The sequence below is a fragment of the Sciurus vulgaris genome, assembly GCF_902686455.1.
Source record: "Sciurus vulgaris genome assembly, chromosome: 4".
Taxonomy (NCBI): Eukaryota; Metazoa; Chordata; class Mammalia; order Rodentia; family Sciuridae; genus Sciurus; species Sciurus vulgaris.
In genome coordinates, this window is record NC_136464.1 from 153745233 (window position 1) to 153873686 (window position 128454).

The 128454-nt window shown below is 36.0% G+C and overlaps 3 protein-coding genes and 1 pseudogene across 18 annotated transcripts; 2 read left to right on the forward strand and 2 right to left on the reverse strand.

The window, feature by feature from the left end:
- Window positions 1-5850: 5850 nt before the first annotated feature.
- On the forward strand, window positions 5851-47949 carry SUPT20H (SPT20 homolog, SAGA complex component; the record flags this gene model as incomplete). Of its 12 annotated transcripts, none has more annotated exons than XM_079137364.1 (26): window positions 5851-5980; window positions 8091-8181; window positions 12313-12348; window positions 12919-12977; window positions 13711-13777; window positions 16502-16631; window positions 17638-17741; window positions 20649-20765; window positions 20865-20918; window positions 23301-23440; window positions 25483-25639; window positions 25725-25781; window positions 27601-27672; window positions 28873-29030; window positions 29991-30017; window positions 30512-30544; window positions 31675-31792; window positions 32277-32379; window positions 32530-32688; window positions 34410-34716; window positions 35240-35394; window positions 37711-37766; window positions 40207-40326; window positions 45041-45146; window positions 46805-46908; window positions 47649-47949. In XM_079137364.1, exons 2-26 carry the CDS (start codon window positions 8179-8181, stop codon window positions 47784-47786), a joined length of 2580 nt encoding a protein of 859 aa, XP_078993490.1. In that variant the 5' UTR covers window positions 5851-5980; window positions 8091-8178. The 12 variants fall into 12 exon arrangements, with proteins under 12 accessions (XP_078993490.1, XP_078993501.1, XP_078993495.1 ...); XM_079137375.1 differs by having other exon boundaries at window positions 34647-34716; XM_079137369.1 differs by having other exon boundaries at window positions 16505-16631.
- A 168-nt stretch (window positions 47950-48117) lies between these two features.
- EXOSC8 (exosome component 8) lies at window positions 48118-55411 on the reverse strand. Of its 2 annotated transcripts, XM_079137402.1 has the most exons (11): window positions 55267-55411; window positions 54172-54208; window positions 53951-54014; window positions 53539-53612; window positions 52321-52366; window positions 51480-51585; window positions 51352-51397; window positions 50556-50652; window positions 49585-49705; window positions 48608-48714; window positions 48118-48255 (listed from the first exon to the last, which is right to left on the reverse strand). In XM_079137402.1, exons 1-11 carry the CDS (start codon window positions 55281-55283, stop codon window positions 48140-48142), a joined length of 831 nt encoding a protein of 276 aa, XP_078993528.1. In that variant the 5' UTR covers window positions 55284-55411; the 3' UTR covers window positions 48118-48139. The 2 variants fall into 2 exon arrangements, with proteins under 2 accessions (XP_078993528.1, XP_078993527.1); XM_079137401.1 differs by lacking the exon at window positions 55267-55411 and having other exon boundaries at window positions 54172-55252.
- Window positions 55412-55538: 127 nt separating this feature from the next.
- On the forward strand, window positions 55539-109051 carry ALG5 (ALG5 dolichyl-phosphate beta-glucosyltransferase). 3 transcript variants are annotated; one of them, XM_079137399.1, is made up of 10 exons: window positions 55539-55668; window positions 60085-60256; window positions 60582-60628; window positions 61780-61848; window positions 64666-64758; window positions 68268-68381; window positions 96214-96273; window positions 101265-101416; window positions 106136-106221; window positions 108845-109051. In XM_079137399.1, exons 2-10 carry the CDS (start codon window positions 60091-60093, stop codon window positions 108958-108960), a joined length of 903 nt encoding a protein of 300 aa, XP_078993525.1. In that variant the 5' UTR covers window positions 55539-55668; window positions 60085-60090; the 3' UTR covers window positions 108961-109051. The 3 variants fall into 3 exon arrangements, with proteins under 3 accessions (XP_078993525.1, XP_078993524.1, XP_078993526.1); XM_079137398.1 differs by lacking the exon at window positions 55539-55668 and adding an exon at window positions 56738-56884; XM_079137400.1 differs by lacking the exon at window positions 55539-55668 and having other exon boundaries at window positions 60118-60254.
- Window positions 84220-85739, reverse strand: LOC306659341 (lysM and putative peptidoglycan-binding domain-containing protein 1-like; annotated as a pseudogene). The gene has a single exon. The product of its transcript is annotated as a lysM and putative peptidoglycan-binding domain-containing protein 1-like (transcript).
- Window positions 109052-128454: the final 19403 nt, after the last annotated feature.

The window sequence follows — 128454 nt, forward strand, 5'->3', positions numbered from 1 at the left end:
TGCACCCCCACACCCAGGCTCGGTGCATATCTTTGTGTCCTAGTCTCTTGTTTTTTTTTTTCTTTATTTGTTCTTTTTAATTATACATGACAGTGAAGTGTATTTTGATATATTATACATACATGGAGGAGAACTTCCCATTCTAGTGGTTGTACATGATGTGGAGTTACACTGGTCATGTATTCATACGTGAATGTAGGAAAAAAATGTCTGATTCATTTTACTGTCTTTCCTATTTCCATCTCCCCTCCCTACATTCCAATGAACTAATGAATCTAATCTGATGAACTTCTATTCTTCCCTCCCCCAACCTTATTGTGTGTTAGCATCCACATATCAGAGAGAACATTTGGCCTTTGGTTTTTTGGGTCTGACTTATATCAGTTAGCATGATATCTCCAGTTCCATCCATTTACTAGTAAATGCCATAATTTCATTTTTCTTTATGGCTGAGTAATATTCCATTGTGTATATACACACATTTTGTTTATCCATTCAACTATTGAAGGGCATCTAGGCTCGTTCCATAGCTTAGCTATTGTGGTTTCGTTCGTTTGTTATTTGCACAATCTCACAGTGCTTGGGACTCGAACCTGGGCCTCGAGCATGCGAGGCAGGCACTCTACGAGATGGGCTATATTGGCTGCGCTAGCTGTTGTGAATTGAACTGCTACAAACACTGATTTTAGCTTCTGATTCTTATAAAGGCACCAGTAGGATTGGGTTAGAACCATCCCTAATGGTCTCATTTTAAGTTAACCATCTTTTAAAAGAACTGGTTCTGAGGTACTGGGAGATAGGGGCTTCAACATATGAAATGGAGGGGAGATACACTTTAGTCCATGATAGTTGTTGGCAATGATTCCTCCCCCATCCCAGTTCTATATTATTACAGTGTTTAACACATTATGTGTTTAGCAGATTATATTCTCATGATGTCACTTAACATGTTACTCTGTGCCTTTTTGCTTTTTATTTTTTATTTTTATTTTTGGTACTGGGGATTTAACCAGGTGTGCTTTAACACTGAGCTAAGTCCCCAGCCCTTTTTATTTTTTGATACAGGGTCTCACTATGTTGCTGTGGCTGGCTTTGAACTTGTGATCCTTCTGCCTCAGCCTCTGGAGTCACTGGGATCACAGCGCTCCACCACACCCAGCTATTTTTTTCTTTTTGTGCAAAAATATTTTGTAAATATTAAAAATATAGAATATATATCAAGAAGCACATTATTTTTGGTGATTTCACTTTTAGTATCATTAAGATTGATCAGATGTTGCCAGTCTGATCTAAAGTGGATCATTATAAAGTTCTCTTTCAATTTTTCACCTGAACAGTTATTAGGCAACAATAAGTATAATTTCTCAGAAGCGTTATTTTCTCACAGGTTGAAAACTGGAATAGTCTACTATTCCTTCTCCATTTATTCACTTAAATTCTTCTAGGGAAAAAAAAATTTCTGACTATGCACACCTGAAATCCCAGCAATTCAGGAGGCTGAGGCAGGAGGATTACAGGTATGAGGTCAGTCTCAGCAACTTAGGAAGGCCCTCAGCAACTTAACAAGAACTTGTCCCAAAAGAAAAATCATTAGAAAGAACTTCGGATGTAGTTCAGTAGTAAAGTGCCTGTAGGTTCAGTCTCCAGAACCAAAAAAAGAAAAAGAAAATTTCTTATTAACAATTTAGCTACTTTGAATTTAAGTTTGTGTGGGAAAACAGGAAAATTTATTTCTGTTATTTTAAAAACTTTTATCAATTTAAGAATAATTAGTTGCTAACCTAGCGATCATCAATGTGACCAGAGGGATGTTTTCATAAAGCATTATTTAAAAACTCACATATCTTGAATATGTTTGATGTGTTCTAATTCTGTTCAATCAAAATCATTTTGATTTCTAGATGTTCCAATTGTTCCTTCTTTTGCAAGCAGGGGTCTTTTCTGGTTGGATACTATACCATGGCCTACAGAAACACACATATAAATATGGCACATAAGCACAAAGTCAGAGGATTAAGAACAAAAGCCCATCTTCTCTCAAAGACCACATCTAGTGAGCCCAGTGAGTGGACATACTCTCATTCACTCACATTGCATTGGTAAAGCTAGTAACAGAGCCAAATGCAAAGTTACTAGGGTGGAGAAATATTCTCTGCCCACAATGAAGGTGTAGGAAGTGTGGGAAACACTAGGTAGATAGGTTTTCTGGGGTGAGAGTATCAGGGATTGAACTCAGGGGCACTTGACCACTGAGCAACATCCCTAGCCTTGTTTTGTATTTTATTTAGAGACAGGGTCTCACTGAGTTGCTTGGTGTCTCACTTTTGCTGAGGCTGGCTTTGAACTCTCGATCCCACTGCCTTAGCCTCCCACATGGCTGGGATTACAGGTATGTACCATTGTGCCCTGGTTAGTTATGATAGTTTTATGTCAGTTTTGATAGGCTTTTATACTCATTTAACAAGTGAGGTCATGAAGGCATTTTGTTGACACGTAAGTTGACTGTAAGTAAGAAGATTACTCTTAATAATATGGATGGACCTCATTCAGATGAAATTCTTAACTGCAATACCTGAGGTTTCTCAGAAAATTCTACCCGAAGACTGTAATGTCAACTCCTTCCTGAGTTTCCAGTCTCCCTATGGATTTCAGACCTTCCAGCTTCCACATCGTATGTACTAAGTCCTTAAATGAAAGAACATGAAACTATCCCAAGTCAGATTCCATGATCCTATGTATAGAACACACACATACACACACACACACACACACACACACACACACACACACAAGCTAGCAAGTGAATTTAGCAGATTTCCAGATATAACATCAACACTCAAAATTCGCTTGTGTTTCTATATACAACAAAGAACAATACAGAAAGGAAATTAAGAAAATTCATTTATAATAATATTTGCAATGGACTGAATTGTGTCTTGTCAAAATTTATATGTTGAAGCACAAATCACCAGTGTCGTTTTATATTTAGAGATAAGGAAGGTCTATAAGGAGTAATCAAAGTTAAATGAGGTCACAAGGATGGGTTTCTGACTCTTTGATAGTTCCTCATAAGATGATATACCAGGCAGGTGCCGTGGCGCACACCTGTCTTCCCAGTCACTCAAGAGGCTAAGGCAGATGGATTGCAAATTCAAGACTAGTGGAGGCAACTTAGGGAGACCCTGTCTCAAAAAAAAAAAAAAAAAAAAAAAAAAAAAACAAGGGCTGGGACTTGCTCAGTGGTAGTGTGTCCTTGGATTCAATCCCCAGTAAAATAAATAAATTAATTAAATTAACTGTACACTAAAGGATATTATCAAGTGTGGCACACAACTGTAATCCCAGTGAAACCAGCCTTAGCAACTTAGTGAGGCCCTAAGCAACTTAGCAAGACCTTGTCTCAAAATAAAAAATGAAAAAGGGCTATGGATGTGACTCAGTGGTTTCATGTTCCTGGGTTCAAACCCTGGTACCAAAGACAACAACAACAACAACAACAACAACAAAGTGAGAAGACAACCTACAGAATGAGAGAAAGTATCTGTAAATAATATACCTTATAAATGTCAGTGTCCAGTATCATAATTACTACAACCTAACAACAAACAGATAAATAATTCAATTTAAAAATGGGCAAAGGATGTGAATAGAGAGTTCTCTAAAGAAGATATCCGAATAACCAATAAGGAATTTAAAAAATGGTTCCCTTGCCATTGGAAAAGCAAATCAAAACCACAATAAAATACCACTTGGGGCTGCTATTTTTTTTTTTTTTTTTGGTACTAGGAATCGAACCTAGGGCCTTGTGCTTGCAAGGCAAGCACTCTACCAGCTGAGCTATTTCCCCAGTCCAGTCCTGCTACTGTTAAAATACTGAAAAATAATAAAGGTTGGTGAGGATGTGGAGAAATTGGAAACACCTTGTTGGAAACAACACAATGTTGTTGGTGTGTAAAATGGCTCATCTGTTGTAGAAAAGTTTAGGTCTCCCAATTATTTGAATATAGAATTAGTATAACACCCAGAAATTCCACCACTATGCATATACACAAAGGAACTGCAAACAGACTCCAACAAATACTTGTACACGAATGTTCAGAATAGCTTTCTTCACAGTAGCCCAAAGGTGAAAACAACCCAAAATGTTCATCAAAAAATAGATTGATAAAATGTAGTTTCTACATTTTGGGGTTGGGTTCTTTGTCTCATGAGTTTGGAGAATAAAATCCACAGACACAAGAATGAGATCAAAGTTGCAGGATTTATTAGAAACAAAGCAGGGCTCCCAAAGAGGAAGGGGTCCCAAGAGAGGGATACCAAAGAGTGGCTATTGTCACTCACACAGCTCTATAGGTTTAATGAAACCTATAGGGGTTCATATAGCTCTATAGATTTAATGGAATCAGCCCCCTGCCCAATCCGTGTTAAGGCAATCAGCGTCCACGAGGTATTCATGTAGCCTTTGGTCTAATCAAAGTATCAATCAGGCATTTTTCTTTCTTCAGAGAGGCATGGATCTCAGTCACGTAGGTCCTGGTTTTAAAGTAGCCTTTTTGTAAGTTTCTTAGCAAATATCTGCAGGTACTGTTTGTGCAGCTGCCCAGGAAGTTACCCAAGAGCCCCTCTCCCTATCTTCCCAGCCATATCTCTTCCTCCTGACGTCAATACAAGCCATAAAAAAGGAATGAAGTACTGATACACGCTACAAGACGTACAAGGGGAACCTGGAAAACACTCTGTGGAAGGACACAGGAACAAAAAAGTCATATATTCCATTTATATGCAATACTCAGAATTCCATTTATATGCAATATCCATAATCCGATAGCTGATTGACATTTGCCAGAGTTGGGAGAGGGAAGAATTGGGAGCATCTATTGAAAGGGTTCAGGTTCTATTTTGAGTCAATGAAAATGTTTTGGAACTGGTTAAGAGGTGGTAGTAGCACAACATTGTGAATATATTAACTGCCACCAAACTGTACACGTTAAAATTATTCATCTGATGTTGTTAATTTCAACTCTGTTAGGGAGGTCTGAGTAGCTGTATGGGGGCGGGGCATCAGGCAGCACGAGGGCCAAAGAACAACCAATCGGACGCAGGCAAATAAACCCTAGTGGCGTCTTGCAACCGCCCGTCAATCAACAGAGCCCCCAGCCAACCCCAGGGGGACCCTAAACCCTCAAGCCTTCCCCTGCCAATTCCGATCGGTAAAGGCCCCAGCCTGCCAGAACCATGCACGGATTCCCCATTCATTTACCCTGGCCTTTCATCCAGGAGGACTGATGAATCTTGCCGGACGGCCAAACCCCAATAAGGCCTTGTTCATCCGCTTTTGGTCTGACTCCTTTCTGGTCACCCGCATCTGACCTTACAACCTCAATTTAAAATAACTTATTTCTCAATGACCCAGTTATTAGAAGCGCATAGTTACAATCAATTACAAAGCGCGCTGATAATGCAGTTTGTAAATTGTAGAACCCATCTCCGGAATGATTTTTCAAAAAAGCATTAAATTAATTGGTACTTAATATCTCTAAGAAGACTGTGCTAGCAAATGTGCATAAAGCTGTCAGGCGATAAAGGAAAATTAGTTCCAAGTTTCGTTGGCACTAGAAATTCAAAAAGGTCTCTCCTATGCCGCAAATAACACTTCTCCCGCCCATTTTATAGAAGCTGTAAGTGGGGCCTAAGAGTGGACCCAGACAGTGGGCCCCGGCCCCTTGTGGCGCCGGAACCTGAAATTCGGCGGACCTGGTGGGAATCTGTACACTGAAGCACTATCCGCCAGGCCCAGGCCTTCCGGCCGCTGCCCCGCCCTCCCAACCACGCCTCTTCCGCCCGCCCACATTGCAGGTCGGAAGTGCGGCCTCCGGAACCGGCGGTTGGCTGGGCAGCGGCTCAGCACCGCTGAAGCGGTGGGTCGGTGTTGCGGCCCAGTGTGGAGGCCCAGCGGAGCGGCGAGAGTGGGTGGCGGCAGGTAGGTGGGCGGGCCTGTGGTGGACAGGAGGGTGACTTATTTTCGCGAGATCCTACTGAGGTCGGAAGTGAGGGAGCCGCTTCTTTAGCGGCTTTTGGGATCCCGCGGAAGGAAGGTAAGGTCCCCGGCGATCTGGTACTCCCGGATGGGGTCAAACCCGCAACCTTTCCGGCGGGCACCTCCATTGTGTTTTGTGGTGCTGCTAAGCTGGGCTTTTAATTTTAGTTTGGCTTTTTAATTGCATTTACAGGTATTTCTTGAAACTCACAAAAATTTTGCGAAGCGCTTGGTCGGGAATGGGTCTCTTGGTGTCCATATTGAATAAAGGCGGTTCGCGCCACAGTGGAGCTGGCGTTTTGCGGGTAAAGCCTAAGTTGTTACAAAAGCTTCTGCAGTTGAGAGAGACTCAGATCGATCAGGAAATCGGTGGAATGTTTAGCGATTTTTTGAAGTGGATTAATGAATTACTGGCCCTTGCCATGGTTACCAGGCGCCCAGAAATGCACTTGAATAATAGTTGCCTCTGGAAGCTATATCCCTTAGCCACCGCATAGTGGGGGACTTACCAAAATCTCTAGTGGGACTCGAAATATGCAGTTATTTGCAAAGATTCTCGGAGATAGATTGAGTACAGTGTACTATGGTTGGTCATCGTGATATAAAGTTAGATGAAAATTAGAAATTATATTAGTCTGAGTAAAATCAGGTTTTTATTTTAAGTGCTTTGCTTGAAAAAAAAATCTAAAAGTGTTGGTTTGAATGGTTGTAATGTTAGAACCAAAGATTAAAAGTTGGGAGGGCGGAATTCCTATTTAGGTCTGTGATCTTGAGAAAGTCACTAGTTCTGAGTGCTTCTTTTTGTGAAATGGAGACGTTGATTATGATTACAATGGTTTTCTCACATAGGCGGTTTGCTGTCTGAGAGAGATACACGGTTATTTGTTGGTTTGTGCGATACTTAAAATAAGTTATCCACCCGCCCAGTTTAGTAGTAAGAGATCTTACTATCAAAGTCATCACATTTTGTCTGTGAGTGTAAAGTATATTTATCTCCATTTAATGGTCAAGATTTTATCACCTTAACCCAATTTCATTTTAAACCACCTGTGAGCTCCTTGAAGGTAGAACTAATGCTATTCATATTTGTAAGTGATGGTTCCTGGAACCTGTACAGTGCTTATGATGTATTATTAAACTTCCACCCCCACCTTCTTTTTCTTGTTTTCTTTTTTTCACTTTTTTCTTTAACCTGAATTTGCTAAAACCTAGGCTTTGGGGCTTACCTAAAACAAAATAGTTTCATGGGAAATCTTGTTTTCTGTTACTAGAAGTTGTCCTTTAGCGCAGCTGTATAGACATGCTGCAGCTGTGGTTCCACAGGTTAGGTGGAAGAATTAGACTAAGCTTTATTTATCATCACTGTCAGAGCAAACCTGTACTATCTCTGGTAGGTAGAGAAGTTACAGCAATGGGCTTCAACGCTGGCATTACCTTTGAATCACCTGGGCAACTCAAAATACTGATCCTTGGAACCCACTCCACACCAATTACTCAGAATCTGGGAGATGGGGCATATTTAAAGCTCAGCAGGTTACTCCACTTTGCAGTCAGGATGAGAACCCCCTTATTAGAGGAAATAGGTTCTTTAGGAGTCTAAATAAGCCCAGAGGGATTGGAGCTCGTTCTTGAAAATGTAGCCTGGAGTGTTTGAAGGAATATCACTGTCTTGAGAGAATTTTTTTTATCAGCAGGCCTGGTGAAATCAGATTCATCAAGTGAACTGTAGACAGGCTATTAGAATAATCCACGGTAAAAGTGTGAGCTAAAGTAGTGATTATAGAGAAGATATTTAAGAAAAAATTTAAAAAATTTTTCTGTTTTTTTTTTTTTTTTTTTAATGAGTAATGATTTTAACTTGCAAACTATGTTTTGCCTACCTAGCTAAACTACTTTTCATCAATTAATACATAGGTTGTGGCACTTGAGTTTTTATTACAGATTATTAAAAAATGTGTTGGAAATATATGTGCCTCAAGTTATCTTCCTTGTTAACTACTAAATAATTCCTCTTTATGTTAATGCAGAGGTTTCATTGTTTTTACTTTTACAGTATACAGTTGATAATAAAGACATGGTTTTCACCTCACTTCATCAACGCACATAAGTATTCTCTTTTTGGAACCCTATCTTGTGCCACAATGGTAAGCTATAACTCAGTAAGTTCAAGTTGGATTTTAGAATATTATTTTGTCTCTATAAAAATGCTTGTATTATAGATCCAGAAGTGCTCTTGTAAACTGCTCAAGTTCTCCTAGCTGGGAGATTTTTTAACAGTCTTGTGTAAATTCTGTATAAAATGTGTGGCACATTTCTCAATTTAGTGTTATGATTGTCACATCCAAGTCACATACATAATCCATGTATTTAAAATTTATTTCTAACTATTTTGCCAGATTCCAAATCAGTGGCAAGGAGGATGAATATAAATACAAATAATTTGGGGCCTTGCTGGTTTCTCATTTCAAAGTTGTTCTCACTTTCCCGCCTCCCCCTCAGTACTGGGATTGAACCCAGGGTATTTTACCACTGAGCTACATCCCTAGTGCTCTCCCCGCATCCTTTAAAATTTGAAACAGGGTCTCACTAAGTTGCTGAGACTGGCTTCAACTTGTAATTCTCCTGCCTTGGCTTTCCTAGTCACTGGGATTATAGATATGAGCTGTTGCACTCAGCTCTTTTTTTTTTTTTTTTTAATTAAAAAATAAATGTAACCCTTTTAGTGCATCTAACATGTCAAGCAGCACCAGTGCTAGCCTTCTAGTGGCATGTTTCTATTCATTGATTTATTGTCACTAAACATTCTTACAAGTAGGCATTAAAGACTTAAGGGGGAAAACTTAATGTTTTAAACAAGAGGCATTTGAACTGTACACAGTGGCACACACCTGTACTCCCAGTGACTCCAGAGGCTGAGGCAGGAAGATCTTAAGTTCAAAACCAACTTGGGCAATTTAGACTGTGTCTCAAAAGATAAAAAGATGTGACTCCCTGGCATAGTACACAGAAATTACTTTACCCTACAGCTGTTGCCAAAAACACAAAGAAAAGTGGTCAGCTCTGTGCCTAATAGAAGAGAAAGTAGGCCCAAATCTGCATCACTTTGGCTTAAAATCTGACTTCCTTAACAAGACCCCTAAAGTGCAAGAAGTAAAATCAAGAATCAATAAATGGGATGGATTCAAACTAAAAAGCTTCTCAGCAAAGGAAACAATCAGTAATGTGAAGAGAATGCCTACAGAATGGGAGAAAATCTTTCCCACACACACATCAGATAGGGCACTAATCTCCAGAATATATAAAGAACTCAAAACACACACACACACACACAAAACAAAACCCAAATAACCCAGTCAATAAATGGACTAAGGAATCAAGCAGACACTTCACAGAAGCTAAAGTGTAGGACCAACCTAGATGCCATTCAATAGATGAATGGATAAAGAAAATGTGGTATATATACAGGAGTATTGGCCTTGAAGAAGAATGAAATTATGGCATTTGCAGGTAAATTGATGGAGTTGAAAAACATCATGCTAAGTGAAATAAGCCAGTCCCAAAAAACCAGAGGACAAATGTTTTCTCTGATACTGTGGTGCTGATCCATAATGGGGGTGGGGCAAGGGAAGAATGAAGGAACTCTATATTGGGCAGAGAGGAGGGAGGGGAGGGGAGGGGGTAAGGAGGTGGGAAAGATGATAGAATGAGATGGACATTGTTACCCTATGTATATGTATGATTGCATGAATGGTGTGACTGCATGATGAACAACTAGAGAAATGAAAAGTTGTGCCCCATTTGTGTATAGTGAGTTGAAATGCATACTGCTGTCATGTGTAACAAATTAGAACAAATTTTAAAAAATAAAGGAGATAAGCACTAGAAAGCTGAGTTCAGGTTTCTGCTGCTTATCTATGAGCAACTTCCTAACCAGGCACCTTAGTACCTTCTTAAACTGCTTACTTATACCAAACACAAAGCCAATAGAGAAGTCAAGTTGTGAAACTGAGTGACACTTGACCAAATGTCTTCAGGAGCCCATTTGCCTGGCTTTTCTGGGACATTGAGTATGTCACTGTGCCCACATGAATGGGCAGTGCTTACAGTGCTGAATCAGACACCAGAACAGGCTCCTGGTTCTGCCATTTAACTGGACAAGTTACTTAAAACCCACTATTATATATACCTACAAGGCACCAGTAAAAATTTTTAGAAATTTAAAGGAAAAAAAAAAAAATGAAAAGGACTGGGAATGTAACTCAGTGGTAGAGAGCCCCAGCTTCATTCTCAGTACTGCAAGCAAACAAAAGAAGCATTTGACAGAGTAAGTGAATACAGATCACCATGTTGAATAATCATTCCTTAACCTCTCTTCTGTTACACAAACCTCAAAAATCATTTACTTTCCTTCTTTTGCGGTCTTTCCTATGTGCCCTTACCGTGTTAGAGAAAAGTGGAGCTGTCATAATGGGATTCTGACCTCACATTATATTTTGCATCTCTATTACCTAATGATAATCTCTCCTAAGTATTTGAAGGAGTAAGTGAATGAATGAAGCAAGCATATCTCATTATATCTTTTGAGGGTTTAGTTTCAGAAGATGAAATATTTACTTTAGACAACTGATTATTTTAAATTATCCTACAGTTTATATTTGTGTTTACTTATTATTTTTTAAATGAACTCTCAAGTTTTGTGGCCACAATTTCAAAGAACCTTGTATAGTCATCAAGAGTATATATCTAGAATACATTTTCTTGCTGGAAAATGGGTTATATTCAAGAGTCTTATTCTGAACCATGGGAACCAGTTTCTCTGGGAAACTGTTCTTTTATTTTTTTGATACTGGATTGAACCCATGGGTGCTTAATCACTGAGTCACATCCCCAGCCCTTTTTATTTTGATTCAGAGTCTCCCTAAGTTGCTTAGGGCCTCTCCAAGTTGCTGAAATTTTGAACTTGCCATCCTCCTGCCTCAGCCTCCTGAACCATGGGAAGCTGTTCTAAGATTTTTAACAAAATAAGTTGGCGTAAGCTTATTTTTTATTCACTCTCTCTCTTTTTTTTTTTCCTCTTGGTACTGGGGATTGAATACAGGTGTTCAATCCTGAGCCACATCCAAAACCCTTTTTATTTTTTACTTTGAGACAGGATCTTGCTAAGTTGCTGAGGCTGGCCTTGAATTTGTAATCCTCCTGCCTCAACCTTCCAAGCAGTCAGGATCACCATGCCCAGCTAATAAATTTATTTTGACTAAAGCTTTTGAGTTGATGTTAGATGTTAGACTCTTTTTTACTTGTTAAATTTAGATAGTGTTGATGATGTAGATTGATTTTGATTGCAGTCTGTTATGGCCAGCTATTTTGGTAATCATACAAATTCTCCCATCTTTAGGACTAGGGTGGCAAGGTCACTTAAAGCTTCCCATGATATCCAAAAATAGCGGTATTTGATCTTCCCTACCCTTCTGGAGTTTTGGTGGGTGCTGGGATATTTTGTCATATCAAATTGGTAATTGAATTATTGGAAATCTGCAGCATATAATGTAAATAAAAATTGAAAGTTCTGTATCTCTGAAATTTTGAAAGGATTGTCATTGTAAATGAAAAATAGTATGACTCCACATGGTACCTAAAACAACCCTAGAAAAAGAAATCACTGGTGGTATATTTAACTTTGTTTAGAACCTAGTATTTTTTGTGTCTTTAAAAGAAAAGTTTCCTAAATAAAGAAGATATAGTTTACCTTCTTTATATTTCTCCCTCTTGTCTTAAATGAGGGTCTATAAGAAATGGATGAAAGATGCAAATCTACTTGTTGATCTCAATCATAAACTATTAGTAGCTGTCATATCCAACTGTCTTGTATATCAGCCTTACAGGTATTGACCAGAGACACCATTTAGCATTTGTTGTCTAGGTTATTATAATCAGGTGTCCAAGACTGCTATATATTCTCCTAAGTTACATACTTTGATCATTCAGTAGGGTAGAAGAGAAAAATAAAGGAGAATACATTGGACCTGTTTCAGAAAATGAAACATTTAAACACTTAATTAAGAATGTTAGTGGGGGGTCAGGGAAAAAAAATAACAGAATGAATCAGACAACATTGTCCTATGTAAATTTATGATTACACAAATGGTATGCCTTGACTCCATGTGCAAACAGAGAAACAACATGTATCCCATTTATTTAAATAATAAAAAAAAGAATGTTAAATGCTTATTAAATTATTTTTTGTGAAAATAACATTACCAAATACACTTTTACAGCAGCAAGCCTTAGAACTAGCTTTGGATCGTGCAGAGGTAAGACACAACTAAACTACATACTAAACTAGTATTATTTGTAATTGACAAAAATTCAAAAGAAGATTTTTGTATGTTATCTTTAAAGGAATGTATTAATAATATTTTAGAACAAGCATGTAGATAATCTGTAAATGTAGAAAAATGTAAGGTGATGTTTGGATCATCTCTTACTTTGAATCCTCATTTGTTTTTCTATTTTAGCAAGTTTTCTAAGCTAAAAAAAAGGTCCTTGCAATTAGATACACACTTTTCAATATAGTAAACATTCTGAACATCCATGAAACATATTGATAATGTTTCTGCTCTGTGAAACTATACTTTTCGAAATGAAATACTGTACATAATGTTGGTGCAGCATAAATTTCACTTGTTTATATTAGAAGTTAAGCAGTTGTTTTTTTTTTTAATATTAGAAGTTAAGCAGTTTTTTTCTGCAAGATATAATTTAACATGAGAGACTTGTGACTAAATGGCCTGTTTAGCTTTGCATGTTTTAGATATACAGTGCTTAAGTTGTTTATACACAAAGCAGAAGGCAAACTGTATTTAAAAACTTTTCTTTTTTAGTATGTCATTGAAAGTGCACGACAGAGACCTCCTAAAAGGAAATATTTATCTAGTGGAAGGTATGAATACTTAATTGATAAAATCTTAACATTCATTGAAATATAGTGGTCACCATTCATTGCTCTCGTACTAGGCACTGGGCTAGAAATGTTAAAGCTTTGAGCATCCTAATCTGGAAATCTGAAATACTTGAATATCTGAAACCTTTTGACCCCTGACATGATGCCACAAGTGAGAAATTTCATATCTTACTTCATGCGACAGGTCAAAGTGTAGGCATACTAAAAATACTATATGAAACTACCTTCACTCTGTTTATATTAGTGTAAATGATATAAACGCTTTTTATTTCTAAGCTAGGGTCTCAAGAAATCTGTTAGATGTGTTTCATATTCCAAAATCTGAACAAGTCCAAATACTTTGGTCCCAGGCCTTTTAGCTAGGAATATTCAACCTGCACTGGTGATTTCTTTCTATTTTGGTGCTGGCAGGAAGTGTACTCAGGTATGTTCTACCCGAGATACATCCGTAGCCCTTTTTTATTTTCTTCTTTTGAGATAATCTCATTAAGTTGCAAGACTAGCCTTGAACTGGCAGTCCTCCTGCCTCAGCCTCCCTAAGTTGCTGAGATTACAGACATGTGCCAGGCTGCATTAATAATTTCTAAATTGATTTTAAATACTATATCTAACCCAGCTTCACCCCCAACTTTGGGAATGTGGGGAGATCATTGAAACATTTATTTCATGATGATTAATGTTTTGTATATTGTCTTTATTAATTTTTTTCTAGAAAATCTGTATTTCAAAAACTTTATGACTTATATATTGAAGAATGTGAAAAAGAACCTGAGGTTAAGGTAAGTATGAATTTTTTATGATATTGTGGCTTTTGGAATGTGTAGTGGAGAGAAATTTGGAGGAGTTAGGTTTGAAGCAGTTAATGATTTATATTTTTGTATTTATATTTTTGTATTTTTTTCCCAACCCTACTGTAGTGGGTTCTCAACTTTCCCAGAGTCCTGGCTAATCTGGCACCAGGCACAGGTCACCTGCTGAGGTAGGAATAGGGGACAGTGTCACCTGAATAGCAGAATGTCTCACTGGCAAGTCAAAAGCAAAGCCATAGTGTATGTCTTTTGCTGTTTCTTCCCCCTAAAGTGATTTGTAAACTTAAGCTAGGAAAAAAAAAAAAAAAATAACCTGTTCCTCCTGGTGATTTGCACTAGTCAAAAGCTATTACAGAACACTCAGGTGTTATAATGAAAAGTGAATTTGGTCACAAAATACGCTTATGACCTGTTTAATTCAATTTTATTTAACATAAATGTGTTGTCAGTAAAACATGATAAAAACTGATTTCTTGATATTTTTTGAACTCTCAGGTTAGAAGGAACTTAAAGAATTCCATGAATTTCTGTTCTCTGCCTTTAATTTTAAAATTAATATTGCTGGGTGCATATCTGTAATCCCAGTGTCACTGGAGGCCGAGGCAGGAGGATCGCAAGGTCTAAACAAGCTTCAGCAACTTAGCAAGGCCCTGTCTCATAATAAAAAAATAAAAAGGGCTGGGATGTGACTCAGTGGTTAAGTGTCCTGGGTTCAATCTTCAGTACCAAAAAAAAAATAATATGTCTAACCTTTAAACTCTTTACATTTGTTAAGTTTATACACAAATCTTATGGTATGTTTTCCATATGTTTTATTAAAGTAATATATGACATAACAATGAATTGCATTTTGTTTTGTTTTGGTACTAGGGATTGAACTGAGGGGCACCTAACCACCAAGCCACACCCCCAGCCCTTTCTTTTGTTTTATTAGGGACAGTGTCTCCCTGAGTTGCTTAAGGCCTCATTAAGTTGCTGAGGCTGGATTCAAACTTGTGATCCTCCTGTCTCAGCCTCCCGAGTTGCTGGGATTAACCTCTGCGACCAACTTGAATTGCACATGTTTAAAGTGTACATTTTTTTATGTTTTGACATGCAAACATTTATATATATTCCTACAAAACGATCAGCACAAGCAATATAAGATATATATATATATATATATATATATATCTCAATGGAGACAGAACTAAGTTAGGGGAGATATGTATATAGGTCAAGATTCTAAAGTGAGTTGGCAAACTGCCAACCACCAGCCAAATCTGACCCACTTCATGTTTTTATAAATGAATCTTCTCTAGAACTCACCACAATCATTGGTTCCTGTATTTTTCATGACTCTTTTTGAGATACAAAGGCAGAGTTAAGTAGTCAAGAACCCAGACAATATGTCCTGCGAGCCTAAAATACTTTGTGGCTCTTTAAGGAATTTTTCAAGACTAACTGGGAACCCACTTGTTTTCTTAAAGAGGTACATATACTGTCATAATTTATTTTTGTCTTAACTCAAATTATGAAGATTTTCTCTGTACTCAAATGTACTCAAAACACTTTTAAAATTTTTAGGTTTTTTTCCGTGTGTGTGTGTGTGTGTGTGTGTGTCAAGTATCGAACCCAGGGGTTCTTAACCACTGAACCACATCCCTGGCCCTTTTTTTAATATTTTATTTTGAGACAGGTAAAATATTCTCATTAAGTTCTCACTAAGTTGCTTAGGACCTTGCTAAGGCTGTCCGTGAACTTGCCAACCACCTCAGCCTCCAAGTTGCTGGGATTATAGACATGTCCCACTGCACCCAGCTTTAGGTTATTTTACATCAAATGGGTAATAGTTGTCTGCCTTCGTGTTTTCATTTTCAGATTAGTGTTCTTATTTTTATGGCAGTGGTAGGTCAGGAATTTATGATTCCTTTCAGTTTAATATGTTAATATGTAATTAACTATAAGGTGCTCAAAACTGATTTTTTATTTTGAGATTCTGCAAAAAACAAATATTATGTTGACTTAAGTATCTTTCCTAAATAAGATGTGATGAAAATAATTATTCAACCTGGAACAATCTACAAGTGGCCAGCCCGTTAAGTCCCAAGTTTTCAATTTGAATATTTCAACAAAATTGACACAAATGCTTTAAAATAGTTGGAAATCATAATCTAGAATTTATCTAGCCTTTATATATTTTTCCAGTTATTCACCTATTTTACCAAAAGAATAGAACTCTCAAAACTTAATATTCATTTCAAGTTACCATAAATGATAAATTTCTTGCTCAGTTTGTTTTTATCGCTGTCTAAGGAATGATGGGACTTAACCAGATTAAATATATGTATTTCTAAAATTGTGGATTTTGCTGTATGTGCATTATATATCCATATGGATTTTTTTTTAAATAATTGAGGTTTTTAAGGTATTTTTATTTTCTATTTTTTTGAAAGTAGATATTTTATGTTTCTTACTGTTATCTAAGTTACCACTTTTTGACATGAATTTTCATAAAACATAGTAGTAGAAACAAATTAAGTTTACATTGCTTTCCATGAATAGTGGCCATAGTGTTATGAATCTTCCCCTTATGTTCAGACTCATTATGTGGAAGACATGCCAAAAGATTTAAGATATAATTTTTGTCAAATCATAGTATTATTTTTCAAAGTTATAATGGATTATTGTCATGAACTCTACCTCTTTTTAAAGCAGAAATTAAGAAGAAATGTGAACTTGTTAGAGAAGCTTGTTATGCAGGAGACTTTGTCGTGTTTAGTAGTCAATCTATATCCAGGAAATGAGGGATATTCTCTGATGCTCAGGGGAAAAAATGGATCAGGTAAGACCCTCCAAAGTATAACTAACAAAAAATACCTCTCCCAGGCAGGATGTGCTGCTTTTTAAAATTAGTTTCTTAATCTGCTCAGTAGTTTTCCTTTGGATCAAAGATGACTTAGTGATAAAAGCACATTTTTATCTTAAAAATTTCCTTACTTTTGCTAGAACATAAGAAATTACTATAATACACATGATTATCCTTCCTGAACATGCGTTTGAAAAGTATTCTAGCTTTGCAAGCACAAGACCCTGGGTTCAAACCCCAGCACCGCTAAAAAAAAAGAAAAGTATTCTAATTTGTCTTTGAGTCTGTTTATAAAAAGTCATGCTTTTTAAATAATACCAGAATTTCCTTTTGTTCTGTTGCTGTTTGTATTTTAAAATAGTGTAAGGTGTTTTAAGGTATGCATATTTTTAATGTATTCTTGAGTCTAAATCCTGTAAAGTTAAGCAGATTCACTGCTTTTTGAGTAATTTTCATATATTAAAATGTTTTATTAACATGAATATGAAGAGTTTTAAAATATATTCAGTTTTCACTGAAGAGTCATCTAAAAATTTCATATGGTGATAATAATTTGAGTTCTACGAGGAACTTGCTCTAGTTAAGAATTTTTTCTTGTGTTGATAATTAATTGTAAAATATCAAGAGAATTCTTTCCTTTGGTTAGATGAGTTACCAAATTGTTATTCTAATTTCCAGATACTAATTAGTCTTCAGTGAACTTTCTGCTTCTTTGATCTTATTGTGATTACTACTGGCGGTGATTTGAATTGTGATGTTATGCCAGATGCTTTTCCACATATCAATTTTTTAACCCCCCTCTTCTAAAGTGTTACACATTTAACAAGTGTTTCAGTAAATGTAACATGATATAAGGCTAAAGGTTATTAGGAGAGCCTTTGGCTTTATTCCTTTTTGTTTTTTTGAAAGGGGCTTTTCAATACATCTAAGCCTTTTGGTGGAGCTTAATCATTTTCATATACTTTCATGTTTTAAAATTAAGATTCTGAGACCATTCGACTGCCTTATGAAGAAGGGGAATTACTTGAATACTTAGATGCAGAAGAATTACCTCCTATTTTGGTTGATCTCCTAGAAAAATCTCAGGTATAAATTTTTTCTTTTTAAAATGTCCTACTGGGTACAGTGATGTATGCCTGTACTCCTAGCTACTCAGAAGACTGCGACAGGAAGATCTCTTGAACTCGGAGGTAGAACCCAGCTTTGGCAACATAGCAGAACCCAGTCTCTTAAAAAATAAAATTTTAAAAATCTCTACATTTATTATATGTATATAATATACATATTATGCTTTTTAGTATATATGTGTGCATATTTTATATGAATCTAAATGACCATATGGTTTTTTGTAATGAATGATATTTTAATCTTTTTTCTTTTATTATTTTTTTTAGTTGTAGATGGACACAATACCTTTATTTTATTCATTTATTTTTATGTGGTGCTGAGGGTTGAACCCAGTGCCTCACATGTGCTAGGCAAGCACTGTACCACTGAGCTACAACCCCAGCCCCTTAATCTTAACTACTGTTCCCAACAACATTTAGACAAGGTCTCACTTAACCCATATTGGGTACTTCACTGAGGGAAAAGAAATAACATCAAGTGGGAATCCCCATTTTCTCCTAAGATTAGTTGACCAGTGCCTCTTTACATCTTTCTCTATACTTTACCTTTGCCTTTCTGTTAAAATAAATAAATGCTGTTCCTAAGATGTTCTCTTCATTTGTTTTCTGGGTCCTTCCCTTTTCTAGGACTTAAGATTATAAAGTCATCCCCATGTTTTTTCTTCTCTATTAGATTCAGAATGCAAACATGTACTCTCAACTTCAAAAAATTCTATCTTGACCCCAATCCCTTCTTCAGCTATTGCTTTATAATTCTCCTCCTCCTGACAGCAAAAATATTCAAAGAGTTGTGTATAATCATCATCTCCTTTCTATCACATCTCCGTCTTCTCTCCACTCACCTTGTTTGGCATTTTAACATCAACATTCCACAGAACCTGTTTTGTCAAAGTCAGCAGTGATCCCCATGGCAGGGATCAGTCATGGCATTGATCAGTTTTCTTTCTGAATTGTTCTCTTAGGAAAGTTTAATGCCGATAAGTACTTTTTTTTTGAAATGCCCTTCTTTGGGCTTCTGAGATATCCCATTCCTGGTTTTTTTTCTTTCTTTTCTGTTCCTCCAGTTTCTTTGCTGTCGTCTTTGTTCCATCCATAAATATGTGTTTCATAGTTCAGTCCTAGCCTTTTTGTGCTTTAAGTAACAATCTAAGTAGTCTCAATTAGTTCCATGATTTTTCAAAATGTTACTTAATCTCTTGCCTTATATCTCTTATCATGATCATTCCACCAAGCTCTATACTTACAAATTTACTTGGATATATAAGTTCCCCAGACTTAACATGATGAACAGAGAACTTTATATTTTACTTCCCAATATCATTTTATCATAGTTGCTTTCAGTCTGATGGATGACCCTACCCTCACCTTCCATGTTCAGCATCAGCAAATGTCATTTCTCCTTTAAACCATGTGGTCATGATATGCCATGGTTCCTGCTTTCATTCTAGAATCACAGAGCCAGATGAGGTTTATAAAACAAAAATGGAAAAGTAAATCCCTTCTTAAAATTCTCTGTGCACTCATGGGGCTAGGGTTGTTGCTTAGTGGTAGAGTGTTTGCCTAGCATGTGTGAGGCGCTGGTTTCAATCCTTAGCATCACATAAAAATATATGAATAAAGGCACTGGGTCCATCTATAACTAAAATATTAAAAAAGAAATTCTCAGACTGGCATTGTGGCTCAGTGGTAGAGCACTTTCCTGGTATGTGTGAGGCACTGGGTTCTCTTTTCAGCACCGCATATGAATAAACAAATAAGTCATTGACAACTAAAAAAAAGTGTTTTTTTAATTCTCTCTGTGTTCTTAACTGCAAAAATGTTTGCTTTCCTTTTTGCCTTCATCTCCTAATTCTAATCATCACTCACTACACTCCAACCAGCCTTGCCTTCTTTCCATACTAAAGCATACCAAGCTTATTCCTACCGGAAGGCATTTTTTCCTACTACTTCTCTCTGGAATGATCTTCCCTGGATCTTTTTTTTTTTTTTTTTTTTTTTTTTTTGCGGTGCTGGGGATCGAACCCAGGGCTCTGTGCTTGCAAGGCAAGCACTTTACCAACTGAGCTATCTCCCCAGCCCCTTCCCTGGATCATTCTTGTGATTCAAGTTTCAGCAGAAACTCACGCCCTTCAGAGAGGTTTTTATCTGAGCATATAATCATTACCCCTTTCTATTTTATTTTCTTTAAAACAGTTGTCACTAACTAAAATTTTACTGCCTATCTTTCTGTGCTGAAGCAAGAGTTGTCTTACCACTGTATCCATGAAGCTTCTTAAATAACGTGTGGCACCGAGTATACATTACACTTGGTCAATAAGTGTTTGTTAAAAAGATTGAACACAGGTACGGTGGACAGATAACATGAAGGTTCTAAATGGATGAAAAACATGATGGTGTGAGTGTGACCATGACAAATGATAATTAATAACACTTGAGTGATAGGGGTTCTTACATTTGAGTATAAGAATAAGTGGGTTTTTTAAATTTGAATTTATAGTTGGCTTTCCTTCTCTTATTAAAATTCAAGATTTTATTTCTTAAATTTTAGCAAATACAGTCCAAGGATCTGTAACTCCAGTAGTATGAAAATGCCAAAAATTGCTGTTGATTTTATAGATGCATCAGTCTATAATTAGAAACCATTAGACAGTTTTAAATTGCTTCTTGATTTATAATGATGAACATCAAATAATATTTCTTAAAAGGTTTACATAGTGATAATGTCCACCAAGTAAATCTACTGAAGATTATGGGAGTGGCCAAAAATAATGCATGAGAATTGAAAGTTTGTGAAATAATTAGTACAGACGTACTTATTTAGACTTTGGAAAAAATGACATTTACTTAAATGTTTTACTCCAAACAGGTTAATATTTTTCATTGTGGGTGTGTCATAGCAGAAATTCGTGACTACAGGCAGTTCAGTAATATGAAGTCTCCTGGTTACCAAAGTAGGCACATTCTCTTACGTCCAACAATGCAGGTAAGTAAAGTTTAATTAGGAAATAGTTTTTAAAATTTTAGTCTGTACATTTTGTGTGAATATACATTAATGGATTTTTAAAAACTTTATTTCTTCTAGACTTTAATCTGTGATGTTCATTCAATTACAAGTGATAATCATAAATGGACCCAGGTTTGTTGTTTGTTTTTTTTAATCCCCAGTAGGCAAACTATAGGTACAGTATTAAGTAAAAGCTCTTTTGTGCTCATGTTTTTATTCATGTATTAAGTAGGATACTTCTTGCAAAAAACTGGGCTTCTTTTATGAACTTTAGAAGTTAAGGGTATCTTTATACATGCAGTAAATTCCTCAAGGAACTGCTTGATCCCAGTTGCTTATGACTAAAATCCCAGTTAGACTGACATGGTATGTGTAATGTGAAACTTAGTTCTTTATCTTTTTATTTATTTATTTATTTTTTTGAGCTTGTCTTTTTTCCATTTATACTGGTTGCTTTGGCACTAGGGGACTTCTCCTGCCTGTGAGGTTTGGCTCATCAGTGTTTATGAGATGTCCAGTCATAAGGGTGTTCACTTATTTCTCTGCTACTATAGAGAGGAATAATTAATAAATCAAATAAAATATTAATAATGAAAATTATCCTATCTGTGAAATGTGATTATAAAGTAAGATTCATTTCATCTGTAACTGTTAAGTGTTGTGTTTTGGTTTGGTCTATTATTTTGTCATCTATAAGGTATTTAAAAATATCAAGATGGGTCTAGGGTTGTGGCTCAGTGGTATAGCACTTGCCTAGCATGTGTGAGACACTGGGTTTGATTCTCAACACCACATATAAATAAATTTAAAACCAAAAAATGGTCCATCAACAACTGAAAAAATATTAAAAAAAAAAAAAAAACAAAGATAATCTCATTGGTCATTTGTTGGTGCTCTTATCCTGAGAATTGAGAAAGGAGAGAGTATAATATTTATCCTGCCATTTCTGTATAAACTGTATTTTAGGCAGCTAGATAGCATCTGAGGGAAGATTCTTTAGGGAAATTGCAACTAATAGGTACAAAAGAAATGATCGACTTCAAAATACCAGTTTGAAAGTCTTAATAAAGTAAAAACTGTAGGTAGAAGTCATGCATTGATTTATAAACCATTAGATGGGAGGCTTATGAGAAATTTTATAATTTAGAGATCTAATTAAATTTTGTAAACTGAAAGTGAGAATGAATCTTACTATGCTTCTGGGTGTAGGCAAAGGAGAATACCTAATAGTATCAGGGAAGAAACCAGACCCTGGGTTAAATCAAGACTCTAGGTCTAACTAGCAATTTATGGAGAATTTAGGGAATAAAACACTGGTAAGTAACAATATGAGGAAACCACCAGCCACTTAATGAGTTAGTCAAATCAAATCAGTTATGTGAGAAAAGGATAAAGAATGAAGGAAGAGGTAATTATTATAGAATTTAAAAGATGCTTAAGGGATACAGAAACCAAATACAGGAGGTAGTAGGCCTTGTGTGAGTTCAAATTAAAACAAACCAATTGAAAATACATTTTGTGGACAATGAGGGGAAATTTAAATCTTGAATAAGATTTAAAGATTGACTAAAATTTAAAGATCCTTATCAGTTACTGGTGCATACTAAAACTCCTATGTGAAATAATACAACCTCTAAGATGTATTTTAAATTTTTCCAGCAACACAAAAACAAAATTTATGAGGATGGTCATTAAATGAAATTAGGTGTTGATATGTAAGTCATCACACTTTTCCTTTTGTGTATGTTTGGAAATTTCCATAGTAGAAAGTTGAGTGAAACAAATGAAAAGTTTTTTTCAAAAGTTCTTACTCAGCAATATTAATATACTTACTTGACTTTAAAAGAATTGTTATAGCACGCCTGGGGTTGTGCCTCAGCAGTAGAGTGCTTGCCTAGGGTGTGTGAGGCCCCGTGTTCCCCAGTCCCCAGTGCTGAAAAAAGTGTTACAACTAATAAGGTATTTAAGGAGTTAAACAGAAGAATAGGATTCAGTAAAGTTAGTTATGTGATACAGTAAAAAGTCTGCATCTTCTTCGAATTTGGATATATAGAATTTGCCAGTATTAATATAGTCAGTTTTTTTATCATAATGTAGTCAAGCTGAGTATAGAATGAGTCTGTTACTTTTCAGTTACAGAAAGAGCTATAATTTGTTGTGAACTTGTAGGTTTCGCAAGGACAAAGAATTTTATCTGTTTTGTTCACTGCTTTTATTCCCAAATCTTAGAACCAAACCTAACATGTTGTAGGTGTTCAGTAAATATGTGTTGAATTGATGAATATTCACTCTTATAATTAACCATTTCATAACAATTTTACAAATACTGAATTCCATTAAAAGTTAATTTTACATTGTCACGTTCCAAAGTTTACACACTAGTTTTGGAACTTGAGTTACTGTTTTACATAGCCTTTAGCAGAGTTCCAGGCAGTATTTCCAGCTTAAATATGTATGACTATTTTTTTGAAAATCTTTTAAAGTCTGATATTGACATGCTTTTATATATTTCAGGAAGACAAACTTTTACTTGAAAGCCAATTGATCCTAGCTACAGCTGAACCACTGTGTCTTGATCCTTCTATTGCAGTAACTTGTACTGCAAACAGACTGCTCTATAATAGGCAAAAGATGAATACTCGCCCAATGAAACGGTAATTGCCTTTGTGGAAGGATGAAACAATATCAGTCTATTTGATAAATAGCTCTAAATTTTGCTATTTAGAGCGACTTTTCTCTCTAGGGTATAAGTACTCTTGATTTTTTTATCTAATTGGAAAATTGATGTTTTAATGACCTGGTATTATGTTTTGATATTGCAGTATTTGCTCCTATATATTGAAGTGATCTGTTTTCTACAGTTTTTTAAAATAACTTATTTACTGTGAATTTATAGTCTATTTACCAAAAGTGTGGAGAAGCTGAGAAGAGACCAAGTATGAACAGAAAGAATAATTTCTTAATTACTTTGTGATGTTCAGTAACCAGTTCAGTTTTTGTTAATTTTACTTTTGAGGAAACAATTTATTTTTGAGACTTGAGAAAATAGCAGTTTTAGAAATACATTTGTAACTATTTCTTTTATAACTGAGCAATTTGTCTTTTATGTTTTAGTTATTCTACTTAATAAAAGAATGCATATTTGGGCTAAGGTTTTGGATGGCTCATTAACTACTCTTTACATATTTATTTGGATTATTTACTTTGGAACTTCAAATTTGAAAAGGCTCAAAAATGCACCCATTTTCTAAATTTCATAATTTACTACAAATAGTATATTAAGAGAAAAGGTACAGTGTTGGTAATAGTGGAGTAAGCCATTTAGGATATATTGACAGTTCTACAGCCTCCTTGTTTCTCTCCAGGCCTGCTGCCAATACCTTATTTCAAATCACCATCATCTTCCCCTCTAATAAATTCACAATCGGTTTTCTTGATTCTGCTTTTATTCCCTTCCAATTTGCCATGCAAGCAAACTAGATCATGCTTAAACTTAAACCCCTTGACAAAACTTCCCCAAAAGCATTGCACTTCACATTAAATCAAATACATCACTATTGGTCTGTAAGATCCTTGCCTCGATCTCTGACCTTACCTATCATCTGGACCATAGTACTTTAGTCATATCTACTTTTCTGTTTCTGAGATAGACCAAATTTTTTCCTGTTTCTGTACCTTTTAAAATTATTCTCTCTACTTCAAAACTTATTCCCTCATGTTTCAAAATAATTCCTTTTCTCTGGGTATGGTGGCGTGTGCCACCTGTAATCACAGCTATGAGGATCACGATTTCAAAGCTGGCCTCAACAAATTAGTGAGACCCTGTCTCAAAATGAAAAAATTAAGAGTGCTGCAATTGTGTAGCTCAGTGGTACAGCACCCTTGGGTTCAGTCTCTAGTACAGAAAAAAAAAATTTTCCTTTGCCCCTTTCCTTGTGAGAAGTATGAAATTTTCTTCCATTATTCACTGTGAGACCTCTTTAACCTCTTGGAAATAAAACAAAGACGTGTGGGCTCCCAGTGACAAGATCTCCCTGTAGTTTTTAATCTCTCTCTCATACTTGACCATGTTGAGCCTCCCATAACTGATCAGTTAACTTTAGGTATCAAGTGCCCCAGCATTGGTTCCCAAGGAGGTTTGTTCTCCAGCAAGCTAAGATGTTCCAATTGGCCTAGTCTCCAAATTCAAGGACAGTGGTTTGTCCTGTGATCCCACCTCCTTGATAGATCTAAGAGGAGAATTGTTGATTTTTCAGTTTATTAAACCTTTTGCTTGTTAAGATGCAGTGATGACTTCCAGCTTCTTCTGTGCATGGATCTGAAACAACCTTCCCTGTGTGGGTGGCTAGTTCCTTCATTTGTATCTCAACTCACATCAGTCATTTCTTCTGAGGGTTCTTCCTTTCCCTAAATGTTGCCCTCCCTGACAGTTACACAACATAGTATTCTCATTTTTCTCCTACTGCTTATTGTTCCCTGAAATCTGAAATTATCTGTTCACTTGGGAATTGAATTTCTCTCTCCTTCTCTGGACTATTAGCTAGCCTCATGATAATGAAAACTTTGTCTTGCTCATTTTATTCTACCAGTGCTAAGGATGTTGCTTGAATGTGATTTAATAGTCAGTGCTTGCTAGTTTAAACTCCTGTGTATATTTTGAGCTTTGTTTAGTTCAAATCTGTTAATAATATTTCAGATGTTTCAAGAGGTATTCCAGGTCCTCTCTGAATCGGCAGCAGGATCTGTCTCATTGTCCACCTCCTCCTCAGCTGAGATTACTGGATTTCTTACAAAAACGAAAGGAAAGAAAAGCAGGTCAGCATTATGACCTCAAAATTTCTAAAGCAGGAAATGTAAGTATTTTAAATGAACATTACCATACCAGAAGTCTTGCCTTTATGAATTTTTGGTATATTTATGCTGTTTTTAATTTTCTAGTGTGTAGATATGTGGAAAAGGAGTCCCTGTAATTTGGCCATTCCTTCTGAAGTGGATGTAAGTTAGTTCAATGATTGCTTCTTTTTTTTTTTTTTTTTTTTTTTTTTTTTTCGCATAAAGTTTCTAAATTTTATCATTTGATAGCTAGTACCTTGAGAATATGATCTCAAAATTGATTTCTTTTAATAAATTGCTCATTTTTGGAAGATGTGTATTCTTCACATTGTTATAACAGAACATAACTATAGTTCTGTGTTTGGAGCTAGAATCACAAAACAGTTTCAAACTGTGGACAAATATGGTATAATAGTACACATGAAAATGCCTCTTTTTTTTCATGGTATTTCTTCATAATTTCCTAATTATTTTTTTCCTAAATCTGGTTTGAGTTTATTAATATTGGAGCAGTAGCCAAAATTAAGAACCTTAGTACTCTTTACTGACCCATAATAACACATGAAATATAAATAATTTAAGATAGGAGAGAAATATCGTGAAAAAGGTCTGTATTTTACTTTTCTGTTTCAAATTTTTGTGTTCTTTTTATTATTCACTCACTTCTTTACAATTCTGTCATTTTCATATATTTGCTGTTGTCTCGTATCCTTTCTTAGCTAGTACATGTACATTCTTAATAAGATTTTATGAAAAGCTGTCCAAAGCAAAAACACAAAAGTATTAATAGAGTGTGCATACAACTCAGAAAAGTAAGCCACATTTTTTTCTTTGCTTACATGCTCCTTAAGGAACAGCCTGAGAATAGATTATTAGTGTAAGTTGTAAAAAATGGTGAAATTTAGCTTTGGAGGATGGGGGGGCAGTATCTAAAGCAGTATTTCCAAATTTTAATGTACATACAAATTACCTGGAGAATTTATTAAATTGTTGATTCTTGAGCTGGGGATATAGTTCAGTGGTTGAGCGCTTGCCTATTGTGCATGGGCCTCTGGGTTCAATTCTCAGCACTGCAGTTTAAAAACATCTAGTTCCATTTCAGGTCTGGGCTGGAACTGAGATGCAACCATTTTCACAAGCCTCTAGTTTATGTGGTAAGGCATATAGACCACACCTTTAAATAGTAAGGCCCTAAAAATAAAGTTTCTCAGTCAATAGAATCATACAGAATATCAAACATACAGGTTTCAAACCCTAGTTCAGACCTACTTAATTGGAATTTCTAAGAGAGAGGGGCATAAAAAGTCTATCTTTTTAACAGGTGCCCAGGTGAGTCTAAATTATTCTTTTCTTTTTCTTCCTTTTTTGGGTTTTTTTTGAGGATGGTCCCTGTGCATACTAAGCACAAGCTCTACCATTTAGGTACACCTCAACCTCAAATTATTCTTAAGATCAGGGTTAAGATGGTGAGAATATTTAACTCACTCAGATTCTTAGGAACACAGTGTATTGCCCGGTTCTGACTAGAAAGTAGAAAAGATTCGAAACATCTTTTTTCAATTTTATTATTTTATCTTTCCAAATCTCTTTAGAGCTTGTATATTAACCACATGATAACTCCTGTTCACTTAAAACCCTGCCAAAAAGGACAAGATCCTGAATCTTAACATTCCAGTTTTCCTAAAGGAAAGGCTCTAAAGGACAAATATGATCACTTATGGAATAAAAAGAAGAGGCACTATCCAGAAACGCAGCTGTTTTTATTACATTTATATAGCAGCTAAAGATAATTAATTTTTATTAACCATGTTTTTATTGAATATAATAGAATTTTAAACTAATTTTAAAGCATAATTAGTTGTTGATATTAATGATTCAAGAATTCTTACATTAACAACTTGGTTGTATTATTGAGTTACATTGTTCTCTTTAGTCTGAAAACTGATTCCATTTTATCTGGTATCTTGATTTAATTGTTTAGGTAGAGAAATATGCTAAAGTGGAAAAATCTATCAAATCCGATGACTCACAACCAACAGTTTGGCCAGCCCATGTAAGTAGTCTTTGCTAGTTTGTTGTAATGATGTTTGTACTCTGAGATCTGAATTTACCAAACATAAATTCATTAAACATTGCTTTTAACCTAGGACTTTTTTTTTTTTAATTTAAGAACTTTCTAGGGATTGAACCCAGGGTACTTTACCACTGAGCTACATCTCTAACCCTTTTTATTTTTAACTTTGAGACAGGATCTTGCTAAGTTACTGAGAGTCACTAAATTGCTGAGGCTGGCCTTGAACTTGAGATCATCCTGCTTAGCCTCCCAAGTCACTGGGAAAATAAATTAGAGAATAATTGTTTTGTCTTTTATAAATTATGGTTTCCATTTTAAGAGCAATTTTAATGCAGAAATCCATTTTTACTTTTGGTTGCATGTTAGTAGTTCTTATTTGATTTCTTCTATGTATTAATACATTTTTCTGAGGGTGTTTCTTAATGGAAATGTTCTAATTTTCTCTAATTGCCATAATGACTTTTTAAAGGGAGAAATAGGCAATAATGTACTACATTAGATGAACCCTAAGAGTGAAATAATGAGATGTTTTGTACATAGGTGTATTGTGTGTGTGACAGGCTAGGCTAATGACAAAAACAGATGAGTTTTCAAAAATTTTATCCTCTATTATTTCATATTTTATCGTCCCTTTCATATAAGATATTATTATATGGAGATATATATATCTCCATATATATACTTTTGTGTTTTTCTCAAGCTTATTCCATTGAAACTCTCATTCCTAAAGTACCATGTAAAAAGGAATCCTGTAAATCCCTGTTGAACATAGAGGGCAGGGCAGCACTAAAGTTGAAGATAAAGGGTGGAGGACCTCTCCTCATTTCCTTCATCTTTAGCACAGAGGTAATAGTGCTGACCATAGGGATGTGGTGAAGATTACATGAAGCAGTACCTTTACAGTGCTAAGAACAGTGTTCAATAAATGTTTATTGTAATAAGTAATGGTTTTTGATCATTTATTATTATTGTGACGTTCATGCTTCATATATACATTAATACATTATTTAAAAAGAACGATTCTAAGCTTTATTCTGTTAGGCAGACTTAAACATCTTTATAGTTTAAATTCCATGTGTGTTTCTATTGCCAGACTTAAGTTGTGTGTCAGGTATTTCCAATTTTTGCTAATTCTAATTGCTTGCTTGAGAAGCTGTTCTTTGGGATGCTCTTTTTCAGGATGTAAAAGATGATTATGTATTTGAATGTGAAGCTGGTAATCAATATCAGAAAACAAAGCTTACCATCTTGCAGTCACTTGGTGATCCACTTTACTATGGTAAAATACAGCCATGTAAAGCAGATGAAGAAAGTGACAACCAGATGTCTCCATCCCAGTGAGTTCTATTAAATATATAAATGGACAAAATCAGGCAACCAGAATTTATTTAGCAGTCGCTGTTGAATTAGTAATACAAATTGGCCTTTGGGGATTCAGTGGTTAAATATATACTGCTTAGATGTAGCAGGTGTGAGTAAATTTAAATTGTAGTTGCCATATTTATTTAAAATAATTTCTTTTTTAAAAACCCCAATGGTATAATTATTTTTATGCTACCTCTGAAGGATATTCCTGGGATATCCTTCTTGGTATATTTATGTTGGCAGTTTAATATTCCTAGATGTATATGTAATGCATATTTAGCACAGGGTGCCAGTGTTTTGTTTTTATTTTTAATTTTATTGCTCATTTTATGTGCATGTGTGTGCTTGTTTATATACACATGGTTTTATCTGGTACTCTGGATTAAACCCAGAGGAACTCTACAATTTAGTCATTTTATGTTTTTGGTATATGTGCTGCCAAAGCAAGCACAATTGTTTTATTTTTTAATCTTATCGATACTGCTTTGAAAACAAAAAGGGCATCTCAGCAGAAAAAGTCAGGGGCCAGGTCTGTGGAGTAATCTCATCAATACCTAGATGAAAGTCAGTGACAATAGAAAGTAGCAGTCACGGATTCCTCAGCCAATGGAATACAAAGATTAGTTATTTTGATTACGTGTTTTAAAAAAATCTTCCTCTAAAGACATACATTGCTTATTTTAAATTTATAAGTTTTTCTAGAACACAAGGGCATATTATTAGTTTTCTTGTGAAGAATTAGGTCCAGAGGTCAACTGACTACATTGTTTAACAGGAAGAGAATTTGAATTTTTTGCCACTATGTAAGGGAATTTCTGGGAAAATGCTGCATGATTTATATTCTTTTATATTCATAAATAACTTTATTTTAAAACTATGAAATTTAAGTTTCACTTGTATTAATCAGTTCTTTTTTTCATTTTATATTTCAGCTCCTCCACAGATGATCATTCAAATTGGTAATTAAAAAATAACCATTTAAGAGATCATAATAAATGTCAAACTTTAAAAAAAACTTTGGTACAGATAATTATTTTAATTAGCAATTAACTACAAACTATCTTCCTTGTCTGAAAAATATCGTAAGGTCCTGCTTTTGATTTTCAGAATCAAAGATTAAAATGAGCAGAACACCAAAGGCCTTTCTTTGCACACAGGAGTTCAGTGATTTTACTATAGGGTGTCTAGGACTTGGTAATTTGCAGCCCAGAGTGTTTCTTCTGACAAAAATACATTTCCTTAAGTTAAGTCAGCCAGATTAGTCGCATGAGTGTCTCATAATGCATGTAAAACTTGATTCTTCATAATTTTAAATGTTTTTCAAACATTTTAATGATTTGGTGAATTTAAAATCAGTGTGTGATATTATCTTGACTAACATATGAAAGGCATAAAACTAATCTTGGGGCTTAAGACATTTATTTAATCCTTTTTATTCTCTTTATCATTTTAGGTTCATTATTGGGTCAAAGACTGATGCTGAGAGGTAAAAAAAATATTTTCATCTTCCTTTTGGGCAGGATGAATATGAAAAACTTTTCACTTATTAGGAGTTGTAAACTTTGATTTTAGTTGTGTCTTTAATTTTTGAATGTAACATCATTTAATATTTGTGGGCCCCAGATGTAAAATATATTGAACAATGAAAAATCTTAAGGTTTTTTCTAACTTTAAATCCTGTTGATCCTCGCAAACACTGAAAAGGTGTGATACGTTAGACTATTAAGAACTGTTATTTTTGCTGAGCACGGTGGTGCATGACTATAATCCCAGAGGCTCAGGAGGCTGAGGCAAAAGGATAAGTTCAGAACCAGTCTCAGCAAAAGCGTGCTGAGCAACTTAGTGAGGCACTGTTTCTAAATAAAATACAAAAAAAATAGGGCTGGGGATGTGGCTCAGTGGTCAAGTGCCCCTGAGTTCAGTTCCCCGTAACCCACCCCCAGACTCCTGCCAAATTGTTATTTTTGTGGGATGAGATTGCAAGACATTTAAGGGCTTTTTCCTGATATTTTAAACATCTAGGATTTTTTAAATAGAATTAAAAGAGTTATGTTTAAAATATAGGGGCTTTTTTTGTTTAGTTTTTTTGTTTTGGTGTTAGGGATTGAACCCAGGGTCACTTTACCTCAATCCTTTATTTTTTTCTTTTGAGACAGGATCTGGCTGTGTTGCTGAGGTTAAGCCTTTAAACTTGCCATCCTCTCCCTCAGCCTCATAAGCTGTTGTAATTATAGGCATGCACTACCATGCCCAGCTAGTTTTATTTTAAATTTAAAAAAAAAAAAAAAAACTTAGATAATCTGTAACTAAGGAACATGGTTTCTAGATAATACTTTATTTAATCCAAATCTAAGAGAAAGGCAATTAGTATTTTCTTTACTGCTTATTGGTTAAATTGTCCTTGTAATTTCTGTATTGAAAACAATTGTTAGACCATTAACAAAATATTTTAAACACTAGCTTTTTATTTAAAACATAAGAAGAATGCACTTTTAACTCAGATTGCCTATTTATGGAATTTCTTTTTGATAATAGCATCACTCATTTCTTATGTAATAAATTCGTGTTAAAAATACGGTTAGCTCAATCCTTACCTATTTTCTCCTGCTATTTCAGAGTTGTTAATCAGTATCAGGAATTGATCCAGAATGAAGCTAAATGTCCAGTCAAGATGTCACACATCTCTAGTGGCTCAGCCAGTCTGAGTCAGCTTTCTCCAGGAAAAGAAACAGAAGTATGTTTGGTTACTGATAATTTTTTGTACCTAATTGTTTCTCAGATCTGAGAAGCCTAGGGATCATATTTTGAGGGTTTGTTTAGTTTTCATTTTACTTTTAGCTTTTTAAATATAACTTTTATGATAAAAAATTTCAAAGTAGACATAGAGGAAAGTATAGCGAACATCTTTGTGCTAATCATCTGACCTCAACAGTTGTTACTTTCTTAGAAAAATAGGTAGAGAGATTAGAAGCTTTGCCTTTATCTTGTTCTACTCTTCTCTCAGATTCTTTCTCGTTATTCTGTTACTTAAAAATCTTTACCTCATCCTGTATGTGTGCTGTAATGTATTTCATGGATCACGTGTGAAATTATATTCCTTTGTAAAATCTGTTATTAATTCTCTAACCATTAAGATCACTTTGTAGAGTTAATTTCTCTTCATCTTGGAGTGTGGTGATTACTAATTTTAACAAGTGTGCTTGTTGTCATCCTTGTAGCAGCCTGAGACCGTGTCAGTTCAATCTTCAGTATTGGGGAAAGGAGTAAAACATCGACCTCCACCCATCAAACTTCCCTCAAGCTCAGGAAATAGTTCTTCAGGTATTAAATCCTTAGTTTTGTGTAATATAAAGTAAGAAATATCATACAATTATAATCTCTTTCATAAAAAGTACTTTATATTTTTATTTCTAAAATACATGAAATTTTGGATTATAAATGTAGGATATAACTTTCATGTCCTTCTTCTAGGTAATTATTTTACACCACAACAGACCAGCAGCTTTCTTAAGTCTCCAACTCCTCCTCCTTCTTCTAAGCCACCAAGTCTTTCCCGGAAGTCATCCATGGATCTCAGTCAAGTCAACATGCTTTCTCCAGCTGCCCTGTCACCTGCCAGCTCATCACAAAGTGAGTCATAAACTTAATTCTACATTAAATTATTATAAGCTTTTGCATTAGTGTTTCTTTAAGACAACTTTTTTCAACCTGTGAAATAGTGAAATCTGAATGTACTGTGTATTCAAAATGTGTTAAGTTGCAAGAAGCATAAGGCAGAGCTCATGTTGATTGTATGTACTACGTGTTTATTGTAATTGTATTTGTTTTTCTGTATCTATGTATGCACTTTGAGTATACTTTTCTTTTAGACTTGCAACCTACATCTCTCCTTTAAAAAATCTGTTAGTTATTTTACACGTGGGCAATAAGAAACCAAAATTTTTTTTATTTCAGTGTACCCTAGGATCATTTTTACATTATGTATATTATGTGACTGATAAGAAAAAAATGTCATTAAGAGTTGTTGCTGCAGGTCCTACCTTTGTATATGTAAGAAACCAACTAGTTTCAAGGTGGTGATATAATAAATTGAAAAGCAGTATTTCAAAAACACTTCTACACTCTTTTATAAATTGTTGTCAGTTACTAAAATGTGATTATCCTGAAGCATTATTCTAAAGACATTAAAGTGTGATTTTTTTTTTACTACGGGTTACTTTTTTTTAACATAAAGAAGAGTTATGCAAGAATGTAGGAATTAGTTTTGGAGAATCTCATCAAATTAATAAATATGAGTGTTTCAGGTATCAATTTGGGAAAAAAGCATTCCAGTTTTTTAGATTTTTTTAATAGATAATTAATATATGCTGAAAGTTTTAGTACACTGCACAGTGATAGGGTGGTCTTTGCATTAGATATAAACATCTTCATCTTGATAGCTCAAAAGGTGTAATTTTTCTGCCTTCTTGTTTTGCACAAAGAAAAATATATAAATTTTCTGAAAGTCTATTCACACTTCTTATGTTGTGGGTATGGATTATGGTAATCTACTGCACACAGTTATTACTTTAAGTAAGGGTGGAGTGACAGCTTCTGGACATTCACATTTCTTTCCTTTCTTTCTGCAGGACATGAAAGCTAAAAAAGAAAACACCTCAAGAGCTTTTGGTTTTACTTTTTGGTTTTTGTTTTTTGTTTTCATTTTTTTTTTAATTGATAAACTGTGCATACTTCATTCACAACAGATTTTCTATACATTCTACATTTAAACAGAAGTACACAGTTACTGTTAAAGATGCAGTATTATCTATCAAATATTTGCTTTGCTACTGTTTTTTGTAAAATTGTTTGTGAGGATAAACTTGATGTGTTAGGACTTAAATATGTATATTTAGGTGCCAAATAAGATTGTTAACCATATGTAATTTATTAAATATGTTCACGTTTATCTCAGACTGTTACACTAAATAAGCAGTATTTTTAAAAGAAGTCTTGAATTAGTGAAATCATAGATAACAAAAATTAGTTGAATTCCTTTTGAACTTTTAGGCCAAAGGCAGCATGTGGGAAACTAACTTTTAAATGGATATTGTGGTAGAATACAAATGTATATTTTTACTGTTACTCTATTAGCATCTCTGATGGGATTTTTAGGTGATATACTGCATCCTTAATTGTAATTGAGTGTAGCAACACTCATGTATCATGTGTAGAGATTAACACTTGCAGTTAACTGCTTAAAAAAAAACTGGAACAAATTGTCAGTGCTAAGTAAGATTCCATTAACCTTATTTTAAAAAGGACTGGCCATTTATAACAAACTAGCAATTTTTATTTTTCTCAATGAGCAGGATCTGGAACTCCTAAGCCATCTACTCCTACACCAACCCCTTCATCGACCCCACACCCTCCTGATGTTCAGAGTTCAACTCCTAGTACCCCTTCAGCCACCCCTACTCCCCAAGATTCAGGCTTCACCCCTCAGCCCACTTTGTTAACTCAGTTTGCTCAGCAGCAAAAGTCTCTGAGCCAGGCAATGCCTGTAACGACCATTCCTCTTTCCACCATGGTAACATCTATAACTACAGGAACCACGGCCACCCAGGTCATGGCAAACACTGCTGGACTTAACTTCATCAATGTAGTGGGCTCTGTTTGGTAAGTTTGCAATGATGTTCTGATTTATTTTATTTTATTTTTTTAAAATAAGATAGTCTGACCAATTTAAATTCACATTTGTGAAATTAAGAACAAATTGCCTTTTACACTGAAAGAGAATAGCTTAGATATGGACAGAAGCTGCCTCACCTGTATGTTTCCATTTTAGAAATACATGTTACCTACATTAAGATACTTCATATTGACAGCAGCCTAAATTTTCATTTTATCCTCTTAACATCTTTTAATCCCTTGCTTAACACTTTATTTTTCCAAATTATACTTTAAAAACTTGATATATACTCAATTAATTTTAGCATACCTTGCTGTCACTTTATGTTGTTAAGATGACACGAAGCCTAGAAAATGAGGTAGAGAAATAACTATTTGAGTTTGTTTTGTAGTTTGTTGTTTTTTAATCTCAGGAAATATGTGGCTGATATATATATATATATATATATTTTTTTTTTCTTTTTTTTTTTTAACAGTGCAAGTTTTAATGCTTTGTCTTATTCTCCTGCAGTGGGGCCCAGGCTTTGATGAGTGGTTCAAACCCCATGCTGGGCTGTAACACTGGTGCCATAACTCCTGCAGGAATAAACCTGAGTGGCCTTCTACCCTCAGGAGGTCTGCTACCAAATGCATTGCCCAGTACAATGCAGGCAGCTTCTCAAGCAGGTCAGAATATTGGAAATAATAACCTCTAAAAAAAATTAAAGTACATACTAAATTTAAATATGTTGTTTTAAGGTTATTGCTAAAGACATTTGATGTCATTATTTTGCAACATATTCTACCCCAGGTATTTGATCTCAAAAGACTTTAAAGTTATGATAGCTGAATTAAAAATTGCCTAACAACAAACTTCTGTGAAGAAACTTGGTACATCTGTAAGTCTGAGCACATTATATCTTTTGCTTCCCAAACATTATAATAAAATTAATTTTGATGGCCTTATTGCTATCAACATAGTCATATTCCAGGGGAAATAAGTGTGTTTTTAAAATATATGTTGTGCAAGAGAGGCAATAGAGCATGGTAGTTAAAAGTCTGCATTGTGAAGCTGGACTGCCTCAGTTTGAAATCAAGTTAGGTAACTTACTATTTTGTAATCTTGGGAAATGATCTTTGTGCCTCATTTTCCTTATAAGTAAAATGGGGATAGCAGTAATTATTTGCCTCATAGTTATGAAGATTAAATGAGTTAATACAGATGAAGTGCTTAAGCTACGCCCGAGATGTGAGCATTTGAAATTAGTCATCATTTGTAGTAATAGTAGTTTTATTTATTGTGGTAGTTTTATTGAAGTAGTTGAGGAAATTTAATAAGAAAAACAGTGTAGAAAAATTTATTAAAAGTTGGAGTTATGAAGAAAGAAAACTCAAAGAATGTAGTTTAAACATGTTAACATGATTTCCAACTTTAATGTATGTTCTTATTTTAAAAAGCATAAATGTGCTCTAGTAGCAGAAGCCCTGGTATTAGAGTCAAATCTTGAATTTAGAATATTTTTATTGATATGTAATTCTACTAGTTGTACTAATTATGCATGACTCCAGTTGCTAAATATGGAACCTTAGAGAATTCTCTTTGTTTTCTCCCGTAGCGTCTCACCTGCTTTGAAATGGGAGTAAAAATATTTTAACTTTACTTGGTACTCATTAGAAATAAAGTATGAAACTGTCTTTGGTAAACTAGAAAGGTTATACCAATGTCATCCACCTTTATGTACCGTGTAGCACTAAGAAATTTAAATAGATGTCAGTACCTGAAATGTATTTGTTCAACAATGATAGTTTTATTTAATCCATTTCTTTTCATGAGGATTTTTCCTGAAAGGGATACCAATTTTATCCTATTATAATCTGATTATACTTTTTCAGTTACTTATGCAGTGCTTTAATAGTATCATGTGAATTTTCTGGCTCTCATCTTTTTTTTTTTTTTAATAAAATTATCAGAATTAGGTACATTTTTAATTAGTGTTCATATTGATGTAGTTTATAAGGGAGCAACATATGCACATACTTTAGGACCAAGGTTGACAAACTGTAGCCCACAGTTTAAGCTAAGAAAAGTTTTTGCATTTTAAAGGGTTGTTAAAAAAATAAGAAAAATATGTGACAGAGGCTATATGTGGCTTTCAAAGCCCACAGTTGTGACTCCACTAAAATAATCTGCCCTACCCATCCTTTTAAGATGTGCTCTGTATAGGTATTTTTGTTTTTAGTATTGGGAATTGAACAGGGGCACTTTACTATTGTTCTATATCCCTGGGTCTTTTTATTTTTTTATATTGAGACAAGGCCTTACTAAGTTGCTGAGTCTCAATAGGCAACCTAAAATTAACCTAACCTAAAATTTGTGATCCTCTTGAGTCTCTAGGATTACAAGCATGCAGCACTGCACCCTGCTAAGATGTGTTCTGTATTGCATCCCTTATTTTTAGGAATGAGTTCAGAATTAACAAAGAGCATTGTTTCCTGATGGTTAAGTTTTGATCCTTAAACAGTCAATATCGTTAGCATTCTGATTATTAGCCTTTGTCCTTTAAAAAAAAAAAAAAGAATAACACACCAATTTTCAGAGATATGATACTTATAATATGTACTATATGGCACTGAGAAATGCAAATAGATGCCAGTAACTCAAATATATTTGCACAACAGTGATAGTTTTGTATTGATGGTGTTCTCATAATTCTGAATTACTCATTGTTCAGCCATCAGTCAGAATAGTGAAAAAGAAGTCTCAGTTTCTGAAATATAGATTATAATGTGCATCTTGTATTCCACATCTTTGAATAAAGTCTCAGTATTGAAATTTTCAAGAAAATGGGTTTTTTTTTGTTTTTAAGATACTTTTAGAAGTATAGAAAATAAGAATATCTATGGATAAAGGGCATAAAATATACTTGTATTTGTCAATGTATAAATTATTTTCATAGGTAATAAAATTTTAATTCCATTATAACCATGAGTTTTATTTAACAGGTGTTCCATTTGGTTTAAAAAACACTTCAAGTCTCAGGCCTTTAAATCTACTCCAGGTAAAACTGAAGCATCACTTTTGATTAAATTTCTTATACTTTGATTTTTTAAAATGATGTATATCTGTACATGTTAGCATTTGAAATTTTGAGGTCTGTTCAGAATATTCTAAAGGTATGGTTATTGCTACCCTTATTGGTCAGATGGATAAGGAGAAAGAATCAGTATTTTTAGACCCCACTTCCATTGACTCCAGTAGCCCTGCCCATTTGAATGGAGAGTTTACACTTACCCAGGAGAATACTTAGTTATGACAGTGGTAGTAGATAACTTACAAACTAATTCATTTCTCAACAGGTATTTTATATATACATATATTATACTGTTTGCTTACAACAGATTTTGTGCTTGAATAGAGATTTTAAAAATGGATATGTGTTTTTTTTCCCAAGGAAAGTATGATTTCTCGATGCAGTGGCTGTTACCTACTGGTCATTCCATAAATATCTGTTATGTTTTAATATGTATCTAATGATGAGGCTTTGCCTTTCTTAGACATGTTATTGTGTCAACATATTCAAGTAGAGAAGATAGAAAAGTTAGTACACATTATGGACTTAAAATAAAAAAGTCTAGCTTTTATGCTATATATATATATTTTTTGTACTGAGGATTGAACTCAGGGGCACTCCACCACTGAGCCACATCCCCAGCCCTATCTTATATTTTACTTAGAGATAGGGTCTCACTGAGTTGCTTAGTGCCTCGCTGTTGCTGAGGCTGTCTTTGAACTTGGGATCCTCCTGCCTCAGCCTCCCAAGCTGCTGGAATTACAGGCTTGTGCCACTGCACCCAGCTATTCTAGATCTTTTAATTGCAAGGAGGCGTTATCAAGTATTAAGCTGGTAGTTTGGAAAATGGGTGAGATTGCGGAGAACTTAAAGGAAGACATGAATGTAAAGAATCTGGTATGTGAGATGGCATAGCTATGGGTTACTGGGAAATAACCATAACTGACAGATCAATCAACCTGATATTTAGGAATAACAAATTCGGAAACTTGTTTAGAAGTTAAATGTAAAATTTATTTCTTATACATTATAGTGTCAGCATTGGCAAACTAATTTTAGAACAGCATACATACAATGTGGAGAAGACCACAGACCACATTGGTTTATTGTGTGTGTGTGTGTGTGTGTGTGTGTGTGTGTGTGTGTGTGTGTGTGTGTGTGTGGTGCTTGGTGCTTGGGATTGAATCTACAGCCTTGCACAACTAGTCAGTCACTCTACCATTAAGCTACAACCTGCCCATTGACTTATATCCTACATCATATTGTGTTTGGAATTTCTCTTGGAGACTTTCTCCCACCCCCTTTTTTTTTTTTTTTTTTTTTTTTTTTAAAACTGGGGATTGAACCCAGGGGCACTTACTCACTGAGCCACATTCCCAGCCATCTTAATTTTTATTTTGAGACAGGGTCCCATTAACTTGCTTAGGGTCTTGCTAATCCTGCCTCAGCCTCCTGAGTTGCTGGGATTTATAGGCAAAAGCCACTATGCCTGGCTACTTTCTTCCACTTTTAAGAGGAGTGGAAAAATCCTTTACAACATTGAAAAGGTAAGGATGGAGCCACTTTATCGGGTCATAGTATTTTCCTGTGTTTACTGTTTGCTGATTGAGGAAGGAACATTTCAGCTACACTGAATATCTGTGCTATGTCCCATTTTACCTACCAGTGGTCTGTGCTGGATGTAGGTTTTTGACCAAAGGATTTTTTTCTTTTATTTTCCCAACTTTATAAACCTAAGCATTCTGTGGCTAGTATTTCCTTGGAGTTTCCTCTAAGGACCTCAAAGTGCTTATAATTTAAACCCTTACACATCCTAAAATGGAAAAATGGTTTTTCTGGTACACTTGGAAAGCATAACTTTAATTTTTAATCTGGAGTTTTCTGAATGCTTCTTAATTTTTTAAAAAATTAATTTAGGTTTGGAATGAGAGAGCAAATAAGTCTCTCTGCAAATTATGGACATCTAATATACTTTATTTTCAACTCCAGAATTCCTCACATATTGTATTAAAATCCATGCATTTGTGATTTTTGGCAAAGCTAGAAACAGATTTGAGTTGGGTTGTCAATGTACATATTTTATTCACAACTTTTTTCTAATGCACTTAATGCTCTTTTGTAGTGGTATGGCAGAAGAGTAAAATAAAAAAAAATATTCGAGATAGCTAACTATTAACTTGAAGCACAAAGATTCGTGTTTTAAAAGTATGAATGTGTTTGGAAGCTTAAAAATTATTTCTAAATATAGTTTTCTTAAGAGCAGTCAGTTCATTTTGTTTTGCTTTTTGTTTACTTGTTTCCTCAGTGTCTAGAAGAGTGCCTGATATAGTAAATACTCCAAAATTATCTATGAAGTAAAGAAATTTAAATATTTCACATAAAAACAATGTCAAACTGGCTAATAAATTTTTGTTTAAATTCTGAATAGCTTCCTGGTGGCTCACTCATTTTTAACACCCTGCAGCAGCAACAACAACAACTCTCTCAGTTTGCACCACAACAACCTCAGCAACCCACAACCTCTAGCCCTCAGCAGCCAGGAGAGCAGGTATGGGTGTTTCAGGCTTCCCTATGCTAAATTTGTCAATAGTAGCTATTAGTCTGTTGTTGTGTGGCCTTTTTAAATTTCGTTATTTTTTAGTGGTGCTGAGGAACAAATCCCAGGGCCTTACATATGCTGGGCAAGTGCTCCACAATGGAGCTACATCAGGGTGCATATTTCTGATTGAACAGTTATATTAAATAAAACATGTTGGAATAGAGTTATTTCTATTGTCATATAGGACAGTGTGAATATAGGCAGATACACATATTGTACACTGCCAGATAGAAAGAAATTGAATAAGAACAGCAGTAATTAAAATAGGGGGAGGAACTACATGTGTTTCTGCACCTTGGCTACTGTTTAGAACCATCTGGGAAACTAAAGTACTGATTCCTGAGTCCCACCTCCAGATTTCTCTTAGCTCACAACTAAAATAAATAAAATGTTCTTCATCAGTCCTTTGACACAAGTCCTCCTACTTATCTTGTTTGGATAAAGTTCATTCTCTAGTAGATTCCTCAGAAAAGACACATTCAAAACTTTTTATTCTTTATACAAGAATTATTTGACTGATAATCCTTAATTTGCTTTCTTCCATTTCCTTTTTTATTTTTAGCTGATAAAATGCACATAACATAAAAATTTGTTGTTTTAACCATTTGTAAGTGGGCAGCTCAGTAGTGTTACTAACATTGTTGTGCAGTAGATCTGTAGAATTTTTTCATCTTAGCAGAACTGAAACTGAATAGTCAGTAAATAACTACTCCGTTTTCTCCTCCTCTCAGCCCCCGGCAACCACCATTCTGCTTTTTTCAATGAATTTAACTACCATAATTACTGCATATAAGTGAAATCATAACATGTCTTTAAAGATATCATTCTTTTGGATATGTTCCCCAGAAACTGTCTTGGTGAATCTTACTGGTCATTCTGGATTTTTTTTTTTTTTTTGAGAAGCACCATATTGTTTTACCAGAGCAGCTGCACCATTTTACATTATCACTTACATGCAGTGCACCAGGATTGCAGTTTGTTCAGATCCTCAATGATACCATTTTCTGGTATTTTGTGGTTTTTTGTTTGTTTGTTTGTTTGTGGTGCTGGAGGTCAAACCCAGGGCCTTGAGCATGTTAAAGTGTGCGTTCTGTCCCTGAGCTACACCCCTACTCCCCCCGCCCCCTTTTTAATAGCAGCCATCCTAATAAGTGTGCATTGATAATCTTATTGGTTTTTATTTGCATTTCCTTAGTGATTAATGATGGTGGTGATCATTTTTGTATGTTTTTTGGGGAAATGTCTACTCAGGTCCTTTGGCAATATTTTAATTAGGTTATAGAGTGTTGTTCTTAAGTTGTAGAAGTTCTGTATACATTCTTTATATACACATATCAGTTAATATAACTTCCACATACTTTCTATATTTTCCCCATCTTCTCAGAGTAACTTATCTTCACAGCAAATACTTCCATTCATGGGTTGCTTTTTCAGTCTTCTGATTATATCCTTTGCACACAAGTTTTTTGACATGGGACGTTTTATTTACTTTTATTTTCTTTGCCTATATTTTTGGGGTCATTTGAAGAAATCATAATCATCACCAAATGCATTATAATGTTTTCTCCCCATTTTTCACTAAGAATTCTATATCATTTGTAGGTCTCTTTAAAATTGTTGAGAATGTTTCTCAACATTGACTTGCTTTGTATACTTTAGAAGTCTGATGTCAGCCTAATTATCTTGCTTTTGTAAGTGTATTTAGTTATTCATGTCAACTAGAGACCCCAGGAGGATTTTTTTGTTTGTTTATTCCTTCAAGGTCAAATATTTTCATTATGATATGTGTCAGAATTAGTCTCCAGGTCTTTCTTGTGGAGCCTATTGTGTAGGTTTAGGTCTTCTCTATTTTCTGAAATTTTATTGGATCATAGATTTCTGATTCTTACAGTGGAATCTCATATTATTGGCTTTAGGTACATTCTTTTTTAAAATAAAAATTTAAATTTTATGCATTTACTTTTCAGTAATTCTTTAGCTGTTTTCTATAATTTTTGTTATTATGGCTTCATTTTCTGTGCCTACAAGGTTCTGTCAATATAACTTCCTCCTAAATGGGTTTCCAAATATGTGGAAATTTTCCAGATTATGTTTCTGTAACTGATTTCTAGTTTAAATCCACTACCATCTGAAAACATACTTTTAAGTTTGTTGAGATTTGTTTTATGATCTTAGAATATAACTCTGTCTTGGTTAACAGGATTTTCTTAGATAAAAAAAATGTATCACACATTAGTGGTATTCATTAATAGAGCATTTAATGGTAGTGTTCTGGTCCTGTATCCTGATTTTTTTTTTTCCTCATTGTTCTATCAATTACTGAAAGAAGTCTTTAACATAAACAATGGAAATTTCTTTTTCCTTTTGGTTCTACTGTCAGCTTTTGCAGAAAGTTTTTTTTTTTTTTGAAGCTGCTGTGTTGGGTGCATACACATTTAGGATTGTTTTGTACTTGATGTATCCATCAGTTAATAAATGGCCTCTTGTAACTCTGGTAATATTAATACTTTTTGTTTTTTCTTGAGCTAATGGTAGTATATAAGTATGTCTTTTTAATTCTTTCCCAAGAGTTTTTATTTGTATTTTTGTTTCTTATTGAGTGTGTTTAGTCATTATTCTGGCTTGTTTTTGATATTTCCATTTGATAGTTTACAATCTTCTTTAGCTTTGTGGGATGTTTTTAGGGGGAGATTTGTATCAGCTGTGGTTCTTTCATTTTTTATTTTTCTTTCGTTTATAGTAGTTCTATTCTGGAATTGATGTTGTTTATATTGTTCATTTCATAAACTGGGTTCCAAATTGAAGAGTATCTTAATATCAGTTCCATTGCTTTTCTGTGTAATTTCTTACTTTACCCAGAGAAGACTGCTCAAATAATTTCTGAAATGTCTTATATTTTAAATTAAAATATTATTTCAGACACTTATTTTGGGTGGTAGTAAAGGTGGTACGTTGCAGAGTGAACATTTTTAATTTTGATGATATCCAAGTTAATTTTGTTATAGAATATCCTGTGGGTGTCATGATTGAGAACTCTTAACTTTACTATGTGTCTCAAAGATTTCCTAAGTTTTCTTCTAACAGTTTTGCAGTTTTCTGTTTTAAATCTGTGAGCCATTTCGTAGTTAATTTTTGTGTAAGGTCTGTGACTTAAGTTCAGGTTCAGTTTTATTTTGGCTGTGAATATCTAGCTTTAGTATTACTGTTTCTTGAAAAGCTGTCCTTCCTCAGCTGAATTACTTTTGCATCTTTGTCATTTGACTGTGTGAGGTTGTTTCTGGATTTTTCATTCTGTTCCATTGATATGTTGTCTACCCATCAGCCAGAACCTCACTGTCTTGATCTCTGCACACTCTGTAGTAGGTCTTAAATCAGGCAGAGTGGTTCCTCCCACTTTTATAAAATTGTCATTGCTAATCTAGATCCTTCATTTTTCCATGAAGAGTCTAGAATGTACTTGCCTACATTTAGAAAAACCTTGCTGGAATTTTAAAGGAGTTGAGTTAAACCTATCAATCTCTTTCAGGAAGAATCACCTTTTTATTATGCAAGTCTTACAGTCAGTGAACATAGACACACTATATAGGCCAAATCAGCATTTGAAGTTTTTAATATATATGTCTTGTGTATGTTTTATTAGATTTACTTTTATACCTAAACTCTTCTTGGGGCACCAAGGTTTGAATTCGGGAGTACTCAACCACTGAGTTCAAACCTATTTTGTATTTTATTTAGAGACAGGGTCTCACTGAGTTGCTTAGTGCCTCACTGTTGTTGAGGCTGGCTTTGAACTCACAATCCTGCCTGAGCCTCCCGAGCCAGTGGGATTACAGGCATGTGCCACTGTGCCTATCTATATGTATACTAAACTTTTTTATTCTGCCTTTTTGTGTGTGGTATTGTAAATTGTATGTTATTTTAATTTCAGTTTGCATGTTTACTACTAGTATGCAGTATTGATTTTTTTTTAATATTGACCTGTATTTTGTGATCTTACTTGTATTACTGTGTTTTTCTTGGTATATTCTACATAGACAATAATACCATTTGCAAATAGGGACATTTTTTTCCATTACATTCTGTATGCCTTTTATTTCCTTTCTTGATTTAGTCTGCTGGCCAAGAAGTTTTGGTGTTGTGTTGCAAAGGGTATTTTAAGCTTTAAACAATTGCTTTAATGAAGCTTTGAAGTCTTATAGCAGTAGTGAGACCCTGCCTTTTTTTAAAAGTCTTAATTATTAATATTGCATCAAACAATTAGTATTGGTTCAGTTCTGAAAAGGTTTCCTTTCCTTTCTTTCAGATCTTGCTAATTCTGTTTACTTTGTATGTGTATGTGGTACTCTAGATTGAATTCAGGGGTACTACTTTACCACTGAACGAAATCCCAGCGCTTTTTTATTTTGAGACCAGGTCTCACTAAGTTGCCAAGTTACCTGAGCTAGCCTTGAATTTCTCATCCTCTTGCCTCAGCCTCCCAAGTAATTGGGATTATAGGTTTCTGCTACCTTGCCCAACCTAATTCTATATACTTTTAGTCTTTCTAATGTTATTCTTTTTATAAGAACTAATATATTTTTTTCATACAGGAAAGAAACTAATTTCTTTTCACCAGCTCAATATTGTTTTTCCTTTTATATAAGTCATTATTTTTTAAATTCAGGGTTCTGAACAAGGTTCAACTAGTCAAGAACAGGCCTTATCTGCTCAGCAAGCTGCTGTTATTAACCTTACTGGAGTAGGAAGTTTTATGCAGTCACAGGCAGCTGGTAGGTATCTTCACAATTTCACATGCTGAATTTACTAAAAGTATCTAATCTATTTGGGATTTCACCACTTAAAATTGTTTTCTTTCCTTGCAAATAATAATCGGGAAAAAGTAAAGTTGTATTTAATTTGTGGACTGTTAAATGGATTAACTGATGGCTGGCCGAAATTTTTTTGTCAATTCAGTACTTAAGAGAGCTTTGACTTACATGTATTTATAGCAGTTGTGTTTTCCTTGTTAGTTTGCTGACAAAATTTTATGCAATCCAACTTACAAGGAAGCTACCAAAGTTGTTTTTAGTGTTTGCATGTAATTATCCTAACTCTGGATAATTAGGATTACTTTCTCCTAGAATGCATAGCCTTTTGTCTCTTTCTGATAGTTTGTGGTTGCATGACTTAAGTCTTCATGGTTAATAAGGTAACTTCTGTAAGCCACTTTTATCATTTGTTAAAAGAAAAAAAGTGGAATTAAATTGAGTGACTACTTAGTACTTCCAGCAATAAATAGTAAACTGAAGATAATGAATATTGTCTGAACAATTGATAGTAATTCTAATTTTACATTATTTAAAACAGTAAGTCACATGCATAAGAAAACTGATAGTTTGAAAATTTACAAATGTATTGGCAACATTTTATCATTTGTGGGCTTACAATAATCTATTAGATATTTATACAGCATCCTCCCCCACCTTTATATTGGTGATACTGGGGATTGGACCCAGTAGCACACTACATCTGAGCTATATCCCTAGTCCTGTTTATTTTTTTATTTGGAGACAGGGTTTCACTAAATTGCCTAGGCTGGCAAATGAGAATCCTTCTGCTGCAGCCTTCCAAGTTGCTGGACTTACTGGCCTGTACCACCACACCTGGCTGCAACTCCCAGTTTCTGAATTTAAAAGTCTTTAGGATAAAATAATCAAGGTCTTTATTTTGAAAATAAGTAATTTGTACATAAAGTTCTAATTTAGAGTAAGTTTCCAAGTGGAAGTTTATAATTTTATATCTTTACCAAAATTATACATTTTCTAAAATAGCTATAGTGTAATTTAGTAGAAACAAGTCATATAAAAAAATCATGAGTGTTTCTGACTCCAGACTTGGCAATAATTACTTTTAGTTAAAACTATATAAATCTCATCTGTGCAGGAAAGTGTTGAACTGATTTACTGTGGTCCCAGTTGGCTAAAAATTTAATAGATTTTAGTCACCATTATTAACAAAGTAGTCTCACTTTCATTACTCCTTTATTTAAAGCATTTATCTACCGGCCTTATCTTTAATTCGATTTCTTTTATCTCCTTTTTCCTACTTCATTGGGTATATTTTAAAAATAATGTACCTTATTTTACATGGTATGAAAGACTTCTAAAACAATGGCACCATTATCGAATTACATTGAGATGCAAGAGAGGGTGTAAAGTGCTTTGGCACACATGTACTCCCTTACCTTTCTTTGTCCAGAAAGTTCTATAATTGGTGATATCCTCAACTAACAGGAGACTAAATTTATTCTGAAATGTCTGTGATTTGATACTTAAGATTAATCATACTGCTAACTTTTCTGTTATTTCATTTCCTGTGTTGTCCTTTTCTAACCCTGGTAGCCTTCAAACTTTTTGACTGGCCTGCTTTCCCCTTCTCCTCTCTGTAGTGTTGTCTCAGCTTGGCTCTGCCGAGAACAGACCTGAGCAAAGCCTTCCTCAGCAGAGATTCCAGCTCTCCTCTGCCTTTCAACAGCAGCAGCAACAGATACAAGTAATCCAGCAACTTCACTCTGATTACATTTTTTGATACTCAGCTCCAAAAGTACCTCAAAATATCTTGCTTTAATTTTACTGTCTCTTAAGACTGTACAGTAATTGGTAAATAATTTAGTAAATTTTTATTAAAAGTCTTAACAACTTAGCCAGTCAACTTGGAGCACTGAATGTATTTTGTACATTTAAGCCATACTCTTTTCCTAATTTAAAGTCTTATTGACATGCTGGTGGCACCTTACCATATATTTTTCTAGTTTGTAGTATATTTTGAAATAGAGTTTTAAGTGCCAATTGTTAACTTTCTAATACTGTACTGCAGAAAAGTGTTCCTGTTAGTGAATGTCATACCTATTTGTTTAGAAAAATGTTATTATTTTAGGAAGGAAAATCAGCATATTATAGTTGACTGTCTTCATTTTCAGGGTGGTTTCATATTGCTATAAACTATCATTATAAAACAAAATGGTAATTGAAGTTGCTGAGTTACTGCAATATAGACTGGCAGGGCAAAGTAACAAATAATCCTGAAGTTTGCCAAGAGTCATTTTTAAAGCCCTCAGCAGGCTTCTGTGCCACTGGTGCTGTCTGACTGTGCATTGTCTCAATGTGTTATAGTCCCTTTTTGTTATCTTGGTGCTTTCTCCCTTTCAATTGTTTTTTCATCACTCTCAGAAAAAGCACCTTTCCACACCTGTCTGCATTTAACATAATATGATTTTTTTCTCTCTTTTGCAGCAGTTGCGATTCTTGCAGCATCAAATGGCTATGGCAGCAGCAGCAGCACAAACAGCTCAGCTACATCGGCATCGGCATACAGGCAGCCAGTCAAAAAATAAAATGAAGAGAGGCACACCAACCACTCCAAAATTCTGAGTTATATTTTTCTTTTTTAAAAACAACAGCATTGAATCAAAAGAATTGTTTCTACTTCACTTTTTTTAAATGTGTCAGTATTTTACATTGTTAGATGTATAAACTTTATACAGAAGCACAACCCTATGATTTTTAAATAAAAATGGGGAAATGGCTTAAGGAACCAGGATTGGTTTGCCTAAGTCATTGCTTTTTAAAAATGGTTTCACTGTACATAATATATATGAAAGTGGCCTAAGAAATACTAGAAACATCTTTCAGAAGAATGTAGTTTGATATTTATTTAGTATAAAAAGTTTGTGCACAGTGTAACAAATACAGTTTTTACAAATCTGTTTGGAAAATGTGACTTTTTATTTGGGTTTCATACTATTAATTACTTCATCCATGAGTTTTTTTACTTCTTTGTGTCTTGTAACTGCACGGCTCATACAGTCCTGAAGTTTAGCTCCAGTGAGTCCACTTCCACCTGAAAAATTATTGTGCCAACACTTATAATCACTCAGTTATTTTATAAACATCAAGCTCATGTCAAATTATAAAACAAAAGTAATAGGATCTTAATTAGTCATGGTTTCAATATATCCAAGTTATGTTTTAACATGATCTCCGAGACATTCTGATCTACACCATAAGTTTTAAGAAACATAGGAACCGCCATATACAACATATAAATGTAAGAAACTTGAGGTAGCAAAGAAAATAGTAACCTTACATTAGGTAAACAATAAAACATCCCACATTCCACTTGGCCCACCTAACATAAAGTTTACTTGCGCTTCCATCTACATATGTTTAGGACTGAAGGGGTAGGAACATGCCTGGTTTATGAAGACAACAGAGTCTGCCTTCTTCATCCATTACTATTGTTAAGGTTCCTGTTGCCAGATGCTCCTCCTCTCCAGTAGGGTCAACTATCAGCAAAGTGCTATTTTAAAAAAGAAAAAAAAAAAAAAAAAGGTGGGTTATCAATAGAATAAATTTTACATTATTTTATTTATTTAAATTGAACCCAGGGCAATATCCATTAAGCTAAATCTCTAGTCCTTTTATTTTTAGACAGGGTCTAACTAAGTCACTGAAGCTGGCCTCAAAATCTTGCAGTTCTTTTGCCTCAGCGCCCTGAATCGCTGGGATAACAGGCATGCACCATCCAGCCAAATGTTTCTTTAAAGAATACTAAACATACTACTTGCATTTTAGTTTAGATATAAAAAAAGCTAGAGTAGAACTGGTAAGAAACCAGAAAATTAAGTAGCAATTTAAAATCTAATACTTAACAAAAATTGTTCGCTGTTCAATTTGTGAATACAGTGGGTCCTTGGCAAATACTAAGATAGCTTCAGATAAATCTTTAGTGGAAGAATTAAAATTTCAGATTATGCAGGAACAGAGCTTGGGATATATGCATATATATCCCATGTATGTTCAGTGGTAGAACATGCACAAAGCAAGTGGAAGGAATGACTAGAAATAACTGTGCAGGGACTCAAAATATCCAAGGCAAAAGAGGGTGTTAGGATCACTACAGAAATTTCTTGAAGAGAAAGCTGAAATAAGCCATTACCTTAACATTGAATATCGAATTTTTTTTTTTTTTTTTTTTATACATTAACTTCCTCACCAGGCACAGTGGCACATGTCTGTAATCCCAGTGATTCAGTCTGAGGCAGGAAGATTGCAAGTTCCAAGCCAGCCTGGGCAATTTAGGGAGACCCTGTCTCAAAATAAAAAGTAAAAAGGGTATAGTTTAATGGTAAAGCTCCTGGGTTCAATCCCTGGTACCATAATAACTTACTCATCAAAAACAGCAAAGGAGGTAGCCACAGGGTGAGTTCTAATACTCAAATAACTTTTCTTCTTTAAATTAACTTCTGCTAAAGCAGTGTCTTCATTTATAGTAACTTCAGGCAACTGTACTAGAAAAAAGGGAAATGTGTAAAGTAAGTCTCTTGTAATTAACAAAGGAGTTGTATGCTTTTTTCCTATTTAATTTGTCCAGAACATTAAGAATCTTATTAATTAGTGGAGATGAACTATTTAAAACATCTGACATTCCTCCCTCTTATTAAAAAAGAAAAGTTTAAGAAATGTCTAGCCACTTCCTACACACCAAATACTATTTTAAACGTTTTCATTGTATTCATTTAAGTATTTCATAAAAAGTATTATCCCTATTTTATTAAATATGCAGAAGCTTCAGCACAGAATGGTAGAGCAAGAATTCAAATTTAAGTCCTATACTAAATTTGCTGTATTCTAATATTACTATATATTCTTCCTCTAATTAATTGTATTATCGATTGAGTAATGCAATGATAGGGAATATGCCCAAGATATTAAAATCTTGACAAATCACTACTTAGATTCCTTACTAAGAAACTTTAGAGTTAAAGGTGATACATACAGCCTCACAGTAAAAAATAATAGAATCCATTCTATCCCTTCTGACAAAGAATTTGAAAAATACTTGCTGACCTAAAAACTGTGGTTCCAACTCATTCCCCCATATCAACAATATTTTGGGAAAGATTGCAATCTTAAAAAGATGGGTATAGTAAAGGCAACACTCTAAAACAGTTTGAAAATATAAAACTTAAGTATATTTGAAAAACCATGTCAGTAGTTTTCATTAATTTTAGAACACATGAATAACAATCTTAAAAAAACCTTTGAAATTTTTGGAGCAAATACACATTATGTTTTCACAAAATAGAAATTCTGATGCCATTATAATAGAAATAAATGACTTTTATTATGGTTGCTTACCATTTTTTAAAGCCGCTAACAACGCAAACGTGCAGGCATCCAAAATGTTTCCATCATAGTCAAGGCAAATGAGATCACAGTACAGAACCCAAGCAAGCTAAAGATGGTTTACATGAAAAGAAATCTTGTGATGGGTAGAAAACACTTATTTGCTTAGACTTAAAAATCACAGAACCCTTGGTTAAATAAACAAGATAAACTTAAAGGCTCAAAAACATTAAAAAAAAAAGTATTATAAAGTAGAAAACCAAAAGAAAGTGAACGCTGGGTTTTGACTACCAACCTGATAAGTGACAAACATCTCCATTTCCCTCAAGAGAGCTATATATGTAGAAGGAATCTTTCTTATTGCTAGATTAGCAAATGAGGGAAGTACTTTAGAAAGCCCTATCTGAAACTCAAAATGTACTTTCCCAAAAACAACTTAATGTAGGAAATGTTTAGATTTTACAATGTTAACAGTATGTAATCCAACAGGAAAGTCTCTTATCTACCATGTGGATACATCACCTTTAAACACAATCAAAAACTAAGTAGTTAAAAAAAAAAAGATGACTACATTTTTCTTTAAAAATTAAGGAAATGAGCTTAAAAGAACTGACAACTAAACTTGTCTTTTTATGAATAATAATTTACATTGATGATTATAGAATCATCTGTAATTAAGACTGATTGTAACTGAATTCCATATAAAATTTGTAAGGCCTTCATAAGGCTATCAGGATTTCTTCTAATTCCCCTGTTCACTGCATCCCCACAAACCCTTCTGAATTAATTGCTTCTCTGTTCATCTTACCTTTCCTGAAGAAATGCACAAGTCCTCTTTCTGAATTATCTGTGAACTTGATTTAATGACAGCACAGTAAATGAAAGGTCAAAACTTTGAAAATGAATGACAGTAAAATTTTACCAAGATAGTCTTACTTTTCAATGACATCTGCAATGAACTGGCTAGCTACTTGGGCCTCTTCTCCAGGAGGTCCAGACCGAAATCTCGATGAACACAGGGGTGGTAGATCCACATTAGGAACTGTTTAAAAAAACACTCTGCAGCTATGAATTAAACTTCATCTTCTGGTTTACTAAAGTGTCAGAGGTTCACAGCAAAGGCAATGTGACCATGAATAGACTATCCATGTGGAAAACATTATAACTTATCTTCTACTTGGTCTTTGTAAGACTCTCAGGCTTAAAAAAAAGTTTACAATTCTCTGATGTTTTTCCAACTTTTTTTTTTAACATCTATGTTAGACCACAATCATCCTAAACCTTCACAGAAGTTTTCCTGGTTTATTTCAAAATAAACTGTTTACACCCAGCTTTTTCTTTTGTAGTGCTGGGGATTGAATCCAATGCCTTGTGCATGTTTGGCAAGTACGCCACCACTAAGCTAAATCCCTACCTAGCTCCCAGCTTTTGGTTCCGACCATAAAGAACAGATGATCCAAGAAAAAATATATATAGTGATTTAAAACAAGTATGATGGAAACCAAAGTTTGCAATGATAGCCCTCTGACTAAAAACATTGTTTCCTTTGTTGATGACACAGGAATATATGAACAAAAAGTGACCAAGTTTGACAAAAATTTCAAAATTCTGTATGTTATGCTATCTTCATCACAGAAAACTTTTTGAGACTATGCTTTACTCCTTTAATTCTGAATGTTAGGAATCTGTCTAAATCAACTACTAGGACTTATCAAGAACTGTTAGGATTAAATGTGTTAATCTATTTGTATTAAAATTACAAAATCATTGAACTTACCAACATATCCTTTATCAGGAGCATCTGATGGTGGTGCTGCAAATTCCTATACAAGCAAACAAATGTTTTCTATTGAAAGAAACTACTAAAAAATTGTGAGGACAGTTTAGTAAACAGTTATGAAAGACTACCAAAAACCATCTTAGCTAATTGCCACATCATAAGCAACTTCTATGCCTGGGGAATTGTGTCAGAGGCTCTAAGAATGTTGGTACCAATTCTTAAAATAGCTCTTCAAGGTAAAAACAAAGTACAGAAGATTACCTAGGGATCTTTTCAAAAATATGAATTGGGTCTCTGCCCCACCTTTCTACTAATTCCGTAGCCAAGATCTGAATCTACTCTTCAGGTGATAGTAATAGCCAGATTTAAGTACCACTAGCACACAGGTCAAGAACAAAAGCTCTGAAATCACAAACCCAGATTGAATGTCAGACCACACTTATAGAGAGATTTAAGGGAAGGTATTTAACCTTTCAACTTCCTCATTTGCCAAACGTGCAGAAAAATAGTGCCTATTTTGGGGGTTTGTTCATGATGATCAAATAAAATAAGGACATTAAATCCCTAGCATAAAACCTGGCAAGGAATAAAAGCTCAAATTTTGAAAATTTCACCCCAACTTTACCATGGAAAAACTTAGGTTAAGTAATAGGTTGTAATAAGTTAAAAGGCAAAGGCTTTAGAATTGGATTTACACCTCAAGTTTTATTTATGAGCTTTGTATGACTGGACAAGTTACTGAAACACATGTTAAAACAGGAGATGGAAACTATGTAATTCTGTACACTACCTAATAAGGTACCTGAAACTGCAGGTACTCAGTAAATGGTAGCTTTAATTCCCTCAAACTTTTCTTTTGAACTATCTCAAATGTCTGCACATTTACAACCATTAAATACGCTACTGGCAAAAAGCACCACCCTATTAGTTTCTCAAATGATACAACCAAATTCTTTAAAACTTAATTGTCATGAGGATTATAAGTTTTACCGTGGTCATTTTACAAATATTCATACATTATAAATAAGTTATTAAGCTTGGGTCATATTATCTAATACACATGAGTGAAAGCTCCGGGGAAATGAAAACAAATACTAAAAAACTAACACATGACTGCCTAATCAACAGCAGAATTACAAGTATATTTTACTATCTAATAATTATGTGAGGCTGATGTAGCATCTCAAATGTCAACAGGACATATATTAAACCTACCGCTTTAACTCCACAAACTACTGTAGTATTTCCCAGCTTCACTAAAGCAGAACCATCTGCTGTACTAATTGAACCTGAAAACATAAGTACAGTTTTTAAGCAAAAAGAAAGGGATAACTATAGAATTATCTATAAAATAATTATTTTATTTCTTTTAATTAAAATTGTTTCTTACACATAATTATTTTGCAAAATATTTCAGTTGCCTAATGTCTTAAAAATGATTTCCCTGTCCTTGAATTTAAGTTAATCATTTTATTCAGTCACAGGGATATTGTACAGATAAAAATCTCTTTTACAGAACATCAAATCCCCTACACATGGTACAATCTAACTTGGGAAAAAAGAAAAAAAAGTGCAGAGGTTAGAACTTGGAAATGCCATACAAGCTGAAATAAAAATACATCCTCACCTATGTTGACAGTTGTGGTTCTGAATTCTCCAAGTTCTCTTCCATCAGGACGACAGTTTTCTTTCTAAATGTTTGTTTACAGGAGGAAAATAAAAAACACATATATTTTACATGTACCAAGGGAAACATATTAGACTTCATTAATTCAAATGAATTAAGTGAAATGTCTTTAAAAGAAGCATTGTTATCAAAAGGGGTGCATGTGCATCACATTTACTCACCAGAAATCTCCTGTAATACTCCATAGGTTCCACGGTTCTGAAACGTGTTACAAACATATCTATGGTAAGTTAATGAAACTTTACATAAATCCAAAACCTAGCAAAGACGTGAGTAATGTGCAGCATATCGCCACAATCCATAACTAGTTTTTTTCATGAATTTTGATGACTGTTACCATCTATAAGTAATTTTTAAAAGTTGATACCCTTGCAGTCGAAATCACATTCCATTGCTGTCCTTAACACTTAATCACAAGATTGCAATCCAAAGCCCTTTGAGACAACTTTAAAAGAGGATTAACCCAGGTGTTTGATCATGTCATTCTTGCTCTGAAGCGGAGATTACTGATCATGAAAAAGGTTCTTTACTTTTACTGCAACTGAAATTTAGCATATTCCTCCATTATGACTTCAGGCAATAAACCTCAATAGCAATACCTGCAACTTCAACATCCACAGAGATCATAAATATAAAAATTTTCGTTTTTATAGTTGCGGGAGGTATGTTTAAGTTCATGGTTACTTTGAAATTGCCAAGAAACACTACACATCACCACTACATTCTGTTGTTTTAAGTTAATCTTAAAACAAGTATATGTATAAATTTCGGGGTTTATAACCCGAGTAGAAAAAGAACTATTGCGGCATCACTGGTTCCAAGTAAGATTTGGAATCTTATTTATTTCTCTCATTAAAAAACTTTTGACAGTCCATAGGCTTCACCAGAGAGGCACCAAAAGTGAAATCTTCCGAATCAGGCACAATTCTTTTAGAAACAAATGACGAGAGGTGGGGGAGCCGGGCGGCACGTGGCTTGAAAGGTTACAACTACACCTCCCGGGGCTGCGCGCCTACTAGGCACCAGGATCCCGGCGCGCGCAGTGGGGACCGGGCTCTCCACAAACCCTTCCACTCCGCCCCACGTGGGGAAAGAAGCGCCTCTCCTTGCTCTGCGACTACCGCCGGGTCTCCCGCCCGTCGCCGGGGAAAGGAGCGGGACCCTGACGGAGTCGGCCTCCGGGCCAGAAGCACCAAGCTAAGGGTTGGGAAGCCGCCATCCGCCTGGAAGCACCGCTAAGGCCCGCCGACACTCACTTGAACCCGGCCGCCATCTTCGCGCTCGCGCGCCCGCGCCTGCGCCGACCTTCCGCCCGGCCAGCTCCGCTGCCGCCGCACTTTCGCCGAGGACGGCCCGGCCCTCCGGCGGCGGAAGGCGCGGAAGGCGGGACCGCGCGAGGCTGGTCCCGGGCGCGCTCCGCGCCGGCCTACCCCGGCGAGCTTCCTCTCCCGCTTTTCTTGCCTGGGACGTACTTTAACGAATCTGCTATTAGACCAGTGACCCTCTTTAGAGAAAGGCTCGTAGTTCAGAATAAAGCCAACAGTTTAACAGAAAGCAGTTTATAGCAAAGAAGTCTGTTGGCGTGAAACTTGATTCCCGTGTTTCCAGGTCCTTTTCCCGCCGGTCTTACGCTGGCCCCTGGGACGGCCTCTCCCCAGGTAACGGACTCCCTGCCCCAGCACCTGAGAAGGTGAACTTGTCACATTCTCCGCGGGGACTGCCGTGACAGGGCTTTCCGCCCCTCCCAGGCAGGGTTGCGAGATCAAATCCTGAATGCCCGACTAAGATGGAATGTCATATGTGTAAGGAAAGAAGCGAATGAAGGAAATAGAGGAGAGGCAGCTCGACAGTAACAGGTTTATTCGGGACAAACCTGCGGAGGGGGCCCACTGGAGACCTGCCTTCCACTTACAGCCTGGAAGAGATTTAGGGGCATGAGAGATCGGGGGAGTTTTTGTGGTCAGGGGGTTGTCAATGAAGGGTTGTTTTGGTTGTCACCTCTGAAAACTATTGGTTTTCAGTATTTCAGTCGCAGATAACAGTTTCCTTTCTTTGTATGATAATGGGGTTTTTTGGGGGTTTCTTGCATGATGATGAAGTATTGTCTGGGGTTTAAGATCAGGCTCAGTGAGAGTGACAGTGAGGTGGTTCTTGTACACAGATGGAGGATGTATTTCAAACCGGTGTTGCCTGTGTTGAGTTCTTCCTAACATGAACAGTAATTGATTTTAGTATGAGTATACCCCCAATTAGTGCATGTTATTAGTACCAAAGCTGGGAGTGGGGGAGCACAGAAAGTTTGAGTGGCGATGATTGCACAGCATTGTGAATGTAATCAATACTATTGTATTATACACTTAAAATGGTGTTTTCAAATTTATATTATAGAGCAAATTATGTGCGTATACGAATGTGGCATAATGAATCCCACTATTATGTTTAATTATAATGCACCGCACCATTGTTAATGTAACAGGCCAAAATCTTTAACTAGGTGAACTGTATAGTGTATGAGATATATCTCAATAAGGCTGTTAAATTAGTTGTTTTTCTGAAATGCAAATTAAGTAAACTTCTTGCACTTGCTGATCTGGAAAGCGAGCTGCATGTCCTTCGCTTCACCGCGCGGGGACGCTGTGAACAGCGCTGGCTCGGGGATCGCGGCAGAGATTGGCCGCGCGGGGGCGCTGTAGGCGGCGGGCGGCCGGCCGGCGCGTCCTCCCCGGTGGCTGGAGGCGGAGCTCAAGGGGCTCTTCCGCGTGTGTGTAGGTGCGGGATAGGGCGGGCGGTGGCGGCCGGGCATGGAGAATGGCTCCGCTCCTGCTGCAGCTGGCGGTGCTCTGCGTGGCGCTGGCGGCCGCAGCCCTCGTACTGGTGAGCACCGGGTTGGGGACCGGCGCAGCCTGACCTCACGTCCTCCCGGAGACTGCGGCTCCCAGGCGTGCCCTACTCCGCGCTGCCCGCTCTTGGACGTGCCCCTTTTTACCCAGCTTCCCCCAAATTCTTGACCCCAGGGTTTCCTCAGCAGGATTTTCACCCCACCCCTCTTTCTTCGGCTCTTTATCTTTTGGAATCACATCTCCCTGTGTGCCCTGAGCCTCCGGATGCGCCCACCCAGCCCTCCATCCCGGCTTCCCTCTGCCTTGACTGCTGCCCCCACCCACCCGGCCTGACAGCCCAGACCTCTCCAGACCTCTCCCCGGGCCTGCAGCCTGCCCCACCAGGGAGGTCTCGAGCCCCCAGAAGGTGTGCCATATGTTACGGATTGGAATAATTCAATGGATCAAGAAGAACCTCCAGGGAGACAGAGTGAGGAAGACAGGCAGGCCCCAGGCCTGGTCTTCTTATCTTCTGGCTAGGGGTCCTTGTTAAGTCCCAGAATTAAGCACTTTAAATTTGCTGCCTCTGCAAGCGGCAGGACGAGATAGAAATCAAACAAGATGTCTACCATTAATCTGGAAGTACGAAAACATTGTGAACACTTGCTGATTATAGAGTATAGAAAATTTTGCCAAGTGAACTCTCTTCCACATAATTTGAAATGAGCGTGCCATCTAGTTAGTAAATGGAGAGTATTTCAGCATCCTTGGCATTCAGATTAGCTGCCTAGACAGCACTGCCAGGAAGGCCACTTTGCCATCTTCCCCAGAGGGTTTGTAAATTTGCAATTTAGGAACATACTGTTTTTTATTAGTGCATTCTAATGATATATAATAGTAGAATTCATTTTTACATATTTGTATAGGCATGTAATATATATAGTTATATAATTTGGTCAGTTTCAGTTGCCCACTATTTCCCATTTCCCTTTCCCTCTCCCTGAACCTCTTCCATTACTCTATTGGTCTCCCTTCTGTTTCATGAGATTTCCCTTCACACACCATTTTGCCCCCTTTTTTCTGACTTACACATATGAGAGAAAACATGAACCTTGACTATCTAACTTTGGCCTATTTCACTTAGCATCTTGCTCTCAAGTTCCAGTCCCTCAATTGATGTAATTTCATTCTTTATGCCTGAATAAAACAAACATACACATACATATACATACCATTCATTTATCCATTTCTTTATCCATTCATTCATTGACAAACACCTAGGTTGGTTTCATAATTTGGAAAATTGTAAATTGTACTACTACACACATGAGTATGCTTTTAGTGCTATAGTATGATTTTTAGTATAGTATGATTTTTAGTATAGTATGACTTTTAGTGTAGTATGATTTTTGATTCTTCAGAATAAACACTGTGGAGTGGTATAGCTGGGTCATATAGTGGTTCCATTTCTAGTCTTGAGGAAACTCCACACTCATATCTATAGTGGTTGTATTAAGATCCCACCAACAGTGTAAAAGTGTTCCTTTTTCCTCACAACCTCCCCAGCATTTATTGTTGTTTCTATTCCTATGTTATTTTATTGGCACTGAGCATTGAACCAGGGGCACTTTACCACTGATTTACATCCCCAGTCCTTTTTTTGTTTGTTTAATCTTGAGACAGGGTCTGAGATGCTGAGGGTCTTACTAAGTTGCTGCAGCTGGCCTCAGCTTCCTGAATTACGGGGATTACAGGTGTGTGCCATCACACATGACTATTCTTTGTATTCTTGATGGCTGCCCTTCTAACTGGAGTGTGATAAAAATCTCAGTGTAGTTTTGATTTGCATTTCCCTAATTGCTATAGATGTTTAACTTTTTAAAATATATTTGTTGGCTGTTTGTATTTCTTCTTTTGAGAAATGTCTGCTTGGTTCATTTACCCATTTATTAGTTATTTGTTTTATTGGTGCTAAGTTTTTTGAGTTCTTCATATATTCTGGATATTAAATCTCTGTTGGAAGAGTAGCCGCAAAGGTTTTCTTCTAGTTTGTAGGTTCTCTCTTCACACTCTTGTTTCCTTTGCTGTGCAGAAGCTTTTTATTTTGATGTCACCCTGTTTACTTATTCTTGGTATTATTTTCTGAACATAGGGGTAATATTGAGCAAGTCTTTGCCCATGCCTGTATGTGGGAGTGTTGACCTTTTGTCTTCTAGTAGTTGCAGAATTTCTGGTCTAATCCCTAGGTCTTTGATCCATTTTGAGTTGACTTCTGTGCAAGGTGAGATAGGGATCTAGTTTCATTCTTCTACATACATATAACCAGTTTTAGGAACAATTTAGAGAAAAAGCAATGCGTCCTAACTTTGTTGATGTGTGTCTGGGTGAGAGACAAATCCACTCTCCCTGAGTTCTGTGTCTTTTTTCAGGTTTTTGAGCTGACAATCAGGTTTTTGGTGGGGCAGAATTATATACAATCCTAGAATGAACTGTCTTTGAATCTGTTGGACAGATTTAAATATGTGGATTATGAAGTTGCACTGATAGTATTTGATCCCATTTGCTTGAACTGATAATAAGAGCTCCTGTTTATTATTTTCTATATGTTGAGCATCATACTCATTGTTTACTACAGACCATCTCATTTGATCTTTGAAATAGGAAGTGAGCTCCCACAAGAAAGGAATCTCAAAAGGGTGCCTTCATTTGATCTTTGAGATACCATGGTGACACAGATATTACTGTGGGGGTTAAGGGATCTTCCCTTTTTCCTCTGGGTCTGTATGGTCTTGGCTAGAAAGTCTGCCTTCACCTCACACACTCCAACTGCAATATGATCATGTTCTCTGTCATGTATAGGCTCGGAGTAGGGATGGCCTCTTGTATATGTGCACACATACACATGCACTGGGGACTAGGTTTCAATGCATCTACGAGTGCACTGGACTTCCTGTAGTGACAGCTCCCTCTCAAATCTGGAATGACAGAGGCCTAGGGAATGAAAGGTGGGAAAAACAAAGACCTCCTAAAGCATTAGCACCTTAGCAATGGAAAAAAGGAAAATTATCAGCTCGTAAGTAAAGGATTAATTAGGGAACTGTCATCTCCCTTTGGAGTTACTTCCAGACCATTGTTAATGAACCAAAAACAACAAATATTCCACCAAAAGAAAAAAGTCATGCACATTTTATATTTTATAGCTAATGCATATAAAAGAGATCAGCATCATATAACTTTTTAAATCATGTCTTTTAGATTTCCATGATTGCATTTATAACTGCCACAAATGTGCCACTACTTCATCAACATGAAGAAGAGAAGTTCTTTCTAAATGCCAAAGGTCAGAAGGAAACTTTGCCCAGCATATGGGACTCACCTACCAAACAACTTTCTGTTGTTGTGCCTTCATACAATGAAGAAAAACGGTGTAAGCTCCATTTAATTTTTTTGGTACTGGGTAATTTGGGAGGAAAAGAAAATTTAAAGTGTTTAACTTTGCTGTGTTTGCAGATGTGAGCTATGGTGAGTGCATTTTTGGTAACGGTAGTTCAGAAGAAGGAAACAGCACCATGAGGTAGTGGGACTGAAGTGTTCTAGAGAAGTAGTAAGGTATGAACAGAAGACAGACATTACACATGAGAATGACTTTGGCGGGACCTTCCAAAGGAGTTGTCAAATTATTGGAACCTTTTCCATACATAAATGGAGTATGTTGGGACTTGGTAACTAATTTTCACTTTTTTTTCTTTAAGTGCCTGTGATGATGGATGAAGCCCTGGGCTACCTAGAGAAGAGACAGGTATCACCCTTTCCCTTTCAGTTTGATGTCTCCAGTTAAAATCAGACCACACTGTGGATTCCAAGCTAGATGCACCATGGGACACAGTACTAGCCACACTGATCCCTGTGCCACTTTGTGGCTCCAGGGGCACATAGGAGGCCACTTCCATAGGCCAGGGGGTGACCCAGGACAAATTAGAAAGCTGAAATTTCTGTGTATCCTCCTATCCACGTTTTATTCTCTTTTGCCTGGTCATGTATCTAACATTAAGTGACAGTGCACATCTGCACATTTTGTATGACAGAATAATGCAGTTTTTACCTCTGTGACTTTTTAAGAAAGAGGTATATTTTTAAAAGATTTCTTTTAGATTGAAATTCTTCTGCTTCTTTATTATTCTTTAAAGCTCCCCACTCAGGTGTTTTCATCTTTTTCCTACACAGAGAAAAGGAAGTAACATACACTTTTCTTTTATAAAAACATCAGTTCCCTTTAGAATTTCCTTGGAGAGGTTAATAATTAAGTGAGCTTTATGGCTGGGGTTTTTGTTTGTTTTATTTGTTTGTTTTAGAAAATTCTTCACTTTGCTTTTAGGGTTTTTCTATGAAGGAAAGAAAGAAGACTTTTTAAAAGAAAGGGAACTATTACCTGCTCAAAAATTAAATGTAAAGAAAACAGAAAGCAGAGTGAGCCCTTAGCATGTGTGAAGTATCTACCTCTTCTATTACATATGCTTTTTATGTCAGCCACATGGATTGGAAAATGGGCCAAAAAAGTTAAGGTGCCCATGGTTGTAAGACTAAGGAGTGGTCCAGCCAGGATGGAATATGCTCTGTCCAACTTCAGACCTCCTGGGCTTTTATTCCTCCTACGCTTGTAGCCTCTCTCTCCAATATGTCTTAGCACCAAAAGTACCTGGTTTCTTTCACCCATGTGATACAGAGAAGACAGGTGAGGCACACAAAGAGACTAAGCCAGAGCATGCCCTCTGTTCCTACCCAGTGTCTCTCCTTTTTGTTCTTAGCCTTTTTATTTTATGTGGTGTTGTACTAATATTTAAATATATTTGTACATATTCACACTAAAGCAGTTTTCTTCAGTTATGATTTTATTAAAATTTTTGATGGCAGTTATGCCAAATTATGCTAGTATATTTTTTCTTCTTGCAGAAACAAGATCCTTCATTCACTTATGAAGTGATAGTAGTTGATGATGGCAGTAAAGACCAGACTTCAAAGGTAAATACATGTGCTTTTAGCCTTCTCAGTAGGTAGAAAATCTGGGATAATTTAATGCATGTGAAATCTTTCTTCTACTTCACTAAAGCTGTGCCTAATATTATCCATTATTATAGTGTGAGGAAGTAGGAAAAAAAACAGATTTATTTATGGGAAGCTGGAAAATATACTTTCATTCTACTGTTTCACATGGCTGGGGAGGCTTTGAAGATCACCAGATGGGGGGGAATACACCCAACCACAGTTCACTGTGGCCTCTAAGGTACCTTTGTGCTCACCAATTTGTGCTTCCTTTATTTCCTAAGCATAATTTCTTCTTTGTGTTCCACCCTGACTTACAGTTTTCTTAAAAGCTGTCATACAAATAGGAAGCTGCCTTATATCTGCCACTGAATTCAGGCACGCCCTTTGTCATGCTCCATTGAGATTTACCTCTGGGAGATCCCCTCTCATGCCTACAATCCCCACAGACTTATCCCAGAGTTCATGAGCCAGAACTTGGAGAAAGGGCCACCCAACTTACACGGAATCTTGGAGAGTATTTGGCAAAGCGTTAGATTGGTCAGGATTTATTCCCAAGGGCTGCACACGTTATCACTGTGCAAGATTGGGGCCATGACTGCAAGGAAAAAGGAAGTCTGCTTGTTAGGTGGGCAGTTAGCTAATGGTACCTGCCATGGTGTTTCAGTAGGAGTATATATAAGGGTCCATGGCCACATTTGTTTATTGAAAGTGGTCAATTCCCTACTGTCAGGCTCTATAGATACAGCTGACCCTTCATATCTGTGGGTTCTACACCTACAGATTCAACCAATCATTAGTTTAAAATGTTTTTCTTAAAAATTGCATCAGGGGCTAGGGATGTGGCTTACTGGTAGAGTGCTTTCTTAGTATGCTTGGGTCTCTGGGTTTGATCCCACCACACACACACACAAAAGTACCTGTACTGTATGGAGTTTCTTTTCTTGTGATTATTCCCCAAACAATACAATATAACATCTATTTGCCTAGTGTTTGCATTGTATTTAGTATTATAAGATGATTTAAAGTATACAGAAAGATATGTGTAAGGTTCTGTGCAAAAAGTTCGCCATATTATACATGGGACTTGAGCATCCTCGGATTTTGGAACAAATCACTGATGGAGACTGAGGAACAAATGTGTTAACCTTTCCTTTAAGTAAGTCACTGCTGTGGAGGAAGACCTATTATGTGATAAGTAGCAGTTAAATGCTTTCAGAGCAAATGCAACTATAATATTAGTGTTAAGATTATACTTCTTTTTTCCTGGGAAAATTGAGGACAGGCATGGAAGCCAGGAAAAAGAACTGGTATTTGAGCTAAGTCTAAGCTGACCTGATGGGTTGACATGCAGGAAAGCATGTTCTAGGGAAAGGTTTAAAAGTGAGAAAGTACAATGTGTTCTGGAGACCTAAAATACTGCTGACGTACAAAGTGCTAATGTAGTAGCATGGGGAACTGAGGCTAAAAAGTTGTGTGAAGGCCACGTAGCAGAGAGTCTCATATGCCATGATAAGGAACTCCTCCACTTAAAAAGTATGTCATCATGAAGGCTGTTTGAACAGGGCTTCTAAGAAGTAATTTATTCTCATATTAGAAAGGGAAGTGAATTGGGGAAGCAAGAGACATGGAGACTTCAGAGGATAGGACAGTATGGAGTCAAGAGGCATTTTTATTCTATTCCTTTTATACTAATTTTATTCTGTTCTCAGCACTAGGAATTGAACCCAGGGGCACTCTACCACTAAGCTACATCCCCAGCCCTTTTTATTCGATTTTGAGACAGATTCTTGCTAAGTTGCTGAGGCTGACCTCAAACTTGTGATCTTTCTGCCTCAACCTTTTGAATAGCTAGGATTATAAGTGTGCATCACCACACCTGGCTCAGGAAGCATTTTAGAATCAATTTGATGAGTTTTAGTAGCCACCAAATTGTAACAGATGACAGAAATGGGAAACGATTCTCAGGTTTTTTAGCTTAAGGTAAATGGTGATGCCATTTGTGGCACGAGAAATTTAGAATAAGCAAAAGTAGGAGCAGATAATTGAAATTCTGGAATTATTTATCTAATATACATCTAGATGACAAAGGGAAGAAGTCTGGGCTGTAGACAGATGTGAGATTCTTAAGCATAATATAAGCAGTAATTAAACTCATGTAAGTGACTTCCACTATGCTTATTTATTGAGAAGTGACCAAAGATGCATATAAGCTATACAGTTATACAATGTAGAGTACTTGTGGGGCTTATCAGCATTTAAGGAGCAAGCCAAGGAAAAGGAGTTAGTGATGAAAACTGAAAAGGAACAGGGCAGGAGGGAAAATGCCAGATGAGAATAGCTTCTTAGCTGTCTGCAAAAATGATTGTCAAAAGAAAAGGGTGAGGATGCCTTCGGTAGGGTGACATTAAGTAGAAAGGGGATGTGGGAAAGCAAAGGGTACGAGCCATGCTGCAACAGATGAAGAATGAATGAGCGATGAAAAATGCAGGTAGCAAACACAGATCACTGACTTTTTTTTTTGTGACGGGGGTTGGGGATTGGTGGGAACTTGAACCCAGAACATGCTAGGCAAGCACTCTACCACTGTGCTACATCCTCAGCCCAGGATTTTGATTATAAATCAAAGTAATGGTAGTTGCTTAAGTGAATAGTAAAGTAACAGTAAAAAAAAAATTTAGCATGCTGGAGGTTTAAGGAAACTTGAGGTGCAGGAGTCAGTGGAAAAGAATAATCACCTCAGTCATTTATCATTTTCCAAGTTAATTTTATGCTGACTTTTATATAATTCGACAGGTAGCTTTTAAATATTGCCAGAAATATGGAAGCGACAAAGTACGAGTGATAACACTGGTGAAGAATCGTGGAAAAGGCGGAGCTATTAGGATGGTAATATATACTTTCAAATTTTTATCTAAAATATAAAGGTATTTTGAATAACTTCTTTTGCAGATTAAAATACATATATATTGTACATTTGGCTGAATGAATACCAACATTTTGAGTTAGCTACATTATATTTTTAATAATAACTTTATACAAATATCTTAAATCTGAACTTCGTGTCATATCTTAACATACTGACTGATTCACAAAAATATCTTTATATTTGTATTAAAGTTTAAAATGTTCTACCTCTACATGTCTTTGACATAGTTACCAAACAGTGAGATTATGATTTTTTTTTTTTTTTTTTTTTTTACAGTTTACACACTGCTTTTATGTATTGTTTTACCCATATGAAGGCACTGTATTCAGTATGGTAGCATGAACCAAGGTGAATCCTACTTGGGTCTCTCCTAATGGAATATGCAATCTAATAGGAAAGATAAGCACTTGGATAAGTGAAAAAAGAAGATGATTGACTTAGGAATGAAGTACAGATGAAAGGCTGAGAAGATCCCCTTCAAAAGAGGCTACTTTCAGCTGAGGCATTTCAGGTAGAGATCAAGTTATGATGAAAGTAAGATAAAAAAGTCTAGAGACCTGAAAGAAAATCCAGATAATATAGTACCTTACATGACTTTGATGTTTATTTTTCCCCTTGAAAAGAACCTAGGGGTAGGCAGTCCAGGAGCTTTTTGTTCAGTGGCTCCATGGTGTCATCTAGAAACTGACTCCTCCCTTTTAATCATTGTGTCCTCATTCCAAATTGGAAGAGAAAAAGATTTATGCTAGCAAGTTTGCCCCCTTTCGAGGAGCAAAGCTCCAGCCAATAACTTTTACTTACGTCTCATGAGCTGGAACATCATCACAGGGCAACCCTGATTTCCAATGAAGCCTGAGAATTTTTTTTTCTAATATTTCCGTTCCCAACCAAATCAGAATTCCATTCAAAAGGAAAAAAGAAAGAGTGGTTCTTGGGTAGGTAACTAACAGTCTCAGCCACTTGAGGAAAATAGCAGATGTCACAAAGGAGATGGTCACTGATGAGATGTCACTGAGATGGTCACAAAGGAGATGGCCAGGTCTCTGGTGATGGTAAAAACTGGGTTCCATTTACTGATTGCTTATTTTGAACTGGAGAGTAAATTAATCACCTCAACACAATTATCACTTGTGATCCTCCTCACAATCTCATCATTTTGATTATATATATAGATGAGGAAAGTGAGGCATAGATTGGTAATTTACTAAGGTGACATAGATAATAGAGTCACGATTTGGATTAGGTTAGTTAACTATGAAATTCATGCTTTTACCCTCTACATTTGAGAAGGGGAAGCCAGTTAACAAAGTCAGAAAAGACAGAATCAGGAACTCTTAAGAGTATGTTCTAGAATCAGTGAGTTCACTCTGACCGAGTCACAGGCTATGCCAAAGAGAGATAAAGGAAATAGGATTGGGATTAGGGGTATTGCTCAATAATGGAACACTTTCCTAGCATAGCAAGGCCCTGGGTATAAGTCCCAGTACCACCAAAAAAAAAAAAAAAAAAAAAAAAAGAGAGAGAGAGAGAAAGAATATAGAATTGATGCAATTATCGTGATGGGTTTTAAATCTGTCCATTTGTTTAGCCAACATTGTACCTCATTAGAGATACTAAGATGCAAGATACCCATCCTATCCATAAGGATATCACAGTTTTCCAGGGGAACACAGTTGTCAGATAGTATTATAAATGCTTTAATAGAAGTATATGATGCTCAATGCTGACACCACCCTCTTGTTGGGAGCAGCAAAGACTTCCCATAGAAGGTAATTCTGGATGGAGTCTTCAAGGAGATAGGAATTATCTTCACGAAAGTGGGGACAGGGAGCTTTGCAGAGGAGGATCATGATCAAAGGCACAGCAATATCAACAGGCTGCAACAAAGGACCTACCAATTGTACGTGAGGCTTGACTGTAGAGATAAGGCCTGAGAATATATGGGTTCAGGTCATAAACTTTAGGTTGGGGACCTAAAGTCAAGGTATAATGAATAATTATTTGGATTATGATAGTGACACAACAGAAGAGGAGAGAGTATATGTGGGAGATGTTAGAAATGAGACAGAATTGGATCTGATGATCAGGGAGAACAGTACCTTTTCTAGGAGTTTGGCAATGAAGTCCAGGCCATGTATATATATATATATATAGAATGGGAGAATCACAGGCACTAAAGAAGCCTTATAAAACAACAAAAGATGAGACTTAAACAAGTTTGAGTGCAGTTGACCATTAATGCTAAATAATAACCTCCAGTTTGCCATTTGTTATTTAAATGATTAGTGCTTTATTGTTACTTTTTTCTTATTTCAAACTAATAACTCCAGAGTTTATAACTTATAATGCTTTTTCTTTTCTTAAACATCATATGTTGTTTAGAAGCTAAATTTGTTAACATCTTATTTTCTGCTTTTTTACACATATCTTAATGGGTATGATAAAGGGACATCACCGATAATAATTATTGGTTTATTCTGTCATTGAATAAATGACCAAATTTCTGTCTATATGTATCTTATCGACAGTTACACTATGTTATCAAAGCTGCATTTTACCATATCAAACCATGAATAAAGCAGGCTTGATTGCACATGCCTGTAGTTTCAGGTACTCAAGAGATTGAGGTGGGATAATCACTTGAGCCTAGGAGTTGAAGTCTAGCCTGAGCATCATGAGACCCACCCATCTAAAGTATATATATTTACACTTCCAAAGCAATGAACTCACTAGGATATACCATAGAAATTGAGTCAGTGTACAGTTTGTTTCTGTGTGAAATGTACAAAATTATAGATCCACAATTTGTACAAAAAGATTAATCAATTCAAAAATTATTAGCATAATTTTACTACTGCCTCAGATGATAAATAGTATTTGGATATGTCCAAATATTTAGTATTTGGACACTTTCTAAATTTTAGTGACATTCTGTATTTCTTAATTCAGTGATTAATTTAAAAGCTTTAGGTTGTATAGTAAAGAATATTAAAGATCCATAACCTTATGATTTATTTCATAGCAAATTGGTAAATGTTATTTTTGTTCAATTTCTCCATTAACATGATATTTATATGCTACTTTAAGTTGTCTTTAATCCTTTTTAAGCACCATAATACACATAATACATATATTTGATAAATATATGTGTGTATATATTCATGTTAGATATTTTACTGTCATTCTTAGTGATACAGAATACCTTTTATTTATCCAAATATATTTTACTATCTCGATATTTTCCAGTGTGTTAGGAATATGACCTCACAAGTTTTTAAAATAATGAAATAGGCAATTAATACATTTGGGAGTATCTTAGCATGAGTAGCAGTGAATCTTGTCCTCTTGCCATTTTATACTTAGTATTTCAGTCTTAGGTATTTTCAGTAAAGCAAAATCAATTGAAATATCCTTGAATTTAATCATAATTTTCAAGCAACATTCTTTTACTTGGAATTTTTAAATACAGGGTGTATTCAGTTCTCGAGGAAAAAAGATCCTAATGGCAGATGCTGATGGAGCCACAAAGTTTCCAGATGTTGAGAAATTAGAAAAGGGACTAAATGATCTACAGCCTTGGCCTGTGAGTATTAAAATATAGTGTTAATCATATTCAGTCAAGAATGTAGGGTCTAACCATGGTGGTACATGCCTGCAATCCCAGTGACTCCAGAGGCTGAGGCAGGAAAAATTTCAAAGTCAGCCTCAGCAACTTAGTGAGACCCTGTCTCAAAATAAAAAGGGCTGGGGATGTGGCTGCGTGGTTCAGCACTGCTGGGTTCAGTCCCTGGTATCAAAAAAAAAAAAAAAAAAAAAAATATATATATATATATATATACACACACAAAAAAAAAAATAAATTTAAAAAGAATTTATCTTATAAGTTTAAAAATCAGGGTTTTTAGTTTTGTTTTGTTTTGTTTGGTATGAAATTACTGTATGAGTGCTACAGTCCTATAGAGGAGCTAATCATTTTGTTATAAACATTCACTGATTTTCTGAGATTGACTGGACAATTACTTATTTAATATTCTGACTGTATCCATCTCTTGATTTCTAATTGCTTCTGCCAGAGTTTTAACACTGTGCATATTTAGTGAAGTCTTTTATTTAAAAGCATAGCCTGAGACTTCTAGATGAAAATGTGAAATGAAACTAAATCAGAATCTTGTACTTGAATAAGCAAGCAAAAATAAAATCACAAAGGTTAAGTATAACTTCAAGGCATAAATTTTTAAAATGAAGGGTGAGGAAAGAGAATCCTGGTGCCATTCCCACCATTCAAAAGCCATTTCAAGAAAGAAGGTAAATTTATCAGATCCTGAGCTTTTACAAAACACTGCTCAGTCGCCACGAATGTAACTGAGAGAATAAAGGAGTACCCTTGGACAACATCAGGTAGTACACTTACCTACTGCCATTCAGTATGCCAGGGTCTCAGCAGAAGCAAGAGAAATTGCTAGTAATTGCTAATGTCAGGGTTTCAAGCTAAGTTTGGAGCACAGATCTAAGAGATTAGCTCCTTTCCTTAGTGGAGTGTCCCCCTCTTCAGGACACTTGACGAAAGTTACAGTAAGGAGCCTGAGTAAGCCAGGAAAGCCACATAGACCTCCTCCCTCTTTACTCCTCCTCAGTGTAACACTCAGGCCTTGAAACTTTGGTTCAAAGGGAAGAATAAGTGTTAAAAAGTAGAAACATCAAGGAGAATCCACATGTATGGTAGGAGAGCTGCCCACGTTAATCAAGGCAAATGAAAAGAAATAAATGCCAACTACGCCAACCAAAAAAAAAAAAGAAAAAGAAAAAGAAAAAACTAAATATAGCTTGATATAAAAGACAGTGTTATCCAAGAAAAAGGATGAAGTTACATGTGAGTATTTTGGCTAAAGAAAAAATTACTAATGAAAATTAGAATTCAACAACACAAGTATTTAAAAGAATTTACAAAAGTAAGACAACAAATTGAAGGCCAAAAGAAGACCAACAGATAGTACTGTCTGTAATGAGATAGTCCTAATTTAGAACCAATTATTATTATTAATTACTAAAATAATACTTATTCATTATAGCAAAAACCGAACAGTAGAAAAAAGTAAATATACAAAACCTAAAATAGAAAATTTAGTAAGAACTTAAAAAAATGCAAATCTGCCTAGAAATATTTATTTAATTTCAGTTTGTGAAGGATGTTTCTCCTTACATCATCCACACCCATTGCCTTTTTTTTCCAGCAGGTGTCATGTATTTTTAAAATATTTTCTCCTACCTTGGCCTTCTGAGCCACTGGGATTGCAGCATGTACCACAATGCCTGGCTAGACCCTACCTGTCCTCTTCAAAACAGGAGCCACTAGCTATGTGTGGCTATTTAAATTTAAATTAAAAAAAAAAAAAAAAAAAAAACTTAGTTCCTCTGTCTCATTGACCACATTTCAAATATTGTGGCTAGCGGCTACCTTGTTAGATAGCTTTTCCACGCAGAGTTCTGTTGCACAGGGTTGCCATGCACTGTGTGATATGAAGTCACTCTTACATGTTATAGTTCACACTTACTGAAAAGGTATTTCTTCCACCCTATGGGAAATCATCATAGGCTACAGAAAAATGTAGTTGGTGAAGCTCTTGGGCTTGATTTCATGGTTTTCTTCAGAGGCCCCACCGAGACTTGGTAACTGTTTCTGCATTCCTTTAGGAGGGAAAGCCACTGTGGTGGTCGGCGGTGGGGGTGGGGGTGGGGGTCGGAGTCGGGTCGGGTGGACTTCTCATCTCCTGATGGCTGGGAAATTTGAGTGGTCTTTGAGCATCTGCTTTGCATAGCTTTAGTGATGCCTAAGCAGCCCATTCTGTCTCCTCAGTTATAAAATTCCTCTTACATTACATGTAGTCTATCTCCTTTTAACCACCCGCTCTAGTTGCTTCTTTTAAGCTACACAAAACAGTCAACTTCTTTGTGAAGCGTGTGACAGCCCTTCAGAGAGTCAAAGCTATTTTCCATGTGTCTTCTCTATTTTGGGCTATCAACTGTTCTTCAGATTTTTAAATATAGCACATTTCTCTTTCTTATCATTCTGGTAATTTTCCAATGTCAAGGCTTCAGTTTGTATGGATTTGGTTACTACATTACATTGCAAATTCATACTGCCAACTCTTTTGCCTGTGTATTGCCATTGAACTTTGTCACCCCATCCTTTATCTGGTACAGTTGGTGTCATTGTTTCTGTTTCTTTTGCTTTGTTTTGTTCAAGAATGGAAGTATGACTGTTTAGCCTCATTATACATCAGCTTGAATTTCAGTCTTTAGTGCAATTGCTATTTCCTTCTCAATATATTTAAGTCACAAATGTGATAAGCATTCCTTGTATGCATTCTCCCAATTCCTAAAAATGGAGTAACTGGACTAGATCTGAAAATAATGAAAAAGGAACATGGAGCCGGGCATGGTGCTGCATACCTGTAATCCCAGAGACTGAGGCAGGAGGATCGTAAATTCAAAGCCAGCCTCAGCAACTGAGCAAGGCCCTAAGCAACTCAGCAGACCCTGTCTCTAAATAAAATATGAGAAAGGGCTGGGGATTGGGGATAAGGCTCAGTGTGGTTTAGAGCCTCTGGGTTCAATCCCCAGTACCCCCACACCATGGTCCTGTCTTAAAATTACATAACTAACTCACTAGATGGCAGTAGTTAACTTTAATGCCTTTTGATAATATTTTGACAGTAAGTATTTTCTCCAGTAACTTTTTCAATGGCTTCTATTGTATTTATTCTGAACTTATTTTTTTATTGCATCAGAAACAAATTTGATACTGCTTCTTACTTATATTTCCTCTTACATTAACTAAGTTACATGTCTGGTCCCAACTTTTCACAAGGTCAGTTTAGAAAAGTCACCTCTAAAGATAATTGTTCTTTTAAGGTTTTAAAAATAAACATAATTTAAATAGTGCTTTATGTTACACACAAAAGCAAAATAGGATATTTCCATTTTAGTTCCAAATATTTTATTTGTGTTATCTGTTCCTACATCATTTTTTCCCATTTTTATTGGTACCTTATAATTATATATAATAGTGGAATTAATTATTACACATTCATACACACACACACACACACTATAACAATATAATTTGATCAATATTGTTTCCTATTATCTTCCCCACATCACTTTTTTAATGTGCAACTACCTTTTAAATTTTCTAACCAGTGGTTATTCCGTTTTAATAAAAATATGCTTGGTTTTGTAGTGATTTTTCTAAGCAAAGTCTATGATGATTACTTATTTCATGGAGCAACTATTCAAAATAAAATCCTAAATCCCTGAATAGGCAAAAATTGATGACAGAAAGTCTGTACTTCATAATCAGAGTAATTCTTATGCCACGGATTTAGACCTTAAATTCTCATTTAGCCATAGTTCAAACAAGTTTAGTTTTTAACCCTGAAGATGTCTAGTGGTAATGACATGAAAGACATATCAGAATAAAATTATGTTAGGAAACACTATAGGAAACAAATACTAACCACATACTCTTATACTCAGCTCAGTCTAGAGTGATCATTTACTAATGACCCTGATATTGCTCTATCTTCAGATGGTTTAGCCAGTTGTAATTTTGGTGCACCAATATTTTGTGTGTGTGTGTGTGTTTGGTTTAGTTTTTCCTTAAAAGAATAAGACAGTCACTGCTTTCCTTTTTTTTTTAATGGACCATGCAAGCAAATTAGAGACTAGTCTATTTGTTTCATCTTGGGAGTTTGTGAGTAAATATCAGGCAGTTATACAAACATTTTGCTGAGATTTATATAGAGGGTGGTAATCTGTATTTAACATAACTTCCAGGAGAGTCTTTCTCAGCGTATCACAGTATGTTTCCCAAATGGTTAAAGGAGGTGACTCAGGATGAGAGTTAGCTAGAGAGCCATGTTTTAATGTCAACAAACCTAATTCAAAAGTGGAATTTTCTCGGATAAGGAACAGCAAAATTTTCTCTTAGGGTAGAATAAATATTTTAGACTTTGTGAATCACTTATATTCTGTTTCTTCCTCTTCCTTTTCCCCTCCTCCTCGCCTCATCCCTTTGAAAATGTAAAAATATTTCTCAGCTCATAGGCTATTCAGAAACAGGTAGCAAACTCACTGGCCACCTCTGTTCTAGTAGAATTAAACCTTCATCTTAATAACCATGATTTTTGTGCTAACCACAGAAATTTTCAGAAACTTAATAACCCAATGATTATCAAGAGAAAAATACCTCTTGATTTAAAAAGGCAGGAAAGGGTATAGGATTTTAAAATGAATTTTATCTGAAAAGATTAAATTTGTGATTCTTAAAGATATATAGTCCTCTTACATTGGAAATTGAGTCATGTGGAACTGTTTGCGTGGAATTTAAGTAAGTTTTATCTAAATTAGTCACTGCCTTCTACCTCAGTAGAAAGTAAACTTCACGAGAAGAGACACCTTATCACTAAAGTAATACAAATAGTAGGTGCTCAATACAAGTGAATACTACTGTGTATCAATTCCAAGGAGAAAGCCACGTTTTACATTTAAAAATATAGCCATGAATGGTACCAGAAGCCACATTCTCTTAAGGGAATATATGACTAAAATACCAAATTTGTATGAAAACTCATCTGGAATTTAGGAAAACATTATGAAGAGGTAGATACAGAACTGATTTTAGAAATGCTGCCTGTGTGGCAAATGGTAAGAAGAATCTAGATGTAGCATAGATATGAATAATAGGGTTCTTGTTTGGTTTTATGTTTATACATAGAAAGATTAGAAACAGACTCAAAATAACCAGCCACATCCTATCGCCCAAAAATAACTAGTGTTAATACTCTTAATGGACCAGTTTTTTTCTGAATATTTATATTTTAGCAACATAGTAGTAGTTTTAAATATACTTATATAAAAGCTTAAAGACTCATCATGGAATGGTTGATAGTAAGAAGCAAAAACCTTAAGTTATTTAGAGCATGCCCTTATCTCTAAACAAATCATATATCACCATCCTGCATAGATACACGTTGGCGTGCTTTTTATTTTTTCTTTTGACTTTCTACTCTGAATTTTGAATACACCAAAAGTAGAGCGAGCAATATAATAGTCCTCTCTGCATCCATCAGCCACCTATAACAAAGACCAACATCCTGACATAACTCTGCATGCCTCTTTTTTTTTTTTTTAAAGAAAAATTCTATTGTTTTAACACAACCTCAATAAAAGATGAAACTCAGAAGTAGATCACTCGACCCTTTCTTCTATATTCACAGTTCAAAATGCTTTCATCTCTAGGTAGCCATCAGTCTCTTAGATGTGCAGCTGGCTCAACACACTCAAACCTAGCACGTTCTTTGTAATCAGAAAATCAGCTTAGTCTGCCCACGATAGCCACTGCTTCCTGTCATACCGTCACTTTCCCTGACCATAGAGACTCCTTGTCCTTTTTCTACTGGGTCACTTTGTGGGGTTGGTGCTTGCCACACTTCTTACAGAAAGTACAGCAGGTTTTAGGCACATCACCACATTTGCAGGAGTGCTATTGGAATGAAAAGGGCATAGCTGTATTTTGATTTTAGTTGCAAACACAACTTGAAAAGCTGTTTTGCCAAATGAAATTTTAAAAACTAATTTCAACCATAATATCTTAATACAAATGAATGTATATTATACTAGAGGCTTTTTGTACTGCAGTAATTCACTTTTTATCAAATTAGAGGAAGAATAAATGTCAAATTTATATGTTGAGTCTATGCAAATTGATGTTTCTAGAACAAGTTGGAAACATGAATCAGCAGTTTTAAGTAATTCATATCCATCAATCCATTAATATATACTCATTGACCCATCTTTGAGAAATTTATTATAAGGAAATTTAAAATATATATAAAAATAAATTTTTGCTTATTTTTAAAAATACAATAGTGCACTTTAGTAAGAGTGAAAAATTAAAAATAAAATGTCTAATATTAAGTTATACTGGTTAGATTGACTGTTATAGGATAGCTGAACATTATATATAATTAAGTGAAAATTCAAATTTTAAACTCCTGGAGATGCATAGAAAGATATGTAATAATATTAACTGGCTCTCCAGAAATAACCAATGTTAACATATTATATTTTATTTATGATATTTATATGTAATATATATAAATTGATATATGTATATGCTATATAATATTTATATAAAATTACATGTTAATATATTTATATATTGTGTAAAATACTTGTATGCATAAAATCATTAGCATTAATTGTCTCTGAATGGTGGAATTACAGGTATCCATTTAATTTTTTTCTTTAGATTAATTTTATTTTTTGTTTTTAACAATGAACTTACATATTGCTTTTGAGAAAAATGCTTGGGCCAGAGCTTTTGTAATCAAACCTTTACTTTTTAATCTCAGTACTTCACTTCCAATGCCAACTTTTCCATTTCTGCCCACATTGGATAAATATAATTGATTTTAACATCTGATTTTTCTGCTATTATTTTCTAAAATTGATTCAGCTTTGTTTCTATAGCTCTACCTCATTTGGAGCCATTTTGTCTTTTGGAATGCTTGTACCAGTTTCTGTTTCCATTTCAGTGTGTTTCTTATTTTTTGTGGAATTTAAACAGACCTATGCTCAAATTTGATGTTGTCTTAAGGGAGTTAATCTATTTCACCTACCTGTTTTATGATGAATGAATAATGAGCCCAACTTCCTAATTCTGAAGTCATGATTGAAACAAAATGTTTAGTCTGTGTTCAGCACTTTATAACCAGTACCTCTCTTTAAAATCTTTTGGTACTGGAGATTAAACCCAGAATAACTTAACCACTGAGCTACATCCATAACCCTTTTTTATTTTTTATTTTAAGAGAGGTCTCACAAAGTTGCTGAGACTGGCTTCAAACTTGTGATCCTCCTCCCTCAGCCTTCTGAATCGCTGGGATTACAGGCCTGACTACTGGTACCTCTAAATAAACCTTAGTCTTTGTGCTTTTTCCATCAGAGCTGATTCTAATGTTACTGTTTATGATTGTTAAAACACTTGAATTTATCTATTTCTAGTCTATTCCTTTTCTCTTGTGACTTATAAAAAAATATTTCACTGCAAAAGTGCTAGAAAAGAGATTTTTTTTGTTATTTTTTGTTTTGTTTTGGGTACGAGGGATTAAACCCAGGAGTGCACTTAACCATGGAGCCACATCCCCAACCCTTTTTTTTCTTATTTTGAGACAGGTTGCTTAGGATCTCATTAAATTACTGAGGCTGGCTTTGAACTTGGAACCTGCCACAGAGATTCTGATTAAACATTTTATAAGAAATTCAGGTGTATTCTAAATGAGGCTTAAAATAAAGAGACTCAATGCCGTATACATTTTCTAATATGGTTAGTTTTTAAAATATAAATCTTCATTGCTGAAGAACAGCCAACTTTTTTTTTTTTTTTAAATACTAGTTGGTTAGTATGGCTGTTCCTCCATATAATTCTTTTTTTTTTTTTATTGTAAACAAATGGGATACATGTTGTTTCTCTGTTTGTACATGGAGAAAAGGCGTACCAACTTTTTGAAAAACTGTTTAGATTAATTCCACCTGATAGTGAGATCAGTCTCAGGATTTAGTACTTGCTTCAGAATTCTTCATATACACAAACTCTCTTAAAAGCTTTTAGGGAATTATGCTGGAGGGAAAAATGAGATTTTAAATGAAAGGTTTTGCTTTGAAACTGTTTTTAGTGTAATTTATATTTTAACTCTACTCATGAATCTCTAAAAAATTGAAAGATGTTCATTTTTATCTATAGTTCAAAAAATGTTACTGTTCTTTTTGGATTCAAAATTAAAGCCTATTTTCCATATTCTGTCTGAACTATTTTAACATGGTTTTTCTTTAAGAAAACTATTCTCTACCTTCCTGCACAAAACACCTTAGCCAAATGTTTTAGTTAACTTTTTCACTGCTGTGACCAAAAGGCCTGACCAGAAAACGTAGAGGAGGACACGTTTATCTGGGGGCTCCCAGTTTCAAAGGTCTATAGTCCGTAGGCACCCGGCTCCATTCCTCTGGACTCCAGGTGAGGCAGAACATCATGGCAGAAGAGTATGGTGGAGGGAAGTGGCTCACATGATGATTAGGAAGCAGAGAGAGACTGACCCCACTTGCCAGATACAAAATATGTGCCCCAAAACTACACCTCCCAATGACTCACCTTCTTTAGCCACACCCTATCTGCCTTCAGTTACAACATAGTTATCTTAGTAGGGATTAATATACTGATTGGATTAAGAGTCTGAAAACCCAATCATTTCTCCTCTAAACCTTCTTGCATTGACTCACAGATGAGCTTTTTGGGGACACCTCACATCCAAACCATGACACCAGAGAAAGAAAGGAATAAATTATCATTACTACTAAAAATAGGCAAAAAAAATATAACAGGTAATTCCCAAGAGAAATTACAGTACAATTTCCCCAAAGTTTTAGTTTTTGTTTTTTTGGTTGGTGGTGGGGAGCATACCAGGGATTGAACCCAGTGGCACTTAATTACTGAGCCATATCCCCAACCCTTTTTCTTCCTTTTTATGCTAAAACAGGGTCTCCCTAAGTTGCTAAGGGCCTTGCTATGTTGCTGAGGCTGAACTTTTGATCGTCCTGCCTCAGCCTCCCAGAGCCACTGGGATTACAGGTGAGATTACCATGCCTGGCAAAGTTGTTTTTTTCATATAAGAAAAAAATGAATCAAATCACATGTGGTAAATTTTTTACCTTATAAAATTAGCAAGTTTTAAATTGGGATAATTAGAACTGGCAAGGATGTGATGAAATAGTCAATATCATACCCAGTTAGGGGAAATGTAAAGATTCTTTCAAAGAATAATTTGAGGGCTGGGGAGATAGCTCAGTCGGTAGAGTGCGTGCCTTGTAAGCACAAGGCCCTGGGTTCAATCCCCAGCACCCAAAAAAAAAAAAAAGAATAATTTGAGCCTGGTGCAATGGGCCTTTCCACCATGATTACCTTCCCTTGGGCCCAGAGCAGTAGAGAGCAGTAGAGTTGCTTGTCTATGGACTGAGACCTCTGAAACTGTGAGCCGCAAATCAACTTCCCCTCTAGGTTGTTCTTGTCCAGTATTTTGGTCACAGTGATACAAAAGTTGACTAAGACAGAAGGTTTAAAGAAATTGCTAATGATTTAGTTACGATTGTGATATACTGATTGAAATATATATCATTTTGAGTGTATGAAGTCTCTAGATTTAATGGGATGGTGGTCGGGGTCTTTACACAAAGCACTATTGGTCATGTGCCAATAATTGTTGAAGGCAGATAGTTGGTGTTTGGGGCTTCATTTTCCACTTTTCTCCTTTTGTGTATGTTTCAAAATACCCATAATAAAAAGTTCAAGAATAATCAATTCAAACATGAGAAATTTTTATATGAAAAAGCATTGTGTGTGTGTGTGTGTATGTGTAAATTTCAGCTGTGATGTTTTTAAAATGCAGAGGGGAAAAAACACATACAAATAATATATGATACAGTGACTACTTTTTAAGTAGTAAAATGACTTTCTAAAAATTTTTATCACATATATGTAAATTTATATACTTTTTAATTTCTTTACAACGAGCATTTTAAATTTTTATTTATTTTTGTGAATCATTCAAAATTCAAATGCCTAGGAGATGTACTATGAAACCAGCTCTACCTTTCATTACTTAGTTACTCCCAGAACCCAGAAGTAGTGTTATCCATTTCTTTTATAGATTTTTGTCTATATATATATATATATATATATATTCATTTTTTAGAAAATGAAGATTGTAACACTGTCTATATATACATTATTCCTTTATTTCCAGTTAACTGTGTTTCTTGGAGAGGGAGTCATATTTATGCACAAAAGTACTTGTTCATTCTTTCACAACTTCATGTCCAGTTCCTTTGGTTAGTTAACAATGAAACATTAACCTTGCATGAAATTCCTTGGGGGTCAGGTCAGGTTATGTGTTTATTTTTTATTTTGATGAATACTTTCTACAGAAATGTGCAGACACAATGTAGTAAAAACTGATAGCTTTTGTTTACATTGCTCTTGGTAAAACTGTAATTGAAAGTGTTTTAATTTTGTTTAAGACCAATTTTCATTGCATCTGTTGTGAACTGTCTGTTCAGAACCTTTACTTTTCCAACTATAATTTGGGATATTTAATAATTTCCAGAAGTGCTGGGCACAGTGGCACACACATACAATCCCAACCGTTCAGGAGGCTGAGGCAAGAGGATCACAAGTTTCAGGCCAGTCTGGACAATTTAGAGAGACCCTGTCTCAAAATAAACATTTTTTAAAAGGGATAGCTTAATGGCAGAGCACTCCTGGGTTCAGTCCCAAGTAGTGCAAAGTAATAGTAATTTGTAGACGTACTTTATGCATTTTGGAAATTAACCTTTTGTCTGTAATATAAATTGCCAATATTTTTCCCCAGTTTGTCTTTTAACTTTGGATATGGTCAGATTTTTTAAAATGTTTGATTTTATTTTAGTTGTAGATGGACATGATACCTTTATTTTACTTACTTTTACTGGTGCTGAGGATCGAACCCAGTGCCTCATATGTGCTCTACCACTGAGCCCTAAATATGGTTAGATTTAGTTGTTTTGCTTCATGACAATTTTTAAAAATTTCATTATCAAATTGATCTGTCTTATGGGTTTTTGTATACCTGCACCTTTTTTGAGATCATTTACAAAATGATTTCTGATGTTTTATAGTGAAATCTTCTACATATATGAAATATATCCAAGCAGCTAAAGCCAGGTCCAGCTTTTTCCAGTTGCCTCCCAACATGACCCATACCATTTTTCAGTTCGTCTTTTCCCCACTGATTTAAAATCTTTATAATGTTTTTAAGTCCTCATATGATTTTTTTTATATGTTTCTTTTGGCCTTTCCATTCTGGTTCATGGATTTGTCTATTCACATTCCAGCATCTTAGTTTTAATTATTGTAGCTTTACAATACATTTTGACATTCTGTGGGACTAGTCCTCCTTTACTCTTAGAGTTTTCTTGATTTTTTTCATATTTTTTTAATTGGTGCATTGTATGTAATAGTGAGATTCATTATGTCACACTTATACACGTACATAACATAATTTGGTCAATTCCATTCTCTGGTGCCTTCTTTCTTCTCTTTTCCTCCTTTTCTCCCTCTCTGAATCCACCTGTTCTACTCTACTGATCTTAGTTCTATGATGACTATTTTAATTAGTGCATTATAACTATACATATAAACTATTTTTGTTATTATAACTTCAGTGACTGGGTATGTACTTAAATAGTAGAGAACTTTTATAGCATGTGCAAGACCTTGGCTTTAATGCCCTGTACCTCATGGTAAGAGTAGACATTTTGTCTTGTTCCTGATTTTCTAGAAAATGCTTTCAATTTATGTTCAGTATGATGTTGGCTTTGGATTTCTTCTCTGTAACCTTTATGATGTTAAGGTAAGTTCCTTCTATACCTGGTTTTTATTGTCTTTTTAAATGGGTCCTTGATTTTGTCAAAGGTTTTCCACTTGTGTTGAGAGAGTTGATTTTTTTTGTCCTTAATTTTATTTATGTGATGGATTACATTTATTAATTTGTGTATGGTGAACCAACCTCACGTCTCTTGATGAAACCAACTTGATCATGCTATACAATCTTCTTAATATGTTTTTGAATGCTTATTGCTAATATTTTGTTAAAAGTTTTTGCATGTATGTTCATCAGGGATATTGGTCTGTAATTTCCTTCATGTTGTATCTATCTAGTTTCAGTATCAGGTGACTTCATAGAATGAAATGGGGATTATTCTCTCCCTGTTTAGTATTTGAGGAAGATTGGCATTCTTTTTTTTTTTGGTTTTTTTTTTTTTTGTTTTGTTTTGTTTTTTGTTTGTTTTTTTTTTTTTTTTTTCTTTCTTTCTTTTGGTTTTGGTGATTGTTGTTGGTAGTGATAGTGGTGCTGGAGATTAACCTCAGGGGCACTGTACCAATGAGCTACATCCCCAGTCCTTTTTTTGAATTGGTACTGGGGATTGAACTCGGGACACTTAACCAGAGTCTCGCTGATTTGCTTAGGGCCTTGCTAAATTGCTGAGGCTGGCTTTGAACTCCTCCTGCCTCAGCCTTCCAAGCTGCTGGAATTATAGGCATAGGCCACCATCCCTGGCTAATCCTTTTTATTTTTTGAGACGAAGTGTGTCACTAAGTTGCTGAGTCTGACTTTGAATTTGCCATCCTTCTGCCTCAGCCTCCTAAGTCTCTGGGGTTAGAGGTGTGTACCACCACATCCAGCACATTATTTTTTTTAAGGTCTGGTAGAACTCAGCTGGACGTCTACCTGATACTGGACTTTTCTTTATTGGAAGACTTTCAGTATAATTACTTTATATTGACTAATTCAGGTTTTCTGTATTTTGATTCAATTTAGATAGGTCATATGAGTCTAGAAATTTGTCAATATCGTCCAGATTTTCTAATTTATTTTAAGTTTTCAAAATAGTCCCTATGCTCCTCTAAATTTCAAAAACGTCTATAGTAATACCTTTTTTTCATCTCTTGTTGATTTGAGTCTTCTCTTTTTGGCTGGTTTGGCTAAGGATTTATCAATCCTATTTATGTTTTCAAAGAACCAGCTCTTCTGTTACACTGATCTTTTGTATTTTTTATTCTCTATTTCATTAATTTCAACTCTTATCTTAGTTATTTCTCATTTTATGCTGTTTTTGGAATTAGTTTGCTCCTCTTTTCTAGGGCCTTGAGATTTAACATTAGATTATTTATTTGGGATTTTTTAAATGTAGGCACTTAATAAATTTTCCTCTTAAAACTGCCTTTATAGTGTTTCATAGATTTTGGTAAACTGTGTCCTATTCTTTTTTGAGTCTAGGAATTTTTAAATTTCACTTCTCATTTCTTCTATGATCCATTTCTTGCTCATGGGACTATTTTTCAATCTTCATGTGTTTATATGCTTTCAATCATTTTTCTTAATATTGATTTCTAATTTGATTCCATTGTGAACTGATGAGATGCAAGGGGTTCGTTTTGTTTTGTTTCTAAAATATGATGTTTTGGAGAAGGTTCTATGCAGTACTGGAAAGAAACTGAATTCATTTCTTGTTGGATAAAATATTCTATAGATGTCTGTTATGTCCATTTGATTTATAGAAGTATCTTTATTGATTTTTGTCTGGATGATGTTTCTTGTTGAGAGGGGTATGTTGAAATCACCTGGTGTTATTGATTCGGGGCTCTCTGAGACTTAATGTCAAGAAGTGTTTGTTTTATGTAAGTAGAAGCAGCAACATTTAAGGCATAAATATGTATATTTTCTTGTTGGATTATTCCCTTTAACCAAACTTTAGTGACTGTTCTTTTCTCTTCTGATTAATTTTTGCTTAAAATCTGCTTTGATAGATATGAGAATAGCTATTCCTGATTTTTTTTATTTACTGTTTGCACAGAATATCTTTTTCCACCCTTTTCTTTTAGCCTGTATTTTCTTTGCCTATAATATGAGTCTCTTGCAAACAACATATAGTTCATATAGTTGAGTCTTGCTTTTTAATCTCCTCTGCCAATCTGTATCTTTGAGTTGGAGAGTTGAGACCATTTACATTTGAAATTATGAAGAGATGTTTATAATTTTGAGTTGGGTCTTAGTTTTTACCTGTTTAACTACTTTTTTGGTGAGCTTCATCCATATAGGAGCTCTAGGGTTTGAGTTCTACGTTTGGTGTTTAGTGGTCATGAGCTCCTTTAGTTGACTCTTAGTTTTTGTTACTTACTCAGTTCTGAATGACTGCTTTCGTGGATATAGCAATCTTGGTTGGCAGTTGTTTTCTTTCAGAGCTTGGAGTATCTCATTCCAAGCCCTGAATTTTAGAGTCCAAGCTGCGAAGTCAGAAGTAAGCTTTATTTGTTTACCTCTCTATGTGACCTGGCTTTGTTTTCTTATGACTCTTAATATTCTATCCTTATTGTCTATGTTGGCATTTTGGTTATGATGTATCTTGGAGAGGTTCTTTGTAGTTCTTGTCTGTTTAGTGTTCTGTATGTGATGCTTCCTGTATGTGATGTCCATCTCATTCCTAAGGTTTGGAAATTTTTCTGCTGTTATTTCACTGAAGAGTTCCTTAATTCAATTAGCCTTTATCCACATGCCCAGCATCTTAGTTTGATCTTTTGATGTTGTCCTAGAGTTCTTATATGTTCTGGTCATAGTCTTTTCCTCCCATTAATCATTTAGTGAGTATTCAAGTTCACATGCTCTGTCTTTAAGCCCTGAAGTTCTGTTTTCTACCATAATCTAATCTGATGGTGATTCTTTAAACTGAATTTTTATTTGATTTATTGTGTCTTTCAGTTTCATTGGTTTTTTTTGAGAATCTGTTTGTTAAAATGGTCTTTCACCACTTGTAGTTTCTTTTCTTTTTTGTGCATTCTCTTTCCATAGCTTTTTTTATTTGTTCTTTTTAGATATACATAACAGTAGAGTGTATTTTGACATGTTATACATATGTGGAGTATATTAATTCTAATTAGGATCCCATTCTCATTGCACATGATGTGGAGTTACACTGGTTGTGCATTCATATATGAACATCGGAAAGTTATGTCCAATTCATTCTGCTGTCTTTTCTATTCCCATCTCCCTTCTCTTCCCTCCATTCCCCTTTGTCTAATCCAGTGAACTTCTATTCCCATCCCCATCCTACCCCCCATTGTGTGTTAGCACCCACATATCAGAGAGAACATTTCGCCTGTGGTTTTGGGGATTGGTTTATTTCACTTAACATGATAGTCTCTAGTTTCATCCATTTACTGGCAAATGCCATAATTTTATTCTTCCTTATGGCTGAGTAATATTCCATTGTATATATATACCACATTTTCTTTATCCATTTATCTGTTGAAGGGCACCTAGGTTGGTTCCATAGTTTAGCTATTGTAAATTGAGCTACTATAAACATTGATGTGGCTATGTCACTATAGTATGCTGATTTTTAGTCCTTTGGGTATATACCCAGGAGTAGGATAACTGGGTCAAATGGTAGTTCCATTCCAAGTTTTCTGAGCAATCTCTATACTGCTTTGCAGAGTGGTTGGACCAATTTGCAATCTTACCAGTAATGTATGAATGTACCTTTTTCCCTGCATCCTCCCCAACATTTATTGTTATTTGTATTCTTGATAATTGCCATTTTGACTGGAATGAGATGATAGTTTTGATTTGTATTTCTCTAATTGCTAGAGATGTTGAACATTTTTTCTTGTATTTGTTGATTGTATATCTTATTCACTTCTGTGAAGTGTCAGCTTGATTCCTTAGTCCATTTATTGATTGGGTTATTTGGGGTTTTTTTGGTTTTTTGTTTTTTTTTTTTTTTTTTTTTTTTTTTTTTTTTTTTTAACACAGACAGGCTTTAGTGGGGAGGGGATGTAACAAAGAGACTCCCACAACTGTCCTTCTCACATCCCAAGGCAATGTGTGTTCCATCCCTTAGCCCCACTGCAGGCTTGAACAGAGACAGGTTAGAAGGGTGAATTGGAAGAATGGAGAATTCAGGTTCCTACATTGCTGCTTTTTCTTAGAGTTTATAGGGAACTGGGTAGTCAGACTAAACCCAAATCCTTCACCTTGAGACTAGGGAAAAGACTTGGCACAGTCCACCATCTTCCATGATGGTACTAGATCAAGATTCCCCTGTCCTTGATAACATGCTTGGGTAAGAAGGTAGGGAAGCTGAGGGACCAGCTCAGTGTTTCTGGGTTCCCCTCACCCCAGTGCTCTAGAAATCCCACTTTTCAGCTAACAGTGGGAAAGAGTTAGATACAGCAAATAAATATTACTTCAATATAGCACCAAATAAATTAGGTAACACAATTGGAGATGGGGAAGAAGTTGAAGGGAAGTCTCTGTTTCTCTGCTCTAAGGCCAGAGAGTGGTGAAAGGGACAGGAAAGGTAGCAGGGATATAAAAAGAACCTTCTGAATCTAAAGGAAAAACTCTAGAGTCAGCCCTAAGACTGGGGAGGGGTCTAGGCCCTATCTCCTACTCTTGCCAGAAAAATGCCCCAGGCCAAGGAATTCTTGTATATAAGGAGGCTGGAGAAGACAGCTGGAGTTGAGGGAGTCAGGCTGTGAAGCCACGTCCTTGAGCCTCACCTCAGGCTCCTCTCCCCCTCACGATGCTTCTTCCACATCCTGCTCCTCTCAGTTCTGGGAACATCAGAGTTTGAAGATTTCATCCTCCTGGCCCCGCAGTGCCTGGGTCTGAGAGTCCGGGTCAGCGCACAGGACCTAGGACTGCTCGTGGCTGCATCCGAGGGGAGCTCTGATGGAGACCTGCGTCTTCCCCAGGTACCCTGCTTTCCCCTTCTCAGTTTTTGGGCAGCAGCCTTCTTTGACAGGCTGACCTGTGAATCAAGCTTCTTAAGGAAATCAGAGGCAGAGAGGTCATGGATGGGAGTGGGGTGCTCCTGGCCAGGTTTGGGGAGAACGTCACCGTTGGCACATCCTGATTCTATCTGTTTCTTCCTCTCAGCTGTATGTGGCCGAACTTCATCCTTACTTGGGTCTCCCTCTCCATCATTCTCTTCCTCAGAACCCAAAACATCGAACAGGTCTCTGGGCTCTCTCAGGATGGGGATGTAGAGGGCTTTCTTCAGGAAGATGGAGTCATTAGCATAGGCGGTTTGCACGCTTAATCTGTTCCATCGTCACTCGGTATTTGAGTGCCAACCCAGCCAAGGTGTCTCCAGGCTTCAACTGATGCTCCAGGCGTCTTTCCCTCACGGGGAGCAGGCAGATTGTACCAGGCTTCATAAGTACAGCCCGGCTCCCTGGAAGCAGCCCTGACCCTCCCAAGGGGGGCTGTCCAGAGGGAGAAGCCATCTCCTCACCCTGACAGCTGGGGTTGCACATGAGTGAGGCCCGGTTAAGTTCAAGGAATTCCTTTCCCCTTCTTTCCTAAGTCTCCCCGCTTCTCCCGGCACTATGCCCGCCTCCCTCCCCTCCCCGCTTCTCCTGCCTCCAACTCCCTTACCCACCAGTCCTTCCCCTGAGTCTCTCCTTAACACCCCTCTGGCTTTCAGCCCCTTACAACTCGCTACAGTGACCTATGACCTTTGAACTCTAGACCCCGCCTCAGCACACTTTCCTCAGTTTGTCTGCAAGTCCAACAGGCAGGCCTCCCGGCGCCCCCACCTTCCGGCTCCGCCCCGTCCTGCGGTTCATCTGCTGGGGTCAGGCCACCCTAGTAGGCTGTGGCCTCCGGCGAAGCGCGTGAGGATCACGCGAGTTTGTATACACATTCCACTGAGACCGCAGAGCCTCGCTCCACGTCGGGCGGGTTACACTCTCAGACTTGGGCTCCACATTTAGGAGGTTCTGGTCCCTCCCAACGCCTGGAATCCCTCAAGATGCAGGGCCTGGACCCACGGAGCGGCAAGCGCTTTGAAAAAGACTTCATTTCCCAAGAGGCTCCGCGTCTGCCCTTTTTTTTTTTTTTTTTTTTTTTTTTTTGGTGTTAAGTTTTTTGAGTCCTTTATATATCCTGAAGATTAGTGCCCTATCTGATGTGCATGTGGTAAAGATTTTCTCACATTCTGTAGATTCTGTCTTCGCATTCTTATTTCCTTTGCTGTGAAGCTGTTTAGTTTGACACCATCCCATTTATTGATTCTTTTTAATTTTTATTTTTTTTTGCAGTTTTTAAAAGGAAGATTTATTTGACAAGTTTCATTTAGCACAATACACCTAAAAGGAAATCACAATACAATAAAGAAATGAATTTACATGTCATCCTCACATAGGGGCCATGCTAATTTTCTCTGTATTATTCTAATTTTCTCTGTATTGCCAAAGCAAGCACCATTCATTGATTTTTTAAAATTCATTTTTATTGTAAACAAATGGGATACATCTTGTTTCTCTGTACATGAAGTAGAGGCATACCATTTGTATAATCATATGTTTACATAGGGTAATGGTGTTTGAGTCATTCTGTTATTTTTCCTCCCCCCCACCCCTCCCACCGCTCTTTTCCCTCTATACAGTCCCTCCTTCCTCCATTCTTGCCCCCCTCCAACCCCCCATTATGTTTCATCATCTGCTTATCAGCAAGATCACTCGTCCTTTGGTTTTTTGAGATTGGCTTATCTCACTTAAACATGATATTCTCCAATTTCATCCATTTGCCTGCAAATGCCATAATTTTATTATTTTTTATAGCTGAGTAATATTCCATTGTGTATATATATATATATATATATACCACACTTTCCTTATCCATTCATCGATCCAAGGGCATCTAGGTTGGTTCCACAATCTGGCTATTGTGAATTGAGCAGCTATGAACATTGATGTGGCTGTATCTCTGTAATATGCTGATTTTAAGTCCTTTGGGTATAGGTCAAGGAGTGGGAGAGCTGGGTCAAATGGTAGGTCCATTCCAAGTTTTCTAAGGAATCTCCACACTGCTTTCCAGAGTGGCCGCACTAATTTGCAGCCCCACCAGCAATGTATGAGTGTACCTTTTTCCCCACATCCTCTCCAACACCTATCGTTGCTTGTATTCTTGATGATCGCCATTCTAATTGGGGTGAGATGGAATCTTAGTGTAGTTTTGATTTGCATTTCTCTTATTACTAGAGATGTTGAACATTTTTTCATATGTTTGTTGATTGCTTGCAGATCTTCTTCTGTGAAGTGTCTGTTCATTTCCTTAGCCCATTTGTTGATTGGGTTATTTGTATTCTTGGTGTAGAGTTTTTTGAGTTCTTTATATATTCTGGAAATTAGTGCTCTATCTGAAGTATGAGTGGCAAAGATATTCTCCCACTCTGTAGGCTCTCTCTTCACATTGCTGATAGTTTCCTTTTGCTGAGAGAAAGCTTTTTAGTTTGAATCTATCCCAGTTGTTGATTCTTGCTTTTATTTCTTGGGCTATAGGAGTCCTCTTAAGGAAGTTTGATTCTAAGCCAACAAGGTGAAGGTTTGTACCTACTTTTTCTTCTATAAGATGCAGGGTCTCTGGTCTGATTTCAAGTTCCTTGATCCATTTTGAGTTGAGTTTTGTGCAGGGTGAGAGATATGGGTTTAGTTTCATTCTGTTGCATATGGATTTCCAATTCTCCCAGCACCATTTGTTGAAGAGGCTATCTTTTCTCCATTGCATATTTTTGGCACCTTTGTCTAGTATTAGAAAGTTGTATTTATTTGGGTTTGTGTCCGTGTCCTCTATTCTGTACCATTGATCTACCTGTCTATTTTGGTACCAGTACCATGCCGTCTTTGTTACTATTGCTTTGTAATAAAGTTGAAGTTCGGGTATTGCGATACCCCCTGCTTCATTTTTCCTGCGAAGGATTGCTTTAGCTATTCTGGGTTTCTTATTCTTCCAGATGAATTTCATGATTGCTTGCTCTATTTCTGTAAGGTACGTCATTGGAATTTTAATTGGGATTGCATTGAATCTGTATAGCACTTTTGGAAGTATGGCCATTTTGACAATATTAATTCGGCCTATCCAAGAACATGGGAGATCTTTCCATCTTCTAAGGTTTTCTTCGATTTCTTTCTTTAGTGTTCTGTAGTTCTCATTGTAGAGGTCTTTTACTTCTTTTGTGAGATTGATTCCCAAGTATTTTATTTTTTTCGATGCTATGGTGAATGGGGTGGTTTTCTGCATTTCTCTTATTACTAGAGATGTTGAACATTTTTTCATATGTTTGTTGATTGCTTATAGATCTTCTTCTGTGAAGTGTCTGTTCATATCCTTAGCCCATTTGTTGATTGGATTATTTTTATTCTTGGTGTAGAGTTTTTTGAGTTCTTTATAGATTCTGGGAATTAGTGCTCTATCTGAAGTATGAGTGGCAAAGATTTTCTCCCTCTCTGTAGGCTCTCTCTTCACATTGCTGATAATTTCCTTTGCTGAGAGAAAGCTTTTTAGTTTGAATCTATCCCAGTTATTGATTCTGGCTTTTATTTCTTGTGCTATGGGAGTCCTGTTAAGGAAGTCTGATCCTAAGCCACCATGTTGAAGATTTGGACTTAGTTTTTCTTCTATAAGATGCAGGGTCTCTGGTCTGATTCCAGGGTCCTTGATCCATTGTGAGTTGAGTTTTGTGCAGGGTGAGAAATAGGGGTTTAGTTTCATTCTGTTGCATATGGATTTCCAGTTTTCCCAGCACCATTTGTTGAAGAGGCTATCCTTTCTCCATTGCATGTTTTTGGCACCTTTGTCTAGTATGAGAAAATTGTATTTATTTGGGTTTGTGTCTGTGTCCTCTATTCTGTACCATTGATCTACCTGTCTATTTTGGTACCAATACCATGCCGTTTTTGTTACTATTGCTTTGTAGTGTAGTTTAAGTTCTGGTATTGTGATACCTCCTGCTGTACTCTTCCTGCTAAGGATTGCTTTAGCTATTCTGGGTTTCTTAATTCTTCCAGATGAATCTCATGATTGCTTGCTCTATTTCTATAAGGTACGTCATTGAGATTTTAGTTGGAATTGCATTGAATGTGTATAGCACTTTTGGTAGTATGGCCATTTTGACAATATTAATTCTGCCTATCCAAGAACGTGGGAGATCTTTGCATCTTCTAAAGTTTTCTTTAATTTCTTTCTTTAGTGTTCTGTAGTTCTCATTATAGAGGTCTTTCACAAACTCTTTTGTTAGATTGATTCCCAAGTATCTTTTTTTTGAGGCTATTGTGAATGGGGTAGTTTTCCTAACTTCTCTTTCTGAGGATTCATCACTTATGTATAAAACTGCATTAGATTTATGAGCATTGATCTTATATCCTGCTACTTTACTGAATTTACTTATGAGTTCTAAAAGTTTTCTGGTGGGAATTTCCCAGTTCCTGTAAATATATAATCATGTCATCAGTGAACAGGGATAGTTTGAGTTCTTCTTTTCCTATTCATGTCCCTTTAATTTCTTTTGTCTGTCTAATTGCTCTGGCTAGAGTTTCAAGGACAGTGTTGAATGGAAGTGGTGAAAGAGGGCATCCCTGCCTTGTTCCAGTTTTTAGGGGGAATGCTTTCAGTTTTTCACCATTTAGAATGATATTGGCCATGGGCTTAGCATAGATGGCCTTTACAATGTTAAGGAATGTTCCCACCATCCCTATTTTTTCGAGTGTTTTGAGCATGAAGGGGTGCTGTATTTTATCAAATGCTTTTTCTGCATCTATAGAAATAATCATGTGGTTCTTGACTTTAAGTCTATTGATATGATGAATGACATTTATTGATTTCTGGATGTTGAACCAACCTTGCATCCCTGGGATAAAACCCACTTGGTCATGGTGCACTGTCTTTTTAATATATTTTTGTATGCAGTTTGCTAAAATTTTGTTGAGAATTTTTGCATCAATGTTCATTAAGGATATTGGTCTAAAATTTTCTTTCCTCGATGTGTCTCTATCTGGTTTAGGTATCAGGGTGATATTGGCTTCATAGAATGAGTTTGGGAGGGTTCCCTCCTCTTCTATTTCATGGAATACTTTGAGAAGTATTGCAATGAGCTCTTCTTTAAAGGTTTTGTAGAACTCGGCTGAGAACCCATCTGGTCCTGGACTTAACTTTGTTGGTAGGCTTTTGATGACTTCTTCTATTTCATTCCTTGAAATTGATCTATTTAAATTGTGTATGTCCTCCTGGTTCAGTTTAGGTAATTCATATGTCTCTAGAAACCTGTTGATGTCTTTGAGATTTTCTATTTTGTTGGGAGTTTAGATTTTCAAAATAGCTTCTAATTATGTTTTGTATTTCACTCGTGTCTGTTGTGATATTTCCTTGTTCATTCCTAATTTTAGTAATTTGAGTTTTCTCTCCTTCTCTTTATTAGTGTGGCTAAGGGTTTATCAATTTTGTTTATTTTCTCCAAGAACCAACTATTTATTTTGTCAATTTTTTCAATTTTTTCTTTTGTTTCAATTTCGTTGATTTCAGCTCTGATTTTAACTATTTCCTGTCTTCTACTACTTTTGGTGTTGCTCTGTTCTTCTTTTTTTAGGGCTTCAAGCAGTAGTGTTAGGTCCTTTATTTGTTGATTTTTTTCTTCTTTTTTTGAATGTGCTCCATAATTTTACTTCTTGAACCTTAGGAATTTTGTTGAGGAAGTCAGTTCCTAAGACATGATAGGGTGTTGGGTAGGCCCAACTTCTAGTATCCTCACCTGTATTTTCTCTCTTAATTTGTTCCTTAGATTTTCTTTTAGCTTATTCAATCATTTTAATAATCATTTTTTTGTAGTCTTATTCTAGAATTCCATCATCTTCAGTATCTGTGGGTTCTTTGGTTAGAGGATTGTGAAGGAAAGGAGGGCTTATTTGTCTGTTTCTTCAAGCTTTCATAGGTCTTAGACTTGCACCTCTTCAGATGGATTCCTCTTCCTTTCTTACGAGGGGCCCTTGGAGAATAATTAACTCCTTTGTAATAAGTCCTGGGCTGTCCATATAGCTTAGCTTTGACTTATAAGTTCAGCATAACGTAAATGTTAATTTCAACCTCCAGCGCCTCTTGTTGCTGCAGAACTACTGACTTAATTCACTTTTGGCGAATTGCAGCAACACTGTGTATGCCGACCCATGTCTTAAAAGCTCTCTGTTTTGCTGTTGGAGCAGTTGTCTGTGAGTGGGACCTGAGGAGCCCCCTAGCTGTTCCTGCCTGGGGCTTACTACCAGTATGGGGTTTTAGTCTCCCTCATTCTATGTGTTAAAGTATTATTGACATTCGAGTGGGATTAGTTTGTGTATGGAGCAAGATACGCTGTTGGCTGGGTTGGGGGTTTTGCTCAGGAGCAGCAGAATCACCACTGGTGAACTCATAGTGTCCCAGTCAATTCCCAGCACCTCTCAGAAACGGAGGAAACAAAAAACAGCAACAAAAGCAGCAAACAATGTACAGCATTAAAATAAGAACCCTGTGCCTACTATGACATCTTCAACACTACTGACTACAAAAAAAAGGAATGGCAGGGTGAGCAGTTAACAATAGCAACAATAAATAGCTGTGAACTAGATCTAGCATTAAAATAAGTAGCAGATGTCAACTGTACCATCCATAGTACTAATAACACAACATGAATAGTAGGGGTAGGAATGTGTAAACTAAATGGTTCTAAAAGATGATAAAATTACAGAAAATGGCATAGGAAACTAAAATAAAGTTTAAAATATTCCAAGTCTGAACAGAAGAGAGGTAAAAAGTGACAGCTATAAAGGAGGAGAAAAATAAAAAGCAAAGTTAATATAGGAAAACAGGAGAATTCAGCTATTACAGGGAGAAGAAAGGAAATAAACAAAAATACCAAACCAAACTGCCAACCCTCAAAAGACAAAACAATGTGAAATAACAAATGAATGCTAAAAATGAAAAAAACAAATTTCTGCATACACGTATACCCACGAACAACACAGCAAGAATAACAACAAACAAACAAACAAAAAATGAAGGGAGGGAGAAAATTCTTTACAAAAATTGAAAGAATTGTCTCTGCCAAGATGGTCAAAAGTGTCAACAAGAACATCGTTCTTGAGACTCTAGCCAGAGCAATTAGACAAACCAAAGAAACTGAAGGGATACGAATTGGAAAAGAAGAATTCAAACTATCCCTGTTCGCTGATGACATGATTATATATTTAGAGGAACCTGGAAATTCCACCAGAAAACTCTTAGAACTCATAAGTGAATTTAGTAAAGTACCAGGATATAAGATCAATGCTCATAAATCCAACGCATTTTTATACATAAGTGATGAATCTTCAGAAAGAGAAATTAGGAAAATTACCCCATTCACAATAGCATCGAAAAAAATAAAATACTTGGGAATCAATCTCACAAAAGAGGTGAAAGACCTCTACAATGAGAACTACAGAACACTAAAGAAAGAAATTAAAGAACACCTTAGAAGATGGAAAGATCTCCCATGTTCTTGGATAGGAAGAATTAATATTGTCAAAATGGCCATACTACCTAAAGTGCTATTCAGATTCAATGCAATTCCAATTAAAATCCCAATGACGTACCTTACAGAAATAGAGCAAGCAATTATGAAATTCATTTGGAAGAATAAGAAACCCAGAATAGCTAAAGCAATCCTCAGTAGAAAGAGCGAAGTAGGGGGTATCACAATACCAGATCTTCAACTCTATTACAAAGCAATAGTAACAAAAACGGCATGGTATTGGTACCAAAATAGACAGGTAGATCAATGGTGCAGAATAGAGGCACAGACACAAACCCAAATAAATACAATTTTCTCATACTAGACAAAGGTGCCAAAAACATGCAATGGAGAAAAGATAGCTTCTTCAATAAATGGTGCTGGGAAAACTGGAAATTCATATGCAACAGAATGAAATTAAACCCCTATTTCTCACCCTGCACAAAACTCAACTCAAAATGGATCAAGGACCTCAGAATCAGACCAGAGACCCTGCATCTTATGGAAGAAAAAGTAGGTCCAAACCTTCAACTTGTTGGCTTAGGATCAAATTTCCTTAACCGGACTCCCACAGCCCAAGAAATAAAAGCAAGAATCAACAACTGGGATAGATTCAAACTAAAAAGCTTTCTCTCAGCAAAGGAAACTATCAGTAATGTGAAGAGAGAGCCTAGAGTGGGAGAATATCTTTGCCACTCATACTTCAGATAGAGCACTGATTTCCAGAATCTATAAAGAACTCAAACTCTAGACCAACAATACAAATAATCCAATCAACAAATGGGCTAAGGAAATGAACAGACACTTCACAGAAGAAGATCTACAAGCAATCAACAAACATATGAAAAAATGTTCAACATCTCTAGTAATAAGAGAAATGCAAATCAAAACTACCCTAAGATTCCATCTCACCCCAATTAGAATGGCGATCATCAAGAACACAAGCAACAATAGGTGTTGGAGAGGATGTGGGGAGAAAGGTACACTCATACATTGCTGGTGGGGCTGCAAATTAGTGCAGCCACTCTGAAAAGCAGTGTGGAGATTCCTTAGAAAACTTAGAATGGAAACATCTTTTGACCCAGCTATCCCACTCCTTAGCCTATACCCAAAGGACTTAAAATCAGCATACTACAGAGATACAGCCACATCAATGTTCATAGCTGCTCAATTCACAATAGCCAGATTGTGGAACCAACCTAGATGCCCTTCAGTTGATGAATGGATAAAGAAACTGTGGCATATATATACAATGGAATATTACTCTGCCGTGAAGAATGATAAAATTATGGCATTTGCAGGCAAATGGATGAAATTGGAGGATATCATGCTAAGTGAGATAAGCCAGTCTCAAAAAACTAAAGGACAAATGGTCTCACTGATAAGCGGATGAGGACATATAATGGGGGGTAGGAGGGGTTAGCGTTAGGGTTAGGGTTAGGTTTAGGGTTAGGGATAAGGAGGGTGGTAAGAATGGAGGAAGGAAGGACTATATAGAGGGAAGGGAGGGGTGTGGGGGAAGGGAAATATAATAACAATGAATCAAACAGCATTGCCCTATGTAAATTTATGATTTTTAATTTAAAAAAATGTCAAAAAAAAAAATGGATGGTCATTGCCTATACCAGACTGCCCTTCTTTCTGTCTCTTCTTGAACTGTGTGCCCCTTAGAGAAAACAAGGACTAGGAGTTGTTAAAAACTTCCTCTTTTTGTATTTACCAATTGGCCAGCTGGAGTGGCCTGGAACTAAAGCTGGATGAAATAGCTCTCAGCTTCACTTCTCAGCAGTATAAGGTAGGGTGGGATCGAAAGCACTGTCAGTTGTTGTTTTGTCCAGACTAGATTGGTGCACACCCTTGGTAGAGTTGATGCAGAATTCCTGGCTGAGGTTTAGGTATGATCAGACCTTGGAACTTTGTTGGGTGATGTCTGCTCCAAAAAGATTAGATCAATACACCCCTAGGGTCAGGCAGATGCTGGGTATCTTTAACTCATAGACTTCCTGAGAACTCCACTGGTAGGGCAGGGTTACCAGTCCTCCACAAGTCTCACATATTTTACCACCCATGTATGTGACCCACTTCATCTGGTCATATAAGCCACCGAAGTCAATAGGAAAGCCAGCTGCACTAACCTGAATCCCCTGAGCACTCTGTTAGGTACACCCTAGGCCACGTGGTAGGCACTAACTGGACAGATCATTTGCTATGATCTCCTGGGATCCTGCAGGGGCCAGCTGCAGAGGAGGCTCTTCGAGATGGTTCTGTACCTCCACTTTCCACTTGCCTGTTGAGAAACACGCAGCACTTTTCAAACACTAGTTTGCTGTTCAGCTTTTGGTTTAGCTAAGTTCAGGCTGCTCTTCTGTTCTACAGGTTTTTCCATGCCAAATTTGTCTCCTGCGTTTCTCTTTCTGTTTGTGTTACTCCTTCCATCTGTGACATGGCACCCCTGCCATCTGTTGGCTCTTCCATTGTGCTCTTGTCTTCTCTTCAAAGGACCCAAATTTCTGAGTGTCTATGATTCTCTGTTCAGTATTGAATTTCAGTGAATTCACTCTGTCACCGACCTCACAAAGAAGCAGTACTCCTGCCACTTGAATTCTAAGGATGAAGCAACTAGAAAGTACACCATTCCTCTAATCCAATGTCTTTGATCTCTCCTTAGTTCTTTATTTTTCAATAGTAACCCTAAAACCCATTTTTCTAGTTCAGTGAAAAATTATTTTGGTATATTTATTGGCATAGTCTTTAAGTTCACAGATTAAGGAGCAGTGACTTTTTAATGCTGTCATATCTTCTCATCCATAATCATAGTATTTCCTGTTTTGGATTCTTTTGTTTCCAGTGATACTATTCATATGTTTATTTGTTGCCACATTTTTTATAAAGTTTATTTCTGGATTTTTATTTTTTGTTGATAGTATACTTCCATTATATCTTCTGATTATTGGGTACAAATGAAGGCTAAGGTACTTTACATATATTCATTTTATGTCCACTCATTCCTTTAAATTATGTTCAATATTAGTTTTTTAATTGCTAATCATGGGTTTGCAGGGTATATACCATTTGTAGATTATCCTTTTCTTATACAATTCATTTTTCTCTCTTCAATAATATTGATATTTTTATTCAGGAAAAAATCATCTAAAGATAAAAATTTAAATGAATGCTTTCTACTTATATTTAGCCCTATTCAGGTTAAATTCAGTGTCCTCTTACTAAGTATAATTAGACTTCTCAAAGCTATGCATATTCTGACCTCCTCAGTAAACTTAAAAATGTTCAATGTTATTTTTTTTTATATGTTGCTAAACATAAGACATTTACATTGAAAATAAATATATTTAGAAATAATACTTAAATACTGAAAAACTATTTCATTGCCTTTTCTCCCTCAGGATCAAATGGCTATTGCATGTGGATCTCGAGCTCATTTGGAAAAAGAATCAATTGCACAGGTGAGAGTTTTCAGTAATTGGCATGGAACAGCAGATCTTTCACCTGTTTTACATGTAGATTTGACAAGAAATAGGCTCTTATATTTAACCTCTTTAAAATGAGGTTTTCTTCCACTTCATTTAAACTTTCATGAAGTTTATGAAAGGTTAGCGCATTTCAGAGTTGATTTTTTTTTTTTTAAGTGTATAGTAAGGATGTAGATTTCACTTGGACTTAGGATATAAGCAATTCTTTTGATTTTTTTTTTTAAGACAGAGTATCCTCATTCAGTCATAATGCATTTTTTGGACCAGTCAACTTGCCTTTGGTTTTTCTCATATCAGCATATTTTATACTTGAGTGCTATATAGGTAGAGCATCCCTAACCTGAAAACCCAAAATCTGAAGCTTTGAGTACTGATATGGTACCATAGGTGGAAAATTCCACAAGATGAAACTTCGTTTCATACACAAAATTATTAAAAATACTATATAAAGTTGCCTTCAGTCTATAGTATAAGGTATGTATGAAACATAAATTAATTTCTTGTTTGGGCTCAAGCCCCAAAATATCTCATTATGTATGTGTAAATATTCTAAAATCTGGAAAAATATAAAATACTTCTGGGCCTAAACTTTTTGAATAAGGGATACTCAAACTGTATTTTTAGATTCTTTGAAAGTTTAAATATTTTTTTATTTTAAATGTTTCTGTTAGAAAAGCACTTTGCCTTAAAATTTTTCAAATTCCTGAAGATGTTAAATTCTTCGTTTTATAGGTAATGCTAGAAAAGCTAGAGTAATGAAGGGGGGAATATTAAGGATTTTATTCTATGCAGTCATTTTTTGTTTTTTAGGGTTGGTTTCCGTTGTTGTTGTCTTGGTGTGTGGGGATGTATGTGGGGGGGTGCTGGGGATTGAACCCAGGACCTTGCACTCTACCACTGAGCTCCATCCCAGACCAGAATTATTCTATACAAAGTGTTTAAGTCTTAATAATTTTTTCACCTTTGTAGATGTCAATGTTAAATTTAATACAGTGGTCTGGTAGATTTGATAATAAAGCAGCATTGTTGAATGCATGGCAAAAATTACCCAGAGATTATTTTTAATGCATATTTCTAGGCCAGGACAGTCACATTGAATCAGACTATTGGGTTGGAATCAGGCATCTGCCTTTGTAACAATTTTACGGATCACCTTTATGCACTGTGGACTTTGAGAAGCATTGGAATTAAAAGTTGACCCTTCTCCTTAATGATTTTCAAATAAGATATGAGGGAATTCTAATTTATTTTTCAAAATATATGGTGGGCAGAGTCAAGCCTCTTAAGGATTATGCATAAGTGTAGAAACCTAGACTCCCCTTTATTGGGAAATTATTTTAACATTCTCAGCATCTAGTTCAGCATTCTATATACCTTACAAATTCTCATTGGTATTTGAAAAAGGTTAATCCACATAAGCTTAAAGAATATAACAACTCCTAGAAATTTAAAATTGAAATTAAACTTTTATGTTTACAGATGTACTGGGGATAGAGAAAGGAAAAAGTTTTCCAAAATGTTCAACACATTATTTGTAATCAAAAAATAGAAAAACTATACAGCATTAAGTTCCATAATAGGAAGCACAATTGTATTTCCTACATGAAATATACAGGCAATAAATGTTGATGATAATGGAGACGATATCATGACATGATATGTTACTACAGTATTTGTATGAAAAAAAGAATATATCTACAGTATAACTATCTTTATCAAAATAAAAATTATTTTTTCAAACAATTATTGAAAATAGACTTAATTCAATGATTTATGAATATTTTTTTCTTTTTTTAAAAAAATATATTAATGGGAGGGAAAGGGGATTAGTGAAGGAAAACATATTGGAGAAATAAGAAGGAAGAGACAAATTAGGAACAGTTGAAGTAATCTTGGTAGATGGGGGTTGGCCCCTATATTTACTGTTGGTGGAAGTAGAAAGGAACTGTGTTTTTGTATTTTTTTAAAAAAATATTTTTAATTGTAGATGGACACAATACCTTTATTTTATTTATTTATTTTTACATGGTGCTGAGGATCAAACCCAGTGCCTCTTGAATGCGAGGCAAACCTTCCACCCCTGAGCCACAGCCCCAGCCCTTTGGTACTATTTCTAATGATGTAAATTCTTTTTACTTAAAAATTCCAGTAGTTGAAAAAACTTTGAATTTTTCTTAGAAATAGTATTTAGATAGGACTGTGCTACGGTGTAAATCTTCTTCTGTTTCCTACTGCTTGTAACCAGACTAAGGAATCTGTCCCAGGATCTACATATTCATAATTTATCTTGCCTACATCCATCCACTTTCTCCATCTCTAAAGCCTAATGATCAATGTAGTGGTTTTTGTCTCAAGAGAATTGGTTACTGCTCTACAGAAAGAAAGGATAACCTGGGCCACTCACAAGAGAGCAGCAGTTGTCCACTGAAGGTGATATTTATAACTGCTGCCCAGTAGGCTTGCTGACCAAGTCCAGATTATTCTCATAGAACTGTCCTTGTCTCAGAGAAGGTCATCCACCTCCTAGACACAAGACATGCATCCATCTGTCTTAGATCCTAAACTGCAGCATGCTGTCTCTTTCTCTTAATATACTATAGACAACATAAGCCCCCATTAATGGTATTCAATCTGTGGACGGTGAGAAAATTATTAGAATTAATGAAGATAATAGATGGCAACCTTAGTAGCTTACTGTATAGATCAGACATACCTTCCCTAAATATCTCTTATACATAGCCTCAATTAGTCTTACCCTTCATTTTGCTGCTCTTAAGGAAGATACAGCATCAGTGGAGTGCTTTAGCTTCCTTAGATGTGCTCATGTCCTATGTGTTCCATGTCGCAGTATATTCATGCTTCCACATATTCTCGAGTTTATCAATTGAAAAGGATTTAAAAGCAGACTCCATTATCAGTTACTTGATATCTTTAGTTTTTAAAATCATGAAATTACCAGTGGGTTTTACATTTCATGTGAATTCCTTGATTACATTTCATAAACCTTGGAGATAGCATTGTTAATGTTAAAACAGTGAATGTCTTTTTCATTTATGTTTATAAATGTCCATTTCAGAAGTTTGTGTAATGGTACACAATGGTTCACTAAGTCCATCCTATATTTTGGATGTATTCTAAATTTTAAAATATTTTGCCAAATTTTTAAAAATTAAAGCAAGAGCCTCTTGTTCGTGGCTTACCTTATACTTTTACATTTGTTAGACATTAAATAAGGTGTTCATGTAAACTCCACAACATGTCTGCTTTTAAATAAATAGCTGTTATCCTAAAACAAAACAAAACAAAACAAATTAACATCCAAACAAAAGCAGAGTATTTTTATTTTTAATGAATAAACTTACCCAAATCACATTTAAAATGATTCAAGGAGAAGAGTTTATAGGTGTTGTTTTTCTACCTTTAATTTTTATTTTTCTTTTGATTTCTATTTGTTCCTTTCCTAAGCATAAGTCTTCTTTTGGAGGTTTAATCAGTCAACCAATATTTATTGGAAGTATTTTATATGGAATGCACTGAGCAAGCTGTTGTGAGATTCCCAAAATATTTTAAGATGAGGTTTCTGACCTATCTACTTAGAGAGGTAAGACATATTTACATCAAAACCTAATTGATGATTCTAGGCGATAAGAAGTGCTAGATCATTTTAAGTTTGCTTTACATACCTTATAGATAAGTATTTTATTCTCCTTTCCCTGTAGTTAGGAGAGTAAGGTAAGCCCTCAAGCTTTCTTCTTTTATAAAACCATTATTGACTTTGTGTTACTTTCTGTGCCAAGCACTTGACGGACAGCTTTAACATAATCTCATTTTATTTTTACAATAACTTTGTGAGGTAGGCATTATCAGTTCATTTTATAGATGAGGAAACTGACTTAAAGTAACTGCTCAAGGTCACCCTGCTAATCAGTAGTAGAGCCAGGATTCAAACAGGTCTGCCCAGTGTTACCTTTTCTACTATGTTATATTACTACTCTTTTTGATGATAGAAAAAGCCATGAGAGTGAGGAGTAATACCGAAGATTATAATTATGAAAAACAAAAAGAGAAGGGGGCCCTATTTTATAAGATCAGTGTTTCCCATAGATCCTTAATAAGTTGTTGATGCACATAGTAATGCACCACTCCATGGTTGCATTATCTTAATAATAGAATATTTTAAGAAATTGTCCCTTTTTTTACCTAAATGAATCTTAAATACAATGATAATCAGTAATCTTTTCTTAATTTTTAAAATTTCCAATGTTTAATGAGTAAAGGAATATTATCTCCTGATACTACCATTAGTAATCACTAATAACAATAATGAATCCTCAGATGGATTAAAAACTATTTAAAGTTATATCCAGAGTATTAAAGAATTCAGTCTTTACAATTCAGACTATATTAAAGAGTAGTGGTCTAATTAGGCATCTGGCATACCTAATTAGACAGGGTGTTTGTTTCAAACTCCTTTCTAGTTCGTAATCTCTGTGATAACTCTGCTGTACTTCTTGTGTTAGTATTCTCATTCACTAGGTATCAAACTCAAGTTTCAAATCTTAGTGTTTTGTTTTGCCAGTACATTCTAGGGCCTCTTTTGAAAGCAAAGAGGCAAAAAATATGTAGGAAATGAGAGGTTTTCCTTACTTGTAGCAGCTCCAAACCTGTTTCTCCTGGTAGGTAGAAACCCTGGCCTCCCACAGGTCCTGTGATTTATCTTGTCCAACTCTATCTCCAGGGAATTTGTAACTGCTTTTGCAGCGTCCCTGCTCTGTTCCAGGCAGTAAGCATCTGACTCTTCCTTTAATATACTTCACTGGTGAAGCTGGTGGAACAATGATGTCCATATATAAGACCTACCCAGTTTATGAAATATTAAAATGCAATTGTATGCAGCCAGAAGTTTTCAATGATGCCTTTACAGATGAATGGAAAAGTCATTTCTATTTTGTCTTTGTTTTCAGCGTTCTTACTTCCGTACTCTTCTCATGTATGGGTTCCACTTTCTGGTGTGGTTCCTTTGTGTCAAAGGAATCAGGGACACACAGTGTGGGTTCAAATTACTAACTCGGGAAGCGGCTTCACGGACGTTCTCATCTCTACACATTGAACGATGGTAGGTTTTTAACTAGAATGTATCTGGTAGGTCTTATTACCCAACAGTTATTCCAGATAAGAGAAGCAACCTTGTATTTTCAAAACGAACATCCAAATTTGAACAAAATGTGCATTTACATTTGTAAACTTAATCTGTGCCTTTTTGTCTTTACTCAAACCCAACATATACTTTAGTTATATGTTTACCTTAATTGTATACAGTATCAACCGAGAAGCCTAAAAACATTCTGTTTTTTAAGCTTTCTTTTCTTTATTCCTTGGAATTAAAAAAAAGCACAGAATTACCAAGTAAAATAAAGTCCCCATTTCCCCTTCTTCCCCTCCTTTATTTTAGTAAAATAAAGTCCCCATTTCCCCTTCTTCCCCTCCTTTATTTTAGTAAAATAAAGTCCCCATTTCCCCTTCTTCTCCCTCCTAGGCCAGTCCTTCACTTCTGCATCCTTTTCCACCTTCTCAGAAACCTAATCCTGTTCATTTCCTTTTCTCTCTTGTGTGTTCAGCTTTTCCTCTCTGTCACATCTTTCCCAAAGCCCCCTGCATGGCCCTTACCCGTGCCCATCTAGCTCCAGCACCCCTACCCCCACACCCTCCTTCCACAGCCAGACTTTTCTTGAAAGAGTGGTCTGTATTCACTGTCTCTGTTTTCTCATTTCCCTTTCACTCTCATAATAACCCACTTTAATATGGATTTTTTTCTCATCCCTCTTACCTCAATGACATTAAATCGAGTGTTCATGTTAAATATTTTCGTACCTAACCCATTAATGGCATTTGAAACTTATGCTCCCTCTCTTGAAGTACACTGTTTCCTCCAAATAGATCTACCCCAGACCTTGCCTCAGCTGTCAACCCGTGTTTGGTAAATGGCACTATTATGCAGAAGCTAGAAATCCTGTCGTCAGCCCTGACTTTCCCTCAGCCCCTGCATGTATCCAGTCAACACAACCAATGCATGTTGGTTTTTCCTTTTTTGTCCTTCCTTTTCTCTCCATCTTCACCACCACCATTCAGAACACCATCCTTTCCCAGACTACTAGGTTGTCGCTCAAAAGGGCCTTTTCAGAACTTAAAAGGTGTTCAAGCACCTCTTTTGTCTAAAATCCTCCAGTGGCTTCCTTTGGCTTTGGAAGTGCTGCAGTCTGACCCTACCCATGTCTCCATGCACACATACCTTCCTTCTCAACCTGTCCTTCACATTCTGCTCAGGCAGCCTGCCCTCTCTCTCCATACTAACTCAGATGTCCCAATAATATGCTTTCACTATACCACGGGGACTCTATTTCTGTCACCCATCATTATCTATAGTTCTTATTTGTGTAATTATTTAATGCTTCTTCTTCTGTATTAAAGCATAAACTCTGTGAGAGCAAGAATCCCATTTGATTTTACTTACTGATTTATTCCACCATTGAAAGTGCCTGGCATAATAGGTGCCCAGTAAATATTGTCTGAAGAATTAGTGATTTTGTCATGAGTTCTTGTGGGTATCTTTATAATTATTCCAGTATATGTTCATTTTTGTAGTCTCTACCACTTTTCTGTATGTTTCCAAAGATATAGATCTCACTTGAAAAAAATGTCACATAATCCCCCCAAATGTATTTTTTTAATTAATTTATTTTTGTACTGGGGATCAAACTCAGGGCACTTTACCACTGAGCTGCATCCCCAGTCATTTTTTAAATTTTTGAGATAGTGTTTTGCTGAGTTGCCTAGGGTCTCACAAAGTTGCTGAAGTGAACTTTAATCTTCCAATTCTCCTGCCATTGGTTGCCTGTAATCCCCAAATAATTGTTTTAAAGAAACTAGTCTCAGAATTAAAATTATTTAGACATATCTTAAAATCTTTTCCTAGATTAAAAATTTAAGTAATGTAAATTTGATCTTCAAATTCAAATATGTTTTTATTCTGTTGAAAGAATCTGAAAGTCTAACTTAAGAAGCAATTCTGGAAGTAAAGTCCTCCATTTGCACTAGACAACTGCCTAATCCAGAATTAGGGTCAAAGAACTTGGTTCTTTGTAGTTGAAAGGAAGGATGTAGAACTGATGTTGAAGGTCTTTTATTTTCCTTGAATTATAAAAGGTTAGAGCTGATTACCTAAAAATCATGAAGTTTCTCTGTCAGGATTATTCTAGGCAGCATTATGTAATAGAAACATGAGACACCGATGCAAGCAATAATTACTTGCTTAATGTAAGTAATTTTAAGCTTTCCTGTAGCCACATTAAAAAAGTAAAAATAAACAGATGAAATTAGTTTTAATAATATACTTTAACATAATATATCCAAAATATTGTCATTTCAGCATGTAATCATTATGAAAAAAATGTAGAGGTGTCTTGTATTCTCCTATGTTCTATATCTTCAAACTTATAACAATCTTAGATCACATTTCAAGTGCTCTGTAGTCTCATCAAACTACTGGACACTACTGGACAGCAAGTTTCTGGGGTTTTTTTCATTTGTTTGTTTTTGGGTTTTGTAAGTTAAAAAACAGTATTGGATTTTTTTCTTTTTGCAAGTTATATTTATGTGCATGCCTTTTTAATTATTTATATTGGATTTCATTAACATTGTATTGACCTCACTTAAAATTTTAGACTCATATTTTTCTTTAGAGTCTAGTTATGTTTATTTTGTGCCTATAAAAGAGAACTACCAAATATTTTATCAACTTGCTTAGCAGTATACCTTTCAGCACAGTTAGTCTATCAATGCTTGTTATTTAAACATCTCTACATTTAAACATTCTGCATATGGATATCCAGTTTTCCCAGCACTGTTTATGGAAAGAGGTATGTCCATGAACCTGAAAAAAACATTCTTCAATCATTTCTTTGACAGTCTCCTCTCTGTTTTCTCTGTCCTCTCTAATAAATAGTAGTGGAACTTCCTTGCTGATCCTGCAATTTCATATTCTCCCTTTTATAGTTTAGTTCTTTTGAGGAGATTCTAACAATTTTATCATCTAGCTCTCCTTTGACTATCCGTTTCTGCTTTAATCTTTTTTTTCCCCAGCACTACGGATTAAACACAGAGTCTTATGTTACATCCTCAGACCTAAAACGTCTATTCTTGTTTCATGACTACAGTATCTTCTCTAGTTCTCTGAATGTGTTATTTAAAACCTTAATGTTTTGTTTGCTGCATTGTTCTCTTGCCTTCAATTATTTTTTCATTTCCTTTTTATCATTAAAATCTTTCCTCTAATGCCCCTATTATGATACTGAAATACCCATAGGAAGCTGTGCACATTCAAAGAGCTCCTGATTCACTAATTGATTGATTTAACTACAAGTTAAACTAGTAGAGTCCCGCCTGTTATTATCCTTTGGACTGGGCCCTTTTCCCTAAAGTGGGATTCTTCAGACTCCTGCCTAGCAGCCAAGAGTCAGGCTATCAGTATTCATAGAACCAAGTAGGGGAAAGAATGAGGGGAAGGAGAGAGTCCTGTTTGCAGCCTCACCTATATCCCTTCCAACAGACATCTTTTAAGGCCTCTGATCCCTGAGCCTGGGGAAGAGGAGAGTTCTGGTACCCATTAGCCTGCTTCTACGTTTCTCCACTGCTGTTGTCCATTTCTCTAGTTACCACATAACCTGTCTAGCTACTTTACAACTTCCAAACTTTTTTTACTATCATCTCCCCTCTTCGTTCTTGTGAGCTTCCTCCATTCTTATTGCTTTAACATTAGTAAGATTTATTTGGGAACACCGGACCGGGTATCTGCAGTGTTTAACAGGGTCTTGATATACTCTTTCTTCAAGATGTATCTGTTAGTGAGGTAATAGCTGTACCAGGAGCCAAGTAACAAAGAGAAACATGGTAGCCCTGCCAAACCCACATTTGCAAAAAATAAAGTAAGGTGTCTTTGTTGGAGAATAATCCTTACATTGCTTCTAATAGTATAAGGCTCTGTCCAGAAGTGCTTAGTATTTTAGTTAAAATTTTGGGCACTTGTAATACAGTAATGTGAACTGCAATTTTTTTTTGTAATATATTTACATATTTTAAATTGCTTAAGCAGAGAAAGGTGTAATGATAAACCCTTTCACTGTAGGGTTGTTTTTTTTTTTTTTTAATACAAAATGACTTCAACTTATCAATGCTTATTTCCCCATCTGCTTTTCATTCTTCCTTTTTTATGTTGTTTTGTGTCTTTACTAAGTCACTGACTACCATTAGAAACATACTTAATGTTATTCAGATTACTGAATATCATTAGAACTGAGTCCACTAGCTTTAGAAAGTTAGGGTTAAGTACCTGAAACTACTTCCTCCTTTCATAAGTACTATAATTCTAGGTAACAGGTTAACAAGTTTTACATAGTCCTTTTAAAGACATAATCCACTATTGTAGATAGTTTTATCATCTGAACTAAATATTTTATCTGGATAATAAAAAGCTGTTTTAAAAAGGTGGTTTTCATATTGAATTATCCAAATACTTGCAGCTCACATGGCCATTTTCACCTCTGAGTGTTTCTGAGCTATGATAGAGCTACAACATTTTTTAACTGTTAAGTAATGACATTAAATGTGTTGTTTACTCTGAAGCTGCTGAACTTCTGAAAATTGTTCAATTTTTTGACCTTCTGTGAATCTTATCTCAGTTTTACAGTGTAGGCTTTATATCTGCCTTGTAAGCTTCTTCAGAACCTGCCAAGGTAGAGATTAAATTACTCATCTTTTATTGATATATTTTCTATTTCAGGGCATTTGATGTAGAACTGCTCTACATAGCACAGTTCTTTAAGATTCCAATAGCAGAAATTGCTGTCAACTGGACTGAAATTGAAGGTGAGTTTATTGTTTATTTACAGCTGATCTTCTCAGATGAGAGGAGACATCAAATAGTACAACTATCCAGTAAAGTTAGCTGACTCCAACTAAAGTTCTCCCCTCTCCTTGCCTCAAGTCTTCTCAGCTATCTTAAGTCAGAAAGCCAGTTTAATAAGAGTGTTACCCACTAATCCTCTCCCTCTGGCTTGCTCCTTCTGTATATTTTCAGTATCTTCTTGTAGTCTTCAGTAAGCTTCTTATCCTGGTCAACAAACTTTAATAAAACCTCCAGTAGACAAGGTCATAGTAATCTGACATTAGAAGCAAAGTTGATAATCTTTTTTTATAGTCTTTTAAAATAAACTATAATAGGCATCACCATTTTTTAGTTTTATATTATTTTGTCACTGTGGATACTGAATAACTACAAACCACTATTGCAGAGCTGATTAAGAAATAATAAGTGTTTTACTCCAAGTGTCCACAGTCCATTCAGAGCCATTTTTAACTGTTTGCTATTGCTGTACATATATCCAAAAATGTAAAGAGCTATAAAATCTATAATAATTTTAAATCTGTCATAAATCTTCATAATTACTATTTAGAAAAACTTGACTCTGGCTATATAGAATTTAAAATATATTCTAGTTTTCTCCTTTGCTTACCTTAGAGTGAACATAAATTATTTCTTGGTGGGAGAACAATTAGTATTACCAGCTGGAGTCTTCTTTTTTTCCGTATGTATTATATATATAAATATATATAATAGTGGGATTCATTGTTACATATTTGTACATGCATATAGCACAGCAATATAGTTTGGTCAGCAATATAGTTTATATCATTCCCTAATACCTCCCTTTTTCTCCCCCATCTCCCTCCCCCTGCTCCCTTTTATCTACTACACTGGTCTTCCTTCTACTTTCATGAGATCCCTGCATACTATTTTTTCCCTTTTTTTCTAACTTCCACATGTGAGAGAAAACATGACCCTTGACTTTCTGCATTTGGCTTGCTTCACTTAACATCATGCTCTCAAGTTCTATTCATTTTCCTGAAAATGACAGAATTTCATTCTTTTTTTATAGCCAAATAAAACTCCATATTTAATATATAAATATAAAATTTATTGAATATCTACTAAAATGTGGTATACATTTATACCACATTTTCTTTGTCCATTTATCTGCTAATGGACATCTAGGCTGGTTCCATAGTTTGGCTATTGTGAATTATGCTACTGTGAACATGGGTATGCACGTGTCTAAAGTATGATGACTTTAATTCTTTAGGCTAAATAGCAATGAGTGGTATAGCTGGGCCATATGGTGGTTCCATGCCTAGTATTTTGAGGAACCTCCAGACTAATTTCCATAGTGGTTGCACTAATTTACAATCTCACCAACAATGTAAAAGGGTTCCTTTTTTCCCATATCCTGTCCATCAGCTGGAGACTTTTTTCAAAGTCCACCTTTCCCCTGCGTGCACATGGTCCTAGCTTTGAGAGTCATGGTTATAATAAACCATTATTGTATTGCCATTATTGCTCTCTAACCTCAGTTTAGAACAGGAAAAAAGTTAAAAATTAGTCATGAGATTACACAAACTATGTAGTCTAAAAGAATTCAAACCCTTGGTATCTTGTTGAGTCAAACAAAGTTTATAGAAATTTAACTATCTCCACCATTATTTGCCTGCACTGGATTGGGAAGCAGGTCAACTCTGTTGACTTCTCTGTGCTAGTCTAGGCCCAAAATAGACTCTTTAGGAATGTGAAATAGGGAAAAGTAAAAATATTTTTCATATTTTTTGACATTTGCTCATTTGCATTACAGAGACAATTGTATCATAATATGAGTTGTAGCTATCTCAGCTTCCTCATCTGTGGAATGAAGATAATATTTGTCCCCTTGTTAATAATAAAGTATAACACCAATGTCTAAAAAGTCCTTTGTTGGTGGTGTTTTCTAAAGAAAGTTGTTATATAAATTCAGTAGTGAAAAATATTTTCTTTGAGGATAAAATATAATTAAAATGGTAATGAAATCTTAAACCTTCCTCTTGATAGACATTCACTTACCTGCAGGCATAGTACAAGTAAGGCTTGTAAGAATCCACTGTGGAAAATGGATCAGATGTGTAATTAGACTGGTATTCTGGAGTAGCCTGAGACAAAGAAGTCTGGACCAAATGGTGTGAATTCAATCACAGGCTTTCTTTTTCATCATTTAGACTGGATCATAGAACTGAGGATGTAGCTTAGTGGTAGAGCACTTGCCTAGCATGTACAAAAACCTGTTTTCAACCTCCAGTACCAAAAGGAGAAAAAGTTGGGTCATGTATAGAGATAATTACATTGATCCATTATGCTTTATTTTCTGTTATTTTGTATGAAAGTATTATTTTTCATTAAGTAGCACTCAGTGAGCAGTTTTTATACTATGTGTTGCTGGAACCCTTTTCAGACACAGTCCCTCCTTTTCTATTGAAATTTTTAAAATTTTTGGCCAAGATTTAAATAAAATTATGGTATTAAAAGCTCATAACAATCATGTAGACTGACTTCTAGGAAACAGTTTAAAGCTTATTATCCTAATTTATTTCCTAAGTTTAAGCTTATTTTAATTTGTTTAAATTGCAGGTTCTAAATTAGTTCCATTTTGGAGCTGGCTACAAATGGGCAAGGACCTACTTTTTATACGACTTCGATATTTGACTGGTGCCTGGAGGCTTGAGCAAACTAGGAAAGTGAATTAGATTGTTTGAGATCTTTGATTGTATTCTTATATATCAGTGTCACATTATTTCAATTGAAATTAAATTTTAAATAAAGCTGGGATAAACCTATTGTCATTGTCTGGTTTTGGATGATTTTAAAAGAACTACCATATGTAAAAAATTTTATACTTGGGGCAGAATTTTTTTTTTTTAAAGATGTTTGAGTCAAAAGTCAGATTTTCTTTTCCTTTAACAATTTTTTAAAATTTAGCTACTTGTCATTATAATTATGAAAAGTGTAATTTTAAGAAGACAGAAGTAATGATTCTTACTCTGAAGTGCTTACATAATTCTCATTAACTTAATATAAATCACATTCATGTAAGTTTTCAGACATTTAAAAATGAAGTTGGTATATGAGTTTAAATATACATAAACTTAACCATATCAGAAAAGCCCATATTTCAACCCATGAAAACTCTTGGGAATTATGTTAAAGGTAAGAATATAGACTCAGTCACCACTTAGGAAAAGTATCCACATCCTAAGACAGTCTTATTTCTCTTCCTCCTAATTTTATTTACATCTATTGTACTCTTCTGTCTCACCTTCTACACATTTCCCTCTTGAGTTCATGTAATTTAGAAATTCTTACTGAAAAGTAAAAGTTTTAAAAATATCAATAAATATCACTTCCCACCGCCTGCGGAGGAAATGATAACACGAACGCCATTTTTGGTGCAGTGAAACTTCTCTTTAATGTGGACAAAAGGCTCGTTCAATGCGGAACTTGCTCCAGGTTATAAGGCATACAGGGACCAATCAGAAAGTTGTCCCTACGGCGAATGCGTGGACATATCAAGTAAACGCCTAAAACATGTACCGTGCGCAAGCCAAGCACAAGGTCCATCAGCCAATCAGGAGTACTTCCTGAAACTTGCTAACAGCTTCAAGCTTTTTCTGGCACCGCGCCAGGCGCCATCTTGAAGATCAGGGGTGTGCCTGCCTCCCGGGGCCCTCAGAGGCGAGCTTCCCTGACAAATAAATATATTTACTTAATGCCAGAAGCCTCTGTCTTTGAGATACTATAAGGACTAGTAGCAATTATAAAATAATGAACCTCAAAAAAAAATCAGAATTAGATTATTTCTGACATCCTAGAGAAATAAGATGATAAAAGTAATAATAATTATATGCTATAGTTTGAATTTGAAGTGTACCCCAAGACCTAAGTTTTGAGGGCTTGATCCCCAGCCTTCAGTGCTACTGGGAGATGGACCCTTTAGGAAACAGGCCTAGTGGAAGAATATTAAGTACCTTGGAAGTTAACTGGCCTTGAGAGGGATATTGTAACCTTGGCCCCTTCTCTCTCTCTCTGTCTCTTCCCTTCCCAGCTGCCATGAGATGAACAGTTTGATCTACCATGCATTCCTGCCATAACATGCTATGCTGCCACAGGCCCAAAAGCAACAAGCCCAACTAACCATGAACTGAAACCCAGCCAAAATAACCTTTCTTTGTTTTAAGTGATTTATCTTATGTATTTGTTACAGCAACAGAAAGCTGATTAACACAATACCTAACATTTGATGAATGCTAACTGTATGTCAGCCACTGTTCTAAGCACTTGGTATATAATGACTCATCTAACCTTAACAAAATAAGAAACAGGCATAAGCAAGTATTTGTCACACACGAAATAGTGGAGTCATAGTTCTAACCCACATAGTCTGGATCCAGAACCTACACTTGTTAATGATTATGCTATAACTTCCATTTCAGAAGATTTGAAAATTGGAGATTATATATCTACGAAGTTGCATTAAACATTTTAAAGTAAGTCTTAAGTGGGAGAGTAAATTAATTAAAAATGACTCTAGTACTTTGTACACCAGTGATATACACCTGCAGCAGACAATAAACTGAAAATAAAAGTCATTTATCACATAAATTAGTATCCCCAACACAGTGCTTACTTAGCATATATAAACAATAATGGTTAAATGAATAAACAAACTTTATTTACTACCAGATTTTGAGAGCATTTAAGTTACTTAAATGAACAAGAAGCTTATGTAAGTAGAAATAATAGAAAGCTAATAGAAAAAAGTGACCATGAGCATTTATATGAATTTAAAGTATAAACCTTGAGCCAAAAATAAGATCCTCAAACTGTAAGGTAATGAAATGATTAGTTATTGCTCTTGGTAAGCTAGTGGAAACTGCATATTTTGCAGCATAATAAGGGATTTTGGAGGAAAGTATCAATACTTTTTATGCAGTTCATCCACGAGCACTATTGAAGGTTTCTGATAACCTGGATACCAACTTACTTTTCTAAGCACAGATAAGCTAAGAGCATGGTACAGAATCTGAGAGAAAAAAATAATTTCATTTAATTTACAGAACCTGCTAACAAAAATAATAAGCAGCAATAGCAAAAGTAAAAATACCAGCTATTATCCTTTTAATATGTGTAAGGAATGGTAATAATGCATTTAGTTCAATCTGATCAAATACAACTTCATCATGCAGGTGTAACTACCCACACTAATGAAGAAGAAGGCTTAGATAAATAATCTGCCCAAGAGTACATGGCTAGCCAGTAGTTGTACTGATTTAAGAAATAGGAAACAAAAGGGCGTGACTGAAATTGAGAATATAATCTCATTGTAATCAGGCAACTATTTCTTTCTGCTTTCCGACTTGTTCTTATAGAATATTTATGTTTATTTGACTTGAGGTCACATCTAGACCAAAATGTCTCTTGACATCTCTAATTTTCCATCTCCACCAAGTTTTGTACTTCTACCATTTATAGTTGATTCTCCAGTCCTATTTTCCATTTTCTTTATTGAGTTATATCCTTAGGAGGAGAAACCTTGCCATTTATTTTGTATGTCTCGAGAGCATCCTAAATTATGATTGCTCAATAAAGGTTTCCCAAATGGCTAAATAATGCCAGCATTTCAATTCATTTGTCAAAAAAATAATCATATAAATGAGGTTATACATTATATTGACAGCTAAATCTCCTGAAGGAGCAGACTAGTGCATAGCATTGTTTTTATGCAAATCTCAAAAAAAGTATTAAATCCTCAATTAATAAATTATTTTGTTAATCCAATAAGAAGTGATAATTTGTGAATCTGGTTTTGAAGTAAAATTCCAGTTAGTATTTTAAGGGTCATAAAGCTCAATACCTTACTAGATTTGAGCCTATCTGTGTTCTGATAGGATTGAGAGTAGAGAAAAAAAAAAAAAAAAGAAGAAGAACAGGGGGCCTTACCTGAGTGCTATCACAACACACCTCAGAAATCCTCCAGGGCTGGGTTGTGGCTCAGTGGTAGAGCACTTGCCTGGCACATGTGAGGCTCTGGGTTCAATCCTCAGCACCACATAAAAGTAAGTATGGTTATTGTGTCCATCTACAAGTAAAAACTATGTATTTTTTAAAAATCCTCCTAAACAAGTAAAGGGTTTTCTGTTTCCCCAACTCATGAATTTCTACAGTAGCAAGATATATGTACGTGGAGGATGGGTGAATGTCACTGCTGATAATTCTACAATCACAGCAGGAACAGCCAGATCCAGGTCCGAAAAGTCTACAAAGCATTTTGACCACAAAATATGCCCTCCTGTCCGGAGTTGTGAATTTATTCAAGTCCTCCAAAATAAAACTAGGCAAAGTAAAAATTCTTGATATAACAGTACACTAGGCCCCACTTATCTGCAAAGAATATGCGCCAGGACCCACAGTGGATACCTGAAACCAGGTAGTAGGGCAAATGCTATTTTTTTTCCTGTGTGAACATACCAATAGTAAACTTTAATTTGTAAATTAAGTGCGGTGGTGCACGCCTGTGATCCCAGTGGCTTGGGAGGCTGAGACAGAAGGATAGTGAGTTCAAAGCCAGCCTCAGCAACAGTAAGGTGCTAAGCAACTCAGTGAGTCCCTCTCTCAAAATACAAAATAGGGCTGGAGTTGTGCCACAGTGGTTGAGTGCCCCTGAGTTCAATCCCCAGTAACCCCCGCAAAATAAATAAATACAGTAAGTATGGTAAAAGATTAGCAATAATAAAATAGATCAATTATGACAACAGACTATAATAAAGGTTATGTAAATATGCACCTTGTCTCAAAATATCTTCTTGTGATGATGTGACCCATGGTTCAGATTAACTGTGGTTGACGGCAGAATGTGAAATTGTGGGGTTGGAGGACTACTGTATACACTGTCAAGTACAAATCAGCCATTCTTTTACGCACCTAGTGAGTACATACCGAGTGCCCAATAGCACTACATTACACAAGGTGTCACCCTTACGTAGTCTTAGAAAGAAAGAAAATGTTAAACATTTAAATAGCAATGCAAATAATATTAGTTCAAGGCACCAGATACATTCTGAAAAGGGATGAATTTTTGTAGTGCAAAATAAGGAAAATTTTCCCCTAAATTTTTGTGTCCCTATGGAACTCTCCTTGCACAATGCCCTTTCACAACTTCAGTGAAAGTAGACTCACCTCCATCCATCTACGAAGTTAGTTTATATCCTCTCAGTTCCATTTGGTCTTTGTCACTCTTCTGAAATAAAACAGCAATCCTACTTGTTTATATTTTGCATTGCATTCCTTAATATCTGTAGAAATATTTTCCCAGGAATTTTAGTGAAAGGGCCAACTGAATCTGAACAATGATACAATGACCAAAAAAAGTAAAGTAAGGACTTCCACTTCTGGGAAGATGGAGTAGATCTACTTCTCCCTTTTCCTCCTGCTAAATTCACCTGAAAATAATGGACATTATTTATAAGACAAACAGTTATACTATCGAATACTAAGAAGAGGGCAATCTACTGATCTTGAGAAACTCAAGGAACAACATGAAGGTGAACTCCTTGGATTTTCTTTTCATCTCAAATGCTCCAGACTTGGAACTGAAGTTAGAAACTTGGAAAAGCCAATGAACACAGACTCGAAAAATTCCCAACAAATGACTCTCTTGCCAAAGACTCAAGAAAGGGGCAGGCAAGTAAGGCAGAAAACTTGCTCGTTGTTTGTTTGTTTGTGGCAGTACTGGGGATTGAACACAGGGCCGCTTTACCCTGAGTCTTTTTTATTTTGAGACAGGGTCTAACAAAGTTGCCTAGGCTGTCCTCAAACTTGTGATCCTCCTGCCTCAGCCTCCCAAGTAGCTGAGGTTATAGATACCCGCCATTACATCTGTCTCGACAAAACTTTTGGGCAATAATGGCTCCACTCCAATCAAATACTATGGAAAAATGGAGGCCCCCAAATTCACTGACTCTGGTTAAGGCTGAGTTAGGAGACTACACTCAAATCTCCATGAGGCTATAATCAGGTATCAAATACTCTTTCCAGAGTAATGTCAGAAAAGACCAAGTAGAGAGCAGGACTTTCATCTCCACACTGTAATGGGTCCTCCACCAGTATGATATCAGAGACCATCAGAGAAGTCTGGGCTTCTGCGCTCAATCCACACTACAAGGAGCTCCACCCCTGCCCCACCTTCAGAGGAGGAAGCCTAGTAGAGTCAGTCATGTGTCAGAGAGGTCTTGTTACCAGTATAATGAGGTAACCATGGTGGCAAAGGCTGTATGGTAAGCAGATCTGCCACCCCTGCCCAACAGCAATACACAGACCCCCTGCTCTTTGTTGTCAGCCTGGGCTGAGTGGAGGGGCTGAGTGGAGGAGCTGTGTACTCACACTCCCACCTGGCAACAGCAGGGTGGCTCCCCTTGCCTGGCTGGAGTAGTGTCAGAAAAAGCCAGCTAAAACACAAGGTTTAAGATCCAGAGTCTCAACCAGAGCATGCCTGTAACCGCAGCAGCTTGGGAGGCTAAGGCAGGATCATGAGTTCAAAGCCAGCCTCAGCGAAGGCCAGGCGCTAGGCAACTCACTGAGACACTATCTCTAAATAAAGTACAAAATAGAACTGGGAACGTGACTCAGTGGTTGAGTGCCCTCAGTTCAATCCCTAGTACCACCCCCGCAAAAAAAGATCCAGAGTCTCAGACCATCATAAAAAAGTCCAGATTTCAAAAGAAAGTCACTCATCAAACTAAGAATCAGAAAAAATCTCACCTTGAATGAAGGGAGGAAAACAATAAATAGATGCTAATGCTGACATCACTAAGATATTAGGAATATCTAACAAACATTTTAAAGCAACCCTTTTACATTTATTATTATTATTTATTTATTTATTCATTTTTATGGTGCCAGGGATCAAACCCAGAGACACATGCATGCATGCCAGCCAAATTCTCTACCACTAAACTACACCCACACCCCTTTGAAATGTTTTGAAACAAAGAAAGCACCAGCAAAGAGAAAGTTTCAGCATAACAACAGAAGATATAAAGAAGAATCAAAAGAAAATTTTAGAACTGAAAGCTGAAAAATCTCAATGGATGGGCTGAAGAGTAGAATGGGAGAAAGGAAAGAAGCAGCAAGTTGGGCAGCAAGAACAATCTGACCAACAAAGAGAAAAAAAAATGTTGTTTTTATACCAGGCATTGAACCCTAGGACACTTAACCACTGAGCCACATACCCCAGACCTTTTTTTTTTTTTTTTTTGTGGTGCTGGGAACTGAAGCCAGGGCTTTGTACATGCTAAGCAAGCACTCTACTGAGCTATATATAGCTCAACTGAGCTATATCCCCAGCACCCCCAGACCTTTTTCTAATTTTTATTTTGAGACAGGGTCTTGCTAAGGTACTTAAAGACTCACTTAGTTGCTGAGGCTGGCTTCAAACTTGTAATCCTCCTACTTCAGCCTTTTGAGTTGCTGGGATGATAGGTGTTCACCCTTGTGCTTGGCAACAAAGAGAAAACTCAATGGAAAAAAATAAAGCAGAATATTAGAAACCTGTGGGGCTGTAAAAATATCTAACATTTGTGTAATCAGAATCCCTGGAAGGGTCAAAAGCATACTTGAAGCAATAACTTCTCAGACTTGGCAAGAGACATAAACCTATAGATTCACATCTTTACAGGATCAACTCAGAGTTAGCCATGCATCATACTTATATTCCTGAAAATCTGAAGAATTCTTGAAAGCAGTCAGAAAGAAAAAAGGACGTCTTATTTATAGAGGAAAAATGATTAAAACAGCAATGAATTTATCATCAGAAATCATGGAGATCAATGGCACAACAATTTTCAAATGAAGTACAGGGGAAATTCTTCAACCTGAAAAAGTGTGTGTACATAAAATCTATAAAAAACATCATACTTCATAGTCAGAAAACAAATACTTTCCTCTAAGATCATGAATAAGGTGAAGATGTTCACTCTTCCCACTCTTATTAAATATAGTACTGGGCATTCTAGTCAATGTAAGAAGTCAAGAAGAGGAATTAAAGGCACACAGAGTAGAAAGAAGAAATGAAACTCCATATTAGTAGAAAATATTACTATTTACACAAAAAATTCTAATATATTTACAATAAAACACTTATAGAACTATTAAATGAGAGGGACAAAGTTGCAGATAAGTATACAAAAATGTATTTCTAGATACTAGCAGTGAACTCTGGCCACTGAATTAAAAATGCAATATCACAATTAAAATGACTTATTTAGATGTGAATCTTACAAGATACATGTACAGAAAACTATACAATGCTGATAAATCAAAGAAGATCTAAATAAATGGAGACTAGCATATACCATGTTTCATGGATTGCAAGATATGACAGTAAAAATGCCAATGCTTCCCCAAAGTGATTTCCATCAAAATTCCAGCAAGATGTTTAGTAGATGTTGACAGTATTTTTCTAAAATGTATATGAAAAAGTAAAGTAAAAGTAAAGGAACTAGTATAGCTAAAATGATTTTTTAGAAATAAGAACAAAGTAGAAGGGACAGATCTATTTGACTTCAGAACTTATTACACAGCTGTAGCAATCAAGACTGTAGTATCAGTGGAGGTCAGACACACATCACTGGAAAGAACAGAGGATCCAGAAATAGACCCATACAAGTATGCCCACCTAATTTTAGAGGAAGGTACAATAGTAATTTGGCAAGGAAACAGTCTTTTCTAGCAATTGGTACTGGAGCAGTTGGACATTCATAGCCAAAAAAATAAATCTCAACCTGTCTCACACCTTATACAAAACTCAACTCAAAGTGAATCAGGCTTATGTGCCAAAGATCATACTTGTAGAAACAAAAGCAAGAAAAAATCTTCGTATCCATAGCTAGTCCTAGAGTTTTTGGACTATACAACAAAAAACACAATGAATAAAATGGAAAAATATGTTGAACTCAAATTTAAGTCTGATGCTCTACAAAAGACCCTGTGAAGAGGATGAAAAGACACAAGAATGAGAAAATACTCAAAAACCACATATCCAACAAGGGTCTACTATGTCAGAGATACAAAGATCTCTCAAAACTCAACAGTGAATATAAAGACATAAATGATCCACTTAAAAATAATCAAAAGCATGAGTCCACAGGTGGCTGGCTCCACTGTTTCTGGGCCTGTGGTGAGGCAGAACATCATGGTGGAAGGGGGTGGCAGAACAAAGCTGCTCAGTTCATGATGGTGGGGAAGCAGAGAGAGACAGGGAGGGATGGAAGGAGGGAGGGCCAGGGACAAGATGAACCCTTCTACAGCATACCCCCAGTGACCTACTTCCTCCAATTTCTGCCCACCTACCATAGTTTCCATCGGCTCCCAATGGCCCATTCAATTATTAATCCATTAATAAGGCCAGAGCCCTCATGATTCAATCACTTCTCCAAAATCTCACCTTTTAATATTGCTGTAGTGAGGACCAAGCCTTCAACACATTGAGTAACATTCCAGATCTAACCTACAACACACTTCTCAAAGCCATATCTTTGGTGTCAGAATTTTAGCATAGTTTTTTTGTTTGTTTTGTTTTGATTATGAGCTCAGAAGCACTCTATCACTGAGCTATCCCCCAGTCCTTTTTTTAAAATTATTATTATTTTGAGATAGGGTCTAGATAAATTGCCCCAGCTGGCCTTGAACTTGCAATCCTCCTGCCTCTATCACCAGAAAAGCTGGGGTTATAAGTGTGCACCACCATGCCCAGCTAACATAAATATTTTAAGGAGGCACAAACATTTAGTTCTAGTACATACGAATCTACATAAATAAAAAATTAAATAAAAAAAAGTCAAGTGCTGTGGCACACACCTGGAATCCCAGCTACTCAAGAGGCTGAGGCAGGAGGATCACAAGTTTGAAGCAAGTTTGGGTCACTTAGCAAGACCCTCTCTCAAAAAATAAAATTACAAAAGGGTTGGGATGCAACTCAGTGATAGAGCACTTTGTCTATGGTATGAGGCTGTCTGGGGTTCAATCCATGGTACCACCAAAAAAAAAAAAAAAAAAAAAAAAGCAAAAGCTGAAAGCTACAATTACTGCCAGTTTTATGGAATTTTATAAAAATTTAAAATGTAGAAGTCCTAGTCTTCTTATGATATAAGTGAGTTTGAACACTGGAAGAGGTCTCATGATCCCAGGGCAGTCTCCTGCATCACAGTTGGGGAGCTGAGACCCCACTGTGGGAGAATCAGTACATTATACATGCAAGTAGTACCAACTCATCTTTTTCAAAATAAAAGAAGTATTAGAAAAATCATTCAGACTTAATCAGAAGGCACCAGAATCTTCATGAATACCACCTTGGAAGTAGGCAGGGTGAAACTGGGGCTCATTAATATTTCTAGCTATGATTACTTTTATCTTCCCATATGTAAAGAGAAAAGTGAACTGAGAATTTAAATTTGAAAACTTCCATTTAATCAACTCTAAGAAATACTGTTACTTGAATACCTACCTATTCATCTTTCTGATTATTAAAAAGTACATGATAGCTGAATTTTAGCTGCAACCACATTATGCACTCAACATTTTTATGTTAATTTTATAAAAGATGCTTTCAACAAAGATAGAATTTTATTTATATTTTTTATAGAAAACATGGATTAGAAAATTTAATTTCATTAAAAAATATAAGATCTCTTGGGTATCATTTTTTCCCTCTGGACAGACAACTGATATTGTGGACAGATAGTTTTTTTTTTTTTTTTTTTTTTTTTTTTTGGTGGTGCTGGGGATTTGAACCCAGGGCCTTATGTTTGCAAGGCAAGCACTCTACCAACTGAGCTATATCCCCAGCCCCCGATACTGTTTTGGTGAGTCATGTGAGTTTTTCTTCAGTGATAAAGGTAGTGTGCATCCCAGCATTCTTATCCATGAAGTGGTAAGAGGAAAATATTACATTGCTTCCTTCCCCCAGGGTAACTGAGTATCAAATGAAGTAAGATGACCTTCAGCTTCAAAAACTAAAATTTTGGAGCTGGGGTTATGACTTAGTGGTAGAGAGCTTGCCTAGCATGTGTGAGGCACTGGATTCGATTCTCAGCACCGCATGTATATAATAAAATAAAGGTCCATCAACATCTAAAAATATATTTTTAAAAAACTATAATTTTATGAAAATGTCGGATGATACACATCCACATATCAGAATATTGTGGTATTTGGGAAATACAGAATATTTTATTGTATTCATTTGCTTATGACCTACCTTATTCTAAAGGTAATTTAAAAAGACTTTCTCTACCCAAATTTCTCTTTAAAGAAGAAATGAAAAACTAAGGAAAAATTAAGTATCCATATCTTTTTTCTTCTTTGTCAAACTACTTTCTTTACTTATTTTACTTTTTATTTTTGTTTTGCAGTGCTGATGAGCCCAGAGCTTCTTACATGCTAGGAAAGCACTCTGCTTCTAAGCTATACCTCCAAACTTCTATTATTTATTTTCTGTGGTGCTAGAGATCAAAACTGGGCCTTGTACATGCTAGTGAAGCAGTCTACTACCGAGTGACCTCTCCAGTCTTCTATTTATTTTTAAATTGACTAATTAATAAAAATCGTATATATTCATGGTGTATATTCACGACTTTTATTTAGGTATATTGTACAGTGGCCAAATCAAGCTATTAAAATGTTCATTACCTCACTTTGTGTATGTGTGGCAAGAACACTGAAGATTTATTCAGCAATTTTCAAAAGTAAATTGTTATTAACTCTAGTTACCATAATATATAACAGACGTCTTGATCTTATTCGTCCTAAAATTTTGTATCCCTTCTATCAATAGATGCCTAAAAGCAAAGCTGAGTCATTAAATGGGGCTGCAGATGGGGTCAGTGGTAGGCTGCTTGCTTAGCATGGCCAGGGACCAGGGTTCTAGCCCCAGGACTGTCTCAAAACAAGTTTTTAAGATTTTTGTTGAATAATATGTGAACATAGAAAGTCATCAAGAGGAAACAAAAATGATTTGGTTTACTGATTAAATGTATAAAATTCGACATGAACATGAAACATCTTATTATATAGAAATTGCTTTTAGAGATCCTTTTATTAGTATTTTATATCTCATTTAATGTTTTAATATTTTTTTAATTTTTCCTAGGATTCTATAATCAAAGATAAATTAAAGAGCAATGTGTGGACCAAAGTGAATAAAGATGGTAATTCTACAGAGAAGCTCAAAAGGTAATCACTAACCACCTAATTACTGGTGAGAAATGAGAATGCCTCAGTGAGGCAGCACATAGGCAGGGGCATCACTGGTTTAAGGGTCTCAGCTGGTCCTTTAAAGCAAAAGGAGAGACTTTTCCTAACTGATTTGAATCAAGAGTAAAAGCTTGACTTTAAACTAATGGCTTGGATTTCCAATTATTATAGTAGTAAACCAACTATAATTCTATGATACTGTGGGATCTTGCCCTTTATTTCAGAAAGTATTGCACAGTTCCCACTAAAATTAAATTTATCTTTAATTAAGAAACAAAGGTTTACTATTCATTAACAACAACAACGAAAAAGGAGTTTGTTTAGTTCTATGGAGATCGGATACCACAAAATCAAATATCCCCCTCATAACCCATACAAAATATATCAAAATAAACAATTTAAACTTTAAGAAGAACTTTATAAGTGGACTTGAGTGTGTGCCACACAGACCATAGAATAATTAGATCCCGCATAAAAATATGAATAAACCTTGGTTCAGTCTTTATTGTAGAAATAAGTTTTGTGGCTCATGCTTCTCTCTCCCCCTTAACATGCCTGCCACTTCTGCTTGTGACCACAAACTACCTCCAAGTCATCCGCCACCCCATCCCCACAAAGCTGTCAGTTTTCCAAGACCAGAGGTAGGCATTGCTTTCGCCTGCATTGCTAGGTGCTGTGAATCCAAGCTCAGGACCATTCTCTCCCTTTCATTTCTAGAAAAATCTTCATATAATTAACAAGTAGTCAATGAACATTTACATATGCCAGGCACTGCTCTAGCTGTTGGAAATAAAAACAAAACCAGACGTATTTCCCATTCTTTTCAATATTACAGTTAATTTGAGTTGGACAGACATAAATGAAAAAATTAAATATACGTCCACTTGAACAATGGTGTTGATTATGAATGAAAGACACATGGCCTATGAGATTATGAAGCAGGATCCACTGTGTCAGAAAGGATCAAGAAAGCCTCTCTAGGATGTGCCACTTGAGCTGAAATGCAGAGGAAGAATAGGTGTTAATGAGGCAAGGAGAAGAAGGAATAGCACTCCATGATGAAGCCAATTGCAATTTCAATTGGGAATTAACCATGGTCAAATAGTTCCTGTCTTAATAGTTAATTAAGTTGAATTTTTTCTGTTCTTTTTGATCCAAGTTGCATCCATTTATTCATTGACTTAATTTTTTCCACAACTTCACGGCAGCAGAGGTAACAAGAATGAGGATCAAACATAACATCAAACCCAAGAGCACAGTCCGGCATGGTGGACACTCCTGTAGTTCCAGCTACTTGGGATGCCAAGGCAGGAGGACTCCTGAATTCTGGAGTTGGAGGCTGGCTTGGGCAACACAGTTAAGACCTCATCTCAAAAAAATAAATAAATAGAAATAAATAGCTTAAAAAGAACAAGCAACAAAAGCCAAAGGGGTTGGGGGAGAAAAAGAAGGAATAAAAACAAACAAACAAACAAACAAACAAAAACTCCTTCTGTATAGAGTGAAAAGAATGAGAGAAAATATTTGCAAATCACATATCTGCTAGGGAGTTAATATCCCAAATACATAAGAAACAACAAAAACTCCCATGACTAACCAGATTGAAAAACAGGCAAAGAACTTGAATGGCAATTCTCCAAAAAAGACACACAAATGAGAACAGGATAGGAAAAGATGCTTGACATCATTTATCAAGGCGAGATGCAAATCTAAGTAGGCTGGCCACCATAGAAAGAATTAAAAAAAAAAAAAAAAAAACAGGTGTTGGAGAAGATGCAAGAGAAATCAGAACACTTTCCCACTGTTGGTGGGAAGGTAAAAATGGTCCTGCCATCATGGACAACACCATGAAGGTTCCCCTAAAAATAAAAATAGAATTACCAGTTGATCCAGCAATCCCACTCCTGAGCATATAACCAAAAGAGGTCAAAACAGAACCACAAAGAGATATTTGCACACTCATGTTCATTATAGCATATCACAAGAGCCACAAAATAAAAGCAATGCAACTATCGGTGGATAAAGAAAACATGGCATGCACTTACGATGAAGTATCAAGCAGCCTTGAAAATATGGAAATAGAGCATACCAAATAACTTAGTATACTGTCATATATTACAAAATGGATAAACCTCAAGCAAAATAAGCCAGTCATAAAAGAACAAACAGTATACAGAGTCACTCATGTGAAGTATTCAAAGTAGTCAAGATCATAGAAACAGAAGCTAGAAAGATAGTTCCTAAGAACTGGGGGAAGTTCCTAAGGATAGTTCCTGAGAATGAGGAGGAATTAGCATTTGAGGGGCATAGAATTTCCATGTTGCGTGATGGAAAAGTTCTAGAGCTCTGTTGCTGCACAACAATGTAAATGCACTTTTTTTTTTTGAGGGTGCAGACTATAGAACTGCACACTCAAAAAGAGTTAAGATGGTAAAAGAAGAGGTCAATTTCATCTAGTTCCTAAAAGCATACCCAAATAGCTTATTACCAAGCAACAATTTAAATGAATGAATTTGATTAATTCCAATAATAAACTGAATTTAATAAATAGAGATTATTTCAAAATAAAAGAGGAATAAGGATCAAGAAAACTCATGAATTAATTATTACTGGTGCCTCCGAGAATATTGGGAAGTCACTGAAATCAAGGAACAGGCTTGGAAGGCAGAAGTAGTACATAGGGGGATTAAGAAAGGCTGGGGAGGGGCTGGAGATGGGGCTCAATAGAAGAGCACTTGCCTACCACCACTCTGTGTGAAAGTGCTAAGTTTGACAGTGGAGGAAAGGATAAAGGTTTTGAAGCACATCAGGTATCCCCAAATAGAAGACCCTTGCCATAATTAAGCTTCTCTTGTCAGATCAGCAGGATGTCTGCAGAGGTTATTGTGAGTGGTGGTTTCCTTTCTTGTTAATTCCAGGTTTGCACACAAAACGTGTGACAGCATTAGTCTGCAAGCCTATTGTACAAAAACAATATTATCTCTGTTGGTAAAAAATTGTGAAACCTTTGTCTGGTCTAGAGGATGGAACAGAAAGCACTTGTCATGTGAACCTCCAAGCACCACCTTCCCCACTGGGTATAAAGTTCAAAGAATTTTCAAAATCTTTGTCCAGAGAATCTTTCAGGCACCAGTTACATGCTGGACTGGCCAGTTGCGGTCAATAAACCTGCTTCCTGAAAATTCCTCGGGTGTCCAGCCTCTTCTGTCCTACTTCAGTTTAGAGTCTTTGTTGTCCCCCCAACTCCAAGGTAAGAAAACTTGATGTAGAGACCTTAGGTCTTGTTTCACTTAGAGAAAACAAGGAGAGATGACAAAGGAACTAGAGAGACGGTAACAGAGGGTGTACACTGCTAGTTGAATTTGGCTCACAAATGTTTTCTTTGGCCTGTATCTTAAAAAAGAATCTGGGTTAGCTGGCAACATTTTGTAAGTTGTAAGATTTTCCATAAAATTCTGGATGTCCGTTATCTCTAGAAACTATGTCCCCATTCTCCCAGGGCAACAGCAGGCTTCCAGTGGCTTCCTGTGAAGGGGCATGAGTGCTTCAGTCCCCTCCTAGAAGTCTCAGCTGGCCAACTTCAGGTACTGACATTCCCTGCCTGGTCTTGGCAAGCATTGTTGCAGTCCTGGAGTTATGGAGGAAGGCTTTGAAGAAGTTGGGAGGAATGGTGGAGGAGATTCGGAGTAGAAAGATAAGCAATACAACTGTGAGTTATCTTTTTACCTCTGGAGGGACACCCTGCTGTTTTGGTCACTGTGACCAAAATATCTGACAAGAATAACATAGAGGAGGAAAAGCTGATTTTGGGTCATGGTTTCAGAGGTCTTGGTCCATACCTGACTGACTACGTTGCTCTGGGCCAGAGGTGAGGCAGGACATCATGGCAGAAGGGTGTGGCAGAGGAAAGCAGCTCAAGACATGGCAGCCAGAAAGCAGAGAGAGCTCTGCTCACAAGGGACAAAATATATACCCCAAAGGGCACATCTCCAGTGACCTACCTCCTCCAGCCACACCTTACCTGCCTGTAGATACCACGCAGTTAATCCCTATCAGTGGATTGATTTATCCACTGATTAGGTTAAGGCTCTTATAACCCAATCATTTCACCTGTGAACATTCTTGCATTGCCTAACCCATGAGCTTTTGGGGATTTACTAATAATCTTTTTTGAAGCCTCTACTTTATCTTCTGTGGGAAGCCATCCTTATCTAGCAGAATCAGGCAAGGCTGAGCCTCATGACATAGAGGCCTGACTTCTCGGAACCGGCAGACATGGAGGTCTGTTCCAGATTGCCCAAGAGTATGTGGCACCGTGAAGTGGTTCCCTGCCTGATTATATGATAGCTTCCCTGAGCAAACTGGCTCCTGTAACTCCACCCCGTCCTGTTCATCACAAAAGAAGCCCCTCCTATTCCGGGCCCCTTTACCTATATGACTAAATAAAAGAGAGTTGGGCTAGTCCAGGTTGTTAGAGGCCAGATCCAGTATGGCCCAACCAGTCATGCCCCCTCTCATTTAAAAAGAGTATTGGCTCTTGTGTGTTATTGATTAGATAAATTTATGGGTAATTGATTGATTTATAGCCAACATCATCCTCTGACAGTTAACCCTTTTCTCATCCACGCAGGGCGTGGCAGAAACCCCCACAATCTTCTCACTCCCTTTATGGGTATTCTTTCTCCATACTCTTTTTGTCAGGGATCTTATTCGTTCTAGAGGTTTCTGCCATTCACCTCCATAGATACATTCCGAAACTTCATCACTCCTCTATTTTTTAACCACATACCAAACATGTCACGAACTCAACAAATATTTGTTGAGCACCTACTATGTGTCAAGCAGGCTGTGCTGACACAGTAGGAACTGACATTCTTGTAGAGGAGATGCTATGTAATTTCATGTTGCTACAAAGGAAGAGCAAAACAGCAAAAGAAGTTTGGGGACAATTGTTGGTGGAACAGTTTACTGCTTTATAGTAGCTATCTCTTCTAAAGATAGCGCTTTTCTAGCAACCTTGATCCTTGATTTCTCCGGCTTTTGTTTTGCTTTGCCAGCCTCTATCGATTTCCCTTTCACATTGTCCATAAAATGCATCTCTCCTTGCTTTTCTAGAATCTCACAGATACTATCCTGTAGCAGACGCTCATTATCTCATGACTAGATGGTTTCCGAGGCTTCCCTTTGTTCTCCTTACCTTTATCGCTACCAACTTTCCTTCCGTTACTTTCACTTTGTAAACTGTGCGAATTATTCTTCTGGGAACATCCCTGCTTGTGCCACATTCTTCCCAATTTACCATTCCACTCTGAGTTCCAGGAAGGCAGTGAAGTATAGTGGTCCAATGCCTGGGCTTTGAATTCAGGCACTGGTGAAATTAATTTGTGTCTCAGTTTTCTCATCTGTAAAATGGGGATAATTCTTATCCCTAGAGATATCATGAGGGTGGATAAAGAGGAAATAGATAAAAGTGCTAGCTAAATTCCAGGTCAGGGAAATTTTACAATAGATGTTTCTGTCCTCTTCACAGCTAAATGAAGATGATCTATCATTTCCTTGTCTTAATCCCTCAGCATTTATTAGCAATTAATTACTGTTAACATTCCTTTTCTTATGTATCTAACTAGTTTGACAGTTCTCACAGAAAAAAAAAAAAAAAAAAAAAAAGAACTTAGCTTTGTATCCTCTAAACCTCCGGAAATTCTCCATAGAGTAGGCATTCTGGTCTGCCTTTATGATTCTTCAAGTTGTGGCTGCATCAGAGTGCCTGGTCAAGGGAGTCGGAGGGGTTGAAATCCAGCCTGCACTCTACTGCCAGGTCGGGGCCCTCAGAGCTGAATCCTGCAAGGGCAGGGGCAGGGGGCAGGATGGCAGACATCCACGCTCACTTCTCAAGGTGTGGCTGGAATTCTGCCTCTGTGCAATCCTCCCTGACACCTCCCATGCCCACTTCCCTGTAGTGACACACCTGGTATGTGGTCATCATTGGATGTGTGACTCTCGTGGTTAGAGACAAGGACCAGTGCTCCATAGTCCAGGCACCTGGTGCTTAAGGAAGTATTCGATGGTCTTATGGAATGAATGATGACTTCCAAGGAAAGTGAGAGGGAGAGGCAGAAAAAGTGGAGAGTCATGGCAGAATTACAGAAAAATCGCAGGAAGGAGACTGTGTCTGTTAGTCAGCTTTGCATCATGGTGATCAAAATACCTGACAAGTACAACTTAGAGGCTAAAAAGTTTATTTGGGGTTCATGTTTTCAGAGGTTCAGTCCATTGTCTGCAGCTCCAAGACCGAAACATTATGGCAGAAGGGTGTGGCAAAGGAAAGCTACTCAGCTCAGGACAGCCAGGAAGCAGGACCGGGTAGGAGAGCAAGGAACAAGATAAAATCCCTGAGGGCCTGCCCCCAGTGACCTACTTCCTCCAGCCATACCCCACCTGCCTATATTTACCAACCAGTAGTCCATCCAAGTTATTAATCCATCAAATGTATTAATCCACTGATGAAGTTTCAAATTTCATAATCTGATAACATAACTGTGTTACCTAAGATGAGCTTTTCAGGGGACACTTCATATTGAACTCAGAATAGCATCTATGGATGATTGCAGACTTTATTATAATCTTCTTTTATGCTGCATATGAGTTTTCCATCACTGTGACAAAAATACTTGAGATAATCAACATAAAGGAAGACTTATTTTGGCTCATGGTTTCAGAGGTTTGATTTGGCCCTCGTTTTGGGGCCTATGGTGACATGGTACATTATGTCAGGAGCATAGAGTAGAGAAAGACTTTCCTCGTAGAATTTGGGAAGCAGAGAGACAGCAAAGCAGCCAAGGTCCCCATCTCCCATTCAAGGGCATGTCCTCAAAGATTTAACTTATCTCTAACCTCTCCTCTTAAAGGTTCTATTATATCCTAAAAGTGTCACGGGCTGAGGAACACATGGGCCTTTGGGAGACATTTCAGATCCGAATTATAGACTGGGCATATGGCAAGTTTGAAGCACCAGCCTCCCACTGTTAGAAAAGGTGCCCTTTCTCCTACTGTTCCATAGACCGAGGGAGACAGGTGCTTATAATCTTTCAGAAAAGGGAGATTTTTAGTTTTGCTATGGTTTTGAGACTCAAACCAAAATTTTACTGGAGTTCCCACCAAATCGAAACTGCTGACTGAGTCTCACCTCTCAAATGATTCCCGTAATGTAATGTTTTGGTGGAAATTCTATTAAGCACTAAAACTTAACTCAAGAAATCACAGGAAAGATAAGAGACTAGATTTTTTTTTTTCAATAACTACAAGTGCATGTTAGAAGCTGATAAGCATCTTCTGAAATATGGAAGCAATACTGAGTCTTCTTTCCTAGTGCTAACTAGCATTTTTTTTTTTTTTTTGGCTTGGGAAGCTAAAGCAAAAATTTATTTATTTTCAATGTTTTTTCTATACATTTTTATTGGCGTATTACAGTTGTGCACAATGGTGTAATTTATTGTTATATATTCATACATGCCCACAGTATAACAATATAATTTGGTCAATATCATTCCACCAGACCTTACTGTACTCCAGCATAAAGGATTAATGTTCTATACTAGTTCTGAGGAATACATAAGAATTCTATCAGTAACAGGCTAACCTCTAGGGAGAAAAAGTCACCACTGTGCAAACATTTCCTGGTATGTCAATGAGAATGTACAGAAAAGGCAGACTACATACACTCAGGGAGCCTGTAAATCACAGTCCTGCCCAGAGCCAAGAGAGTTCCGCGAATTTTAAAAGACTATGCCAGAAGCACGAGCCAGCACTAGCAGGGTACAATTTCTTTCTCTGCATTACATTCCTGCATTGTGCTCATATAAGAGAAGGAAACTGAGCAATCATATAATTTATTTTCTTAATGAAAAAAAAAAAAAAGGAAATCAAAACCACCCTAA

Coding starts and splice junctions, on each gene's coding strand:
- EXOSC8 (XM_079137401.1), bottom strand. CDS start 54,228: ATGTTTGTAACACGTTTCAGAACCGTGGAACCTATGGAGTATTACAGG. Junction 51,398..51,479: donor ATTGCAGATGTCATTGAAAA/GTAAGACTATCT, acceptor CATTAAATCAAG/TTCACAGATAATTCAGAAAG. Junction 48,256..48,607: donor CTGTTGTCTTCATAAACCAG/GCATGTTCCTAC, acceptor ATAATTTTTCAG/GTGGAAGTGGACTCACTGGA.
- ALG5 (XM_079137398.1), top strand. CDS start 56,819: ATGGCTCCGCTCCTGCTGCAGCTGGCGGTGCTCTGCGTGGCGCTGGCG. Junction 56,885..60,084: donor CGGCCGCAGCCCTCGTACTG/GTGAGCACCGGG, acceptor CATGTCTTTTAG/ATTTCCATGATTGCATTTAT. Junction 61,849..64,665: donor GTAAAGACCAGACTTCAAAG/GTAAATACATGT, acceptor ATAATTCGACAG/GTAGCTTTTAAATATTGCCA.